This window comes from Oryza sativa, chromosome 6 (assembly GCF_034140825.1).
Source record: "Oryza sativa Japonica Group chromosome 6, ASM3414082v1".
Lineage (NCBI taxonomy): Eukaryota > Viridiplantae > Streptophyta > Magnoliopsida > Poales > Poaceae > Oryza > Oryza sativa.
In genome coordinates this window covers 22,731,471-22,874,053 of record NC_089040.1, presented here as the reverse complement: position 1 = coordinate 22,874,053, position 142,583 = coordinate 22,731,471, and the positions used below count along the sequence as shown (strand labels likewise).

Here is a 142,583-nt window from a genome sequence, read left to right as displayed (position 1 = left end):
CGCGTCCCTCTCGACGTCCTTCGTCGACGCCGTCACGCTCTTAGAGGTCAAGCTCGATGATGTCCCCGCCGGCGCCAACATCAGCGGCGTGGTGACGATACGATACATGTAATAGTACGTGTGTGATTAGCTGGGAAGGGGATGGTAGTGAAAAGAACAGAGGTGCAAGCGTGGAGAACACCTCGGTGGGTGGTTTCGTGTTAATTCAGAAGCCTCAAATCAGGCTGATCACAAGTACATGCATATATACAGCCGGCAGGGTTGTTGAGCTCATCTCCTAATACAGAGGGATAACAACAAACTTTATCTAGAGCTAACAACCCTATCCAAACCGTATGAAACAACATTTCACGTAAATCCTAACACTCCCCCTCAATCTCAACCTACCAGGTTCAGATTGTTTCTAAACATCTCCATCTGCCTTACTGTCAAGGTCTTGATAAAGCCATCTGCAACTTGATCTTTAGATGAGACATACTCTACCTCAAGTAACTTGCGAGCAACTCGTTCTCTAACAAAATGATAATCCACCTCTATATGCTTTGTTCTGGCATGAAAAACTGGATTTGCTGTTAAGTATTTAGCTCCAATATTATCACACCATACCTTAGCGGCTCTAGGCCCTTTTACACCAAGTTCCTGAAGTAATGTTTGTATCCACATAATTTCTGCTGTTGCATTTGCCAATGCCTTGTATTCAGCTTCAATACTTGATCTAGAGACTGTAGCTTGTTTTCGTGCACTCCAAGATACAAGGTTAGGTCCTACAAAAACAGCAAATCCTCCAGTGGATCTTCTGTCATCAAGACAGCCTGCCCAATCTGCATCAGTAAATGCACTAACAAGCAAAGAACTAGACTTGTTAATCTGTAGACCAAGTTTCACAGTATGTTTTATATACCTCAATATTCTTTTTACCGCTGCCCAATGATCTGTAGCTGGAGCATGTAAATACTGACATACCTTGTTTACTGAAAATGATATATCTGGTCTTGTTAATGTCAAATACTGCAGTGCTCCAACTATGCTGCGATACTGAGTGCTATCATTGGGACCAAGGGACGCTCCCCCTTGACTTGACAACTTTTCAGAGATGGACAGAGGTGTATTCACTGGTTTACAGTCACTCATACCTACCCTTCTCAGGACATCTGAGGCATACTTTTCCTATGTTAGCACTAGCCCATCATTTACCTTTTTAACCTCAATTCCTAGGAAGAAGTGAAGATCTTCCAAATCCTTCAGTGCAAACTCCTGATTCAAATCCTGCAGAAGAGCTGAGGTGGCATTTTCGGAAGAACTAGCCACAATGATGTCATCAACATATACAAGCATAAACATAGTAACTCCATTCTTATCATAGAAAAACAGAGATGTATATGATTTTGATGACACAAACCCCAACTCATTCAACTTTGTACTCAGCCTCGAATACCAGGCCCTAGGTGCCTGTTTCAATCCATACAATGCCTTATCTAATTTGCACACATAGTTAAGTGCCTCAGATTTTACATATCCTGGTGGTTGTCTCATATACACCTCTTCTTCTAGAACTCCATGCAAGAAGGCATTTTGAACATCTAACTGACGAAGACTCCAACCTTTAGAGACTGCTAAGGATAGAACAGTTCTTATGGTTGCAGCTTTAACAACTGGGCTAAAGGTATCTTCATAATCTATGCCATACCTCTGCTTGAAACCCTTTGCAACCAATCTAGCCTTGTATCTATCTAAACTCCCATCAGCCTTTCTTTTAATTTTATAGACCCACTTACAGTCTATAATATTAATTCCCTTTTTAGGAGGAACTAAATGCCATGTTTCATTTTTCATTAATGCATGATATTCTTTATCCATAGACTCTTTCCTGTTCCTATCTCCTAGAGCCTCAGCTAGATTCTGTGGTTCCCCAGAGGATGTAAAACAACCATATTTGACTGTACCATTAGTATAAATTTTCTCTTTTCTAATCCCACTTTGGAGTCTAGTTTTTGGTCTACCATTAATCTCACCTTGCTCTATTTCAGCAATAACCTCCGGAGCCGCAGACGATCCTGCCGCATCATGACGAGGCCCTGGCGACGTGTCACCTCCGGGCTGGTGGTGGCTTGCGATGGAGCGAGAACTCGCGCGGGAGCTCTGTACAGCCGACGACGTGGCGGCTGCTGGTTCGGTGGCGGTCGCAGGTTGCTCGGGGGCCTGCACGGCGCGCCACTGATCAGTACGAGACGACGATTCTTCCGCCACTTCTGTTTCTGCTGTGTGTACCCCGGTTGATGCACCAGGATGAGTTCCATCAGGTTGTTCTGCGTTAATCTCTGCATTGCTGTCGCTAGCATCTGCCTCAGTGTCATCTGCAGCATCATTCTCAAAAGAGGAATCAGCAACAACAGGTAAGATATTATGCATATGATCATTGCTATGTGCTACTCCCCCTTGATCAGATGCATGCGATGTAAGATCAGCAGGAAGAAGGGAAATTTCAGCACGTAGACGCGCTCCAGCATTTGGCTGAAGCTTGGAGAAAGGAAATTCCTGTTCATCAAAGGTGACATCACGGGAAATATAGACTTGACCGGTTGCCACTTCTAAGCACTTAAACCCCTTATGTAAATTGCTAAAACCAAGAAAGACACATTGTTTGGACCGGAATTGCAATTTGTGAATATTGTAGGGACGAAGATTAGGCCAACAAGCACAACCAAAAGTTCGAAGAGATTTATAATCAGGTTGTTGGTGAAAAAGGCGTGCAAGATGTGTGTCAAAGTCGATTACTTTGCTAGGCAAGCGATTAATGAGATAAGTGGCTGCAAGAAAAGCTTCGTCCCAAAATTTCAAAGGCATAGATGCATGAGCAAGGAGAGATAGCCCAATCTCAACAATATGACGGTGTTTCCGTTCAACGGCACCATTTTGTTGATGGGTATGAGGGCACGACACTTGATGTGCTATGCCAATTTTCTTAAAGAAGGAATTCAATTTTTGATACTCTCCTCCCCAATCTATTTGCATGCCTAGAATCTTACGATTAAATTGTCTCTCAACCATGCTTTGGAACTCTTTAAATTTCTCAAAAACTTCAGACTTAAATTTAAGAAAGTAGATACACACAAACTTACTATAATCATCAATAAAACTCACATAATAGCGCTTGGCTCCAACGGAGTCAGAGGCAGGACCCCATACATCTGAATGAATAAGTTCCAAAGGATTACTAGAGACACTAAAAGACTTAGGAAATGGCAACTGGTGAGACTTTCCCTGTTGACAAGCATCACAAACAGACTCACTAGGAGACTCATTGCTACAAGGCAATTTATTTTGATTAATAACCCTAAGAACAATGGGCTTTGAGGCATGCCCTAGACGACCATGCCATCGCTCGAACGATGGCATCACAGCAAAGACTTGTTTTATTGGATCTCCGGCAGGCAAGGGGTAGAGACCGCGCCGACATGGTCCTTCAAGAATTGTCCTCCTCGTGACCTTGTCCTTAATTAAAAAATACTTTTGATGAATCTCAAGGAATGCATAATTATCAGCAACAAGTCTATGAACTGAAACAAGATTTTTTGACGCCTTAGGAACATGCAAAATATTTTTAAGATGGAGGGGGCGGCTAGATGTAGGCACATAGGAATGACCAATATGCTGTATATCCATACCTTCACCACTAGCTGTGTGGATTTGGTCGGTGCCCTTGTACTTCTCCCGTGTGGTCAGCTTGTCCAGCTGCCCGGTGATGTGGTCGGTTGCCCCGGTGTCAACATACCAATTGGTGTCAACACCGTAAGCATGCGTCGCAGCGCCTCCTAGCTTCTCATCGGGGACGTAGTTCTCGTCGTAGCAGTGCCAGCAGTCCGCCGCCACATGCCCTTTCTTGTGACAGACTTGGCAGGTGGGTCTGTTGTCAGCGCCGCCGCGTCCATTGCCACGGCCGCGCCCGCCACCTCGGCCACTGCCGCCGCGTCCAGCGCCGCGGCCACGGGGGTTGCCGCCACCACGTCCCTGATTTCCACCGCCACGGTTTCCACTCATAGCAGCGCACGCCGTTCGGATCTTCACCCTGTTTTCAAAGCCAAGAAGCTGTGAGTAGACCTCTGCAACTGTGACAGATGCATTCTTGGCGACGAGGGCTTCCACCACTGGATCAAACTCTGAATCAAGACCATTAATAATGTAAGCAACAAGTTCTTCATCATCTATTGGCTTCCCTGTTGCAGCAATTTCGTCACCGAGAGCACGCATCTTGCTGACGTACTCAGTGACAGTCGATTGGCCCTTCTGAGTGGTGGTGAGAGCCAATCTGACGTTGATCGCGCCTGCGCGAGATCGTGTCGAGAACACGTTCTCGATCGTCTTCCATGCCGCGGCTGCCGTCGGTGCGTCTGCGACTTGCGACAGAATCTCCCTGGTCAGAGAGGTGAACAGAAAACCAATGACCTGTTGGTCAGTGGCAAACCATTCGCCATACGCCGGGTTTGGGACTCTGATGGTCTTCTCTCCTTTTTCTCCTTCCTTCTGCTCAAGCTCGGCTTCTGGCGGAACGGATGTTCCGAGGACATGGCCCTCCAGTCGCGCACCACTTAGGGCTGTGAGAACTTGCGCCGACCAGAGGGAGTGATTTTGCTTGGTGAGTTTCTCAGAAACTTGGACGCCGAACAAAGGGTTTGCAAAAGCGGTGGAGGAGGAGGAACTCGCCATGAGACTAATCTAGATGGAGTTTTGCTCTGATACCATGTAAAGAACAGAGGTGCAAGCGTGGAGAACACCTCGGTGGGTGGTTTCGTGTTAATTCAGAAGCCTCAAATCAGGCTGATCACAAGTTATACATGCATATATACAGCCGGCAGGGTTGTTGAGCTCATCTCCTAATACAGAGGGATAACAACAAACTTTATCTAGAGCTAACAACCCTATCCAAACCGTATGAAACAATATTTCACGTAAATCCTAACAGGTAGTAGGGTTGAACGGTGGGATGGCAGTCATGCACCAGCATGGCGCGGTGCCGGTTCCAGGCTTCCAGCTCCGGCCGCAATACTCCATCATGTCGCCGTACAGCTCGCCGTAGCAGTTGGTCACGGCCTCCAGCTGCGGCCGACGACATGAGGAGCACGTAGCTCGCCACCCGCTGCATCTCCCACCGGCCCCGGTTCTGCTCGTACGCCACCAGGTTAGCGGGTATGGCGCAGTTGGCGTAGTTCTCCACGGTGGGGATCTCCAGCACGCCGTCACGTACGCCGGCTGAACGTGACGTCGACAAGGCTGCACGGCGGCCTCTTGGCGCGGAACATCACCCCGGCGTCCTGCAGCTCCGTCGCCGGCGGCATCTGCCATGGCATCCGCTCGTGGATCGGCTTCGCCAGCCACTCGTCCCACGCCTCGTCCTCCTCCTCCTTGCTGCCCACGCCGCCGCCGCCGCTGTCGCTTGTCCTGTCCTTCGGTGGCAAGAACCAGGTAGTAGAGGTGGAGCAGGTGGAGGATCTCGCCATCGGGCGGCGTCCTGCGGGGTGTCCATGGTGAGGTACTTAGCGACGGCGGGCTGTACGGCGCCAGCCCACCGGTGGGGTTGTCGTCGAGCTTGACCTCCGGGAGCGCGACGGCGGCGACGGAGGACGCCGGGAGGGACGCGATCGCTGCGGCGGAGTGCACGTCTAGGGACACGGCGAGGCCGGAGAACTTGACGAGCGAGGCGACACAGCCGTGGTGCGCGACGAGGACGATGTGCGGCGACGAGGATGACATGAGGCGGCGGCGGGCAAGGTGACGACGGAGGCGGCCGAGAGATTTGGGGATTTTTGTGGTGCCCAGTGCTCTACTGTAGCGCGAAGGGGCTATTTGCAAATGAGCTGCCTACGTGGAATGCCACGTAGACGGTCAACTTCGGTCAAACAACGCCCGATTTAAACGATTGAAACATTTTCGATTTACTTAGTGAAACAATTCTGATATACTTAGTGGAACAGCGTGCAACATTTAAAAATAATTTAATAATAAGCTAAAACAATTTTCATCGAAATATATCCATGTGTTGTCTTGTTTTAAACATTTAATTGCAACGAATTTAATGGTACAATCGGATCATGATTTGAATAAATAATTTAACAGAAAAAATAGTTTAAAGTAGTTTTGCATGCACGTATACATGCTGACGTCAGCTGTCGTGGGTGGTCGATTTTCCCACCCCAGATCGGACGCCCGACGCGTAGCGCCCTCCCAATTTTTCTCATAAAAATTATCTTGTATATACCTGATAATAAGCTGAAGCGGGGACCTTTTAAATGGATCTAATTTAATGGTAAATAAATAACAAACTCACCAAGTAAAAATCGATGGTTAGTTTTAAAGTGCCACGTGGCGGTTTAGAAGTGTTTGAAGGAGCACCACATGGCAATTTAGGAATGTTCGTAGGAAGCGTTAGGTGGCAGTTTAGGATCGTTTGTAAGAAGTTTAATGAACTTTTATTATATAATATAATAGATAGATGTTAATCGTACACATGTAATTTCAACTATTACTTCCAACTGATTCAAGCTTTAGCAGGCACATGCTTCTGAACTTTGTCCAGAGCAATAACACATGGTTTGACCTTTGAATAATAACACACCAGCAGGACTGGTGGCTATGACCAATTAATAAATGAATATGTGATGCCGGCCATTTGGACTCCTCACCGTGCAGCAGTTATATAAAAGTTAGAGCAAGGTTAATAGTATAACCAACTACTAGCTCCAATTCATTTAGTCAAAGTTAAACTACTCTCAGTTTAACTTCAGTGACGTTTCGACTTTAGTCAAAGTTAAATTACTCTCAGTTTGACTAATTATATAGAAAAAATTACTAGTATTTATAACACCAGCATAGTTTCATTAAATCTATAATTGATTAAATTTTCATAATATATTTTTCTTAGGTTAAAAATACTTTTTCTATAAAATTAGTCAAACTTAGAGTAGTTTTACTTTAACCAAAGTCAAAACGTCTTATCACTTAAAACGGAGGGAGCAGCTACTGATGATAAGAAGTTTTAGTGTTCATTATTTCGGTTGGGTATCGACAGTACCAAAATTTCGAAAATTACGGCAATTTTGTTCTAAAGTAATTTATTTTTTAATTAAAATTAGGTCAAATTTGAATATTTCTTGCCAAATAAATCCAAACTTTCGGGTAAAACAGTTTTTTTATCAGGGATTTGATAGACCCGAAATTCCAACAATTTTTAGTCCGTAATTACGAACCATTGCTCATGATATTGGTAAAAAAGACAACTAAATAAAATAATCTTCTCGCCATGGACAGCGACCTACGCGCAGCATCTCCCCGCACGAAAACTGTGGTGGTTTATTAATGTATAATTAATTAAGTATTAGCTAAAAATAACATAAAAAATAGATTCATATGATATTTTTTAAAGCAACTTTTGTATATAATTTTTTTTTAAAAAAAATGCACTGTTCAGTACTTAAAAAGAGTGCACGTGGAAAATGGAGAGTGGTAAGTTGGAAAAATGAGCTAGTTCAGCTTAGCTGTTCCTCCTTTTTCGTTAGCACGTTTTTTAAACTACTAAACAGTATATTTCGCATAAAAATTTTCTATATAAAAGATGCTTTAAAAAACCAAATAAATTTATTTTTAAATTTTTAATAATTAATACTTGATTAATCATATGCTAATCCTGTTTCTCGTTTTACGTGCAGCTAAACATCCAAACCGGCTAGCTGAAAACAACGCGGCCAACCAGCTGCTTAATTCCATGTGAATATGCGGCTTTAATTTACGATGATCGGTGACCGATCGAATTAAGATAAATCAAGGACGATGACACAGGAGTATATACTCTCACGACCGGATATGGATATCTGCATAATTATGGCAGGGAGACACAAACAGCAATAATAAAACCGAGAGTACTCTACCATAGGGATTCATTCCCGTGAACATCATTGAGCTACGTAGCAGCAGTAACCCATTAATTTTGCTCCGTGTCCATCATAAATACTATATCGATTTATATAATTTTCGGAATCCCTAGTTGTAGATCCGAAAATTATATTACCTTCTTTTCTTTGTGATTTGTGAAAAAATAGATATAATTTTATCGATTCTCTCTTAAAAATGCATTATATGAAAATATATATGTCCAGATGTACGTATATACTAGTTATACGTTCCCTAAAGCTCATGTTATTAGTGATTTATTTTTTAGATGATGTGGCAAATTATAAAGGATTGCTTATATGGATTAATTAATATTGTATACTCCTTTCGTTTCATATTGTACTCCTCCATAAACAAAACACTTATCATTTTGAATAACTTTAAAGTTTAAAAAGTTTGACTATAAATAGTTTCTAATATACTCCAAATCAACCTGTTACGCTAGCCGAGAACTTGACCATCCCCATTAACACATCAGCTAGCCCGTCCGGATGCAGACGAGTGGTTGGGTCAAATGAGATCGACAATAGCCAACGTTGACACTGCATTCAAAGCGGTTGTGGCATAAGAGCAGGTATAATAGCAGGCTATAAGACAAAGGTATAAACATATTTTAAAAGATAAAGGAAGAGAGATATAAGTAGCGGGCTACAGATTTATAGCCAGCGGCAGCACGGACTCTAAGACGTACTGTGTGTATAATAGGTAGGACCAGATATTAATAGTACAGTAAACAACTATTATATGAATTAGCTATTACATTGGCTATAGATGGTCTGTAGCTAATAATTAGCTATACTATTAAGCGTGTCTCCTACCAGGGACCGCGAGGTAGAAGCTAAGCCGAAAATCGTCCCAATAAGAACAAATCTCCGCCTCGACAACAAATTAAGACACTCCCCAAACGATGCCGACGATCTCCGACAGCCCATCGATCGAGGGGTTGGAGGGATCATTGTCAAGACAATTGCGATAACTGCATGCCGGGCTCCAGACCAAGATGACAATCGTGGCCATTGCGAGGATCGAGAATGAAGAGACTCTCTCGGTCACCCCGGCGGCAAGATGACAATAATTGTTGTTCTCGGACCATTGCTCCTGATCACGGTGACCCTTCCTCTTTGTCCTTGTCCTCCTCAAACAAGTAGTACAAAACTTTCCCTTTCTTTGTTCAAACTTCAATGATTGACTGCAAAATTCTAATCATTATTAGAATTAATAGATGGGTCTTAGCCCATTCAAAAATTAATCTTTACAAAATCATAAAAGCCCACCTCATAAAATGACATGCATGGAGAATTCAGCACCATCTTATTTATTCTATGAGAGGGGGACCTCCTTATAAGGGAGGATGTAATCCTAGCCACTTAAGCATGTGAGGTGGAGAGAAGAAGGGGAACACACGCGCGTGCTTGCCTCGCCTTGTATGGCATGTCATGGCGGTGCGCGTGCACGATGGTACGTGTCGAATGTTCCGCTAAAATTGGCTCCTCACCCTTGCGCATATGCAAAAATTTAGAAACACTCCGCGTGGTACGTGTCGAATGGCAAAACCTCTAATGGGCGATCGATCGCCCTGGGGATGGGGTAGCGCCCCCGCCCCCCCTCCCTCCACCTGGTTTCCATTTTCGGCACCGCATTACTTTCCTATTTTGGTAAATTTATGCACCTAAAGTTTATACAACTCAAGTTTACACATCTAAAGTTTAGAGACCAAAAGTTTATAAGTCAAAAGTTTATATATCCGATTCAAATTTAAATTTGAATTCAAATATTTTTTATATATAGTATTTCTATACATCTAAAGTTTATACACCTAAAGTTTATAGACCCAAAGTTTATAAGTCAAAAGTTTATATACCCGTTTCAAATTTGAATTTTAATTATATCCGATTTGAATTTGAATTCATATATTTTCTATATATAGTATTTCTATACATCTAAAGTTTATACACCTAAAGTTTATAGATCCAAAGTTTATTAGTCAAAAGTTTACATAGCCAATTCAAATTTGTATTTGAATTCAAATTTTTTATATATAGTATTTCTATACATAAATTTTTCTAACTTTTTGTTTTTTTTAAAAAAAATTGTGGTGAACTGTAGTGGGAAGAGAAGAAGGGGAGGAGGAAGGGGGAGAAGAGGGAGGAGTGTATGTGATTATAAGGGAGGGGGCGGACGGGTGATCGCTAGGAGCGATTACCCGCCCATTAGGCGTGCCCATCGAATGGTCCGCTAAAATTGGCTCCTCACCCTTGCGCATATGCAGAAATTTGAAAACACTCCGCGTGGAGTCCGGATAAGTTTCGCGCGACTTATCCGGTTACGCGGAGCGGAGATCGTGCACACCCCCTGGCCTGGCATGGCGGCACACACGTGCACGACGTACGCGTCAAATGATCCGCCAAAAGTGGCTCCTCATCCTTGCGCAGATGCAGAAATTCGGATTTGTTTGTTTTGGAATCCGGTGCGTGAAACGGCGTGGAGTCCGGATAAGTTTCGCGTGACTTATCCAGTTTGGTTACGCGGAAAGGAGATCGTGTAGGCGTCCTGATATCTCTATATAAGCTGAGCCGCCGCCTCCACGCAAAAAAAAAAAGAAATCAATCTAGGGTCTGCCTCCTCTCTGTACTGCGTCGTCGCTTATAATCTACTCCATCCCACTCATCGGCGTGCACTGGCGATCAGGAGAGCAGGTCTCTGGAATCTCTGCCTTTGATGTCCTGTACCGGGAGAAGGCGGCAGTAAGTCTTAAGCTCCCCCAAACAGACCCATAGATTGATTTGGAAGCAAAGATCCAGCTGATGGAGCATTTAGGCCTATGACTGATGGGGCCATTGCATCCCCTGTAGGTAGCTTTGCTGCAGCATAAACGATTGGTTGGCCATTTTTTCTAACAGTTGGAGGAGGCTGGCTGATATCCTAAAAGGCAAAATGATTGTTGAATTTATCAGCACATAATAATTTAATTTATTCCATAAATAAATCATGATATTGCAGATGTAAACTAGCATGAACCATCATTAGATCTATATATGTAAACTAGATAGTAAAGCATGAATAGATCAAATATGTGTAACATGTTGAACACATACCGAGGGTACCAGAAGATTGGCTGCTCAGCAGGAATTACTGGCGGTTGCGGGCGTTGACGATGGCGCGCAGCACACAAGCGAACTAGAAGACGAGCCATTGTGGTCGAATAAGGAGCAGTCGCGTGAAGAGCTTCCCAAAAACCTTACTGAGAAGCAGCTAGTTGGTAGCCAGCTTCTGAGAATATGGAAAAGCTGTGTTTCCCAACTACTGGCTTCTAGTTCATTTTCTGGATTCTACAACTACAGCTTCTCGGAATCTAAACCAGAAGCTAGACTGTTTGAGGGAGCTTCTGATTCTGGGAGAAGCTACAGCAGCTAGCAGTTCTCCCCAAATAGGCCCTATGATAGAAATTGCACCATCTGCTCCCAAGCTTATTAAGCAACCCAAGAAGAAAGTGTCGACGAGTGGTACTCGTAGACCGGATGATTAGGGTATTGGGAAACGTTGGAACGAGGATCTACGTAATACGACATCAAGCAAATAAAAGACAAGGATTATACTAGTTCAGGCCCCTTATCAGGTAATATCCCTAGTCCAGTTTATATGAGATTGATGACGGAGAACCACAGATTACAATGGAAGTTAGCGAAAGTGCGAAACAGACGATACCGACAAGATCGTAATCGATGTATTCGACGAGATCTCCCAGTTAGTTAGCTCCGCATACTCCATCTTTGTAAACTATGGCGGGTGTGTTGAGATGAGATTCGATGCCTTGCACCCCTCCATGGGGGTCCCTTTTATACCGTGGATCATCTTGATTCTCAAGTAAGACTCAGAAACATTGGATCTTGTACGATATAACACAAACTCTATCCCTTCCGAGTATTACTTTGGAAATCACTTGTCTTGGGGAGATATTTTCCATAATTTATAACAGATTCCAACAGCGTATACGGGAACGATCCGTATACGTGAAGGTATACCTTATCTGTGTATTCCATAAGTCATAGGATAGAAGGTATGACTTATCCGTAACCCTGACAGTAGCCCCCAACATCAACTTAAATGAATTCACGTTGTCGCCCGCGACTTCTCCGGCCAGCGCCTTGTCGTACTTACTTTGTCGATCTCGGTGCAGAACCGTGGAGATGCGAAGTTATCGACAACGCTAGAGGGAGTCCAATGGTTCAAATATGAATTTAAATTGAAGTCTGAACAACCGCCCTTAACAAGCCTCAGGATTTTTCGGCGGCAATCTCTTTCCTTCCTTGGAATGCGAACCGTCAGGTAGTGCGCCTATTTAAAGGGGTTTTGGGATCCATTTCAAGTTCGTTTGCCAAAAATCCTCCAGCTTCATAGCAGCCTCGGACCCTTCGTCTCCCCAAAAGCCTTAGGTTTCTTCGTCTTCCTCCGGCGATCCCCTTGCAATGGCGGACCTCGGCAAATCTTCCTCCGATGCGGCCTCCTTGAAGAATCTCTACACAGACGGGGCCATCCCTCCCAAGCAAACCATGGCGAGGGAAAAAGGAGGTACTAATCCCTCTCCTGCTTTAGGCCGTATGGTAGTGGTAGAGGATTTCATCCGCTGTGGTTTTTTGACTCCCCCTTCGGAATTACTTTTGCTGACTCTCAACTTCTATGGCATTTCGCTTTTGCACCTTAACCCCAACTCCATCGCCTTCCTGAGCATCTTTGCTCACCTTTGTGAGGCCTACATTGGGGTAGTGCCCTTCCTGGATCTTTTCCTTTTTTTCTACAAACTCCATTGGATGGAAGCCAGCAGAGTCTCTGGGTGTTGCGGATTTCGTCTTCGTGACGATATGAAAGCGAAGTATATTCCCTTCCAGAGCCATTCATCTCGGCGCCAATGGCAGCCGACAAGGCGGCTGTTATCAACGTGAGCAAAATCGAACGCTTTTTTGCGTTACTGTCTTGTAGGGAGGCGAAGTGTCCTCAACTTCCGCAGGTCCTGCCTTTGACGGATGTTATCGTGCCCCTTGTCGATCACCAGACTTCCTCCTCCCTCAAGGAGAAGGTTGTGGAGGAAGTTGCTGCAGGGTCTGCTGCCGCTGGAGGCAGCGGGCTTAAGAGGAAAGGTTGGGCTCGTACGAGCGGCGCCCCCGGATCTCGTCAGAAGTCCAGCGGCTCCGAGGTAGGCCATTCTGTTCCTATCTTCGCTGCTTAGTTTATCCTTGCGGGGCAATGGGGCTAAGCTCTTAATTCTCTATCTTACTCAGGATGCGGGCAGACTCCCTTCTCCTTCAAAGAGGAGGATAATAAAGAGAGCCGTTGGCAAGTGAGTGGAATCCTAGATCTCTTTTTGTTGTTGTGTTGACAGGTCTTCTGAATGTCTTTCTGATGTCGGCAGGACGGCCTCGACGATATCTGCACAGAGCGGGGATGAGGTCGCGACCAGCGCGACTCCCGCCGCTGCTTCTCCTCGTGCGGGCACCACGCCCAGCGTCGCCGAATCCGCCCCATCCCCCGTCGTGCCCATGGCTGCCCTGCCACCTCCTACTCCAACGGGACCATCAACCTGGTCTCAAATGATGGCCGAGAGCCAGCGCCTTCTCGAGACGGCTTCTCGAGAGGTGGTCGCCGAGATGGGCCGTGTGGCCGCCCGTGCAACAGCGTCGGATGGGCGGGTGGCCCAGCTGATGTCGGAGCTCGATGTCGCCCGCGACGACCTTCAGAAGATAAGGGAGATCGTGGCCGGCAATGAGATGCAGCGCCAAGGGTTGGAGCTGCAGATGAACGATATCCAAGATCACATCATCTCCATCCGCGAGTCACTCCGGAAGAGCTTCACCAGTCTGCACTAGCTGGCCTTGGCGTGCGGCGTGAAGTCTACCATCCCGGAACACCCCGACGAGACCTCTGTGACATCGTCGCTGTCCGAGCTGGCAAAGACGATGGAAGTTATCCCCTCCAAGCACGCTGCCAAAGTCTCGGAGGAGATCTCTAACGGGATCCACACGGGGGCTTGTCACGTGCTCGCGTGTGTGAAGCTCGCTCTCCCTGATGCTGATCTAAAAGAGATCTTGTAAGGGGGCAGCTGATGCAACACGCGAGGACGTGATGTCAGACATGGCGGATCTCGGGGAAACTGTTCCCCTCTATTTGAGGAGTATTTTTTTTCTTGTACTTTGTGTCCATTGTATAAACACTTTGGGTTTGCTCTGTCCTTGGTAGAACAGTTGTCCCTTTTTATGCCATGGTAATTTAATTTGTAGCTTGTTTTTCCTTCATAGATATCTTGATACCGAGGACGTCCAGCAAGGCGGACGCCTTGATACCGCGATGATCGCTCCGGCTTTGCCAGCCACGGCACCCGCTTCCGACGTTGTCGGGGATATCATCGTGTTTGAGGGCACGAATGTGGTCCCTCGCCGTCGGGTTTAGGCGTGGTTTCGCTCCTCCAAGAGAACTCAGGTGGGATATCTTAGGACTTTCGCTCTCTACCTTTTTGTTCTCGCGAGGCGAATTTCCTTGAACCCTTGCCTTCCGCAGACCTCAAGAGCATGGTGGCTGAGCGAGATCATCGAATCCTTTACTGGAAGACGAAATTTGAGGGAGTGGAGCTTGAGCGGTCCGTTGTGGTTGTAAAGAAGGACCAGGCTATAGAGGCGCTCCGAGGTCGTGAAGTCTGGTTGAACTCGTACCTCAATAGCTGCTGCAGTGCTATGACTGAGGTTTGTCGCCAGCTAAAGATCGATCGTGCGGAGCCCGAGGAGACTATGTGGGCTATTTGTCTTGGATGAGGGGTGCGTGTGCTCAGCTGGAGGACGTCGGGCAGCAGATTGACAACTGCCTAAAAGAGGAGTGTCGTCGTGCTAGCCGATACGCTGGAGGTCACATTCTCGCCTGCATCGGAGATCACCGCTCACAGATGAATCTCGAGTTCCTACGCAAAGGGTTTCGCCATTCGTGGCTGTCAGCGAACGAGATTGACCAGCTGGCGTGTTCCTTTGCTCCTTTGGCTGAGAGGGTCTTCTCGTCCATGAACTAGCAATGGCCGTCGTGGTAGACTCCAGCCCCTGTAAAAGAAACGCCTAGAGAAGGATTTGTAACATATGGATATTTGTGTCAGAACTTTATAATTAGAATGGAAATCCATCTACTAAATGTTTGAACAAGTTGTGCTGTGTGCGAGTACTACTCTTTATACAGGCTGTTATTTGCCTGTTGTCGAGTTGGATACTCTCCCTAGCCCCCAGCCTTGTCCTTGGAGGAGCCCGTTCTTGGAGGAGAAGGCTCGACGACCCGAAACCTACCGAGCTGAAACTGCGATTTACCTAGCCCCCAGCCGTGAAGTTGGAAAAATCAATTTCCGATTACACGGCTTAATTAATTCGCCACCGTTGAGCACTCTTACATGACTAGGTTTTACATGGTCGTTTGGCTCTTAGAATCCGACAAAACCTTATCTGCTCTGGGCATCCCCAGCCGAAATTCCCGTGGGTTTCTTGGAGGCTTGTCGGAATGGCGTAAAGGGTCAATAGGTCCGATTGCAACATTTGGTGTTATCGTGGTAAGGGATCTCTGGGTGAAACACTGTTAGAGTTGTTTTGTTCATAAAGAACTCAAATACCTTTGGGTAGCTTTTATTGATCGGATATTTATGTAGTTGATCAATGTTTCAAGAGTTGGATAATTCACGGCCATCGCAATCTGCAATCTTGAATACACCTGGTCGTAAGACTGGCACCACAGTGTACGGTCCTTCCCACTTACGCGAGAGTTTGTTCCGCCATGCCTGGGTTTGAACTCGTCGGAGGACGTAATCGCCGATGGCAAGTGTACAAGCTCTGATGCGCTTCTCGTGATATCGGCGTAGGGCCTGCTGATATGCGGCTGCTCGAACGGCAACTCGTTCACGATGTTCCTCGAGTAGATTCAGATCGTCGCTTTGCCTTTCCTCTTGCTCCTCGTCATAATATTTCCGCACTCGTGTACTCTGATGCGGCTGCTCTGTGGGGAGCATGGCTTCTGTTAGTTTTAGAACCGGAAACATCTTTAGTTACCGATTGGTGTTACCAACTGGTAAAAAATGCATCTTTAGTACCGGTTTGTAACACCAACTGAGACTAAAGATATTTTTAGTACCGGTTGGTGCTACCAACCAATACTAAAGATGCCAGTTACCAACCGGGACTAAAGATATTTTTAGTACTGGTTGGTAACCGGTACTAAATATGCCTCTAGGAATAGTTCGAAAAGAAAGCATATCTATCCAAGTCAGATGTGTGTAGTAGGTGGAATGGTAACGCGCGTGAGGGCTGAGGTGAGAGATCTTGAGTTTGAATCCCACATCCCACATATTATTTTTTATTTAGTATACATATTTATTACCGGTTCCTTCAACCGGTAATAAAAATCGAGATCTTTAGTCTCAATAATTTAGCTCCGTTGCTATAATTGGTAATAAAGGGGGTTACAAACCGGACTGAAAATCGCTTCTCCAGTAGCGAAGGAAATGGGCTTGGGCATAGGCAACTTGATCTGGGCCAATACATGAGAGCCTTCCTTCATGATGAGACCTGGGAACTCCTATTAGATTGGTCTCATACATGTAATCCATGTAGAACTCAATTGCCTCCTCTGTCTTGTAACCTTCGATAATGCTTCCTTTAAGTTTGGCTATATTCCGAACATGCGACTTCGGAATTCCCATGTATCTTTCAATCAGGTGTATGTCACAACCAGAAAAATACCTTTTTCCAATCACTAGTGTATCCCAAGAAAAGTTGGGGCAAACCTAAACAAACTTGATACAAAACACATCTTTATTGTATCTATAAGATTTAAATTATCACAAAGGTACATCAAGCCTGGCATAAAAAAAATAGCGGTGGAAAAGCGGGCATGTGACTTCATATTCACAGGCACTCAACTAGGGTATAAGCCAAAACTACACCTAGTACTTTTACTCCAAAGCTTGACCTACTAAACAGGGAAAGATTGAGCAATAATAAGTATAGCCACTGTTGGTATTTCTTAACGATATTATTAGAAATATAAATTCCCAGCAATGGCGTAGAAATAGTCCTGATATATTTATGGTTTGCAAAAATAATCCGCAAGCGCATGGATATACCATTGTAGCATTTTACCCAGAAGTATTCCAAGGTATTATATTTATTTAATCCCAAGGGAAGATTTATAAGAGAGAATTATGGTAATAATTTATATACATTAAGTTATAAATTCAATTTTTGGCTTATATATACTCCCTCCCAGTGGCAGAGCTAGAAATTTCGTGAAGCCTAGGCAAGCTTAACTAAAACAGCGCAAAAAAGTGCATCTATAAGCTCATTTTGCTACTAGATTTGAAGACAAGACAATTTTGTTATAAAAATAAAGTTCAATACGTGAAAACAAAGATAATTTTGATGCAGAAGTAGATGATTTCTTCTATACATAGGCCTGCTAGCTGCCAGCACAATGTCCATTGCGATTCAAGAAAATTCCCTATGTAGCATAAAAAAAGTTGCTCTTCTCACTCTAGCACCCAAACTTCAAAAGTTCTCTATCTAGGAACTTCTAAAATTTCCCTTCCCTATATAGCACTTTCATTAGTTTTTACACTTGATGGTGTTAAGTAGCAGGAGAAAAGACGGTTTTGCCCTTCTTTAGTTTTCAGACTTGCCTGTACATGATCATTGGTATTTTAGGTGTACCTTTTTTCCCTTTCTCTGTTCACATAGTCTACATTTGCTGTTGGCTGCTTTTGCCGCTGTTTTTTTTATTCTTTATCTTTTCATTTAGTTTCCTTTTCTGCTGGCTGCTTTTGCCGCTGTTTTTTTTAGTTCTTTATTTTTTTTCATTTAGTTTCCAGCCGTGTTCAAGTCTGTGCATACTTTTGTTTTTGGCCAATATAATATAACAACATTAGATCAACAACTTAGGATTTAAATGCACCATGACAATACTAAGAGAAATTTGACATAACTAATTTGAGAGAACTTACATGCAACAACAGCATGTATGCAACACAATAATGAACCAAATAAATTTTAGAGAGCATCCAAATTCACATCCACAGATAACCATAACCATCCAGAACACATTACAGTTCTCTAAACCAAATTTGCATACAAATTCAGATGTAATAACAAAATACATATGACATTACATAGAGTTCATACAGTTCAGAATCGCAGGCTCAATCTTCATTTACTTCTTGTGCTCATTGCAGGACTAGATTGATTTACAGGGACACTATCCAAGTACATACTCTCCTCATCAACACCAACATGCTCATTCAATGGATTAGGATTACTAAGATAGTTATCACCATCGGGTTCTATGTTGTTGTCAGGTTGCTCTTCCTCTTCAAATTCCCACTCATTGATAGGCTTGAATGGCTCAGACGGATCAGAATAAACAATGAACATTTCTACAACCTTCTTCTTATTGTGCAGATCAAACATGACTAGCAACTCTTGGTCTGAGTTAACCTCTGGAAAAGTTTTGAGGACATCATAGTGCTGGACATGTGCAACCTCCAAGTACCCTGGGGGATACTTGTCAACAACTGATTGAACAAAATCCATGAAGCATGTCCTGTCTGAATCAACAATCATCTCAAAATTCCAACATTTAATATCCTTTCTCATCTTTCTGTGATTGCCAATCAGATTTATCTTTAGCAAAAAATTAGAGTCTGATAACCTGTAACATCAAGAGCGACATGCATAAGAGCTACATGTAATCCTACTGCCATTGAGTGCTACAAAATTTTCAAGAAACTCACTCAGTTATTGAGTTCGTCGCCATGCCGGGCTGTCTGGCCGCACCATCCTGGGGGTTGCTGCCCGTGCCTACCTGGGTACTGGCCATCAGCGTGGCCGTGGGCTGGCTGCCCATGCCGCCGGGGCTGGCTAACTGCGCCCGCCTAGGACTAGCCGGCCGAGCAAGCCTGGAGCTGGCCACTCGTGCTGGCAGGGTGCTGGCCTCCTGCGACGGCCTGGCCTCCCGTGCCGCCGGTCCATGTCCTCCTGCGGGCCTGAGGGCTGGCCATCTGGGGGCACCCGCCAGCGCCACTCCCTTCAGGGGCGCGCCTGGGGCAGCCGTGCCACCTGGAGGGATGGCATCCGTGCCGCCTGAGGATTCGTCGTCCTCGCCGCCCGGGGGTCACCATCCACGCTGCCGGCCATAGGGGCGGCGATCTAGGGTTTGCAGCGGCGTGGAGTCGAGGCACGGGTCAGGGATACGAAGCACGGGGAGAGGGTAGTTTTGTCTTCCTTCCGTGGGGCCATGTTTGTTTTTACAGTAGAGACTAATGGGAGTAACAAAAAATTTGAGGGTTGTATAGTTAGGGAACTTTTGAAGTTTGGGTGCTAGAGAGGGAAGAGTAATTTTTTTTTATGCTACATAGGGAATTTTCTCATTTCCGAAGGCCAAGCAAACAAGTCACCGACAAGGCTCCTAATAATTAATCCCACCTAGCTGCTAAGGGCATGTACAAAGGTAGATTCAGATATGAGCTCTATATTATCTAAAGACTAGCATCCTACAAACAATATGGTCTCTACTGGATTTTTCACATTTTGGTCCTTTTGAAAAACTTATTTCGCAAATAGACCCCTGAAAAAACTTATCCCAGAAATGGTCTTTTTTGGGGCGCCAGAGTGGCTGGCGCCGTCATCCAACGGGACGGCGCCAGCCTCTCTGGCGCCGTCCTCCTGCCACCGTGGCGCACGCGAACCGACGTGGCAGGAGGAGGGCGCCAGCATGGCTGGCGCCGCCGCCTCTATTCCTGTTTCTCTGTATGGAGTTGCAACGGTGTCATTTTTATTTTATTTTTTTGATGTTTTTTCGCACTCAGGATCACGATACAACCAACCACAAAAAAAATTTAAACTCGAACTACCACTTAGCTAAGTCTGAAAATATCTAGCATACCACTTAGTCTACTTTGCACCTTCACTAAAATTAGACTATAACTCTTTTAGTAAAACTCTTTGATCAGCATGTTAAACATAATGCACTCTACCACTATATGAAATTACTTAATCTAATTCAAAATATAACCACATGAAATGACATATATAAGTTAAACAGTATATAGAGATGTAATTTTTTTATTTTTATTTCATTTTTTTGATATTTTTTTTCACACTTAGAAGAACATAGGAACCAACCGTATAAAAAATAAACTCAAACGGACAAAATATGTGACATGTAGAATTTTCCAAAACTCTACCGAAACGGACAAAATATGTCATCTATTAAAATAGGCGTAACTTTCTCATACGGACTCGGAATCAGGCAAATAATATATGCACGGACATCTACAGAAAAAGTTACATCTGATTCTCCCAAATTCCGCTTGCAAGATTGTGTTTTCGAGGAGAGAAGTTTTTCGGTGGAGCTTTGGAAAATTCCACATGCCACATATTTCGTCCGTTTGAGTTTATTTTTTACATGGTTGGTTCCTGTGAGTTCCTAAGTGTGAAGAAAATATCAAAAAAATAAAATAAAAATAAAAAAGTTGCACATCTCTCTCCTCTGCACTAGTTCGGAGAGAGGAGAGGAGAGGAAAAATTCTACATGTCACATATTATGTCCATTTGAGTTCAATTTTTCTATGGTTGGTTCTTGTGTGTCCCTAAGCGTGAAAAAAAATATCAAACAAATAAAACAAAAATAAAAAATTTCGGGGGGGGGGGGGCGCCAGCCACTCTGGCGCACTCCCCCTAGCCACCTCAGCATCGCCCCGCCACGTCGGCAGGGGGACGGCGCCAAAGAGGCTGGCGCCGTCCTGTTGAACGACGGCGCCAGCCACTCTGGCGCCCCAAAAAGGACCATTTTTGGGATAAGTTTTTCTAGGGGTCTACTTGCGAAATAAGTTTTTCAAAAGGACTAAAATGTGAAAAATCCAGATGGTCTCTAATCATTAATGTATTCAAATACTTTTTCTTACTCTTCTTTCCTTCCTTTCACCACCATGCAACAAAATTTACTCTAATAAATGCTAAGAGTCAACTCTGAGCCGTTGTCATGCATAACAACCATACTTCTTTCTCTTTCTTCCATATCATCAAATTTACTTGTATGACAATAGAGAGAGACCACTAATAAATACCATTGTACATGCTCTAGTTGCCTGGGAAGACAGTTAATCGGTGGATTTTACCGCATACAAATCGCTGCGCCTTGATGGGTCGAGCGCTTGACACCCGGGCAGCCGCGTGCTGCCCCAGGAGGTAAATCCTCCACTGATCCCTGCTCGTATTATAAGATGTTTGATTTTTTTTTCCTAATCAAACTTTCTTAAGTTTCATCAAATTTATAAAAAAATTTAACAGCATACACTAGTGGAGAAATGCTTTGTAGTCCCGGTTGGTAACATCCTGTAGTCCCGGTTTTTTAACCGGGACTACGAATCTGGGACTAAAGATCGCTATCTTTAGTCCCGGTTCAAATACTCAGGACTAAAAATATGGTCCCAGTTGTTGTTACCGACCGGGACTTTTTTTCTTTTCTTTTCATCCGGTTGGTATTTTTCCTTTTTTTTTTCTTTCGCCCAAATCTTCGCGGATCGAACGAATAAAATCAACAAGAAAGCCTAAATCATAGATCGAATAAATAAAATCAACAACAAAGCATCCATATTCTTTTACACTTATTCACATCTACAACAAAGCATCCATGTTCTTTTACACTTATTCACAGTACAACATCTTCAGAACAACGAGCATTCATTACAGAGAATAGAGAAAGAAAAAAAAGTTCACATCTACAACAACATCTTCAGCATTCATCAGATAACACAGAGAAGAGAAGAAAAAAAAATGTTCGTCCGCCAGCCGCCGCCTCCTGACCGGCGCCGGCCTCCATCCCGCCGTCCCGCCGGAGGGGAAGGGAGGGGAGGTGGGGGAGGAGAGGGGAGGAGGAGATGGGGTGAGAGAAGAAGGAAGGGGAGGATGGGAGGAGAGGAGAGAAGAAGATAAGATGGGGGATGGCTGGATGGGAGAGGAGGAGATAAGGATGGGAGGATAGAGGCTTTTTTTTTTTACCCGTTGTTTAACAACCGGGACTAAAAATAGATCTTTGGTCCCGGTTGGTGTTACTAACTGGGACTAAAGATCACCGTGATCTTTGGTCCCGGTTGGTAATATCAACCGGGACAAAAGTTAGGTTACTAACCGAGACTAAAAACCCCAGGAGGGCCTGACAGCCCATGAAAACATGCAAACCAGGACTAAAAATCATCTTTAGTCTCGGTTGGTGTCACATAGTCCCTTTGGGCTTATAAACCGGAACTAAAAATTATTTTTAGTCCCGGTTTTTATTGGAACCGGGACTATTGTGGAATTTGGTCGACCGACCAAAGATGATTTCTCCGATAGTGATAGAAAATATAAATTGGTTTTAATAAATTGAACATTAAATATATTTTTATAATATGTTTCTTTTTAATATTACTATATTTTTTTATAAATTTAGTCAATTTAAATAAGTTTGACTAGTAAAATACTAGCTAGTCAAACAACTACATGCATCGTGCATGGATATTACTTCCCGACGACAACTATTGTAAAAGTCTGATCTTAAGTTCAAACCACGTGAGCTGACCGCATGATCAACGCATTATGCGGATACCTTAATTAAGTTCCCAAGTCAATCAAATTGAGGGTACAAGACGAAATTGATTCCCCCACACACTTGCTCCTTCTTCCACTTCCATCCTGCCCTATATAATATATATATATATATATATATATATATATATATATATATATATACTTAGTACTGTACGTACTAAACCGGGGATTGATCAGGAGAGTGCAGTGCAAACTCGCAGTGAACCTGTGTGATCGATCGGCCATGGAGTCGCTGCTCGCAGCCGGTGCGGGAGGGATCGGCGTGGCTGCGGCGGCCGCCGTCGTGGCGGCGACCCTCGCCGTGGTGCCGCCCAAGGACCGCGGCAACAACCCGCCTCCAGGTAACCGGCCCGTTTCGTCGATCGTTCGATCATTCAGATCAATTGCCGTGTTTTGCCATCCGCTTCCCTGTGGTTATCTACCTACTCCCTCCATTATAAAATATAGAGATTTTTAGAGTTTGATACAGATATTAAAAAAGTAAGTTGAATTAAATGGGAGAAGGTTGTGGTTGGTTGAGAAGTGGAAGTAGATGAGAAAATTAAATGGTGGAGAGATGTGATTGGTTGAAAAGAGAATGTTAGTGGAGAAATTGTTATATATTGGGACAAACTTTTAAGAGTTAAAAGTTATTATAGTTAAAAGTTATTATATTTTGGGACGGAGGGAGTATATATCTATCTTCATTGAATTGTTGGAGATGGCATGTAGCCGATGACCTTAGTTAGCCATGAAAAATATTAGCTAGCCATGAAAATGGAGGGATAGTTTCGGTTTGCTATAGAGAAAAACGAATACTGATATAGTTCAAAACGGATAATTATTGAATAGTTAGAAACATTTTTTTCCTCGGATGTGAATACGAATATTGTATAGAATTTTAGACGGATAAGATATTCAGTGAACAGTGATATTCGCATATTCGCTCAAGACATAAAACATACACCATTTCTCTCTAACTCACCTTCAATATACCTCTTTAGATTTTAATTGTAGCACATCTCATGACACAAGTCTACACAACTAATATTATTTAAATTTTAAAATATTTTTATAAAATATGCTATATTTTATATATTATAATATCAGTTATATATGTATTTTTACCAATGTTGTTATTCATGCATGTCGAACTTAATTAGCAATATTTAATCTATGATCAACCTTTTTATAAAAAATAACTAATTATGTGTGATGGTGTTTGTTTCTATTAAAAGTAGTTTAGGTGGTTTTTGTGTTTCCAGAAATATTTGTTTTGTATTCGTGTCTGTTTATATTTGATCCTTATTTGCATTAGAGATAATTTTGTTTTTCTTTCATATCCAACCTATTCGGTTTTGTATATGGTAAAAAAATAAAAAAATGGTATGAGCATTTTCCGTTCATATCCGCTCTATTTTCATCCCAAAATTTAGTTGTCAGTCGAAATATCTAGAGTTTTCTCTATTTTTTATAATAATATAATTGTTTCTAGCCTATGATTTAAAGAAGAAATAACCCAATTATTATAGAGGTCGTATTCTCTCTTTTTCATAATAATAAAATTATTTCTAGCATATGATTTAAAGAAGAAATTACCCAATTATTATGGAGGTCGTAGGACGAATGACTGTGTATTAACCACTAGAACAGCATTTGAACTTTAACAGCAATCACTAGTCACTACTCCCTCCGTCCGACTGACTAATCTTTTCTGTGACTTTAAATTTCTCAAATACTACGTTGTTTCAAGCAACAAAATCACAATTATAAGAAAATAAATTCAAATGCAAATTCAATGATATTTTTTTTCAAATAAGACTTAATTTATAATAAAATATTATTGGTCAAATATTTAGAGAGTTGAATCTAAACACAACACGAGATTAACTAAAATTGACAATAAATAAATAAAAGAGTTCAAATAGAAATATAATTTAGGAATAACTAAATCCTGGAGTTAAAAAATAAGAACTACAGTAAACCTGTAACACAATACGATATTAATTATATTCAAAACAAAAAATATAATAAATTAGATTGCAATACTAATTCCAAATAAAATTTAAAAAAATCATGAAAATTTGGAATAAAACATAATATAAATAAGACAACATACCAAGAGGAATCCATAGAGATTAATGATGATTCGAAATAGAAACTTTTTATCTATTATATACGATAATCTTGAAAGAAGATACCATGGTTGCTTTGGAGACCAGAGTTTACCACGTTTGACAAAATCTACACCGTTAGATCGTGGTGGACCCATATTATAATGTATTATAATGGTTGAGATATAGTTGAATCTATGAACAAATTTGACTAGTTATCTGCTTTCCAATTTGAATACAAGGCATAGTACTAAACTATCTATATATACCATCTAGTCTAGAATAGAAAATTCGTTTGCTATCCACGTAAGACAAAGACAAAAGTATATATGTCTGTGTTAATAAAGTTAGAGTAGAAATAAATTTTGAATAGAAGAAACGCTGGTTGCACAGGAAAGTGACCAGGTCTGCATCTTGCTCAATCTGGTATCAAATAAGGTGTTGTTTGAATCTCTTGAAGATGAAGATAAAAATTAAGTGTTTTACATAAAACGATGTGGTAATCATATGTGATTAATTAAGTTTTAATTATTACAAACTTGAAAATTGGATTAATCTGATATTTTAGAACAACTTTCATATATAAAGTTTTCACACAAAACATATAGTTTAGCAGTTTGAAAAGCGTGACACTTTAATCCAAAATTTTATCCACGATTTTTATTGGATTCGAACGGACCTAGTCTGCATCTTGCTCAATCATCCTTGAATGGAGACTAGATTGTAGGAAGTGAGAATCAAATAAGAGAAACTTCGGTAGTGTGTGATTGTGTAAATAGATAGAAATGCACATTATCAACTAGGAAATAGTTACAGAAATGTGCGGGGCTACCCTAACGAACTATAAATGGAGGTGTGGTTGGTGGTAGCTACTAGCTTGGACTTTTGTAGACTAGAATTCGGAACAGAGACAATTTTTTAGTATGCAGACTATTAACAAATTGTAGAAAACTTCTATCAATCCACAAACTTTGTCCAAATTCGCTCTTCAATTTGTTTTCTTCTGGTTAATTATGCATTGATTGCCATATATTAATTTTGATGTATATCCATTTCCTTTATTAAGAACAAAAAAAAATCGTAAGAACTTTCTTTCAGTTATGATTTCAGGTAACATTGTTTTAAAATTATTAACGTGCAAAATGAAAGTCAAACTTATGTCTATTTTGATAACCCGCCAGTACCTGTATGTTGATAGTGCGAATCACCAATAAATGTTAAATTACTTGCTTAAATATTTAGTGTTTTCATTTATGCAGAGATATTGTGAAGCAAACTCATTTCAAATTTCAGTCCACTACAAGGGCGTTAGTACTCATATGATTGTTTATTCTATTGCAGCTGTTCCTGGTTTACCCGTTATTGGAAATATGCATCAATTGAAAGAAAAGAAGCCTCATCATACCTTTACAAAATGGTCTAAAACTTATGGGCCAATCTACACTATAAAGACCGGAGCTTCTTCAGTAGTTGTGCTCAATTCAACGGAAGTAGCCAAGGAGGTAACTTGCAAGTTGTCCTTTTTCCAGCTTTTTTTTTAATTTCCTGCTAATGTGTGCACGTGACCGAAGAGGAAGACGAGCCGTTGTGGTCGAGGAGGGAGCAGTCGCACAAAGCGCTTCTCAAAAACCTTATTGCCGCCTTCTCCCGGTGTAGGACGTCGAAGGTGAAGGTTCTGAAGACCTGCTCTCCCCATCTCCAGTGCACGCCGACGAGCGGGATGGAGTAGACTACGAGAGACGGCGCAGTATAGAGGAAGAGGCAAACCCTAAATTGATTTCACGTATTATGCGTGGAGGCGGCGGCTCAACCAATATAGAGATATCAGGATGCCTGCACGATCTCCACTCCGCGTAACCGAAACTGGATAAGTCGCGCGTAACTTATCTGGACTCCACACAGTTTCACACATCGTATTATTCGGAGTGTTTTAAAAAACAAATCCAAATTTTCCGCAGCAAAACAAAACTGCAAAAGGAGACTGCATCTGCGCAAGGGTGAGGAACAATTTTGGCAGACCATTCGACGCGTACGTTGTGCACACGCACGCCGCTAGGCTAGGCCAGACGAGCAAGCGTGTGCATGTGTTCCCCTCTCTTTTCTCCACCTCACATGCCTCGAGTAGCTAGGAGAGCATTCTCCCTGTCTCCCTCTCCTAGAATAGGCAAGGTGGTACTAAACTCTCCATCCATGCCATTTCATGAGGTGGGCTTTTATGATTTTCTAAAGAATTAATCTTTGAATGGACTAAGGCTCATCTATTAATTCCAACAATCCCCCACCAAATACCAAAATCCCACTGAGATTTGTCTTTTTTCAATGTTTTGTTTATATACCATTAAGGTTGAACATCCACCTAGAACTCCAAGCTACACATACTCACAACTTGAACAATGGACTACGCCTTGGATTGCAAGTTTTGTGCAAGCAAGTTTCACTTAGAGTTTTATCTGGTACTAGACCGTCAGTATGCTACCCAATGGACTATGCCTTGCAACTTACGAGACTACATGCATTTTCACTTAGAGAGGGTTTAGATTGGTACTCTCCTCCAGTTAACTAATGGCTTGTTCTTCCCAGATCTAATTCACGGGATCTTCGATCACATAGACTGGGTTACTGCAATAGTATAACTCACATGGGTCTCAAACCCACCTCCTTCGATGCATTGTCTATCACATTTTGTGACAGTCCCTTCGTGAAGGGATCTGCCAAGTTTCTAGCTATTTGAATGTAATCCAATGTTATAATCCCGGAGTTTTTCAATTTCCTGACAGACTTCAATCGTCTTTTCACATGTCTAGACGATTTCATGTTATCCTTAGAACTGTTCACTTTGACAATCACCGTTTGATTGTCACAGTCCATAAGAATACCCAGCACCGGTTTTTCAACCACATGCAGATCCATCAAAAGATTACGCAGCCATTCTATCTCAACAGTAGCAGAATGGTTGTGTCAAAATGGTCTGTTTGCAAGCCATTCAGCTTTGCTTCCATAGTTGACCTCGTCAAAATGGTCTGTTTACAGGACCTCCATGAAATAGCACCATCATATAGTGTGAAAACATATCCACTAGTGGCTTTGATCTCATCCACATTAGAGATCCAATTAAAATCACTTTATCCCTCTAGTACCACAGGATACCTAGTATAGTGAAGCCCCAATTTCATAGTATCTTTTAGATAGCGCATCACTCGCTCAAGCGCACGCCAATGATCATCTCCCAGGTTAAAGGTAAACCGGCTCAACTTGCTCACATCAAAGGAGATGTCAGGCCTAGTTGCACTAGCTAGGTACATAAGTGTGCCAATGATTTGGGAGTATTCCAATTGATTCCTAGCAATTATCTTGTTCTTGTGAAACAACAAGCTAAAATCATAAGGTGTTGGAGAAGGCTTACTATCAATGTAGCCAAAGCGATTCAGGATCTTCTCTACATAATGGGACTGCAAGAATGTAATCCCATCCTCACCAATAATTATCTTAATGTTTAGAATAACATCAGCTACTCCCAAATCCTTCATATCGAACTTTGATACAATAATGATTTAACCTCATTTATCACCTCAAGGTTTGTCCCAAATAATAGTATGTCATCAACATACAAGCACAAAATAACTCCCTCACCCCCACCATAGCGATATTATACACATTTATCTGCCTTATTGACTGTGAAGCCTGCAGATGTTAATGTTCTATCAAATTTATCATGCAATTGCTTAGGAGCTTGTTTCAGTCCATACAAAAATTTCAATAATTTGCACATCTTGCGTTCTTGACCTTCAACTACAAACCCATCAGGTTGATCCATATAGAGCTCCTCATCCAGCTCTCCATTAAGAAAAGTTGTCTTAACATCCATTTGATGAACGAAAAGACCATGTGAGACTGCTAGGGAAAGTATCACATGAATTGTCATCAATCTAGCAACAGGTGAGTAAGTGTCACTACCACAGAAAACATTAATAGTGCCGGTTGGGAAACCCTATTAGGTGTCGGTTTTCCCAACCGGCACAATGGAAGCGGCACAGATGTCAGAGCCGGCACCAATCACTTTTTGAAAACCGGCACCTTTCATAGGTTTGTGAGCCAAAAAAAATTGGCTCGATGCACCGGCTTGAATCGAGCCGATGCATTGAGCCGAGCTCATCTACCACAGAAATCCCAAATCAATCCCAATCCCCAATCAAACAACATCACAGAAAAACAAACATGAAAAACATAACTAAAAATCTTTCACTAACATTGAATCTTTCACAAAAATCATTCCCAAACAACATACAAGATGGCTCAATGCGGCAGCTTCAATCTTTCACTAACAACAAAAATCAGAAAAAATCAAAGGAGGGCGCCACCACTGCTGGTCACCACTGCCGCCGCCGGGCCACCACCACCTCCTGCTGCCGGACCACCGCCGCATGCACCCCCTCCAGATTCGACGGAGGGAGGGCGCCACCACTGCCGGTCAACACCGCCGCCGTCGGGCCACCACCACCTCCTGCCGCCGGACCGCCGCCGCATGCCCCCCTCCAGATCCGACGGAGGGAGGGCGCCGCCGCCTCTCATCCCGCCGTCGGGCCGTGCCGCCTCCCCTCCGCCACCGGATCTAGCGAACGGGAGGGCGCCGCGCCCGGCCGGCCGCCCCTCCCGCCCCCGCCGGGCCACAGCCGCCTCCACGCCACCGGATCTGGCGGAGGCGAGGCCTAGCCCGCCGCCTCCACGCCGTCCACCGCCGCCACCGCCGCACCTCCTGTCCACGCCCCTCCCGCCGCCACACGGAGAGAGAGAGAGGAGAAGAAGGATGGAGAGAAGGGAAGTGGAAAGAGGGAGAGAAGAAGCTGAGAAGAACTGGACGGATGTAGCTCGAGGGCTCGACGTCTCGTCCTTATCTCCCGTGGGTGTGGGCCCCACCGTTGGAAGAATATCTACCCGCCTGGCTCGGCTCGATTCTGTGGGTGTCGGATTTTTTTTTAAAAAAGGCAACTATAATATATTATAGGTGTCGGTTTTTAATTAACCGGCACCTTTAATATACCTATAATATATTAAAGGTGCCGGTTTTTCTATAAAAACCGGCACCTATAGAATAGGTGTCGGTTCTTATTTAGAACAGGCACCTATAATTGCTTAAAGGTGTTGGTTTTTAGCGATTTCAAGCTGGGGGAAGTGGGAAAAGGCATATAGGTGCCGGTTTTAGTACTTCCGGCACCTATAGTGGCGACACCTATTTGATGTTTTGTAGTAGTGTGTCAAAGAAATATTTGTCTTCTTTCTGAGTATAGCCCTTAGCGACAAGCCTTGTACTTTTCAATAGTACTATCAAGCCTACATATATGCAGAACGGAGGTGCTTTTAGTTTGAGGGGTGTGTGTGTAGATTCCATGGTTTTTGACAATTTGAGGTGCGATCATATCCAGTTTCTTATAGTTCAGGGTTGATTTTTGGATTCTTGCAGAAGTTTAGGATTCTAAACTGGATTTTCTTTTTCTTAATAAAATGGCAATATAATATTTCCAATTTATCTTGATACAGAAAAAAGGAAAATCCTACTACAACATGAACTATAGAGCTGATATTATATTATTTCTCTGTCTCTTCTAACATGGGGGTAAAACTGTAAACGTTTTGGTCCATGCAATTGTGCTATGATGCTGGCTTCTAGTTCATGATGTGGGTGCTATGATGTTTGATGTTTCTCTTCCTTCTTGTTCTTGGCTTCAATACTTTGTTTGGAAAAATGAAGGCAACCTAAGGGATATCATCCCTCAGACTTTGAACTCTCTGCTTCCTCAATATATCTAAGTCTTCAAAAAAAAATGTTTTACTTCTTTTTCGTGTTCTGGAATAGTTACCTATAACTGATAATCTCATATTGAACTGTAAATAATAAAAACACATATATATATTCTGTACTACTTTTTGCAGGCGATGATTGAAAAATTCTCATCAATATCAACTAAAAAGCTACCAAAAGCATTGTCTGTGATAAGCCGTAAAAACATGGTTTCCATCAGCGACTATGGTGACTTCTATAAGATGGCGAAGCGTAATATTATGCTCGCAATTTTAGGTTTTAATGCGCAGGTACAAATCTCAACTGTTTTAAATTTGGTACTTGTGGTTTCTGGATACAAGTCACACTCAGTTAATTAAGCTCTCACAATGCAATGCTTGCGTAAATTTCAGAAACACTTCTGCGATACAAGAGAAAGGATGGTCAGTAACGTGTTAAGCAGTTTGCATAAATTGGTTGCTGTTGACCCACATTCCCCTCTGAACTTCAGAGAAGTTTACACTACTGAGCTATTCGGATTGTCCTTGATCCAGGTTTGTATAATTGTATTACCCCAATGGTCCGTTTGTTACTTCTAGTACTGGTCATGATTGCTGCGATTTCATAGTTAGTCGAACGTACTGGTCATGATTGTTATGAACTTCTCTTTTTTTTTTTTTGAACGAACATTGTTATGGACTTATAGAATTGTTGCGATTTCAGGTTACTTGTACTGATCATGATTGTTGCAATTTCAGAATTTAGGTGAGGATGTGTGTTCAGTTTATGTGGAAGAGTTTGGGAGGGAGATATCCAAGGAAGAGATCTTCCATGTCCTTGTGCATGAGATATTGTCGTGTGTCGTGGAGCCTGATTGGAGGGACTACTTCCCCTACCTCAGCTGGCTTCCAAACAAGAGCTTCGAAACAATAGTGTCTAGTACAGAATTTAGACGAGATGCTGTGATGAACGCGTTGATCAAGAGGCAGAAGGAAAGGATTGCGCGCGGAGAGGTGACGCGAAACGCACTATACACATGACAAAAATTTTATTCAATTCGTATCCAGAGAAAAAAAAAAGGGAAACTTTATTTCTGTCGCGAGATCATCTGAAGAAATGCAGTGTGTTGCATTTGCATGCAGGCAAGGATATCCTATATTGACTTCTTGCTGGAAGCTAAGAACAGTACACAGCTGACAGATCACCAACTGATGCTGCTGCTGGCGGAGTCCATCGCTGCTGCTGTGGATACTGTCCTGGTAACCACTGAATGGGCCATGTATGAGCTTGCCAAGAACCCTGACAAACAGGCAAGAAAAAAGAATGATCTTGTATATATATATTTATATTCTTAATGTCTGTCAGATGCATTAATTAATTAATTTGAGCATTATATTTTGCCAACCAATTAAAACTGGTAAAAATTTGTCCAGGAATGGCTTTACCGGGAGATTCGAGAGGTGTGCGGCGGCAAGGCGGTGACCGAGGAGGACCTACCAAGGCTGCCGTACCTCGACGCCGTGCTCCACGAGACGCTGCGGCTGCACTCCCCGGTGCCGGTGCTCCCCACGAGGTTCGTCCACGACGACACCACGCTCGCCGGCTACGACGTCCCCGCGGGCACCCAGGTGATGATCAACGTGTTCGGGTGCCACATGGACGAGGAGGCCTGGGAGTCGCCCGGAGAGTGGTCGCCGGAGAGATTCCTCGGCGAGGGGTTCAAGTTGGCCGACAGGTACAAGACGCTGGCGTTCGGCGCCGGGAGGAGGACCTGCGCGGGGAGCCAGCAGGCGGTGAGCATCGCGTGCGTCGCCATCGCGCGCTTCGTGCAGGAGCTCCAGTGGACGCTGAGGGAGGGCGACGGTGATAAGGAGGATACCATGCAGTACACTGCCTTGAAGCTTCACCCGCTGCACGTGCACCTCAAGCCCAGAGGAAGCTAGGATCGATCGATGTGAGCCAGAAGAAGCTAGCGGTTCCATGATGAAGGCTAAATAATGATCATACCATCTCTGTTTTCTTAATTAATATATTAGAAAAAATGTCCTTGCATTGTAACGGGTGCTATGGCAACTACTATTAGAAGATGTGCAATAAATTGAAACATTGAAACCGTTATACGTTATAATTGAAAAAGTTGATTAAAATCCTTCCTTGGTTTTGGGTGAAAACTCATTATTTCCTTCCTTTTTAGGCCCTAACCCAGTCTGCTGCCTCCTACCTCTCCGCTTGACCTGCCTCTCTTCGACTCAGCCCACAAGCGGAGCCACAGGCCTACCTAGCATAGCTGGATGCTTCCTCTTGCTGCTAGACCCACGCGCTTCGGTAGCGTCTTCAACCTCTAGAAGACAGTCCCGTGCCCGTACGATGCCGGAGCCGTTCTTCCTCATCAAACCCGACTAAATCTTTCTCGATCTACCAGAATTGATTGAGGCTTTTGATCCACTCGATCTCATCTTTTCATTTTCCTCAAAACTCAGGATAAAAACTGCCTGGGGAAACTCACCGATCGATCATCATTGGTGACCATTAAACAAATATTAAATCGAGTGAATTAAATCGGAATTGAAAGAGGAAATTATGAGAGAAATGATGAGGGAGGAGCGGGAAATTGATTTTTTCAATCAATTTAAGGAGAAAACGCACGGGGAGTCACATCGATGTGACGGCAGTGTTAGGGTTAGGCTTGGGCGACGGCTGAAGGTACACGCAGCGGATCGGACGACAATACGGAGCGGCTGGGCCTTCAGTGAAGCAGGCGGCGGCCCATTAGCAGCAGCAGCTGATCCCCGAGCAAAACCGTTGTGCTCTCACGGTCTCACCGTGCTCATCCACGGCGGCAGCCGCCAGCCAGATTGGTTTCCTCATCCATCATCCCAATTGCGCCACCGAGACCTTAAAATTACCTTGTTCACCATCACCGCTCTCGGGTAGTAGGCATCATCAGATGGCGCCAAATTCAAGGTGATAAGGCGCATGTGTCGTGCCATGGCCGCACCGCGCGCTGCCGTCAAGGTGACAGGCGTCGACCCCTCCCGCCTCCATGGCTGCCACTTCGCTTCCTCCTGCATCTTCCGACATTAATATAAAGATTACTCATACCGCGCCATGAATCTCTCCCACACCATAGCTGTTGCACGGCTCGTCCTTCTCATCATGGTGGTCGTTGTTGGCGGCTCTAGCGCATCTGGCAATGGTGGTGGCATCATCCGGTAGGTGATGGACGGGTAGCCGCCAAGGCTGCTCCCAGGGGCGCAGTTCACGGCGTTCGTGAGGCGGCACGGGCGGGAGTACTCGGGGCCGGAGGAGTACGTGCGGCGGCTGAGCATGTTCACCTCCAACCTTGCTGCACCATGGCGCACCAGGCGCACAACCCGGCCGTGCGCCATAGCGTCACCCCCTTCTCCAACCTCACCCGGGAGGAGTTCGAGGCACGCTTAATGGGCATCGCCGCCAAAGGCGATGACGTCTGAAGCCGTAGGCTGATGCCGTCTGCCTCCCGCCCATGGAGGAGGAGGTGGCCAGCCTCCTCACCAGCTTCAACTGGCTCGACTAGCATGACATGGGCACCGTCACCGACGTCAAGATGCAGTGCACATTCAGCTCCTGCTAGGATTTAAGCACCACCGGCAACCACCTCAACCTCAGCGAGCAGCAGCTCGTCGACTGCGACCACACGGTACACATCACACGCATACAACTCCTAATCTCATCTTTGAACTAATCGAGCTATGGCTTGTGGTCGTCGTGATCGTCGAAGTGCGACACGGTGGGGTTTCTTTTTTTTTCTTGCGCTACGATCAATCGGAGACAGGCGATTTTTTTTGACAAAATCGGAAAACTAAACGACGGACAAAAAAACCAGAAACCTTACTTATTTTTAATTAGGTATAGATGACATTGGATCGTGCAATTGAGGGATGGTATATGTACTATACGGCGATGAACAATGGCTTGATACATCTTTTACATAGTGGCTTATATTGACTTCTATCGCCAACAAACAATATGATGCAAACCGACGTATATAGGCCGTGTTATAGTAGATGAACTTATGCAGTTATATTATTTTGTAGTGGAAATAAATTTTGTTATTGTTTGTCCAAGGGATCAGAAGTGCATTTTTCATAGCTTAGTAATTTTGTTCATATGAATAATATATCCATAATCTTTTAAAAAGAAGCTCACTAACATACGTAGCAAGGGTATCGAGCATGCCTTCTCTCTATAACCTACCATGCAAAAAATCCAACAGAAGTTGGGCTTTGCTCTTTATTACTCATGCATGAGCCTCGGCACAGCCTAGTGAGACCTGCATCTACTCCACACTGGCACTGACCTCCTCTCTAGCCTATCTACCTCTACCAGGCCCCGCTTCCTCTCAAGCTCACCAGCATCCCAGCACCAATCCCTTCTCCACCTCACTGCAGCCTCCTGGCTCAACATCTTCTCAAGCTAAGCTTGCTAGCTAGCACCACTCCGTACTCCACCACACCATCGCCATTAGGCTTGGTTTCCTCACCACCTCTTGGCTCAACATCTTCTCGAACTCGTCGTGGCACCACCCTCCTGATCACCAGCCTATTGGTTGCTCCACTACTATCGGACTAAAACATCGAGTCAACCTCTCTATGGATGTCCTTATCCTCAATCTGCATTGCTAGCATATCTTACCTATCTTGATCCATACCACAGGCATAGTCTCAGGCTCTCAGCCTCGTTGTCACACTATGTGTCTATTAGACCACAACAACAATAAAACAATACATTTTGCCGACTGATATAAGCATATTTGAACTCTTATTCCAAGACTTACAACAAAAGGGCATACCATCATTATCCAATACTCTAACATACCGCTCTGTTCACAAATATAAGCATTCCAAGCGTTTAAAATTTGTCCATAAATATAAGAGTTTCATGATACTGTGTCCCATTAATTACTTTTTATTCAATTTCCTCTCATCTTACCCTCAACCATCCCATTTTAAATAAGGAGCACCAAATTTTTTTTATCCCTATCCTTAATCTATCCAAAACAACGGTGACACCTCGAACATAGTTAGCCAGAATACACCAATTGGTGCAAGTTGGGGTCAAATATATAGTACCAGTGGAATATGTAACAGTAACATGATACACAAGCTGGTACACTTTACAATGGATAATAGCAAACTAACTTTATTACATTGTGGGAATAGTCCTTACATATGTTGTCACAATGGACAAGCCCATAGATGGGCAACAACACAGCACATAAAAGGCAACAAGGACAATGATAGTTTCGGAACGGAAGCTAACTAATGAAGGCAAACTAAACAAAGCAACTAAGCACTAGGCATCTAACTTATTCCACAGGCACGACATTGTGCTAAGTTCGTATCCCTAAAAGTCTTCATAGTCGGCTTGCTTGGCTTAACAATGAGGGTATGGCCTTACTTGAGAAAAACAACATTTCACTTTAAAGAGGTTCTTTTGCAAAACAATACTGAGTCAGAATTAGTTGTTGGGAAAAGGCTCATATCTCAATCCATTCCACAACTTGCTTTGCAAAAACTCATTTTCTCTATTAGTTTCTTTTCACTTTACCAACAACTTAGCCATTATTCCATTATCACATCATCACTATTTCTCATAGATAATAAGCTATCTCAGCACAACCTAACACCTTCTCAGCCCTATCCACACCATGGTGCCGAAAGACACTGTCCCTACTGCCTTCACTCGTCAACACATTATCATGGGAGGCATAGAAGAGCCAATGTCATTTTCCTTTGCACGAATGGATCCTAGCATGAACACATCCGATCCAATGGCACTGGCCCAAATGCTATATGCACCGTTGTTTTAAGGAAAAGTTACATGTATACTTTATTTAGAAACACGGTATAAATGCATGCACTCACAAATGTGCACACTCACACCTATGAATACACAAACGCACACCCCTACCCCTATAAACACTTACAAAATATTAGGCCGACGTATCTTCAGGAGTGAAGTGCACGGGCGATTTCTGAACTTGTGAAAGTGTGCCATCTAGATCCCTCAACTCTCAATGCATTTTCAGATCCTCGAACTTTATGTTGTCATACAGGTCCAAATTGGCTCCAAGCTGCTCCATGCGCTGATATAGCATGCTGTGGTGTATCCCATGCAAAGATGGGGCCACATGTCAGCCTCTCCCTCACACCTTTCTCCCCCCCCCCCTCTCTCCCCATGTCTCTCTTACAACTTGCCGGTCGAAGGAGGACTCGGCAACTAAGTCCAAGGTGGCGCAGAGGAGGAGCAACAGAGGCATGCCGAAGTCCGCGCGCCGGGGCGGGGTCCATAGGTCGTCGTACATGCCTCGTCAGCGGCCTCGCCGCTGTAGCTTTCCGAATGCTCCCTCTAGGAGCTCGTCCTGAACTCTGTGTGTCCTCATCATTCGGTCGGTGCGCCGCAATAGGTCATGGCAGTGGAGCATGGCAGGAGCTGGGTTGGAGGAGAGCCTAGAGACGGTGGTGAGACATGGGTAGGGAGCAATGCCCGACTCCCGTGATGCCACTAACGAGGAACAGGCAAAGGGCGAGGCGAAGGCTAGAGAAGGAGATAGAGGTGGAGGAGGACGACACGCAGAGGGCCTGCAAGACTCTCTAGAAAGACCACGGGCGCCACCCTCTGCTTCAGCCATGCTTTATCCCGCCGTCAAACCATTGCCACCACTGTCGTTGGGATGCCCTATCCTAGCGCGCCTATCTGGCTACCTCGCCGCTGGCAGCGACCACGTCCTCGTCTAAGAGCTGACCTCGACGTCTTGCTCCACGATGTCGCTGTTAGACAACTCCCATAGCTACGTGCCTCCGGATCTAGAGGCCACATCGTTGGTCGTCCTCTCCACCCAACCCTATCTAATTTGCCGCAACTACATGAGTCACGATGGGCAGAGCCAGCGACTGTCCCTGCCCTAGAACCACATCCTCCTTCTTGGAGGAGCTCGAGGACGAGGTCAGCTATCGCCGCTAAAGAAGGAGATATGGACATATGAGCTCAATGACGAGGACAAATACAATGGTGAGAAGCACGACAGGCGTGCTTGTGTTCGACGCAGAGGTCGTCGTTGCTCTCTAGCGTAGAGGTCACCGAGCCCCATGAAGGCTGCGCCGTTGCTCCTCTCTGACACTGGAGATTTTAGGGAGGGAGAGATGAGAGAGTGGACAAAATATTTTTTTAAATATTTTGTTATTTCTATGTTATTGGCATATGGGTCCCACTAATACTCAGACACCACTATGATATTCCACGTATGCGCATGGAGTTGGTTGAAACCTGTTTGGATGTATATGACACCCATCATGTATTAGCTAGTTAAGAGACCAAGAAATACATTTTGGGAGTTGAGACTCCTAGATGACACACCACACAATTCACTCTATCATTGTTTGTACACTTCACTCTATCTTAAGATTGACAAGTTTACATGTAAACTTATTCCAATATAAATTGATGGTTATAGTTTTGAAAGTTGGACTAAATCTTATGCTGAACATATGACCTAGGGGAGTGCCAGGCGGGCCTTGTTTCAACTAAATTCTGATCCAAAACAGCCTAAAATGAGATTGCAAATTTTGTTATGGGTGCGTGCGTCCTTGGTTGATGCAAATGCTAGAAATTATACTTTCTTTGTAAAAAAAACTTTGTTAAAATGACAAAATTACTTTGACATGATGCCCAGAGTTTGACCAAGCGTTTATGCTAAGTTGGGCATATTCAGCACAAAATTGACAGCGGAGTCCGAAATTAGCGAACAAATTCGTTTTTTCCCCCAAAACCATTGACTGCAATTTGTAACGATCTGAAACTAAATTAGGCTGGGCGATCTCGCCGGAGTAAAATAGAATAGACAGCCAAACAGAATACAAAAGAATTCGGGAAAGCATCACCTGAATTCAAATACTTATATTCACGAATATTACATACATATGGTTGGACTTTCAACAGAATTTTAGTGAGACCACTCATATAACGCTCGTTTTCATAAGTATGTGTTAAAGTTAAATCTCGTGCACCATGGTTACTCTTCGGTTATGCTGTGAAGGCTCGGCTGCCAAGAGTAGGACGCCGAGCTCGCCGGCGACGCGAGGCGCCGCCGCCGCCGCGCTGGCGATCCACCGTTCCTCGGTGGCTTTCCGTTCTCTTTGGTCTCCCTCACGTAGCCGACCTCTCCGACGACGGCCGCCTCGTCTTTGCCGCCGTGGCTGACGCCCCCATCGCGGGGCATACTCGGCTGCGGCTTCCCGCCGCCGCCGACCAGTAACCTGAGCCAGCTCTTGCGGCGGCCGACGACCTTGTAACCCCTCTCGTGGCCGCCGGCGCCAGCGAGGTGCCTCTTCAGCGACACGCCGCCGCCGGCGTGCGGGGAGGAGGAGGACGACGCGTGCATGATCTGCAGCCGCCGCACGGTGCTCCTGGGCACGACGTAGTACTTGCGCCCGAGCGCCAGCACGGCGTCCGGCGCGGCGACGGCGCCGGCGGCGGCGGGGTCCCGGAACACGTCGGGTCGCGCCACGCAGAACCGCGGGTGCCGCGCCATCACCTCCGACGCCGGCACCGCCCGGTCGAGCAGCTCGACGTGGCCGCCGGGGAACACCAGCTTCACGAACTCGCCCCGCGCCGCCGCCTTCCCGGAGCAGAACAGCCAGCTCGCCATGGCCGGCCGCCGCGCGCGAGCGCCCGAGGCCGAGGAAGCCAACGCGCGGCTGCTTATAATAAACTCGGGGATTAGCTGAGGAAGATGGCGAGATTAGCAGCTTAATTAGCCGGCTAATCAGACTAGGAGTGCGTGTTGGTGATATCGTGGCTGCCATTTGTGCTTCTGCATGCGTCTTTGGACTCTTATCAAAGTCGTGTAGAGTTAGACGATGGTTACAAGGGAGGGTTTTGGGGTTATCAATGTCAGGATAATTTGGCAGGACACCTACTTGGATTGAAAATGAAATGGCTTTGGCTCTCTTTGGTGAGCATGCCCAGATAGCAAAAGTAATTTAGGTGTCAGATTGGTATACTGATCTACACATTAATCAAACGGGTTTACTTAAAAATATGACACCATATTTTTTTTCACTTAATTTCGTTCATTTTTTTCCTTATGTGATTTCTCTCTCTTTTATATGTAAGTTATATCTCTACTATCTCTTCTTCCAAATACATAATAAATTACTTTTACGGCCTGTTTAAATTGATGTCATTTCAAATCATATTATTTTTTGGTACATACCATTTTTTGGTAAAGTTGCCAAAGATATGCATACATTTAGTTTTTTGCCAAACATTGGTAAATGCATAAGAAATCATGTCAAAATTTTGTAATATTGCCAACTTACTAAAATTTTGCCATTGTCAAAATTTGATAAGGTTTATTTTGTCTACAATTTGAACAACCCCTTAATTCTAGTTCTTTATTACATTGTATAACAAAAAAAATTACAATATAAATATTCAAACATACAATGTATTTGCAGTGTAAGTTTTAAATTTACGGTGCAACTCAATATAAGTGTAAGTAATTTATAGAGTGAAACATTTTGATTTTTTAAAAATAATGTTTAGGGATTCTTAGTATCAGGATTTCTTTTGCACCAGTTTTTTAAGTTGAGGGGGTCAAGATTTTTGCTATTGCAGTTTAGGGATGAGATTTAAACACGATGGAAAGTTGAGGGAGTTAAAAGTGGTCTTATTTCAATGAATTTTGCCCAAGATATCGATTCAAGAGTTTGAGACCTGATAGCCATTGAATTCAGGCCCAGCCTATAGCAGAAAAAATGTCTGGGCCAGGGTCAAGCAGCCCAAAACTCAGTCCAAAACATGAACCCTCCCATATGTCCTCTCTTTGACCCAAAAATATTGACAATGGAATTTGGCAAATTTTTGTCACGCTCTAAAAACAAAAAATCTCTTTGTAAACCACCATGCATCCCTTTTGTTCCTCAATTGTGGAAAGAAAACTCAGGCAAATCTTTCGTTGCAAATGTTAACAAAAACATCGCATCTTTTCTCGAAAAGGAATTAGCAGATGCAGCGGCGGAGCCAGCGCCCGGCTAGCATGGGCAGCTGCCCGGGCTCCGCCGCATGAATCAACAGTGAGCAGGAGCACTTCTTGTTACCACCACTTCGCCTCATTCAGTGCACTATACTGCAGTGACTAGTACTTAGTTACATGGTTCAGGAGTATATGCAGTTGAGTAATAGTAGCTAATTACTTTCTTAATTATAATTTACTAGTTCATCATCTGTTTTTTCAATTTTAAGATAATACAGGACTATATAATATATATTAAATGGTCTACATACTTATATAGATTTAAGTACACCTTCTACCCATCGCTAGGCTTGCCCGGGCTTAGAAAAATTCGTAGATCCGCCACTAAGCAGATGCAATTTAGGCCCCGTTTAGTTTCCAAAATTTTTTTTCCCAAAAAATCACATCGAATCTTTGTACATATACATAGAGCATTAAATATAGATAAAATAAAAAACTAATTACACAGTTAGGGGGGAAATCGCGAGACTAATCTTTTGAGCCTAATTAGTCTATAATTAGCTATAAGTGCTACAGTAACCTACATGTGCTAATGACGGATTAATTAGGCTCAAAAGATTCGTCTCGCGGTTTCCAGGCGAGTTATGAAATTAGTTTTTCATTCGTGTCCGACCGAAAACCCCTTCCGATATCCGATCAAACGTCTGATGTGACACAAAAAAATTTTCATTTCGCGAACTAAACATGCCCTTAATTAGCAGCATGATGCTGTGTTTCTGTTTCAGTTTTTGTCAGCGTGTGCTTTTCTTTGTTGAGTTTTTTTTATTATTCTGCCAGATCCAATCACATTCATCATCAATCATACAAGCTGTCCACGTGGTCCAACCCAAGAACAATCTACTACCGAGGCTGAACCAGCAACGCCATGGGCGATCGAGGTAGACGCTTCCACCAATCACAACCCTCCACGTGGCACCAACCGGCTGGCAGACGTGGCAGCCACTCGTTCACAAATCTTGCGCGAGATGTGTATGGTGATTAAAATCGAAAACCATACTGTCAAGACGACTAACCACTTTGTAACGGAGGAATTTTAAAGGATAATTGTACATATTAAATTAACTAATGAAATTTTATGTAAAATAAAATTGCCGCGTTTTGAAGGAGGGAATTTAATTTATTTGTTACCCGCTTAATCTCAAAATAAACAATTAATTTTGCAGCAATAAATACATATTCATCTTATGTTATACTCCCTGTGGTTTTCAATGTACGAAGCCACTGATTTTTCGATATATTATTTATATTCGTCTTATTCAAACATTAGTTCATAAAAAATATAAGTGATAAGGATAGATACAAATCCAAAAAATTCTAATTACATATTTATTTGAATATATTTAATGGTCAAACGTGTATCAAAAGTTAATTAGTAGTGGACCAAACAACTATGCAAGCCATCTCCCAAGTACACTATCAAGCTTTTCAAAGATTCATGAGATGTTTAACTATTTACTACTCTTACATGTGGTATTTAACAATTTACCACCTGGATATACATGTTATAGATATGTAAGAATCTACATGTCATAAAAATATGAGAGGTAAATTGTTAAATGTTAAATCTAAAAGTGATAAAGATATGAGAGGTAAATTGTTAAATGTTAAATCTAAAAGTGATAAATAGTTCAATAACCCTTTATTTTAAGGTCAGTTTCAAAGCTAGAAGGGGGAAAACTTACCAATGCATTAGGAAATTGTCTATTGTCCATGCAACAAAATTAATATTTGATGATTGTCTTGAAAAAATAAACAGGTTTTTATTGACGAAAATGTGAACCCAAAAATCCATGGAGTTTCATGTTGACCATTGGAGATTACCACTTGGGGATGAATAACTTAGGCTTCCTTGAACATTTCCAGAGCATTTAATTTTCATGGCATTTTACGATATTGTTTTTTTTTACTCCAGCATGTGAAGGACAAGAATATTTGCTATTTCAAAATTATTATATCATTAAAAGCACAAATTTAAACAACCCCTTACATAATTTGACTTAGTTATGATCATATTTGACATGGCTCAGCTACTCTGTCATCCTATGTGCTGAAAGATTAAAAAAAAATCATCGATACAAGGTAGAGGGTTGGGTTGCATGCTTACATCACGGAACACAACTATGGCATTCTTCTATGTGCTGAGGAAACAAAAGAACACAGTTTGTGGTAGTAAAGCAGGCTTGCTCACACGCTATACCAGTGATATGCTGCTTGGATTAGGGAGTACAATTGCAAAAACATCCTGAAATAAAATAAATGCATCAAATTCACCCCTATGTCACTGCGAATTGATGAACTAAGGAAATGGGAAATGTGCGAGCACTGTTTCCACGATGTAGCCATACATCATTCGGCACACGACGTCCGCATGTCTCAATCAGCAATCGATTTGCCCTAACTAAAAATCTTTAGTTCTTGGATTGGAAATTTCTGTTGCGAAGTTAATTTTATTTTCAGTTTTTAAGACGTCAGTACTGGTTATGAATAAATAAAAGAAAAGGGACATCATCTGCCATCTCAGTATCATTCATGGGATCTTACTTTCACGTGTTAGTATCCAATCGAGCAGGTTATGAATTCGAACCACTGGTGGAGAAACCATCTTTGGTCGGTCGGCCAAAATACACAATAGTCCCGGTTGCAATAAAAACCGGGACTAAAGATATCTTTAGTCCCGGTTCAAAAGGATAGAGTTTTTTTTTATACCAACCGGGACTAAAGATAACACCAACCGGGACTAAAGATCTCTATTATCTTTAGTTACCAACCGGGACTAAAGATAGATCTTTAGTCCCGGTTGGTAACACCAACCGGAATAAAAGATCGGCATGCGCAACATGGGCGGCGAAGAGTACGAGACCAGATCGAGGAGGAGGAGGAGCAGTTAATATATTCTATCTCCTCCCTGGCCTTATCTCTTCCTCCTCCATATCTCTTCCTCTTCTTCCTCCTCTCCTTTTAACTTCTCTCCTCCTTTTCCTCTTTCTCCTCTACCAGCGCCGGCGGGCGGAGGGCCTGGCGGCCAGCGGGCGGAGGGCCTGGCGGCCGGCGGCGCGGAGGCCCGGGCGGCCTCGCGGGCGGGACGGGGGGGTGGCCCGGGCGGCCTCGCGGGCAGCGCGGTGGCGGGGCGGCGCGGCGGCCGAGGCGGCCTCGCGGGCAGCGCGGTGGCGGAGCGGTGCTGCGGCCCGGGTGGCGCGGTGGTTGGGGGCGGCGCGGCGTTGGGCGGTGCGGTGGCGGGCGGTGCGGCGAAGGGCCAGGCGGCCTCGCGGCGGGCGGCGCTCCGGCGGCCGGCGCGGCAGTGGCAACGGGCTTTTTTTTTCTTCTTCTTTTTAGAATTTGTGATTCGGATCTGTGTATTTGATTTGTGTGTGATGTGAATGTGATGTATCTATGATGAATTTTGTAAAATTTGTGATGTATCTGTGATGTATCGATTTGGGGAGTTGAGGATTTGGGGATAATTTATTTGGGATTTTGGGAAGGGGATGGGGTGAAATCAATATAATGAAGAAAAGAAAATAATAATGGAGCAACCGGATCTAGCTAGTCTAGCTCTATCTTTAGTCCCGGTTGGTGTTACCAACCGGGACTAAAAAGGCTCTATCTTTAGTCCCGGTTGGTAACACCAACCGGGACTAAAAATGGATTTTTACTCCCGGTTTTTTCACCCGGGACTAAAGATAGTGATCTTTAGTCCCGGATTGGTAGTCCCGGTTTGAAAACCGGGACTATAGGGGGGTTACGAACCGGGAGTAAAGCCCCTTTCTCCACCAGTGAACAGATGTAATTAAGTAGGGGCGGAGCCAGGATTTTATGTCGATGGTGTCACTAGCAACGATAACAACTTAAGTAAAATAAAATTTGTGCTAATCGATAAAGTAAAATTAAATTTTCCTTTCAAAAATAATTTGAGTTAGAGTAAAGTCCATCACCGGTCCCTAAACTTGTACCGCTGTGTCATCCCGGTCCCTAAACTCGCAAATTGACCGTTCAGGTCCTCAAACTTGTTTGACTGTATCATCCCGGTCCCTAAACATACAGATCACTCGTTTAGGTCCTCCAACTTGTTCAGTTGTGTCACCCCGGTCCCTAAACAGGACGGTCTAAAAACTTTATATCAAAAAATAATTCATAACTTTTTCATGTTAACTCTAATGAAGACAAACTTTATATAAAAATTGTAGCCCTCGACGCGACCTACAACTTTGTAGTTGAAAAGTTTTTGAATTAAAACTGTTTAGGGTCCCAAAATATTGTTGCATATTTATAGATTTTGTAATTTTAATTTTAAAATTACATTTTGGGACAAAAAATGACTTAAAATAAAAAAACATTCAACTACAAAGTTGTAGATCGCGTCGCGGGCTACAAGTTTGATATAAAGTTTATCTTCATTAGAGTTCACATGAAAAAGTTATGAATTATTTTTAAATATAAAGTATTTATACCGTTCTATTTGACCCAGATGATATTCAAATCCAAGTTTAGGGACCGGGGTGACACAGCTGAACAAGTTAGAGGACCTAAACGAGTGATCTGCAAGTTTAGGGACCGGGATGACACAGTCGAACAAGTTTGAGGACCTGAACGGTCGATTTGCGAGTTTAGGGACCGGGATGATACAACGATATAAGTTTAGGGACCGGTGATAGACTCTACTCTTTGAGTTATATTCATGCCAACTATCTAATTGGTGAAACTAAATAATAAAACACTAAATTAAAATTGTTAGATATACATGTGCAAGTGAATAATAATACTCCCTCTGAGTTGATAATACCTGTTGTTTTGGATAAATGCACGGTCTGGCTGTCCGTGCTCATAGAGGGTTAACTTATCTAACGAAAGCTAAAAACAATTCACAGGATGGTATCACAAAGCAAATTATTGTGGTGCCACTCATTGCAAAATAAAAGAAATACTGAAGGCAAGACACAAGTCATTGGTGTCCTGTGAGGCTGTGACACCAATGTTTGTACATTGGATCCGCTCCAAATTAAGGAATACTCCTTCCGGCTAAAAAATTTGATCCTAAAAACACAAGGCAAATTTAGAACTAGTAGTAAGAGAATAAAATAAAATGCCCTTTAGTTAAAGTGCACCTAATCATTATCACTTACCCAATTAGCCAATAAAGTAATACGTATAAGATTCTTATCGGTATTAATTGCACCATATACAAAATACATAGATATCCACCAAGGCGACAAATTATTTGAAACAAGCAGGAGATTGAACTGCTACTTAATTAGCGCCAAACAATACAAATCTCATCATACACCAGTACACCACGCCCTATAGAACTTTGAAATGAACCAGAACACAAATACACTTTCCACTTCATGAGTCTGCAACAAGCACATCCATTGATCAATTATGGCTTTAAATATAAATATACCACCAGATGGGGGAGTTGAAGAGGCTTTACCTGAGACCTCAACAAGTGGCTGAAGAAGAAAATGAAATACATGTTGGTTATGAGGATGATCAGTTTGGAGGTGATGTTTAGGAGGCGCCAACTATGACAAGCGAATGGTCTTTCATAGAACACATATGGCTCTGACATGGATTCATATCCATTGACCGTTGAGTAGGCAAATAACATATCATATAAAATGTATTTAGAGTTGTATGTTTCGTGCATAGCATAGGTTGGATGGCTAACGTAAACCCAAAATTATCCTCAGACACGAAATCACGATAGTAAATTCCTTTGAGGAAAAAAAGAGAGAAATTGCAACAGTATTATATATAAAATACCACTCAACATTGAAAATATCAGGTTGGGGCGCATGACTGTATCAATCAATGCCTACTAATATGATTCGTGTTATTGTCCGTGTTAGTGTTAGTGTTAGTGTTGGATCCCTTCACGAGGGGTGTATTTAGAAATCCGGTATTTGTTCAGGGCTAAACTCGCAAAACTACCCACCCCTCCCCCCCCTCTCAACGACACGACGACATCCGCTTGTATTTCTTTCGTTTAACTTCGTTCTCTCCTCTCCTCTTCCTCCCCCCACCCGCCTCGTCGCCGATCCGATCCGCCTCCGCCTCCGCCTCGCGGCCCGGCCTGCCTGCCTCGCCGCCGGTGGTCCCGATCCGAGGTAAAGCTTCGTCTCGTCTCCCTCTCTCGCGCTTCCGGTGCCCCGCCGCCGGCCAAAATCCCGCCGCGCCGCCGCCTCTCAGCCTGTTTCCCGGCGGATTAGGGCGAGTCCGATCCGTGTGCCTGCGTCCCTGCGTTGATCTCCGTCCTCGCGAGAGCAGCCTCGCCGGCGCCCTGCTGCTTCCCGCCGCATCCTCGCCGTTGGTGCCACCCGTGCTTTCCCCCATCCCTCGCGTCGCGCCTCTCTCTCTCTCTCTCTCTCTGTGCCTTATCGTGAGCTTCTCTTCTAGATCTGGGGGCTTCTCTCTTTGCCTTAACCGAATTGGTGAGGTCTGCCCCCTGATTCAGGGGGGCGCAGGGCGGAGAGATTGGCTGAGAGGCTTTTTCGTTGTTGTCGGTGGATTAGGATGATAGAGCGATCGATCTCGTTAGGCTAATAATTTGTTTGATCCGATCAGGTTGATTGATGGTGTTTTACCTGCGTGCAGGTTGCTCTTGCTGGGCATCAAACATGGGTCTGGTGAAGGATGGCGCCGCCGATTTGGAGGAGGGGACCCTGGAGATCGGCATGGGTGAGTAACGAGATCGGATCCATTGCGTTGTGCTTTTGCGTGATCAGTGGCCTGTGAGTTTTGTGTTTTGCTTCCGGGCTTCTGGCGGCGTACTGGTGCCATTGCAGCTGAACAGTGCCTGCATTGGCACTGGCATGCCAGATTTTTTGTTATGAAAAAAAGGAGCCTGGTTAAACTTTTCAGAAGTTCAGCAAATTGTTTGTGAGGGTCCAATCTTAATGTTTGATCATTGGATGCTGTGATAGCTTAGTTACCCGCTGAATGAAGGGTGGAAATATTGGTGTACAGATACTTAAAATTGCTGGTTATCCTATTTATAATGCTATGCTCACAGTCAGGTTTTGTTCAAGTACTTAACCTAATGTGCCAATCATGATCGGCCCTATTCATTGTCGGCGTTACATTGCAGTTTTAACCGTGCAACACTATGTCATGTCCTTATGTCTTAAGTTTACCATATTCTTTTGTTTGCTTACTATGTTGATTTGCTGTGATTTATAGCACATCTAAAAGTGCAAATTTCACAAAAGCACCATTCATTGTGGTATAGACACTGTTCCAGCTTTCCAGTCTTAGTCATAATGTTGTGATAACAGCAACCTTTGTCAAACGGCCTAATAAAGATGTTGCATACTTTCTTTTTTCAATTTGCAGAGTACAGGACTGTTTCTGGTGTGGCAGGACCTCTGGTTATCTTGGATAAAGTAAAGGTACGTGCTACTGTTCCTCTACAAATTTTCAACAGACTAATCTGGTAGCAAGTTATACTGAGCATTTCTTTCTTCATGTAACTTCTTCAGGGCCCAAAGTACCAGGAAATTGTAAACATCCGATTGGGAGATGGCACCACTCGCCGTGGCCAAGTTCTGGAAGTTGACGGTGAAAAGGCTGTTGTGCAGGTTATCATTTTTCTATTTTTATGAATATCTTTTTTGCTTGAGATTGTATTCAGATTTGCATTTACCCTATGATAGTTCCATTATCCAGAGCACTTACGTTTTATTACTGACTTACTTGATTTTCAGGTCTTTGAAGGCACTTCAGGAATAGACAACAAATATACCACTGTGCAGTTCACAGGAGAGGTAATTTCCTCTTATTCATCTCTTCCTCCTTTTATCTTCACTTCCTGGTATCCATAGTGATTTAAGTGTTCTAATAGGTTAATCACTTTGAGCTGAACAGTGTTAATTTGGAGAATGATTTCACTTTTGGTTGTAATTGATAAAACAAAGGAGTATCGACAAAGCACATGTCATTGTGATTGTCGAGTATTGCATGACTTGAATAATCTATAAGTTTTTGTAGTTTATATCTTTTCCTTGTTTGCATGTAGCACTGAAGTAGCGGCATTGCTTAATATGTGTGGTAATTCTTTCTATAGGTCCTGAAAACTCCTGTCTCACTTGATATGCTTGGGCGCATTTTTAATGGATCTGGAAAACCCATTGATAATGGCCCACCTATTTTGCCAGAGGCCTACTTGGATATCTCTGGTAAGTTTTTGCTCAATTCAGGTGCACTGCTATGGAAATTCATAGTTAAGTGCATGTTCTTTTATCAGTACGGATGGTGGCTAAACTTATATTTCTCTTCTGATAATATTAATAATGTCTTCCGATGTTTATTCCAGGAAGTTCAATTAATCCCAGTGAAAGAACCTATCCAGAAGAGATGATCCAAACAGGGATATCAACCATTGATGTCATGAACTCCATTGCTCGAGGCCAAAAGATTCCCCTCTTTTCTGCTGCTGGTCTTCCTCATAATGAAATTGCTGCCCAAATTTGTCGTCAGGCTGGCCTTGTGAAAAGCTTGGAGAAAGGCAAGCATGCAGAGGTAGCCAAGCATTTCTCTCACATAAAGATAATCTGACTATTTGATGACCCAGTGAGATTTGGGCTCACATATATAGCTTAATAACTTTAGTTGTACATGGAATCCTACATAAGTTCTTGATTTGAACATCCTGTTCTTTTGACAATGATTGGATGTTGGCATTATAGTTTTTGAATTTTTATGGAGAAAAATCCATATGGTATGCTGTAGAGCAATTTACCTGTTCATTTTTTTCCATGGAGACATTTTTGCATCGCTGAATCACTGCTTATTTGCTGATTACTTTTAATCTCCAGGGTGGTGAAGATGACAACTTTGCTATCGTGTTTGCTGCTATGGGAGTGAATATGGAAACAGCCCAATTCTTCAAACGTGATTTTGAAGAGAACGGGTCAATGGAGCGGGTCACCCTTTTTCTGAATCTGGTACATATAGCAGACTTTTGAAGTTCTGATTCATACCAATTTGTTATGCATGGAAACTAATTCTGCTAGTGTATATGTGCTTATTTTCTGTATGGTTATATATGCATCATTTTTAACAGAAGTTGACCTGATTGTTAAAGGTAGAACATATTTTCTAACACCAGGCTACTCTGTTTACAGGCAAATGATCCCACCATTGAACGTATCATCACCCCTCGAATTGCACTGACAACTGCAGAATATTTGGCATATGAATGTGGGAAGCACGTGCTTGTCATCTTGACAGATATGAGTTCATATGCAGATGCGCTCCGTGAGGTATTTTGCTTTTTATCTTTTATGATGTTGTATACTTTGTTTCTTTCTGTTTTATTACCTATTCTTAGACCTTAATTTTAAGGAATCATATACTAATTTGATGTCGTTACTTAACTAAAATGTCATCTGTCATCCGTTTGGTTGCAAATTTTCATGTTTGAATGAATTAAAATCATGAAAAGGCACATTTTCGATTACTTCGCAGCATGCATGGCACTTGTACAAACATATGTGGCATCTAGACTGATCACTTTATCAGAAATGACACTAGCTTGGTTATGACAGTGAAAAGTTCGTGCATTTTCATTTGATGATGTCACCGTTGACCAAAATGGCTAAATGTGGATGTTAAAGTATTCATGTTTCTATTTGCTTCTAACAGTGTGTTGTGGTTTTCTCTATCTAAAATGGTAGTATTGCATTTTCCATGTTATACATCTCCTTTTATGTTCGACTGCAATAAATGATAAATTGCTGAAATTTTATTTATTGTGATTGGCACTAATACAACACGGTAATTGTGCTTATATGTAGGTATCAGCAGCCCGAGAAGAAGTGCCAGGTAGGCGTGGGTATCCTGGATATATGTATACTGATCTGGCAACCATATATGAGCGAGCTGGGCGTATTGAAGGAAGATCAGGCTCCATTACCCAAATTCCCATTCTAACAATGCCTAATGATGGTAAGTGACTGTTTTTGTTGATTTATTTCAGTTTTATATCACCACCACAACTATCTTGAGTATTCTATAAACATGTTGCGTATAAGATTTTTCCTGAAGTATGTGAAGAGTATCATCATATCAGATGTATTATCTGCCGCAGCCTTCTACTTCCCATTTTGTGTATTAAGATTTTGTCTACCATAGAAAGTAATGTGCATGAATATATGCACTAGCCCAGCATGAACATCCATGAGTTGGATGCAAGTTACTTGCGTTGGATCTTTACCATTTATGTTATTACCTAATGTGTGCTTTGTTTAGTCTTAAACAATAAATATGTTTAACATTGTGCTGTTTCATCCTAAACAGATATTACACATCCAACTCCTGATCTTACGGGGTACATTACCGAAGGACAGATATACATTGACAGGCAGCTGCATAACAGACAGGTACTTTCTTTTCTGTTCTTTTATTGAGTAGCAAAGATTTTCTTGGTAAGAGTAACTGGCTGCTTCATACTCCACCTCAATATTATGACACATGAATGTAACTTAATAGATCTTCTATATTTTTTACTCTACCTCAATATTTTCTTGTTACTTTCAGATATACCCACCCATCAATGTCTTGCCATCTCTCTCTCGATTGATGAAGGTGAGATTACTCATCAATATAAATTTCACATAAACTGGTTTCATAACAGTTACATGCTACAATAATTTCCATTTGCGTTCTAAGAACTGTCTAATAATTCTTGCAGAGTGCTATTGGTGAGGGTATGACCCGTCGAGACCATTCAGATGTGTCTAACCAGGTAAACATTTGGACTCCATACATTTGATTTCATTTAAGCTATGGCAAATACTTACAGTGGAGCTCATTTATGCTGTTTCATGTTACAGCTTTATGCCAACTATGCAATTGGGAAGGATGTCCAGGCCATGAAAGCCGTTGTGGGAGAGGAGGCGCTCTCTTCTGAGGATCTGGTTTGTCACTAATAACTATTGAAATAATCCCATGCTGATGTCTCTTTTAGAAGTAAATTTAATATTCTATCTTTATCTGCAGCTTTATTTGGAATTCCTTGACAAATTTGAGAGGAAATTTGTTACACAAGGAGCATATGATACAAGAAACATCTTTCAGTCACTTGACCTAGCATGGACATTGCTTCGCATATTCCCTCGTGAGCTTCTCCATCGTATCCCTGCGAAGACATTGGATCAGTACTACAGCAGAGATGCTACCCACTGATCTATGTTCAGAAAAATCAAATGTTTTCTCTCAAGTGCAGCTTGAATAAATTGAAATGTTTGAACTTGTGGCCTTTTTGCTGTAGTTATATATAGTCCGGTCCTATTCTTTCTGTCGGGTGAGCATAATTCGTTCGTAGATCACTTTGTCACGGCAACTTCTGTAATATTGTGCCATGTATCTTTAAACTTTCACACTTGAGCTCTTTTTGGTTTTCATTCGCCAGAATTGTTAGCAAGAGCATTGTAGGCCAAGATGCTCGAACCTCCAACTCTCCAAGGCACTGGCTGTATCTACTTTTGTGAATGAATAAAGATGGAACAATAAACTGCGATGAAATATACATGTTGTACAATGCGGGTTCTGAAAAATAAATATATGCAAATTTGGTACGCTTCAATTAATCTTTATGGAAATGCTCTTGTGCTCTTTGGCTATTTGTGATGATGCTTCATGTGCAAAATGAACGGTTTGAACCCTGATTGATGTTTAATAATTCTGACCATCAACTTTATATTAAAATAGGTTTATAAAATCTTACAAGTTCATAATATTACAGTGATACCTTTTGAGGTACATCTGTGTATGTTGTTTCTTCTATTTTTAAACTAAGTATTATTAGGAGAAATTATTGATAGGCGTAATTAAAAACTTCTTAACGAGTTTTTGAGGCAAATCTACATGTGACTGGAAGGAGTACATGTTTTCAAGCTTCAAGTGCTCTTTTATATTTGTAGTGAATATATTATTGAAGCTTGAAATCATTAAAATAAAGAAACAGCAGCTTGAAACTAACGGTGAGTTTCCTTTGCTGTGCACACAAGATGACGAAATCTGCCGCTGCAAGTCAAGTTCACTTTGTGTTCGTCCTTTCCAGATTGTTTATGTCACTTGTAGCTTAATAATACGAGTACAAAATGAAATATAATATTTTTGTACGTACGAGAATATGAAGTACTTTAGTACTAGTATCCTACCAAGTCCTACCATATAAAATGCGCTATTTCATACCAATTTAGGTATGACTTGTGATCTTGCTCTGTCGGACTTGTTTTCCAGAATATTTGAGAAACCCAGATCATGAATCAAAATAAAAATCAATGTTATTTAAAATCATGTTTGTTACATTATGATGCTACTTTAAATCACATTAAATTCTAAACTTCAAAATTGATTGAGTACTTGTTCACTATTGTTTGAATTTTCTTTTAAACAAAACACACATATATCAAACATCAAAACATCAATAGTAGATGAAGACATAAGAGACTTGTCTGTTGGATTGTGGATGATCCAATCGTTGGCGTTGGCTTTAGGGTTTAAAGATTTGTCAAAGAACTAAAGATGGTGTCTAATACTACATGTTTCATGTAGGTTGATTGTTGAGCATGCTCTTTCCGTAGGGTTGGGAACTAAACCTTCCAACCCGCAAAACGGAGTGACTCATTAGCATATGGTTAATTAAGTATTAGTTTTTAAATAGATTAATATGATTTTTTAAGCAACTTTCCTATAATTTTTTTTTAAAAGAAACACACCGTTTAGCAGTTTGGAAAGCGTGTACACAGAAAATGATGGAGATGAGTTAGGAAAGGAGGGAAAGAACACAGCCATAAGGGCATGTACAATAGAGACCACTACTACTAGTGGTCTCAACTTGCCACATAGGATAAGACCACAGAAAAGCCACTTATGTCAACAATAGAGACCACTGTTGAGTATATTTTGTGTTACGGGCCCTACCTATTTATGTGTTAGCCCCCATGATATTTGTTCTTATAAAATCAACTATTTAGACCAGAAAAAAAAAACATAGATACCCCTAATCTATATATGACCCACTGTCAATCTCTCTTTTATTTTCTTTTCCTACCCCGCTTTAGCCGTCACATCCCCTTCTCTCGACGCCGCCGCTTCCTCTTCCCACCAACCACGCCGCTCCTCCTCTTCCGCCCCACCGCGCCACTCCTTTTCCGCCACCGCGCCGACGCTGCCTCCTCTTTTGCTGCAGCAGCGGCACTCCTCCTGCTCCGCAACTTCACTTCCACCTCTGGCTTGTCTCCCTCATCTTCTTTGCGAGCGGCAATGGTGGAAGGGCCCAGCATCACCGGTCTCCCCCTCATCTGCGAGCGGAGACGGCGAATCCCAATGATGGCGGTGGAGCGGTGGCAATGAATCCCCATGATGGCGTTGGATCTGGCCACCAGCCTCTCCCCTCCCACCCTCTTCTCGCAGTCGACGGCCGGCGAACTCGCCAGATCCGACGACCTCGGTGGGGGAGTGGCGATGCGAGCACGATGACGGCAGTGGATTTATCCACGAGTTTGCCGGATCTGGTGAGTGGCGACGCGACCACAACGGCGGTGGTGAGCGGCAACGACGACCACGGCAAGTCCTCTTTGACCTCTCCTTTTCCCCAAGCGCGTCACGAGGCTCTAGTTCTCCCCAATGCGTGACCACAAGCAGTGGTTTCACACCTCTTGAGCCGAAGGATGCCCAGGCAATTGTGACCTCTACAGGTACGACAAGGGTTCATGGAACTATGGTCCCCACTGCCACGGGTGCTCGGCTCTGATGTGGAGGCTTGAGAGCACATGACAGGGTGGAGCGTCGTACATGGCCTAAGAAAAGTTGGCAAATTTAACCATCTACCATAAGAAAACATAATCGTTCAATATAAAAGAACCTTGTTAAAAGAAGAATCCAAATGTTTTTCCTCAAAATGTAGTACTACTAAGGTGTGTTCGGGAAGGCTGGTTCTCAACTCCCTCCGCCTCGTTTTCTACGCGTACGCTTTCCAAACTGCTAAACGATACGTTTCTTTTTAAAAAGTTTTTATACAAAAGTTGCTTGAGAAAATCATATTGTTTCATTTTTGAAAAAAAATAGCTAATACTCCCTCCATTCAATAATATAAAGCACAACCACTTTTTTATATCTTTCATAATATAAGGCATGCATGCATGCCATTACCTATGATATATTCTCCATTCAATTACTACTTTTTAAATCCTTTACTTTCATATTCTCTAACTCTATTGGATACATGCATTGTATTTATTAGGATGATCCAAACTACAAGATGATAATAATTATTTCTTGTTTTTTGGTTAAGAGTGGTTGTGCCTTATACTCCTTCCATCCCAAAATAAATGCAGCCATGATTTTCCGCGCCCAACTTTAACCATTCGTCTTATTTGAAAATTTTTTGAAAAAAATAAAACGTAAGTCACGAATAAAGTATTATTCATGTTTTATCATCTCATAACAACAAAAATGTTAAATACTCCCTTCATCTATTTTTGATAGTCATATTTTATCTTGGCACACAGACCAAGGATAAGTAATTCTACTTATCATCCATTTAAATATGCTACTAGTCATTCCTCGTAAACAAGCGTTTTATTAATATTTACATTTCTCGATGCACATGTAGCCAATCTTGTGTGGATGAATGGAGAGTCACACATTAAATCCGAGAAAGTCATTAAGATGATAAGTTGTTGGATTGAAATATGCCTATCAAAAATAAATTTTTTAGATTTGGAAATATGACTATTAAAAGTAGATGGAGGGAGTACAAAAATTTTTTTAATAAGACGGACGATCAAAGTTGGACACGAAAACTCACAGCTGCGCTTATTTTAGGACGGAGATGGTATTTTAGAATAGAGAGAGTATTTAATTAATCATACGGTAACGAGTCGCTATATTTTTCGTGAGTGCGGTTGGTTGGCAACACTGGCTGCCGAACATGTTATCTTTACCCATTCCCTACGATTTATTACACACCCCCGCATGCTCCTCTCTCTCTCTCATAAACTCGCATCTCCCGAGTCCCCACCTCACCGACCTCCACCACACCTCGCCATCCTCCTCCCTTGTCGCGCACACTTCCCCACTCGCCTCCGCCTCGCCCCCCCATGGCGATCGCCGGCGGCACGGGCTGCCGCCGCGGCCTCCTCCTCCCGCCCCTCCTCTTCGCGGCGGCCCTCCTGCTCTCCGCCGCCTCCCCCGCCCGCGCCTTCTACCTCCCCGGCGTCGCCCCGCGCGACTTCCAGAAGGTGATCCGATTCCGAACCTACCCTCTCTCCTCTCTCCTCCCCCTCCTCCTCGGATCTAGCGTTAGGAGGCCCCTCCCGCCCGTCGGTGGCGGCGGATCTGGCCGTACGGGGAGGCGCTGGTCCCAGATCTGGGCTCGGCTCGATGCCTTCGTCCCCCCCTGCATTTCTGGAGGATTGTTCGCGCGTGGTTTAGGGTTTTATGGGAGTGGCGAGTGGAATGGTGAATATCCGGACGAATGGATGGGTTTAGGTTCGCGTGTTTTTTTATTTTTCTGGGCTACGATACGAGGGGTTAAGGGAGAGCATTTCGCGGGAGGCAATGCCTATCTCGCCTTCGATTGCCTGTGACTTATACTTTGGTGAGATAGCTTGTATTGGTGTTGGAATAATCTGTCGTACTGTATTTTTGCTTTTTGGTGGTAGGATCATCTGTGTTTAGTTTAGTGTAGACTGTAGAGCGCACAAAGAATCCAGAGGGAGCAATTTTCATGTAGGATGACCTAACGTAGAGTTTTCCATTTTGAATTCATGTAGAGGCACGGATACGTTATGGGCGTTGTTTGGTTGGTGCTTGATTTTTCCATTTTGTCGTGTTGGGATTTTGTATTTACTGGTCCTATAACTACGTTTGTGTTTAGGTTGCGGATACGACAAAATCACCAGTAATTGTTTATGTTGGCTGATTGGGTAATATAGTTATTACTGAGTGTAATATTAATAAAATGGAATAACAAAAACTGGAGAAACAGACCTGAGCTGAAGCATATTAAGGAGTTAACTTTTGGTAGTGTGATTGAAGTGCCCTTGATAATATCTCAAAACATGTATAATGTGAGAAAAGTGGGTGGTGATGGGTAGAGTTGGTAGGGTCAAAGGTGCCAACTATTAGTAAACGTGTACCTTATGAGGCATGAAAAAAATTCCATTTAAGTCGCACTAGAGTTGTCGCATAAGATGGCCATTTTAGAATGTCCAAGATTCTGTAAAACTGTCATGTTTATCCTACGATGTCTTTCGATCCTGCATAACTGGCATCTTTAAGCTCATATTTGGTCTTGTTGAATGTAGTTCAGATGAGTATAAACTGTGTATTCTATAATGATAATCCTTATGGGAAGCATGACACACGTTCTTGATTGAAGAAGTTTGACCTGTAGAACAGTTCATGATAGTAGTCCTAGGTTGGCACTTTCTAGTCCAAAATGTCCAGTTACGAAGGGAATCTGGAAGACATGCCTTATATTTTTTTATATATCTTACTAATGTTTGCATGAGATGTGATCAAATTGAGATGATTGTCCCATGCTTTATGTTTGTGCGATTCCCCTCATTATTCTGCACTGACAGCAGCTATTTTGTTGCTAATTTATTTTGAAAGGTCAGCTAACCATTCAATTTGCAGGATGATGAGCTTCAAGTTAAAGTCAACAAGCTTTCGTCTACGAAGACACAACTTCCATATGACTACTATTTTCTAGACTACTGCAAACCTGAGGCAATTAAGAATAGTGCTGAGAACTTAGGGGAAGTCCTTCGTGGGGATCGCATTGAAAACTCTGTCTATAATGTAAGGCTATTACTTTTCTAATTGCTCTAGTTTCAACACAAGATGATGCTGCTTGTAGGGCTAGGGAGCAGTGGAGCTTTGCCACTTACTATGCAAAACTGTTTGTTCATTAGCTATAGTTTAACTTTTTCAACTCTTGTAGTTCAAGATGAGGAGGGATGAGACCTGCAAGGTTGTTTGTCGATCAAAGCTTTCTCCAGAAGCTGCAAAGAATTTCAAAGAAAAGATTGACGATGAGTATCGAGTGAACATGTATGCTATAAATTTTCACCTTGTTATTTCTAATCAGCTATCTAGCCAGCTGATATATTGTACTATATGTTCAGCAGATACATTCAAAATACAGCAACTGAACTTTTTTCCCTCTTAATAACCTTTTTTTCTCAGGATTTTGGATAATCTCCCAGTTGTGGTGCCTAGACAAACAAGGGAAGGAAGCCAAACACCAAGCTTTGAGCATGGTTACCGAGTTGGTTATAAGGTGAGTATCTCGCTAAGTCAGTTGTTTAAACTTCAAATGCTGATCAATGGGCCTTCATCAGTTTGATGTTTGCATATAATATTGCCAGCTCAAGGATGACAAGTATTATATCAACAATCACTTAAGTTTTAAAGTCTTGTATCATGAAGACCCAAACTCTCCTGATGCTCGTATTGTTGGCTTCCATGTGATTCCTAGCAGGTATTGTATACAATACCATTTGATCTTATATTTATATTATCAGTTCCTACAGTTTGTCCTCTGCTGCTTACATGTTTTTCTTATTGTAGCAGTTCCTGCTATGGTGAAATTGTTAGGTTATTTCATTATGGTTTATTTTCATAGTTAATCAGCGTGAAACCATTGCAATATCATGTATGCTCATTGTTTTAATTGTTTTACTGATTTGCAAATGAGTCTGGGATGTAGATGCAGATATTAGGAAAAAAGTATTCCACTGTTCTATGCAATTCTGTTTGTACGAGGTATAATGTCCCTTTTGCTTGCCTTTTTGTTTACAGCATTAAGCATGAATACAGTGCTTGGGATGACAAGAACCCTACAGTGCAAACTTGCAATGCTAACAATAAGATAACTCCTGGTAGCCACACGCCTCAAGACGTGGTTCCTGAAGCATATGTTGTATTCTCTTATGATGTTACCTTTGAGGTAGAGCTTCCTTCTGAAGACTCTTTTGATGAACTACTTGTTCCCCTCGATTTGATTTATTTGAATTGAACTGTTGCAGGCTAGTGAGATCATATGGGCATCTCGTTGGGATGTCTATCTTCTTTCAAGTGATAGCCAGATCCATTGGTTCTCAATCATTAACTCACTGATGATTGTCCTTTTCCTTTCTGGCATGGTAGCCATGATCATGATGAGAACTCTTTACAAGGATATTGCAAACTATAATCAGCTTGACAACCAGGATGAGGCCCAGGAAGAAACTGGCTGGAAGTTAGTGCATGGTGATGTCTTCAGGCCACCTGTCCACTCAGGCCTCCTTTGTGTTTATGTTGGAACTGGTGTGCAGTTCTTTGGAATGACACTGGTAACCATGATGTTTGCGCTACTTGGATTCTTGTCCCCTGCAAACCGTGGTGGACTAATGACTGCTATGGTCCTTCTGTGGGTGTTCATGGGTGTATTGGCAGGATACACCTCATCTCGCCTATATAAGATGTTCAAAGGCACTGAATGGAAGAAAATCACCCTCAAGACTGCCTTTATGTTTCCTGGTATAATCTTTGCACTCTTTTTCTTCCTAAATGCCCTGATCTGGGGTGAGAAATCATCAGGTGCAGTTCCCTTTGGAACAATGTTTGCTCTGTTCCTCCTTTGGTTTGGCATCTCTGTGCCGCTAGTCTTTGTTGGAAGTTTCTTGGGCTTCAAGCAGCCAGCCATTGAGGACCCAGTGAAGACAAACAAGATTCCCAGGCAAATTCCTGAGCAGGCATGGTACCTGCAGCCAGCTTTCTCAATACTTGCTGGTGGCATATTGCCATTTGGCGCTGTCTTCATCGAGCTCTTCTTCATTCTGACATCAATCTGGCTGAACCAGTTCTACTACATCTTCGGCTTCCTCTTCATAGTCTTCATCATCCTCATCGTTACTTGTGCTGAGATCACAATTGTGCTCTGCTACTTCCAACTATGCAGCGAGGACTATCACTGGTGGTGGAGAGCATACCTGACTGCTGGCTCTTCAGCACTGTATCTTTTTGCTTATGCCATCTTCTACTTCTTCAACAAGCTGGAGATCACGAAGCTTGTTTCAGGCATTCTCTACTTTGGTTACATGCTGATCATCTCGTATGCTTTCTTCGTGCTGACTGGTACCATTGGCTTCTATGCTTGCTTCTGGTTCGTGAGGAAGATATATGCTTCTGTGAAGATCGACTGATGAGACAGCTCGAAACATCATCTGCTACAAATGTGATACAATGGTGTCTCCCAATTAACATATATAAATGGAAGTGGGATGTGCGACCGGATTGGATGGTTTTTGGTAGAACATGTAGTCTGGTAGGAGGTAAGAATTGCCTGATGTTCAAGAGAGTTCTTGATACTCCCTGTAGCGTGACATGAATTTTGTAACTCTGAAGATGTTTGAGTGCTTCTTGTAATATTCCATGTCTCTTTATCTTACGGCTTCACATATTTCTTTTTCTGGAGATTTGAGGCATATCACATTCGAACATACGTACTTTATCATGGTTTGCTATCCACTAGCTGGAGATTTGCTTGTGCTGGGTGTCCACTCTTTGCCAGCAACACCGTGCAATATTTTTGGTGTACATTGCAACAATATTACACAATCATCTTAATTAGCAAACATGGACATTATTTCTTAGTTACATGAGATTATTGAGCATGCATATGACCAAACAATCTAAACCACTCTTCATCAGTGAGTGATCTTATTTCGCAGTGGCCAATCACAATGTTACGGCAAAAATGGCATTTAACTGGAATGGGCATGCTGAGGAGGAGCTCATGGCGCCGGCGCCGGCGACGGAGGCAGCGGCGTTGCCGGGGTGAGCGGCGTGGCGGCCGTCCTGGCGACGAGGCCGCACGCCATGGCGTCCTTGGGCACGTCGAGCTCGTGCATCCTGTCCTCCCCCTCGACGAAGACGACGCCCATGCCCATGTGGAGGTGCGGCTCGATGTGGCAGTGGAACGCCCACGCGCCGGTGTTGTTGGCGACGAACCGAAGCGCCGTCCACCCGTGCGGGAAGACCACCGCCGTGTTCCGCAGCGGCGGGTCGGCGGCGTTGAGCCCCGCCGCGTGCGCCGCCGGGTCGTACCGGCCGTCGCCGTAGCCGAGCACCCAGAAGTCGTGGCCGTGGAGGTGCCACGGGTGCGTCTCGCTCACCTCCTCCCTCAGCATGTTGGCGTTCTGGAGCACCACGTCCACCACGCCGCCGTGTCGCAGCCGGAACACCCTGTCGCTCGCCGTCGTCGCGTTGTTCGCCGGCGGCCTCATCACGTCGTAGTCCTCCGGGAACGCCGCCGGCGGCTCGCCGGACGCGTCGAACGCGCTGTCCTGGAGGCCGTGGTGGAAGGCGCCCAGGTACGGCGTCGCCGGCAGCGTCAGGGACACGTTGTTGATGGACCACCTGTAGCGCCCGTCCATGAGGTTCTGCGTGTTGAGCAGGACGATCTGCCGGTCGGCGGCCGCCGGCGGCGGCCGGTTGGTGTCCTTGCGCGCCCTGATGCTGTAGGTGAAGGCCTTGCTGCGCTGTGTGTCGTTCCACGCCGGCGTCACGGGGGGCTCGCCGGCGGGCAGCTGGAGCGGCGGCGGCGCCGCGTTGCCGTTGCCGTAGCTGAGGATGGCGAGCGCCGGCACCGTCTTGGGGTGGCGCCCCCTGACGCCGACGGAGATCCAGTAGCTCGCCGGCTTCTGGTCGGCCTTGAGGAGGACGGAGTAGCTCTCGCCGGAGTAGATGTCGATGTCGTCGACCACGAACGGCTCCACGTGGTTCCCGTCGGCCTCCACCACCGTCATCTTGTGCTGCCAAAATTTTACCATTTGCAAAATTTCTTCAATTTCATTGAAATTGTTACAACAAGTCACATCAAGCTACTGTTGAAGATGATGACCGACACTCATTCATATATTTTCGAGCGTGATTAAATCAGTATACTTACATTTATGCTCCCTTATTATACATCATGATAGTATACGTGCGTCTTTCGTACAATCTAAAAAATACAATCCATAAAAAACATTGAATTATCTTACCCCTTGAATCTTGACGTTGAGGAGAGAAAGGGAGGTGGTGCTGGCGATCCTAAGGCGGTAAGTCTTCCCCTGCTCGACATTGAACACGACAGGGGCGCACTGGCTCCTGGGGCAGTACGGCCCGCACTCGCTCCTCCTCAGGCACTTCTCCTGGTCGCTGCACATCTTCTGGTCGTCGACGCAGGTCTCCACGTTCTCGTTGAGGAGCTTCTCAAAGCTCTTCCTCGCTGGCCCCAGCGTGCACTCGAACTGTCCTCTCCCATTGATCAAGATCGTCTACAATTTGCAAAAAACTAACTGTTAGCACTCACCGGTATAGATGGCCATAAGGGCCGCCCGACACGGGCTAGGCACGGCCCGAGGCGAGTCGAGCCGTGCCGTGCCGGCCTGAAGGCACGGGTGACCCATCGTGCCTTCTTTATCGACATGGTTCTCTATCACCGGAGATGGCGGCGACGATGACGACGGCGGCGATGTGTTTTTTTATTTACCTGGGGCTCGCCGATCCACTCGAAGTGCCTGTCCTTGCCGTCGAGTCCGGCGGCCTGGGCGTAGACGTTCTGGTGCCACCAGTCGCTGAGGAGCATCATGGGGAGCTCGCCGCCGTCGTCGTACTGGTGGCGGAACGGCTCGGGCTGCTCCGGCGAGTCGAGGACGATGAGGGAACCGTACAGGCCCGCGGCGCGCTGCATCCCGAAGTGGCCGTGGTAGAAGTAGGTGCCCGGCTTGTCGGCGACGAACTTGTAGACGAACGTCTCGCCCGGGTTCACTGCGCACTGGGATATCGATGCCGTCCCGTCCGCCCACGGCGTGCCAAACTGCATGCGTGGTAATTGATTTTACATCATTTTTCATTATATTCATTCTAGAATTATAAAACTCGTAGTTGTGTAGTAGTTTAGATTACTGTTATAGTAAGTAAAATGCATGACCTTTCTAGTTTCTACTCAGTTTATGTTGTTTTGAGTAAATTTATAGTTCTTTGAGAAGAAAATGAGAGGTACTATTTTTTACACAGTTAAGTACAAAATTTGCCACTTCTCAATACTACGAGAAGATAAAAAAAACTATACTTCAAAAGTTATTAATACCTCTCCATGCCTCTTAAGAATCATAATTTTTTTTCTTAAGTTTTAGGCTGTGCTCGAGCTGGTTAGTGCATAAAAGGAAAATATAAAAGCAGAGTAGGGCTTATACTCTGTTACAAAGTTAAGTTAAACTACGATTTTTTTTTCACAAACTGTATTTTTTTAAAAAGAGAACAAGTTATTCTAAAGCAAAGTTGTTTCTCGCAACTTCGGAAGCGACACTGACGGTGGTGCAGTGTGGGTGGTTCCAGAATCCAGATAGACCCGCTTTATTAGTTTGTGCCTTTTCTTTTCAAACACACGACAATTTACTTTGAGCTTTTCCTGTTCAAAAATAAAATCTTCTTCGTGTTTTCCTGTTTTAGGGGTTGCTAGAAAACCAGTGGCCAGTTCGAGGCGGTGACACTAGATTAATAAAGTAAATAAAATTATATGACTAATGATAATGATTAGTTGATATGTGAAAGTAGATAGAGAAAAAAAGAGAAATACTTATGATTCGCTGAGACTAAAGAGAATCCATGTACTCCATCCGTTTCACATGTAAGTCATTCTAACATTTCCCATATTCATATTGATATTAACGAATACATATATATTTATCTAGATTTATTAACATGAATATGAATGTGGGAAAAGTTAGAATGACTTACATTTTGAAACGGAGGAAGTATATACATTTGTCAAGTTATATCGATAAAGTTGTTATATTTTAAGATAAAATATTATATTTTAATAAAAAGTTAAACACAAGAAGTTATTATATTAAACATAAGAAGTTATTATATTCTAGTATGGACCGAATAACTATATACTCTCTCCGTCTTAATATATAAGGGATTTTGGGTGGATAGACGGTTCAGATTCGTTGCACTAGGATGTGTCCCATCCACCCAAAATCTCATATATTTTTTTTATATGGAGAAAGTATAACGTTGGTTTCGACTTGAAAAAAAAAAAAGAAGGAACTGTATGATTGTAAAACTTTGTCCGGTCACTATGCTACCAGTAGAGTGTACTAGTACCTGTCTGATGCCGTGCCAGTGGATGACGACGCCCTCGGTGTGCATCTTGTTGTTCATGGTGACGCTGATCACGTCGCCGGCGCGCGCGGTGATGTTGGGCCCCGGGAACCTGCCGTTTATCCCGATCATCACCCGCTGCTGGCAGTCCGGCGCCCACAGTACGTACTCCACGTCCCACGTCACCTCCACCGTCGCCGCCGCCGCCGCCATGCCGGCGCAGCACGCCGCCGCCATGGCGGCGGCGGCGGCGACGACGAGCAGCTGCACGGCGGCCGCCATGGCTGGCCGGCTCGATCTCCGAGGAGGAGGAGGGGCCAGTATAGTGAGTGGTGTGTGTCACGAGGCTCTTGGAAGTGAGCTATGCTACACTATGGGGAGGCCATGCTTTCTTTCTTTATATATAGGTGTGCCCAGATTAGCTGCATTGGTTATTCATGTTTTGTGAGGGGTAATAAAATTAAGTAGGGTGTAAATTAAATTTCTGTTATGTTTGGAAACATGCTGATATGGGAGATTCCTTGAGCACGAAATTTTCTGCTTGTTTGTAGTACTTGGTTGCTGTGTAATACTCCCTCCGTTTTAGGTTATAAGACATTTTAACTTTGGTCAAAGCCAAACTGTTTTAAGATGAATAATACCTTTTTTCTTCAAATGAAGGTTAATTGGGCTCAAGATTTCATGCCTATACGTATCTCTAGGAATTTTCTTTAGAAGATTGAGAACTTTAAATCTAATTTTGATGAGTTTTTATTTATTCGATGGTTTTCACTTGATATACCTCGTGTGTGGACATTACTGACCGATAACGTCTTAGTCTTGCTCGTTCGTCCATGGGGGCAGCATGCCCCTAATATAATTCCAAAGTTGTCAATTATGTGTCAGCAATCATTGATGAACAATCACTACCGGAGAAACCGTTTGTAATTCCGGTTGGGACCCCCTGTAGTCTCGGTTTTTTAACCGAGGCTATAAATCCGGGACTAAAGATACCCATCTTTAATCCCGGGTGAAATAACCAGGAGTAAAGTTGAATCTTTACACCAACCGGGACTAAAGAGAGAGTAGTGACAGTTCCGGTTGGTCCCCTTTTCTTTTTTTTTTTATTGTTTCTTTGCTACTTGCTAGAGTTAATCCTTATATTTTCTCCCAAATCGAGTGCCACGCATATCCTCAAATCAAAGTAACATCCCAAATTATTCACATCACAAATCCTAAGTTACTTATACACACAAATCAAATACATCACAAATCCTAAAAAAATACACACAAATCAAATACATCACAGATTATACATATCAGATCCATGTAATGAATCACAAATTCTAAAAAAAAAGAAATTATACATATCAATGAATCACAAATTATATAAAAAAAAGGGACACCGGTAGAGGAGAGGGCGCCCGGCCTATGCATGCGCGCCTCCCCTCCCGCCAGCTGCCGCCGCCTGCCACGGCCGCCGCCTGCCGCCACTCGCCACGGCTGCCGCCTGCCGCCTGCAGCCCCATGCGTGGCCCCGCCGGGCACCGCCGTGCGTGGCCCCACCGCCCGCTGGCCGCCAGCTTGTCGCCGTTGTCCGCCGGATGGGAGGGGAGGAGGGGGAGAAGAGGGGAGGGGAGGAGGAAGGGGAGGAAGAGAGGGGAGGGGAGGAGGAAGGGGATCTAAGGGGTAGGAGGAGAGGGTATGATCCGATCTTATTTAAATATCTCGGTGAGGAGGAAAGTCTCGTCTGGGACTTAATCGATCGGAGATGGGAGAGAAATATTTAAAGATGGATTTTTACTCCCGTTTGATAATACCAACCGGGATTAAAGATCTAAATAATCTTTACTCGGTTGGTAACACCAACCGGGACTAAAGATCAAAAAAATTTTAACCGGGACTTAAAAACAATTTTTAGTCTATCAGCCGACCTAGCAAAAATCACTTCTCCAGTAGTAAATCTGCATATATAGGCTCTGTTTAGTTCCCAGAACAAAAACACGCTGCCACATCGAATGTTTGTACACATGCATGGAGTATTAAATGTAAGAAAAAAAACCAATTACACAGATTGCGTGTAAATTGCGAGACGAATCTTTTAAGCCTAATTGTGCCATGATTTGACAATGTGGTGCTACATTAAACTTTTGCTAATAATGGATTATTTAGGCTTAATAAATTCGTCTCGCATTTTTCTGGCGGAATCTATAATTTGTTCTGTTATTAGACTACGTTTAATACTTTAAATGTGTGTCGGTATATCTGATGTGACAACCAAACCCAAAAATTTTCCCCAACTAAACGAGGCCATAGATAGTAGTACCATAATACCATACATTCGTTCTAAATATAAGAAGTTTTAGGATTAGACACGGATATTAAGAAATCAGTTGAAATTCAATCGGAGGAGGTTATGATTGATTGAGAAGAGAAATAATTGAATAATTTGAATGGTGAAAGGTTGTGATTGGTTGAGAAGAAAATATAGGTATATAAGTTGTTATATTTTAAGACAAATTTTGAATGCTAAAAATTATTTTATTTTGAAACAAAGGGAGTAGCAAATTGTTACAATTGTAGGAATATTATCTTACATATCCACCTAAAGATGTACCATATATGAGCTAACTAGCCATTTGTTACAACTTGCAAAGTTACAAGCACACACTGACGACACACATATATGGTAGCTATTGCTAAAGAAGCTTATAACCACGGTCCAGAAAAGGTACTCACTAACTAATGTGAATTTTGTTAGCTTTTAAGCTGGTCATTTCCCAGAGGAGTACGTGACTTATTATCCCATCTTTCAATATATCAAAGTGCTATACCCGATAACGGTATTTGTATAGTATAAGAAACATTGATGCCAGGGTATACGCGAGATTACAACAAAATAGACGGAAGATAAGGAATTTTATACTGGTTTGACATCTCAGATAGGTATAATAGGCTGTGTTCTTCTCCATGGGTTCCCAACCCACCTCCCTCGTTTTTCGCGTGCACGCTTTTTAAACCCGCTAAATGGTACACGTTTTATAAAAAGTTTATATAAGAAATTTGTTTTTAAAAGTCATATTAATCTATTTTTTAATTTTTTATAGCTAATACTTAATTAATCACATGTTAATCTATCACTCCGTTTTTCGTGCGGAGGGGAGGGGTTCCCAACCCCTTCAAAAGAACACAGCCTTAAGTTAAGCTAACTAATCTAATGACTTGGAGTTGGTGGCTAGCGATCGATTTCCTCGTGAGTGATTCTCAATGTGGCTCGTGGCTAACTTATGATCGACTTCCTCCTAAGGAGTTTTGTATTTATATGGATATATGCAACTTCTTGTCCAAGTAAAACTCGGGGAGCTTTTATAGAATACGGATATATATAAGACATTGCTTTCCTTGGTCGAAGTCCGATACCTTTTATTTCCGTGGAAAGAGTTTTCTTTCTTATCTATTATATTCTCTTATAAGCATACTTTATATTAGGTATGTGGTATGGCGGTTAGGAATTCAAGTATAGAAGATATACCTAATCCGTAATACTGACATGATATATTCTTAATCCTTTTCCAATGACATAATTTATTGCACTACAAAAATTATTTTGATGACATCCCTTTATTTATTTGAAGACACGTCTGTGAAAATACACCCGGGATTCTAGTCACGGGTTGCATGTAGCTAGACAACCCAGGCCTAAAGTCGATCATTACCAACCCAATAGACAACTTTTTCTAGTTTCCATCAATAACCTTGCAACCTTTCTAACGAAGTAGCCATTTAAGAAAGAGATAAAAAATATAAAAGACTAAATTAAATTAACAAGCCTAAAGGAAAGTAGCTATTTTAGTCTAATCCTGAAAGTAAAGCCTTGTTTGGACGTTTAGTTCGTTCAATATATATTCTCTTACAACAACAGGTTTACAAACACTCGAAAAATTAATGCACCAAAAGAATTATAAATTAGCTTTCTTTTACTTTACGCATTCTCATATTATAACAAATTTCCTTTTGTAAACACTTAAAAACCAATATTAAGCTTAATTAACATATAGACGTTTCTCTCTTCTTCATTCTATCTATTTCATATCCATAAACTCATCTTATCAACTGTGTTCGGTAGTAGGCGTCGGGAACATATAGGGCCCTACCGGCCGTACGCGTGGCACGTACTGTGTACGTAGCGTTTAGAGCAGGTACAATAAGCCAGCTGCAAATATATTTTAAGAAGATAAATAAGGAGAGAGAAGAGCAGCGGGCTACAAATTTATAGCCAGCTATAGCACGGACTTCAAGACGCAAGGTGTGTATGACATGTGGAACCAGGTATTAATAGTATAGTATGTACTATTATATAAATAAGCTATTAGATTGGTTATAGATGAATTAGAGCCAGTAGTTAGCTATACTTACATCGAGCGCTGCAGCCATTTCGCTGTAGCGAGACAGCGCGTGCCGGATCTTGCTGCGATCCGACGTTGTAAGGTAGCGCTAGCTGCTACTGTACCTGTGCAGCGCTAGACGATGTGGTACTGACGTGTCGATCCCCCCCTCGCACAAAAACCATATAAGCAGTTGTGGACAATCTTAGGAGGGAAAAAAGAAAGGTTCAGCACTGATTCAATGTACTTATATATCTATGTTATGTCATGCATCTCACTCAAACTAAGTCCAAATTTAACCAATCCATCAAACAAAAAGAAATTAAGATAAACTCAACACGGGTTTGCTATCTCGCGCGCGAGACTCATGTGGCGCACACTCGGAAACACATGCATGCACACCAGCTCACCCCTGCATATTCATGCATGCATGCACTGGTTCCTTTTCTTTTCTTTTCTTTTTTTTAGTTTTCATCTTGATTGTTTTGGGAATTGGGATATATTGGAAGCTATATATATATTTTTTATAAAGTGCACGGGCGGTCCTTAGACTCTTGTAGGGGTATGTCATCTAGGTCCCAAATCGCCACAACTCTTTTAGGATCCTATGTGGCGTTGACGTGGCATGCCACACGTATATGACGTGGCATTATTTTGACTGACAAATGGGACCCATTTAATTTTTTTTCCTTTTTCTTTTTTTCTTCTCTTTTTCCCCTTTCTTCTCCTTTCTCTGTGACCCGTGCATAAAAAGGGAAAAAAAGAAGAATGAGAAGAAAATGAAAAAGAAAAAGAAAAGAAGAAAAAAAAAGAGAAAATGACACGTCGCGTCCATGTGGCATTGCTACATCAGCGCCACGTAGGATCATAAAGAGGATGCGTCAATTTGGGATCTAGATGATACACTTTGACAAGGTCTGGGACCTGAATATGCATTTTAAGAGTTTAAGTACCTATATAACACAACCTTACAAGTTTAAGGACCACCAATACACTTTATTTTTTTGTTAAGAGTACATTTGGTGAAACACTAACTTCTAACTTTTAACTCCAGAAGTTGGGTTTGGAGTACAGTTGTGGAGCAGACTAAACTCAGCTTCGCATCCCTAGTTTATTTTGTGAGAATGCTTCACCCAGTTCCACTCCCATGTTAGGTGGTGATGAAACTGTTTGGCTGGACTCTAGCTCTAGTAGGGGTGGAGTTGGAGCTATAACCGTGCCAAACAGAGCCTAAAATTTGATTAATTTTTTCACATAGTTCAAATTTAAAATTTTTAACTTAATTTTTAATAACTTTCAAGTTAAATTTTGAAACTTTCAGTTCACATTTGAAAACTCTCAAGGTAAAATTCTGGAACCTTTCAACTTACAATTTCAAAAATTTCAACTATTTTTCCATAAAGTTTCAAGCTAAAATTTGAAACTTTCAACTCAAAATTTTAAAACTTTCAACTCAAAATTTAAAATTTTGAACTTAAAATTTAGAAAGTTTCAAATCAAAATTTGAAATTTATAACCTAAAATTTGAAAACTTTCAACTCAAATTTGAAACTTTCAATTCAAAATTAAAAAATTCCAACTCACATTTTAGAAAGTTACAACTCAAATTTTAAAAATCTTTTAACTTCAAATTTAAAACTTGTAACTACTATTTTCAAATCTCTCAACTAAATTATTTAAAAAATAATGGTAAGAACTATCATCAGTGTTAATAGCGCGTGTTTCACAAGCATGTGGAGGGGGCACAACCGCTGGCACACGTGTGGACTAGGAGCTCCCCATATTCAATTTTAATTTGTCAATCACAAATTTTCACTTGTTAAATGGTGTTATTAGATAGTCACCTGATCGTCTTGAATTTGCTACGGGTTAGATAACTGATATTTTGCAAATCTCAGTCATCTGCTTGTTCCGTACATTACAAATTTACAACCATTGTACATACGTGAATGTCACGCCCATACTATGTTTCAATAATCGTCAATCTGTGGACATCGGCTACGCTACACTAGAGTTAGATCTTGCACGTGCGTAATAAGCTGGTCAATGCCCGTGATCTATTATGATTGGTCACCACTCACCACAAAAGTTTCGATAGCCACTGCCATCTACAACTGTAAGCATTCAGTCCATATTAAACATCCTACTCATTAAATTTGAGCGACAATAACATCCACTGCTTCCAAATCCTAATACGTAAATATGTATACGGGTTAAAAATCCTACGTAAATACTATATTTCCCGATAGACACCCATCAGGTGGCAATGAGGAGACGTCACCGATGTGACATCTCCTCGTTGACGCCGGCTATAAGGTGCACCCCTTTTTATTTTTACGGGCGCCAAAAAACTAAAAAGTATTTAGTATTTTACTAGGTATTTATACATGGTCCAATAGCTCACAAGATTTCTACAATATCACTTCACCCAAAGTCTTCTTACCACCTCACCAAAAAACACTTGTTGTCTTGGAAGTAATATTGTTCTATTAAGACTACTCTCATTCGAAATGTATAATCCATATTTAACACTATAGATGAACTAAAATAAAAATTTTGCCAACTAGTATAAATTATATATCTCATCTAAATCTACAAATTTTATATAGATTTCATCTCCATCCGAGATCATTTAGAAATATCAAAAATTCACTCCTCCAAATAGATCCGATAACTTATAACACATATTCGAACATCCAAACAACCTCAAATCAAAACGTCATCAACTACAAACAAAGATGTAAATCACACCGAGAACTACAAATTTTATATAATGTTCGTTTTCATCCAATTTCATCTGAAAAATTTAGGTACAAAACACACATATATGAGTAGTGTTATTATAGGTGCCCTTGTTATTGCTAAAACCGACATCTGTGGACCCATAGGTGTCGATTTTTATCGAGAACCGACACATATGCGATGACCATATTGCTGGCCCACAATAAAAAATCAGCACATGTTACGTCGCACTCATAGATACTGGTTTATTATAAGAATCAATACATACATGGCATCCTTATGCTATTTTTCTAAAAAAACCGACAATTATGACTTAGGGGGCAGGGGACTATTTGTAACATTCTGAAAATGTGTCATTTTCTAATCTTGCATCATGCTGATTCTTATGTTCTTAATAACCTTCTAAACCTAGGAAAATATAATTAGAGGGACCTCCTAAAACTAACTCGCATAAAACCTCTCTGGTATTTAATCCCTTTTGTGTTTTTCATTTAAAAACATATTTGGTATTTCTTGTTGAAATTCTATTTTCAAATATTAAACCTTCTTTCGACTAAAACTCTTTTATTCAAATTTAGTTTAAAAACCATTTTTATTATTATGAATTATGGTCCAAGAAATCCTCCAATTTTTGTCCTTGAACCTAGACCAAAGTAATTCCAATCTCATTGGAATTAATTGTTAGCCCATCCTTTGATCTTAAACCCATCCTTTGATTCTCGATCCCAATATCCAAATTCCTCCTTTTGATCTAGCCACCAATTTAATTTCTGTGGCTTGATTTCCTCTTCGGCACAAGAATTGTATTATTGCAAATATTGTGAATAATTGCTCTTGTGCTAAGAAAATTCCAATTTATATTCTTCACTCAACTTCCCCTTTTAGCCACAAATATACATAACACCAATTTTAGAGTTCAAATCCTATTTATTGTCTTCAACTAATTCCCTTCTATATTCCCAAAAATATTTGAGGAATATTATTAATTTCCCTTCCTATTTGAGTGCTTCCAAATAAATTTCCTCAAACTCCATCTGTAAATATTGCACTCAAATAACTTAAGAAATCTCTTTTGTAAATTCTCTTCGAATTCAAATCCTTTGCAAAACCTAGTTATCCAAATCAAGTATTCAGATTAGACTTCTTTCTTTTTGTCATCGGGCCGAAACTCCATTCTTTCTTTCTTTTGGCCCAATCCCTTTTCTTTTATCTTCTATTTTCCTCCTCCTTCTTGGGCTGCAGGCCCAGCTAAGCCGAGCCGGCCCAAACCAGCCCACACCACCAGCCGAGCCGCCTCCTCCTCCTGGTGCGCGTGCCGTGCACGGCGCACGCCGCCGCCAACTCCTCTTCCGTCGCCGCTAAGCAAACGAAGCCGTCGCCGTGCCTTCCTCGTCTTCCTCCTCCGAACCGACCTTGCAAACCGACCATCGCCGCCTATAAATAGCCGGCAACCCCTCCCATTTTCTCCACACCAAGCCGAGCCCCGAGCTTCTCTCTTCTCTCTCTCTTCCAAATGCCGGCCATCGGCCGATCTCCCTCGTCGGAGCATTTCCGACCAAGCCCTCGCGCCACTACCTTCGCCTCGACGAGGCAAATCCATTCCCTAACCTTTCCCTTCCTCTTCCCCTCCGAATTAAGCCACCACCGCCGCCCCCTATACCGGCCGAAACCAAGCTCTTCTACTCGCCGTTCCGGCCAACTCCTCCCTCTCTCGGCCAGCCACCGACTTCCCCGGGTGCGCGTCGCTCGGGAACACGCTTGGCCACCGCCGTCGAAGCCGTTCCACCATCAGAGCACCGGCGCCCCACCTCCCTCCCTCTTCTCTGTTGCCGGCAAGAAAGAGAAGAAGAAAGGAACGGGAGGAAGAAGAAGGAGAAGAAAAAGAAAAAGAAAGACTGACAGGTGGGCCCCTGCACAGTGACTTTTCTCATTTTCTAGATTTAATACAAATCCTATTCTTTAGAAGCACATATCTCCTAAACCGTAGATCCGATTCCAGTGAAACTTGGACCTAAATTCATCTAAATTCAAACTCTTCATTTTGACATCAAATTTGCTATTTTAAGATTTTATTTGAATTTCCTTAATTTATTCAAATGCCATTTGAATAAATATTTGATTTAATCTTATAATTGAAATTACAATTTAAACTTATATGTGCTTTTCAAATATTTTCTTTTATTTCCAAAATGCCTGTTAGCCACTAAAAAGCCGCCGGTTGGAACTTTACGCCTTCCATGGGGACGTTTGCGCGGTCTACGGACCTCAACGTCGGACCGTTGGTTGTAGAGCCCGGCAAAAACCAAACCTAAGGTCGAAGTGCTGCTCCTGGCACCCCACGCCTTGATGCGTACAGCGGTCGGAGCTTCACTATCCCCTCGACCTCCATTGCACGCCGCACAGTTAGCTCTTGAGCTCTGTGTGATCCTAGCCGCTCTGCCGCCACTCACGGTTGTCGGAGTAACACTTCCGCCCCACTAAACCTGCACCCACCTCCTATTCTTCTAGCCGATATGTTGTCTATCGACACGGCTAGAAATGATACCAAACCTAGTCGTCATGCTGTCCAACTCTAGCGACGACTAGCAAACACCCAAAACCCTAGCCGATATTTATCCTACCTCGATATCGGCCTAAACAACTAAACCTTAGCCACTATTCTATCAAAGCCAACCTTAACCCATATTAGCCACATGCCTATTTAACCATATCAACTATCCAGTATATTTCCTATCGTCCAAACCACGAGAGCCTCCACATAAAATATAGAGCCTAGCCGAGATACTGTCCTACTCCACAGTCGACTCCCATATAACTAAACCCTAGCTATTATACTACCAAAACCTACCACTAGCAAATACTAACCCCATAATCCCTATACCCTATAAAAGAGATAGGTTATACCTTAAACCCTAGCCCTCTTAGTCGTTTATCGTTTTCTTATTATTTTATAGCTTTTATTGAATTTGGTTCTTCCTCTTTCTCAGTAAAGACTATTATCTTTTGGATGGCAACCTATGGTATTTCGAGAATCGTATAATCAGGTTGCCTATCTTGGATTCATTTGCGTTGGAGCAAGGCAAGTTATTATTCCTCCCCTTGAGCATAATTATCCTATATTCTATATCTCTATTCTATGCATTAGCCATTCATGATTTTGAATGCATAATCTGAACATATAGCAAACCAGTTATATGCTAGCTTTTGCTTAGCCCTGCCTAGTTAGATTGCATAAAACATAATGAACTTAGATTGGGACAGTACGCAAGATTTGGTTGATTTCCGGGTGGCTAGTACTGTCTCGGTCGATATAAGTTTACCAAGTACTTATGTCAAACGAACGAGTACGACCGCAGCTTCTAGAATGGGGACAGACCTAGATATTATGTTAATTAACAATGTGGTACCTCTGTACAGTGGTTCTTATGTAAGTCCTCGCGAAGGAGGCAAATATATGCCGCGAAGGGCAAATGTGATATTTACCGAGGCGCAGGTAAATATCTTGATTATCGCGCGATGTGTGTGTGAATTTATGAAAACCTGGTTGAGATGACATGGGGTCTCTCATCCAGTTCTCTCTAAAAACCCCGGGAACGCCAGAACTCCTCTCGCTGCTGATAACGTTACATTCAGAGCGCATGGGGATTAGAGTTCATGGAACAGGTGCCACAATTGTTAATAACCTAATACTGGGCCATGACTAAGCTAATGATTATTGGCAAGTCGTGGACTGCGGGTAAAGCGTACATCTACTGCAGTATGAATATCCTTGAATCTATTCGAATAGCCGTGCTCACGGATTGAGCATCGGGACTCATATGGTACTTTGGTTAGAAATATAATTCAAGATTTTCTTAAATACTGTTGCATATCAAGCATTTCAGGATTTCTACCTCTTTATTCTCAGCTTTCTGCAAGTAAACCTAGCTCTACACAGATATTACCATTTCATATATTCATTATTGGTTAATATAATAGCTTGCTGAGTACGTTGTACTCACCCTTGCTTCAACCCCTCTTTTTCAGAGTTTAATTGGAGTTTTTGCCGAAGCTGGGAGTTCAATCACATAAGTTAGTTCCCTTTAAACCTAATCTTCAAGTCTAGTGTAGTTAGATGGTTTAAGTCTATAGCAAAACATTAGGATTAAGTCATTCTATAGCTTCTGTTGTATTAGTTAGCCACAAACTTGTAAATGTCCTATTATTTTATAATATAAACCCCTTTGGAGCCTTATTCAAATGTATGCGATGAAGATCCAGATTGTTGAACCTGTATCAATCTACTGATCCAGGGCTTGATACAGTATAAACATGTCGGTTTCCGAATCATTAGTTTTGGGATCCGACACTATTGGTGCCGGCTTTTTATGAACTGGCATCAATGAGTGACTATTTGTGTCGGGTTTTATTTGTAGATCCATAGAAAGGTGAGGAAAACCTCATATGTGTCGGGGCTTTTATGTACCGACATCTATGATGACGTTTTCTATTAATTTTTTTTATTGTGATAATTGGTCCTGCCCTTTTTGTCCATGTTGCACATGCCCATATGATTCTAATTTGTCAGTGTGTACTACCAACCACATCACTTGCTATCAATCATCCTAGCCATTTAGCCAATTGTTACAACTTAGTTACTGTTGACACATGCTGTTGCTAAAGCTTACTAATTATACTCCTCTGCTCTGTGTTACACCTGCCCCTGCGTTTCTGAAATAAATATTATAGGATTTAAATTATATATACAATATAAATAAGCAATTTGAGGCACCATTTTTAATGCATAAAAATATAAGTATTTTCAGCCAATCATGTGCTTAAGATGAGAATCCAATTTTTTAAAAAATTTAACAAATGAGATGACTAAAAGAGATTATTTTTCCCTTAACTTTATTCTTACTTAAATATATTTAGAAACGAAGGGAGTACCTTAATTGGGACTAGATATGTTGAATCCCAAAAGTTGGCTAATTTTATGTTTAGTCAATTTTACTATATGAACTATTTATATATTTGTTTCCCCTGCCAAGACCATGACTTTTACACCCATGGACAAGAATAGTTGTAGCAATCATAAATGGGGCCAACTATTTTTTTTAATCAAACCTGATGATTGGATTGTCACGTGTGCAGTACGTAGGACCAAAACCACCCCATACTAGGATGGGTGTTGTATTTTGTCTAAATTAAATAGTTCAGTGGAGTAATTTGTCTGGTTTCATACTCGAGGGATAAATCGTATTTGCACGGTTAATCGGACTTAATCCATATAAATAAAAGAATTACACATTTACATGTGAGAAGATAAATAAATGCCTAGCCATTCTAATATGTGAGGGTGATATCTACCTTTTGCTCTATGAATAACCAAGGCAAATTATGCTAAAAACACATATACTACAACAAAATGGTCCCATTAAGACGTTTCTCTCTAGACGCTTTCAAACACGTCTCTGAATTTGGGATGAGGTAGCATATAAAGACGCTTCCTGAGAGCAAGTTCAATAGTATAGCCAACTACTAGCTCCAATTCATCTATAGCCAATCTAATAGCTCATTCATACAATAGTTACATACTACACTGTTAATACCTAGTCCCACCTGTCATAGACACACTGCGTCTTGGAGTCCATGCAACAGCTGGCAACAAATCTGTAGCCCGCTGCTCTTCTCTCTCCTGATTTATCTCCTTAAAATATGTTTGCAGCTGGCTTATAGCTTACTATTGTACCTGCTCTGAGACGGTTTACAAGTCGCCACAAAATTTCCAGGGTAAAGACACTTTATTGACGTCTTAGGCCCTGTTTCTTTCAGCTTGAGATTATTATAATCCAGACTATTGGGAGGAAGCTGAAAGAAACAGACAACTTATTGAAGTAGCTTATTATAATCTGAAGCTCAGCTTATTATAATCTGATAACCTCATTTAGGTGAGCTTTTTCCAGATTATTGGGTGAAAAATTACCCACCATGCCACCCACTCCCTCTTTAGACTTGCAAACCCAATAATTTAGGCTCTAATAATGTAGGAAAGAAACAATTAACCGCTTATTCTACTACAGATTATAACAATCTAGCTTATAGTAATCTGACTCAGTAATCTAAATTATAATAATCCCAAGCTGAAAGAAACAGGGCCTTAATCACCAAAGCAACGTTGTAGGTCCGAGAAGCCCAATTCCAACAATCCAAAGCCCACCTATTCGTTGTTGTTCGTTAATATTAATCCAAGCAGCCCAATACCGATCATTCTAATCAGTAGCCCTAGGTTAGAAGTCCTACCGTCTCCATCCCTGCGAGTCCCACTACGCCGCCGGCAGACGGTTAGGTGCGAGATGAAGCGATGGCGCACGGCCATGACCGTGATACGGTGGCTCCGATGTCAAGCATCCAAATCATTCGAAGATGCGGTAGTTGCGATACGGGCGGCGGCCGTGTGGCAACGCATCGATGGCAAACTGCCGTGATGCGGTGGCCGCGACGGCAAGTCGGCACTCATCCAGGTCACCGGGACGTGGGCAGGAGCTGCGTGTCCTTGAGCAGCGGCTGTGAAGTCGTGATGCACAACGATCTGTTGCTGCTCACTTAATTTGTCAGATGCGTAAAGGTATGGCTATCTTGAGTTCTTGACTGTACCAGTCCTGATACGTTGATGGACAAGTCATGTGTGAAACGATTATAGTCCTTATGATTCCGTCTGAATAACACAGGCAAATGAATTGGAATTCAGAATAAAAGGGTACATATTTCTATGAATATTTATTAGAATTTTTACGGCCTCTTTATCGCAGCTGTTTAAACTGTCTTTGATCGATTACAGAGCTCTTGTCAGGGCATTGCATTACTGAGATAAGCACTGCTAAACCTTAAGAAATTCATAATACGCTGAATCCATAATATCTTCTTAATTACAGGAGGAAAATTAGTTTATTGACGAAGGTTGAAGATATGTCTATCTTATGTTTAAACTTCCTCTGTTGGTTTCTGATGCATTAGATGGTACATCCAAGATAAAATGATGTAGATCTCTGTAGGAGAAAATATTGTAGTGTTATAGGGTGCTAGCACTCTAGGAATGCTGTACCCTCTTTGTTCAGAAAGATATTAATTGAAGTACTGTTAATCTTGCTCTGCAGAAATCTTAAATCTTATGAAGGGTTCGTTGCATAGAACCTTCGGTGAAGCCAGCGCCAATCCGAAATGCAGGTACATGACACTCATATCTTGGAAACTTTCTTTAATCTTTTCATACTTCTGCTAGTCACGCACTAGTGTATAACCTTGCTTATTTTGTCACATTTTTCAGAGATCATGTCGATTGAATTTGACTTGTTTTCCAAATAACTTATTTTGCAGCTGGAGATTATAAATGAAGATAATTGCAGTCAAGAAGAAAGGCGCAAAAGCAAGTATTAGTAGTGTACGGCTAGGAAATTTTTTGAAGTGTGTGCTTGATCGAATCACTAGAGAAAACTCAAGTATTAGCCAGATCAATTTTTTAGGAGATGATCTCCTTTTGTATACTGTAGCTGAGTTGTTAACGACAATTACTCTTAATATTTAATATAATTACTTTTCTTTAATTTGAGATGATACTGTTTGGTGGCATTTTTGGTATGTCTATGACAATGATGTGATGATCGATGTTGTTCAATGTGAACATTATCCAAATATAAGTGAAACCTATTAGGATATTAGTACAACTAATAAAATAAATAAATGTGTTTTGGTTTTTGTAAAGACACAAAAAGAGACGCATAAAGCGTTGTAAATACATGCTCAGGGCTTCTATGTAAAAACGTCTCTATGAGTGTTGAGACGATATATCAGCGTCTAATATTTTGTAGAGATGCTTTATTAAAGCATCTTAATAAATTTGAGACGGTGCCAAATAAGACGCCTATGCGACGCTTTGATAAAACGACTCTACATCCTATTAGAGACGGCCTAAGATGTCTCTAATAAGCAAATAAAGCGTCTCCGCAGGACTGTTTTGTTGTAGTATTTGCATAGTTAGAGAAATTATTGGTGACTCTTGTGGATGCCACACACCTTCGTGGAGATGATGTTGCGACGTTCCTTTCCTCATATGTGTCATAGGGCAAACACTCCGGATGAAAATCTGGTTTCGATTGTCACAGTGATGGTGACATTCAAGATATCGTAACCTTTTTCAAGGCATCGTGTTGGAGGTTCCCTTTTCGTGCAGTATCCTTATGGCGGTGTTCTCGTCGGATTAGGTTTGATTGGTGGTGGTAAGATCTAGACGAATGACTAATTTATAGCTCAATTAATCTTCAAAAATTTTCTTCTGCTTTGGTTCAATGCTAGTTCATCAGTGGTGATGGTAGAGAAATTCGATTGACAAAGGATTGACCGTTCGTTTCAGAGATTATACTTTTCTAGTTCGTGAAAGATGACTATATATAATTTATATAAGCCCTTGGTAGAAACAACTGGTAAGTATACTCTGGCCAAACATAGATGGAGATTTATGTCATTAGGATGGTACTTTTAAGAGTTTGTAATCAAGCTATAGTTTTGTAATATATCCACAGTTATCCATCCCGAACTCTATAATAATTGGTTGTAATTTCTTTGAAGTTAAGGCCAGAATGAAATTCATTATTAAAGAAAAAAAGTATGATCCAATGTTCCTGAAAATTTTGTTTCAGTTCCACATTTTCGTTATGACCGATTTATTTTCTAATTTTCAAATATATACTTTGTTCCTAGTTAACATTGTCATTTACTCATCTTAATTAGTCGTAGTACAGTCTCTCATCCTGGTACGAGCTCGTCCGGTCATTCGGCCAATTGTTCGATAGTCGATACTACCTCAGTTTGACTCTCAACGAAATGGACAATACTGTCAATATTCAGAGATGATAGTTCCTTTAATTAAGCGTCTGCGTCTTATCATCAACTGCTAACGACAGGTGCGTTGGAGGACCATATCCACCGTAATTCTACCCTCCCCATCCAATCCATCCATCCCTCTCCTACAGACTACAGTAGACAAGACGTCCACTGGCAGGTGACAAGGCATCCACATCAGGTGCCAGTGGATGACATGTGCACGTACGTATGCGGGCAACCCTTTTTACCGAGTTTATAGAAACAAATTAACTTATTTTGAGACAGACAGAGTACACCGCAGTGCTCCTGTGCTATCATTCATATTAATCTGCACGATCTGTCGCTGAAAACACCAACCGGCCGGCAAGGCAGAGCACCACGTAGACCATGTAGCCACAATGCCACCATGCGCTACAGCAGATTACACGATGTCGGTTCGATTCACTTCGGGGAACACATTTGCCCGCTCGGCTGCATCTACGTAATTACACCTCACGTAAAAACAAATAATTTTTAGCTATGTCTGAATACTTAGTCAGAAATTGTTTTCGGATCGGAGTAGAGCTTCTAGAAGCGCTTACATTACTCACGGTATGTGCTACGTGGCTGAAGCTTTCTAGCTGCAACATGTTGTATCTATATATAGGTGCTACACGATGCTCTGCTGGCTCGAAAACTGCTAGTAGATCTCATCTGTCCAAAAAAAAAAATGTTGACATTCGAAATTTTCAAAAATACAATAAGTAATTCATCCATTTTCCTACCCCAACTAATCACAAAATCTCTTGTTTTGTTTCAGATTGTCATAGTTTTTTTCAAGATGTTATAATCTACTACTTATAAATAATTGCTTTGGGACGTGTAGATAGTACTCCCTCCTTACAAAAATCTAAGATCTATTTCTTTTTCATCAAAACCAAGAAGCAATTAACTCACTCACCATGTGGCAAAACCAACGAACATGCAACCAATAAGTACTAGAATAGCTTTTTGGTTTTCGATCAACAATTTAATTTAGCACATGGTGACTGCAAATAGGACTCAGATTTTTACAGAAACCAACGAATGAAATAGTTCTCAGATTTTTTGAAGGAGGGAGTAACACACTGACGCCGCGCCAAATTAATTAACACGTGCCTTGGCGTTGGCGATGCCCGTACGTGTGGCAGAATGATGGATGCAGTTGGCGGTCAGTCTCATCGGGTGCCGGCGAATCTGTCGCCGTATGCATCTCTCTTTCTTTCAGCGTGCGTCGTTATACACGCTGACAAAGACGTTTCTGTCGTGCATGACTGGATGCGACTCGTATCATGATGTGCTGGGCCTTGGACATTATCGATCGATCGATTTGTTTGTGATCTGCTGGGATTGCTACATTTATATCCTGTAAACTCATGGAGTAGATTTGATTTGGTAATTTTGACAGTACGAATTACCCCTCGACCTATCCAGAACAGTTTGTCCTACGTGACGTACGCGTGGCAACAAATCAACATTTTCTTTTAAAAAGATAGTGGGACCCACCTATCATACTCTCTCACCTCCTCTTTATCCTCTTCCCCTCACTTTCTCAGGCGTCGACAGGCACAGGGTGGTCGAGCGGCGTGCGGTCGGCACGGGACGTGGAGACGGAACGTCAGTTGGCGGAGGTGGAGAAGGCTAGGAGGGAGTGGGTGGCGTGGAGGTGCTGGTGGTGCGGGTGAAGCCTCGCCGACGCCTCCGGCTGATGCGGTGTCAGGATCACGTGGCTGGAGTAGAGGAGCGGCAATGGCGGCGGTGAGGCTTGCCTCGCTAGTGTCCGCATCACCTCCAGGGGAAGAGAGGAAGAGGGGCGGCAACGGATGACGCCCGCCTCGTCGTATCCTGCACGGCAAGTACCTGCGCGACTGGTTACCCCTCCCAGCTGCGCCCGCCGTCGCTCACCATCAACCGGAGCTACCTAGCTGCGCCCGTCGCTCGCCACCAACCGGAGCCACCTAGCCACGCCCCCTCCACGGCGCTCCCACCGTTGTCTGGAGCCCAGCCATCGGTTCCCCCTCCTTGCCGCGCCCGCCGCTGCTCGCCATCGCCGGAGCCACCAAGCTCCGTCCTCCGCCTCCACGTCTCATGCTACTGCCCATCGCCCGGCCCTGCGCGCCTTGCACCCGAGAGATAGGAAGAGGGGAAGAGGAGGTATGACATATAGGTCCCATCATTATTTTAAAAGAAAATGCTGACTGGATTGTCATACGTATGTTACATAGGACAAAACCGCTCTAGATTGAGTCGATGTGGGTAATTCGTTCGGTTAAAAGTTTATGGTGAACAATATTTGGTTCTTAGGTTCATAGAGGTAATTCGGTTAACCACGATAGTCAGAGGGTAATTTGTAATTTTTTCATATATATATAATAGGGATATATTTGCAGAAACCGGACATGACATGTGATGCACTCGTAAGAACTTAGCATGCAAAATGGAAGTGAAAAAGTGTAGGTACTAGTGCTACGTATATGCATGCATCCTGTCGTGTGATGAAGCTGTCGAGGAACAGTGATCTAATTTGTCAGGCCGATTCACACGCTGCGTCGTCGTCCTCGTCGATCTGTTACGTACGTTTCAGTGACCGACTCGTCCTGCTCGCGTACGTGAAGCAGACCGCGCGCCGTCCTGTAAACCGGATCAAATTAAAGCCGCGATGCGGCCGGGCGGCGAATGGTTGGGTGACACATGAGCAGTTCGATCCGATCCATATGCATGGCTCGTTCTCATCGATCCCATGATGTAACAACGATATGAGCATGTGATCTATATACTATATATTTAGTTAGTGTAATCTCAGAAGCAGAGAAAACATGATTGTTATGGAGATTTTCAATCGACGATATGTCTTTGTGGTGGTGTTTGAATCTCCTAAAGATAAAGATAAGATAAATATTAAGTGTTTCGCGTAAAACGAGGTGGTAATAACGTGCGATTAATTAAATTTTAATTATTATAAACTTGAAAAATTGATTAATCTGATATTTTAGAACAACTTTCATATAGAAAGTTTTCGCACAAAACGCACCGTTTAGCAGTTTGAAAAGCGTGCCACAAGTATCAAAAGTTTATCCAACTTTTGTTGGAGAAAAGAACAGAGCCACGTAGTTGTCGAATGAGTCTTAACATTTCTTCTTGGAATAAGTTCATCTGAGGTCCCTTATCTTTACGTCGCATCCGATTTTCGTCCTTAAACCCAAAACCAGATACAACCGGTCCATGAACTGTCAAAACCGGTGCAAACGAAGTCCCTCGGCGGTTTTGGCTGACGTGGCGTCTACGTGGCTGGTTTGACTAGGTCTTTGTCCCATGTGGCATTCACGTGACGCTTACGTGACAATTCTATCCAAAAATAATAATGATAACCATGGGTCCACATGTCAGTTACACAAAAAAAAAATTTAAAAATGGTGGGACTCACGTGGGTCCTGCATGTCAGCCTCACTCCTCCCTTCTCTCTCTTCTTTCCCATCCTCACTCCTCTCTTCTTCCCTCTCCTCTCTCTCTCTTCTTCCCGAGGAGCGGACAGGCGAGTGGAGGGCGGAGCAGGCGAGTGAGGCGGGCTGTCTGAGCTCCAGATGCGGTGGCTCGGCATGCGCCGCAGCAGGGATCCTCAAGATGGTGGACAACGACGCAGGCGACGGGAGCCTCGACCGGGAGAGAGGAGGTGGCGGCGGGGTGGCCTTGGCCTTGGGCGCTAGGACGGGTGCCTTGGTGGACTTGGTGGATGGCGCGATGGCCGGAGGCAAGGTGGTGGGCGCCGTGGGAAGGGCCGGGGTGGCAGGGGTGATCGGCGCGGCAGTGGGTGCAGTGGTAGTAGGCACAGCGGCAGGCGCGGGCGTCTTCTTGGAGGAGACCGGCGGCGTGGTGGTCGGCGCCGCCGCGGGGTCGTACACCACCACCGCGGCCATCGAACTCCATCTCCTTCTCGAGCGTGGTGGCGATGGAGGGCCCACGAGGAAGAGCGGATCGGGGATGCAGATCCTGGCCGGCCATGCGAGGTGGATAGGCTAGGGGGCGAGCGTCAAGGAGAGGCAGGAAGCGGCGATACGAGGCACGGAGAAGGGACGACAAGCTCTAGGTCCCGGTGCGGAGCCCGCACTCGTGCTCCTCTTCAATGCCTTCGCCGTCAGCGTCCTCTCCGTCTAGGCGGCAGAACTCGGCGGCGACCTCCTCTTCTACCTCCTCCTCCTCCAGCCACCTCCGCCGCCGCCACTCCGCTCCCCTCCACTCCGCTCTGCCCCGCCACTCTGCCGGCATGCTTCGGCCACCATCATCGTTGGAGGCGTCAGGGACTGGGACGACAACAACAGCAACGGCAATGGCTATGAAGCGGCGCCGCGGCGCGATGAGGAAGAAGAGGGAGAGCCGAGTGGGGAGAGGGAATGACATGTGGAGCCTATGTGGGCCCCACCATATTTTTTTTTTGTGTGTGTGGCTGACATGTGGGCCCATGGTTTTTATTATTTTTCTAAGATATAATTACCACGTAAGCGTCACGTCAATATTACGTGGGACAGAGACCTAGTCAAACCAGCCACGTAGGCACCACGTCAGCCAAAATCGCCTTCCAAACCGCCGAGGGACCTCGTTTGTACCGGTTTTAATAGTTTAGGGACCGGTTGTATCTGATTTTGGGGTTCAAGGACGAAAATCAGATTCGGTATAAAATTAAGGGACCTCAGATGAACTTATTCCTTTCTTCTTTAATTATTAAGAAATGGAAAAAGTACACCGAAGGTCCCTCAACTTGTCATCGAGTTACAAAATCATCTCCCAACCACAAAACCAGATACCGGACATCTCTCAACTAACAAAACCGTTCGCTTTAGGCCCTTTGATGGTTTTGACCCCAGTTTCCGACGTGGCGGCTGAGTCAGCATGGGACTCACATATCAGTTTGGCCACGTCAGCCTTCTCTCTCTAACCTCTTCTCTGCTTCCTCATCTCTATCACTCTTCTTCTCCTCTCTGTGACTTGGGCAGGCCGGCCGACGGGTCACGCCACGCACGACGGCGACGCTGGCGGCGCGCGAGACGGGCGGGTGTGCTACGAGGAGGGAGGGGACGAGGCCCATGAGGCGCCGGCGGGGGAGGCGAAGCGTCGAGCCCGGGGGCAGACCATGGCGAGGCGACAAGCTCGACCTCGGCGACGGCCATGCGGTCGACAACGGCCAGGAAGGACCCCAGCACGGCATCACCAGCGCCGCGGCGTCGAGCTCCACTCTGCGCGCGACGACGCGGGAGTAGAGCCGGCCCAGCTCCACCCTCAGCTCCCGTGGTTCCGCCGCCAGCCACGGCCACAGCGCCACCTCCGCAAGCACCACCCGCGGCGGGGCTAGGGGCTCGTGCTCCTCTGGCTCTCTCTAGTGTCGAATTGACTCGAACCAGAGCGAGATCGAAGATGATGTGCTACCATTCCGCCGTGCCAGAGTTGTTCCACGACAAAAGCGACGTGTGTAGCGATGGCATCCCCGGCGCCAGCTGCAGCGTCTCCTGCCACTCCGGCCATCCTGCACATGCTTTGCTTGTGACGTACCAGGAATCACGACAAGTTGGCAATTTCAATTCACGTCTACATATATATCAGTCCTAATTGTTGATTGTTTCTCTGATTATCCATTGTCAGATTGAGCGGCGGTGGGCGAGCTCCTACTTGCCGAGGCAACGCTCGCCCTCATCCAGGTCCTCAGTGTGCGCCTCACTGGCCGGCCACCGTGCCCCACCACGATGCGCCGGTACAGGCTGCTCCACCACACGTGGCTCTCCGCTTGTAGTCCACCGTCGGTACAACAACGCGGACGACGCCATGTCGGGGTTCATCGACCCACGCTGCCGTCGCCGTGACTGCGGACGACGTCGCCCTCGGCACGCGTGGGCGGCGGTGCCGTCGCGGCCGTGGACGTCGGACGCCAGCCGGTGAGCTATCTGATGTAGTTCATTCCGCCGCCGAGGATGCCGAGGTCGACGTCGACGTCGTCCGCGGCCACGGCGGCGGCGACGCGGGTCGACGAACCCTGACTCGGTGTCGTCCGCCGCCGCCCGGCGCGCCGCTCCTCCGCCGTCGGCAGTCGCTCCTCCGCCGCCCGCGCGCTTCGCCTCCCCCGCCGCCGCAGCTCTTCACCCCGTCAGCACCTCGTGGGCCTCGTCCCCTCCCTCCTCGTAGCGCACCCGCCCGTCTCGCGCGACGCCAGCGTCGCCGTCGTGCATGGCGTGACCCGTCGGCCGGCCTGCCCAAGTCGCAAAGGAGAAGAAGAGTGATAGAGATGAGGAAGGGAGAGAGGGGAAGGGGAGAGAGAGAGAGGAGGCTGACGTGGCCACGCTGACATGTGGGGCCCACGTGGGTCCCACGCTGACTCAGCTGCCACGTCGGATAAAACCGGGATCAAAACTACCAAAGGATCTAAAGCGAACAATTTTGTTAGTTGAGGGACGTCCGGTATCTGGTTTTACGGTAGGGGGATGATTTTGTAACTCAATGACAAGTTGAGGGACCTTCGGTGTACTTTTTCCTTAAGAAATCGGCCGAGGCCCATACGTGTATCACGAGTCTTACTTGGGCTGCATCTATAGATGGGGAAGGAATAAGCCCACTTTAACTCCCTTAAATATAGTTCCAATCTAATTTTTATCCGTGAATCGTATACCGGATATATTGAAACCGGTATAATCTGGCTCCCTCAACGGTTTCGCCGGCAGTTGGCAAAACCGGTGCCTAACATCACCACCAAAGACCCTCATGTCAGCCATCTCAACAACCCTATTATAACCAATTGTGAACTATATCGGCTTCTTCCCACCCTTGAAAGCAAGTCATGTCTCGATCAACCACACGAAGGATTCCTCGCTCTCGTCGGTCATGAGGGGGCAAACCGAACACGATAAACCTGCCTATGATGGGCAAACTCTTCTGATCCCCTAAGAGGATATCCCCCTACATGGATCGTCGTTCGCTGCCCTTTGAGATTCGTGCGTATGATTCCACACCCAGTATGTATTCTACTGTATTTAGTTGTTATAATTTTTTCCCACCACATGTATACGTACTATTCCATCAACTCAACCGGGCCCACCTATGTACGTTCACAGATTATTCAATCAATTTTGATACTGTACTTCTTTTATTTACTCTCTCTCCCCATCTGGATACATGCCGAACTCTCTGGATTCTTGTCGCGACCGGGAAAATTTCCTTTTCCCGAACGCTAGTGTATTAATCCCCGTCCCAGGAAAAGCCGGGGTACACCACACAAACATGATATAAAAGACACATCTTTATTATATCGATAATATTTACATTATTACAAAGGCGCTTCAGGCCTGACAATCAAAAATAAACAGCAGCGGACTAGCGGGCCTACGGCTCCATCTTCACAGGCGCTCAACTGGGGTATAAGCCAAGACTCCACCTAAGACATCTTCTCCAAAGCTTCTCTTACTGAAGAGGGGAAAGATTGAGCAAGAATGAGTACAACCACAGTACTCAGCAAGCCACACCGGCGGATGCATAATTAATGCAAGGGGGGTACAAGGGAATAATAATAGGGATTAAGTTTTGCAGTAAACAGCATTTAAAAGTCGCTTGGTTGCCCAAAGCCATTTTGTAAAGACGATTCTAGAGCTACATAGTATTATTAATCAAGGCCGTGAACCTTCACGAACCTGCCTTAACCCAAGGCCTACGATGATTCGGACCGAACTGGCAACCCGACCTGGGTCCCAGCTCGTCCCAAGCCAACCCAGGCCAACCATTCCATATTTTAGTTGTTGAGCCAATTTTAAGAATTAGAACACTGACTTGGGTACATTGCTCGGCTTGCCCATATCCGAGGGCTCGGCTATTCGAATAGATTTACTCTGATCAGAGGTGTACATCTTTACCCACAAGACACATCTTCCTCACGTGTTACCACGTGCCACATACCACCACGGTATACGGACGGAAGACGTGACATAGTTCCCAACCCATCCTAACCATAAACAAGAGTACCGACCCAATCCCACCTGCGGCCGGGATACCCGGGACAGGCAGGCAGAACTGAGCCCCTAGCAGCAGGGCACCAACCCTCTGCCGTACGACATCTCGACTACCGGGCCGCAGCCCGTGTAGCCTTCATTTGCCCTGGAGAATGTCCATCGACGCCCGACTTCATCCATCTCCAATCCGTGTACTTTTGTTTATGACTAGACTGAGCCACAAACTAAGCCTTACCCATTAGACATGTGGAAGTACGGTAGTGCTTTGCAACAGAGGCCCGAGCTTAATCCTTATAGTGGCCGGGGTGCTACTTCCCACAACTGGCATGCACCCAAACCCCACCGAAAACAGGTTTTAGGGGTTTTGAAAGAGGAAGAGAGGTGTGTGTCCAATTCCACCATAAACCAACAATTCCATAGTGTCCAAATGATATGAGAATTCCCAAAGTCTAAAGTTATAAAACCACCTAATGTTACCTAATTAAATTGCGAAGCATCTACCTAAAATTGTACTAGTGGTACTATAAATAGAGTACCCACTAGTTGGGGTTTTATTTTCCTAGGGTGAACAAGGTAATAATATCAATAACAATAATATTAAGGTCATAACAAAGGTAAATAGGCATGGCTAAATAAAACAGTGATAACGCGGGAATTTAAACAAAGCGATAATGCAATAATTTAAATCAAAATAATTTTATAAACTGGGATTCAATATGCTCAAGGATGATGTGACTTGCCTTGCTCGCTTTCCCAAACGCCGGCTTCAACTTCCACGAAGAGCGGATCTTCCGAAGCTGCAGCGTCTACACGACCAACGGAAAAGAAAAGGGCTTTTACTCTAATAAACTCCATACAACAACCGAAACAAAGCACAAAAATGGATTCTTGACTTCTTAAGGAAAAATTAGAGACTTGAACGGTCCAATTCCGAGTTCAAATGGTCAAGATATGGCCATTTGAAGTTTATATGCTCTTTAAATGGATATTTGCGAATTTCTTCATTTAAATTTTAAATTAAAAATCGGATTATTGCGTCAGCCGAGGGGCGGGCGCGCGGACCGGGTCCACGGGAGGTGGGGCCCACGCGTCAGCCGCTCGGTCCACGGTGGACCGGGCGCACGCGGCTGGCGGCGGTCGGCGCCGTGGGTCCCGCGCGTCAGCCGCACCCGCGGGCGCGGGCGGCTGACGGCCGGGCCCACTTGGCAGCCGCGAGGGCGCGCCCGAGGGCGGCCTCGCCGGCGCGGCCGACGGGAGCGGCGCGCACCCGCGCCCCGATGGTCGCCGCCGGCGACCAACGGCGCGGCGGAGTGGCACCCGAGAGAGAGGAGGGAAGGGGGAAACGAAGGGGACGGTCCACGGCTCACCCCGAGACAGCGAAGGCGGCGGAAACGGCGGACGGAGCGGAGGAAGACGGCGGCGCGGCTCGGGATGACGATGACGGCGGCGCTCCGACGGTCGGCGAGCGAAACGGAGGCGCGGACGAGGTCGACGGCGATGCGGCGATGCCGAGGGAGGTGGCGCCGAGCCGGGAGGAAGACCGGAGCGACGGCGGCGGCGAACCGGAGCGGAGGAAGGCGACGGCGCGGTTCGGGTTGCCGAGGGCGACGGTGCTCCGGCAGTCGACGGACGAAGCGGAGCGGCGGACGGGGTCGGCGGCAACACGGCGAAGCGAATGGAGGTGTCGCCGAGTAAGGAGGAAGTCCGGAGCGGCGGCGGCGGCGGAACGGAGCTCGGCGGCGACGGCGAAGAGAGAGGTGCACGGCGCGAGCACGAACCCGACGGCGGGAGCAAGCGGCGAACGGCGGAAACGGAGGAGAGAGGCACGGGGGACGATTTTATAGCGCCGAGAGGGAGAGAGGGCGGCCGGGCGAAGGGGGAAACGGCCGCGAAAGATGCGGCCGCCATTGATGCCGGCGAGGTTTAGGGGAAAGATTCCGAGCGAATCCGAGGGAGAGAGAGCGGGAAAAGTGGGGGGAAATGGCGAGGGAATCACGGGGAGTAATTCCCCCCACTTCAATGCGCGCGGGGACGGCGGGATGCGGCGGATTCGGCGGCGGCGGCGGCGCTAGGGCACGGGCGGGCGGCGGCTGCGGCGCGAGGAGGGAGATGACAGGTGGGTCCCACCCGTCAGCGAGAGTGGCGGGCGGGCCCGCCTGTCAGCGGCGCGCGCGCGCGGGGAGCCGATGGGCCGCGGGAGAGGAGAGAGAGAGGGAGAGGGAAGTGGGCCGAGCCGGCCCAAGAGGGAAGGGGGGGGGGAAAAAGAACTTCTTTTAGGGTTTTTCTTTTTATAAAACCTTTTCACTTTGTTTATTTCTTTTCAATTATTATTTGTGCTCTGAAAATTCCACTAAAATTTGAGGGCTCCTTTTAGACCAAGGAGAATTTAACAAAAATTCTCCGGGCCACATTTGAATTTTTCTTGTACGTATTTTAGTGTTTGCCAATTTCTTTTCGAATTTTAATTAATTCTATTATTCCTTTTAGAAGATGATTTTTATTTCGGGATGAATTTATCAGGACGTGACAAATCCACCCCCCTTACAAGAATCTCGTCCCCGAGATTCGAGGAGGCTAGCAAGAAGATAGGTTGGGCGGTCTTCTCTTCTTGTCTGACTTCTTCCGTTGCGTCTTGACGAACTTCCAGCAAAACTTTACCACTCGGAACTGCTTGGCTTGACCTCCTGTTGCGGATGGAATCTTCTTTTCACCTGACTTGGACCAGGGTGCACCTTTTTGGCTGACTCAGACTAGGTTGCGGTAGTTCAGTGATGCTTCCGTTCCAGAACTTCTTATGATTCATATCTTCGGAGTCAGCCTCAGACAAGTTACCACTTCACGTCATGCGTCGAGATCAGCTCGTCATTACTAAGATACCATGCTTGTCATCATAAGGATATCAGGCTTGTCATTTACTTCTAACTTGCCACAAACTGCCTCATATTAGCTTTCCTGGTCTCCGGGTGCTAGCTACTTCTGCTATTCGATTCGAGGGTCGATAACTTTGCCTGCTGGACTTCTTATTGTCTGATCGTTATCCGGCCAAATTTGAAGCTTCGTTGTTAGATGTGATTTTACTCTGACCTCTGTAGACTATCTGCGAACATACCACTTGGTTCATAACTGGGAATAGCTCCCACGAACAAGCAACTCAGATTCACTTTCTTTATGTTCAGTTTACTTTCCGCTATTCTCTTCACGTTGTCATCATTTAGCATTCAACGTATTCCTGTGCACCTTCAGCCTTGATGTGTTCTTTCCCATTGGATCATCTCCCAAGACTTGGCATCACCTGGCAACCGGTGCTTGCACTTTTCACTCCGTGTAGCATCTGATACCGAGTTGAAGATTTCACTCCTTGCCTTCATAGAAACACTTTTACCTAGGTCATCTTGCTTACTTAATGACAAGGTGACTGTTGTGGGGGAGGCAATTACTATCAGGGGTCTTCCTTGAGCGATGCAGAGCATGTTTCTGTTTATCAATCACCTTTCGGCCTACTTCTTTCATGCTAGAGAACATCTTTGCCAATCTCTTTTATCAATCATCTTTCAGCTTATCTCTAACAGGTGGTATTCTTTGATGTGGACTGCGGACGCTTCTGGGGACGATGAGGTCCTTTGGCTTGCTGCCTTTCGGTGAAACCTTGATGTGGTTCGTCAAAAGCTGCACTGACTACCTTCAGGGAAATACATTGCTTGCTATCTGTATTTATGCCACTAGGGTTTAGTGCTTCCTCGAGATGGGGAGCATCCATATTGTTCTTCTGCCATATCACCTTTGACCCTTTTCTGATACCTGGTCGACTAATTACCAACCATCGACTATTATGTTCTCAAATATTGATGTCTCCTGGATCTTCTTAACTGTTTGCAGGTATATCCGAACTTATTAGTGTAGAGGCATGGCAGGTACCCTTATGGGTTTCATCCAACGATCCTTATCTTGACCTGTAAAAGGCGTATCCAAACTCCTACCCCCAACTACTGTCTCATTGGCTTTTTAACCCAACACAGTTTAATTGGTTTTCTTTTCCATCAACAGGTTGGTTATTAACTCGAGGTTGGAACATAATTCCTCTGAAATGAGACCCTAGGTCTCCTTTGTCAGTAAACAATTATACACATGATCACATATCCGCATCTTCCAAAAGAATCCTCTTAGAACTTGTTTTTATTACAAATTTCTCCCATATTACATGAATACAAGGCACTGCCTTAAACAAAAAGGGACGGTGCTTAACATCGGTACATTGTATCCTCAACATGAATCATCCATAAGCATAGCAAGCTCACTGTTTATAGACATGAATATATTTCTGTATTACATGATTGCTGCAAACTTTCGATTACACCATGATAAGTAGCGAACTGGAAACCACAAACATGGCTGCTCATTTTGATTCTGGAGAGATATAGCTGGCATTGTTCTAGTGACTGCATCCTTGATTGGTTCTGTGATGATGTGATAGGACTGCATAATGCTATCATTCACAGGAGAAGCTTCCTTCTGATTGCTGGTTGAAGCGGATGACGGTCTTCTGCTTGGTATCGCCCTCCGGAGGTTGATTGCCCTTGGCTCGGCCTGGAGTAGGTCGGGGAGAGACACAACTTCTTCCATCTACGACAATTCTTTGCTGAGGCTGTCGGTGCAGAGAATGGTTGCTATGATTTATTGCAGAGTCAGGTGCAGCAGGAGGAGCACTGGTGCATTGTTTCTGCTATGGGTTCTGATTAACACGAGGCCTCACGGGTACGGCGTTTGCTCCAGTGACCACAATACGATTGGAATGTCTGCTTCGTGTAAATTGGCGGTAATGTGGAGGTCGATTTTGCCTTGGTTGGGGACAGTTTTTGGAGTAATGCCCTTCTTCACTGCAGTTGTAACAAACAATAACTTTCTTACACTCGGGTTCTTCATCTTGTACTTGATCTCTCAGCTGCTGTATTGGGACTTCCAAAGGTACAACGCAGATACTGGCCTCTGTCTTGTCAGCTGGTGGCTGGGGCTGAAATTGAGCATTGACACCTTGTGGTAGTGCACTCATTGGAGTTGGAGCTGTTGCAACGCGGGCTATAGGACTGCTTCGGGATGCATGGATGACAATTCGCTGAGGAGCAAGCTTCTGATTGCAGGGAGTTGCGTGGACTGACGTGCTGGCAGCTGTGTTTCTTGGTTTTGGGCACTTGTCGGCGAAATGACCCATTCCTTGACAATTGAAGCAACAGATATCTTCCCGGACTCGGCATTTTCTTTTCTCATTTTGATTCCTCTGTCCTGGCACTGGAGTTAGGCTGAAACGGTGATCTTGGCGGGGATTTGTGTTGCCTTGATGCTTCTCTCCGTTGGAACTGGCGGGTTGGTTGGCCATCTTCTTCGTCAGCAGAAGACTGAATTGACAATCTTTTGGTACATGATCAGTTCCTTCACAAAAGAAACAAGTGATCCTGCTCGTTGGACACCTGTCGGGCGGATGGTCTTCCTCACAATGAACGCATATAGTGGCACACGAGCTGGCGACATGACCGATTTCTCCACAACGAGAGCATGCCTTACATTCCATTTCATCTTCATCATCTGAGGAGACTTGATCTGAATCTTCACTATCAGACACTCTACCTCCATTAGCTAAAAGATGCTCTGTCAACTGTGGTGCACCTCGGAAGGTATTTCTTCTCTGACGTCTGGTCATTCCTGGTGGAGGCCATTCTGTGCTAGTAATGATCATCTTACGGACTTCATCTTCAGTTCGCATTGGTGTTTTTCTTTTCTGCTGAGGACGCTCCCTTGCATAGTGCCCTTGCTCATCACACATAAAGCAAATGTTACTTGCTTCTTTTGGGTCAACATGTGGCACGTCACCATGGGTCCTTCGGGATGCTGGCGGCATGCTGACTTGTGGTGTGAGTGCTTGGACTGCCTCCAACTGCACTTGAGGTTGTATTTGACTCAGGTTCAGAATTGGCGTCTGATGCTGCTGTAGTATCTCTATAAGCAATCGGTTCTGGTTAATCAGGTGTTGGACCAGTGTCACACAACTGGTGTCTGGTGCTTCATTCACTCGGGAGCTTGAGGTACCAACGTCCTGACTTCTGACCTTATTGCCTTTCTCATTGTCAGCCATCTGTTGCAAAGATTTGGAGAGGGAGAGAGGGAAAACAAAGGGGAGAGACAGATTAGAAACTAAGGATAGGACCTTAACAGATCTAAGTCTTTTGCTGTTATGATGTATGTTAGGCTTATTCTGCAAGTTGATTAAGCAAACAACCTAGCATGGTTACATCACAACCCACTGATGCAAACCACGCGCTACACACACAAGCAAGGAAACACACGACAAACGAAACACTAGAGGGTGGCTTAGGTTCTGCGACGGGTTCTCCAAGATCTTCACTCCTGCTTCACAGCTGGCTTCACTGCTTCCTCCACTTCACTAGCAGATCCTGCAGTCTTCTGGAGCTTCGGCAAACAACTGACGATGTCTTCTTCTTCGCAAAGCTGACCCTCTAGTACTAGTTGAAATTTGAAGAAGGAAGAAAAGAGTAAACCTTTTGCAAATTGCATTAGGGGAAGGAGAAAAGAGGAACTTTCGCAAATAGTTTTATTTATAAAATATGTCCTTAGGTTTTATCCACTTGGCTTATCCTACAGTCGAGATGGCTCTGATACCAGCTTGTCGCGACCGGGAAAATTTCCTTTTCCCGAACGCTAGTGTATTAATCCCCGTCCCAGGAAAAGCCGGGGTACACCACACAAACATGATATAAAAGACACATCTTTATTATATCGATAATATTTACATTATTACAAAGGCGCTTCAGGCCTGACAATCAAAAATAAACAGCAGCGGACTAGCGGGCCTACGGCTCCATCTTCACAGGCGCTCAACTGGGGTATAAGCCAAGACTCCACCTAAGACATCTTCTCCAAAGCTTCTCTTACTGAAGAGGGGAAAGATTGAGCAAGAATGAGTACAACCACAGTACTCAGCAAGCCACACCGGCGGATGCATAATTAATGCAAGGGGGGTACAAGGGAATAATAATAGGGATTAAGTTTTGCAGTAAACAGCATTTAAAAGTCGCTTGGTTGCCCAAAGCCATTTTGTAAAGACGATTCTAGAGCTACACAGTATTATTAATCAAGGCCGTGAACCTTCACGAACCTGCCTTAACCCAAGGCCTACGATGATTCGGACCGAACTGGCAACCCGACCTGGGTCCCAGCTCGTCCCAAGCCAACCCAGGCCAACCATTCCATATTTTAGTTGTTGAGCCAATTTTAAGAATTAGAACACTGACTTGGGTACATTGCTCGGCTTGCCCATATCCGAGGGCTCGGCTATTCGAATAGATTTACTCTGATCAGAGGTGTACATCTTTACCCACAAGACACATCTTCCTCACGTGTTACCACGTGCCACATACCACCACGGTATACGGACGGAAGACGTGACATAGTTCCCAACCCATCCTAACCATAAACAAGAGTACCGACCCAATCCCACCTGCGGCCGGGATACCCGGGACAGGCAGGCAGAACTGAGCCCCTAGCAGCAGGGCACCAACCCTCTGCCGTACGACATCTCGACTACCGGGCCGCAGCCCGTGTAGCCTTCATTTGCCCTGGAGAATGTCCATCGACGCCCGACTTCATCCATCTCCAATCCGTGTACTTTTGTTTATGACTAGACTGAGCCACAAACTAAGCCTTACCCATTAGACATGTGGAAGTACGGTAGTGCTTTGCAACAGAGGCCCGAGCTTAATCCTTATAGTGGCCGGGGTGCTACTTCCCACAACTGGCATGCACCCAAACCCCACCGAAAACAGGTTTTAGGGGTTTTGAAAGAGGAAGAGAGGTGTGTGTCCAATTCCACCATAAACCAACAATTCCATAGTGTCCAAATGATATGAGAATTCCCAAAGTCTAAAGTTATAAAACCACCTAATGTTACCTAATTAAATTGCGAAGCATCTACCTAAAATTGTACTAGTGGTACTATAAATAGAGTACCCACTAGTTGGGGTTTTATTTTCCTAGGGTGAACAAGGTAATAATATCAATAACAATAATATTAAGGTCATAACAAAGGTAAATAGGCATGGCTAAATAAAACAGTGATAACGCGGGAATTTAAACAAAGCGATAATGCAATAATTTAAATCAAAATAATTTTATAAACTGGGATTCAATATGCTCAAGGATGATGTGACTTGCCTTGCTCGCTTTCCCAAACGCCGGCTTCAACTTCCACGAAGAGCGGATCTTCCGAAGCTGCAGCGTCTACACGACCAACGGAAAAGAAAAGGGCTTTTACTCTAATAAACTCCATACAACAACCGAAACAAAGCACAAAAATGGATTCTTGACTTCTTAAGGAAAAATTAGAGACTTGAACGGTCCAATTCCGAGTTCAAATGGTCAAGATATGGCCATTTGAAGTTTATATGCTCTTTAAATGGATATTTGCGAATTTCTTCATTTCAATTTTAAATTAAAAATCGGATTATTGCGTCAGCCGAGGGGCGGGCGCGCGGACCGGGTCCACGGGAGGTGGGGCCCACGCGTCAGCCGCTCGGTCCACGGTGGACCGGGCGCACGCGGCTGGCGGCGGTCGGCGCCGTGGGTCCCGCGCGTCAGCCGCACCCGCGGGCGCGGGCGGCTGACGGCCGGGCCCACTTGGCAGCCGCGAGGGCGCGCCCGAGGGCGGCCTCGCCGGCGCGGCCGACGGGAGCGGCGCGCACCCGCGCCCCGATGGTCGCCGCCGGCGACCAACGGCGCGGCGGAGTGGCACCCGAGAGAGAGGAGGGAAGGGGGAAACGAAGGGGACGGTCCACGGCTCACCCCGAGACAGCGAAGGCGGCGGAAACGGCGGACGGAGCGGAGGAAGACGGCGGCGCGGCTCGGGATGACGATGACGGCGGCGCTCCGACGGTCGGCGAGCGAAACGGAGGCGCGGACGAGGTCGACGGCGATGCGGCGATGCCGAGGGAGGTGGCGCCGAGCCGGGAGGAAGACCGGAGCGACGGCGGCGGCGAACCGGAGCGGAGGAAGGCGACGGCGCGGTTCGGGTTGCCGAGGGCGACGGTGCTCCGGCAGTCGACGGACGAAGCGGAGCGGCGGACGGGGTCGGCGGCAACACGGCGAAGCGAATGGAGGTGTCGCCGAGTAAGGAGGAAGTCCGGAGCGGCGGCGGCGGCGGAACGGAGCTCGGCGGCGACGGCGAAGAGAGAGGTGCACGGCGCGAGCACGAACCCGACGGCGGGAGCAAGCGGCGAACGGCGGAAACGGAGGAGAGAGGCACGGGGGACGATTTTATAGCGCCGAGAGGGAGAGAGGGCGGCCGGGCGAAGGGGGAAACGGCCGCGAAAGATGCGGCCGCCATTGATGCCGGCGAGGTTTAGGGGAAAGATTCCGAGCGAATCCGAGGGAGAGAGAGCGGGAAAAGTGGGGGGAAATGGCGAGGGAATCACGGGGAGTAATTCCCCCCACTTCAATGCGCGCGGGGACGGCGGGATGCGGCGGATTCGGCGGCGGCGGCGGCGCTAGGGCACGGGCGGGCGGCGGCTGCGGCGCGAGGAGGGAGATGACAGGTGGGTCCCACCCGTCAGCGAGAGTGGCGGGCGGGCCCGCCTGTCAGCGGCGCGCGCGCGCGCGGGGAGCCGATGGGCCGCGGGAGAGGAGAGAGAGAGGGAGAGGGAAGTGGGCCGAGCCGGCCCAAGAGGGAAGGGGGGGGAAAAAGAACTTCTTTTAGGGTTTTTCTTTTTATAAAACCTTTTCACTTTGTTTATTTCTTTTCAATTATTATTTGTGCTCTGAAAATTCCACTAAAATTTGAGGGCTCCTTTTAGACCAAGGAGAATTTAACAAAAATTCTCCGGGCCACATTTGAATTTTTCTTGTACGTATTTTAGTGTTTGCCAATTTCTTTTCGAATTTTAATTAATTCTATTATTCCTTTTAGAAGATGATTTTTATTTCGGGATGAATTTATCAGGACGTGACAATTCTCTCCATCCATCCCCAAAGTCAGGTCACTCTGCCTCAATCTCTCAAGATCCATGGCGAAACAAGCTGGATCTTCTTCCTCCGTCCACTCAAATACTCCACCCCGTTCACTCTCGCATTCGTCGGGCGGCCTTTGTCCACCACAGCTGAAGTGTTCTTGTGGTGAGCCCATTGCAACCTTCACCTCTGGAACACCACGAAACCCTGGGAGGCATCCACATTGGATTCCACATCCGCTGGATCTATCATTCTACAGAAGGGTGAATGCACAGATCAAATGTCGTCCCAAAAAAAAAGAGAAGGCGTTCGTCGGAGGAGGAAATCAGAAATTATAGATCTACAACCAAATCGAACAACCAAACGAAATGCAGAGAGAGGATGAAACACACCTTCCCAAGAAGTTAACATGGCCGTGGTCCATGCTGGCCATAAGTCGGAGGAATGACTGACCTGAATCCATTGGATCCATTGAAATCCACTACGGGGGTGAGGGAGGTACTGCTGAAAAATGGGGTTTTGAAGAGAAGAACGCAAGAGAGGAAAAATGGGGTTTTGAAGAGAAGAACGCAAGAGAGGAATAGTAAGGTCTTCTGCTTTTTTTCAAACAGTTGAGAGGTTGTGTATGAGGTAGAAGAAGAAGAGCTCATAAAGCGTGAGCAACAGAGAAGAAATGCATTTAGTAGTCTGACTAGTGCAGAACCCATCAACTTTTTTAAATATATCTGGTACAGTATACCTGTCGGTGATATGGGACCGGGAGTATCATGACCAGAGGCTTGAGGCAGACGCAATCGCCCACGTGGCCTGGCACCTTCGGGGACGTCGGGCCCGAGGGTGAGGTGTCCGCCCTCCTCCTGATTTCCCCCGAGGGGGGGTCGGGTTGCGCTTGCCCCGGCCCCGAGGGCCGAGGCACCCCGACCCCTTAAGGAAATCTGCGCCACATATATGGGATAAGTGAGCACAGCTGTGCTCACCTAACAGCATTTATTGCAGTCTGGTCAAGCGTGTCACGCTGCATGCAGCGCAGTACGGCGCGTTCCTTTATCCGGTCTGTGACCAGTCACAGACCGGTCAGATCGCGGGTTAGGTGGCGACTGGCGGTCTGGCGCACGCCTTGCCCCGTCCCGTCAAGACGAAAGCCTCTAGGCACTCGTCTCAAGCCGGAGCTAGCGTGTTATCTCTTAGAGATAACACGTTACCCCTAGTCAGATTTATACCAGGCTTCATCCTAACCATTACAGGCAAGGTGTTACACGAAGAAGGGTAAACATGCACGTTGTTAAACTGACGTGTGGTGGACAAGAATGACCGGTCTGACACTGGTCGCGTCAGCAACGGACAGCCACGATCCCACGTTGCGCCTGTCTCCGCCGGGAGTGGAGGTAGGTGTGGGCTGTCCCATCGGAGTGTCATTCGGACAGCAACCATACCAATCTCCGTCCATAAAGAGAAGAAAAGTCCAGTTTGGAAAGGGAAGGGTGCATGTGGGATCCCCTTGAAGTATAAAAGGAGGACCTTGCCCATAGAGAAAGGGTTGGTTGATTCTGGCCAGATTCAGAGCTTAGAACGGGAGAGAAGTCGGCTCACACTTTGTAGCTCATTCATACACAGATCCACCAAAACACAGGAGTAGGGTATTACGCTTCTCAGCGGCCCGAACCTGTATAGATCGCCGGTGTCTCGCGTTTCTTGCTAGCAGACGATCTTTCCACACACAGAGAGAGAGAGAGCTTGAGATCTCACCCTAAGCCCCCGGCCGAACCGGCAAAGGGGGGCCTGCGCGGTCTCCCGGTGAGGAGCCACGAGCTCCGTCATCTGGCGCGCCAGGTAGGGGGCTCAGCGTGTGTTTTCTGAGCTCTCAGACTCTGCCGTGCGCGTCAAGTTTTTCTTGTTCAGCCTAATGGCCGAGCAAGGAAAAGCGCACGACCTCTCTCCGAGTGTGAGCGGCGACGACGGGGAGCCGAATCCACGCCGTCGAGCTCGTACTCCCCCACCTCCTCCGCGCCAAAGCCCTAAGCAGGGGGAGGCGCTTGAGAGGGTCGACAAATCCGTGGCATCACCAGCCGCGGGTGATGCAGGAAAACGGCGAGATGGGGAGCGTCGCCTCCTCGTCTACGGCGACGGCAGCACGCCTCAGGGTGCGCTTCAGGCTGCTGGCGCGCTCCTACGACACCCGCCGGTCGTCCATGACCCGGAGTCTCCAGCCCAACGATGGCTGGAAGACGTGGCCAACTTGGTCATGACGGCACAGCAGCGCCTGGGTGCTGGTGGACGGTCCGCCACCACCAGGACCTCCGGCGCTGCTACCACCGGATCCGTGTCGTCAAGGCGGAGGGCGCGGCGAGCGGCGGCGGCTGCACGGCATTCGGCTGCCACTCCCTCGTCGACACCTTCGACTCGGGAGGATCAGCATGGGGAGCCGGATGCCCGCCTCAACATCGAGCGTCGGCGTAATAGCCGGCGTACTCCCCGTGCAACGGAGGGCGCCTCCTCGTCCAGAGTGTCACCTCGACATGGACGTGAGGATCAGCCCTCCGTGCCCCCGGCTGGTGGTGTCGGCTGTAGAGCCTTTGTGGCGAGTCTTCGGAATGTCCGTTGGCCCCCAAGGTTCCGGCCCACCATCACCGAGAAGTACGATGGGAGCGTCAACCCCACCGAGTTTCTTCAGGTCTATACGACCGGGATCGAGGCCGCTGGGGGTGACGACAGGGTCATGGCGAACTTCTTTCCCATGGCCCTAAAAGGACAGGCGCGGGGTTGGCTAATGAACTTGCCACCCGCGTCGGTCCACTCCTGGGAAGATTTGTGCCAACAGTTCACCATGAACTTCCAAGGCACATATCCGCGCCCAGGCGAAGAAGCGGACTTGCATGCAGTACAGCGAGGCGATGATGAGTCGCTTCGCTCGTACATTCAGCGGTTTTGCCAAGTCCGCAATACTATACCATGCATCCCTGCACACGCGGTGATCTACGCGTTCAGGGGGGGCGTGCGGCACAACCGCATGCTCGAAAAGATCGCTTCCAAGGAGCCCCAGACTACCGCGGAGCTTTTTCAGCTCGCGGACCGAGTGGCTCGTAAGGAGGAAGCGTGGACATGGAACTCCTCCGGTTCCGGAGTGGCAGCTCCGGCCGCCCCCGGATCCGCCGCTCAGACAGGGCGGCGTGACAGGAGGAGGAAGAAGAGGTCGGACCGTTCCGGCGACGAGGGTCATGTCCTCGCCGTCGAGGGCGCTTCGCGGGCCACTCGAAAGGGGAGGCCTGCGAGCGACAAAAAGAAAGAGGCTGGTACTCCCAGCAGGGAGCGCCCCGCCGGCAGGTGGTGCTCCGTCCACAACACCTCCCTCCACGATCTCGCGGACTGTCGTGCAGTCAAAAATCTGGCTGAGCGAACGAGGAAGTGGGAGGAGGACAGGAGGCAGGAACGCCGTGAGGGCAAGTCCCCGGCGGTTCCTTCCGGCAAATGGCGAAGTGAGGCCAAGCAGAAGGCCCCCGCTGTTGACATCGGTGATGGTGATGATGACCTAGGTTTCCAAGAACCTGGGGCCACCATTGCCACCGTCGATGGAGGAGCGTGTGCGCACGTCTCTCGCCGGAGCTTCAAGGCTATGAAGCGAGAGCTTCTGGCCATGGCCCCTACTCATGAGGCGATGCGTCGGGCGCGGTGGTCGGAGGTTGCTCTCACTTTCGACCAGACCGACCACCCACCGTGCATTGCCCGGGGAGGGCAGGTTGCGATGGTGGTTTCCCCCACCATCTGCAACGTGAAGTTGGGGCGTGTCCTCATAGATGGAGGAGCGGCTCTCAACATCCTTTCCCCCGCGGCCTTTGATGCTATCAAGGCCCCGGGGATGGTGCTCCAGCCGTCTCAACCAATCATCGGTGTGACGCCGGGGCACACGTGGCCATTAGGTCACATCGACCTACCGGTCACCTTCGGTGGACCCGCCAACTTCCGCACGGAGCGGGTGAGCTTCGATGTGGCGGACCTCAGTCTGCCCTACAACGCGGTCCTAGGGAGGCCCGCGTTGGTGAAGTTCATGGCGGCGGTCCACTACGCCTACCTCCAGATGAAGATGCCGGGCCCCGGTGGTCCCATCTCTGTCCATGGCGATCTTAAAGTCGCGCTCGCTTGCATGGAGCAGCGCGCCGACCGCCTCGCTGCTGCGTCCAAGCCCGAGGGTGGTGACGAGAGGCTTGGCCCCTCTGCCCCCACCGCCCCGAGGCAGCGGATGGCCACATGCGACGAGGTCCCGGTCAAGGAGATTGCCTTGGGCGACGGCCCATCCAAGACCACACGGATCGGTGGTCTTCTGGATGGCAAATAGGAAGACGCGCTCATCTACTTCCTGCGGGCAAACGCTGATGTCTTCGCATGGAGACCAGCGGATATGCCCGGGGTCCCCAGGGAGGTGATTGAGCACCGTCTCGCCGTGCGGCCGGGCGCAAGGCCGGTCCGGCAGAAAGTGCGGCGGCAGGCCCCGGAGCGTCAAGCCTTCATCCGCGAGGAGGTGGCTAGACTTTTGGAGGCCGGGTTCATCCGTGAGGTCATCCATCCGGAGTGGCTGGCGAACCCGGTGGTCGTTCCCAAGGCGAACGGCAAGCTTCGGATGTGCATCGACTACACCGACCTTAACAAGGCATGTCCTAAGGACCCTTACCCCCTGCCTCGCATAGATCAGATTGTCGACTCCACTGCGGGGTGCGACCTTTTGTGTTTTCTAGATGCATACTCTGGTTATCATCAGATTCGCATGGCTAGGGAGGATGAGGAAAAAACTGCGTTCATTACCCCCGTAGGAACCTATTGTTATACATCAATGCCCTTCGGGTTAAAGAATGCAGGTCCTACTTTTCAGCGTACTACTCGAATTTCTTTGGGTAGCCAAATAGGACGTAATGTTGAGGCGTATGTCGATGACTTGGTCGTAAAAACGCGCAACCAAGAGACCTTACTCTCAGATCTAGCGGAAACTTTTGAGAACCTCCGCTCCGCCCACATAAAGCTGAACCCCGATAAGTGTGTGTTTGGTGTACCTGCGGGCAAGCTTCTCGGGTTCTTGGTCTCTGCCCGAGGCATCGAGGCCAACCCCGAGAAGATTCGAGCTATTGAGCGGATGCGCCCCCCCAGCAAACTTAGGGATGTGCAATGCGTCGCCGGTTGCATGGCCGCCCTAAGTCGTTTCATATCAAGGCTGGGAGAGAAGGCGCTACCCTTGTTTAAGCTCCTCAAGCGCTCGGGGCCGTTTACTTGGACGGAGGAAGCTGAAAATGCCCTTGCCCAGTTGAAGGCGTATCTCAGCTCTCCTCCAGTTCTAGTCGCCCCGGAGCCAAATGAGTCCCTGCTACTTTACTTAGCGGCGACCCCCCAAGTAGTTAGTGCAGCGTTAGTTGTGGAGCGCGATGAGGATAATCCTCATTCTGCGCACCCCCACTCTGTGCCGACTTGGCCCGGGAGCAGGCAGGGAGGAGAGGCCCCCGAGTCGAACGGTGGCCTAAGGCCCCCAACGACCGGAGTCGGCCCTCTGCCCGCTTGTCAGACGGTGCCGGGTGCCCCCGACCCTCAGGAAGGCCCCGAGGCCACTGCGGGAAGGCCGCACTTATCGCCCTTTGGCCCCGAGGCTAACCCTGTGCTGACTCGACCCGGGAGAGAGCAGGGAGAAGAGGCCCCCGAGCCGAAAGGAGGCCTGAGGCCCCTGACGACCGGAGCTGGCCCTTTGCCCGCTTGTCCGATGACGCCAGGAGCCCCCGACCCCCAGGACGGCCCCGAGGCCACTGTGGGAAGGCCGCTCCTGTCGTCCTCCGACCCCGAGGTCATCGGCACAGAAGACGAGTGCGTCCTGAGGGGCCACTTGGACGAAGAACGCCCCGGGGGTACGGCCCCTAGCGAAGAGGATCGGCCCCGCCGAAAGGTGCAGCGGCCTGTCTACTTTGTTAGTGAGGCCCTCCGGGACGCCAAGACCCGATACCCACAGGCCCAGAAGATGCTTTACGCTATTCTGATGGCCTCGAGGAAACTGCGCCATTATTTCCAGGCGCATCGGGTCACTGTGGTTACGTCTTACCCCCTCGGTCAAATCTTGCATAATCGAGAGGGTACAGGACGAGTGGTAAAATGGGCAATCGAGCTTTCTGAGTTCGATCTGCACTTTGAACCACGCCACGCTATTAAGAGCCAGGCCCTCGCCGATTTTGTGGCAGAGTGGACCCCGGCTCCAGAGACCGTCTCAATGCCCGAGGCCAGCACGAACCCCTCACAGCTGCCTCAAACCGCCCACTGGGTGATGCAGTTCGACGGCTCTCTGTCTCTCCAGGGCGCCGGTGCAGGGGTCACGTTGACCTCTCCGAACGGAGACGTCCTCAGATACTTGGTCCGTCTCGACTTTCGAGCGACTAACAATATGGCAGAGTACGAGGGACTCCTTGCCGGACTCAGAGTGGCGGCCGGACTGGGGATCCGCCGCCTCCTGGTGTTAGGCGACTCTCAGCTGGTTGTTAACCAAGTCTGTAAGGAGTACCGGTGCTCTGACCCGCAGATGGACGCCTACGTGCGCCAAGTACGGCGTATGGAGCGCCATTTTGACGGGATAGAGCTTCGGCATGTGCCCAGACGGGATAACATGATAGCCGACGAACTCTCACGGCTCGCGTCCTCGCGAGCCCAGACCCCACCGGGCGCCTTTGAAGAAAGGCTTACCCAGCCGTCGGCGCGACCCGACCCCTTAGGGGAGACGGATGCGCCTGACCGGCCCCCGAGGCCCGTCGGAGTCCAGGCCTCGGGACCCGAAGGGAGCGCTCCAAGCTCCCTTAGATTGATTGCTTGGATCTCTGAGATCCAAACATACCTCACAGATAAGACTCTACCTGAGGACCGCGAAGGGAGTGAACGCGTACAACGCATTTCCAAACGCTATGTGCTGGTAGAAGGGACCCTCTATCGGCGCGCGGCTAACGGAATCCTCCTGAAGTGCATTCCTCAGGAACAAGGCGTTGAGCTTCTTGCTGACATCCATGAGGGCGAGTGCGGAGCCCATTCCGCCTCGCGCACCCTGGTTGGCAAGGCCTTTCGTCAAGGATTTTATTGGCCGACAGCTCTCAATGACGCAGTCGATCTGGTCCGGTGATGCAGAGCGTGTCAGTTCCACGCCAAGCAAATCCATCAGCCGGCCCAGGCCCTGCAGATCATACCACTGTCATGGCCATTTGCTGTCTGGGGGCTTGATATCCTGGGACCGTTCAAACGGGCCCCGGGCGGGTTTGAGTATCTGTATGTTGCGATCGACAAGTTCACTAAGTGGCCCGAGGCTTATCCGGTTGTCAAGATCGATAAGCACTCTGCTCTTAAATTCATTAAGGGCATCACGGCCCGTTTTGGAGTGCCTAACCGTATTATTACGGATAATGGCACCCAATTCACTAGTGAACTCTTCGGCGACTACTGCGAAGACATGGGCATCAAGCTCTGCTTCGCCTCACCTGCTCACCCCAGAAGCAATGGCCAAGTGGAGCGCGCCAATGCAGAAATCCTCAAAGGCCTTAAAACCAAGACCTTCAATATTCTCAAGAAGCACGGCGATTCATGGATCGAGGAGTTGCCAGCGGTGCTCTGGGCGAACCGAACCACACCAAGCCGAGCGACCGGGGAAACGCCTTTCTTCCTCATCTACGGCGCAGAAGCGGTTCTCCCATCTGAGCTCACCCTGAGGTCTCCTCGGGCCACCATGTACTGCGAGGCTGATCAAGATCAGCTTCGCAGAGATGACCTCGACTACTTAGAAGAGCGAAGGCGGCGCGCGGCCCTCCGAGCCGCGCGCTACCAGCAGAGCCTGCGGCGCTACCATCAGCGCCATGTCCGGGCCCGATCACTCTGCGTCGACGACCTCGTCCTACGCCGCGTTCAAACGCGTGCTGGATTGAGCAAGCTCTCACCAATGTGGGAGGGTCCGTATCGAGTGATCGGTGTCCCCCGGCCGGGCTCGGTACGGCTGGCCACGGGCGACGGCACGGAGCTGCCAAACCCGTGGAACATTGAACACCTTCGTCGCTTCTACCCCTGAAGGGGGGGGGTCGGGTGTTAGGTTTTGGCTCGGGCCAACCCCGCACCCCCCTCGGGTGTGCAGGATTGGCCGGGGGCTACCACACATGCACATACATATATTCCTTTTCCTCTTTTTTCAACATTTCAATAGAAGCCTTTTCAATTTCCTAAAGGTTGTGTCTGTGCTGTTCTTTCCTTTTGAAGAATCTTGACTTAAAATAAGGTCACTCGTACTCAACCTTGCCCTCGGGGGTTCGGTTCGGTCAGCTAAAATCGCCAAACGGGGCCCAGAACCGAGCCGTGCCCCGGGGCGTGGTGAACTCCGGGGGGGAATCGGCAAAAACCCACAATCGGGTCACCCATACCCCTCGGTCACCACGTTCCCGGCCTGGCCAGTCTCGACATGTGGATCTCCCCAGGCACTAGCCCCGACCCGAGCCATTCGAGGACTGGGACTTGGGCACGAGCCCTTATTTCAAGCTAAGGCGCAAAAGGACCATGGCACAGATCATCCTCATCTCGTATGTATAGCAAAATAAAACTAACACAAAAATTTTTCATCATTTCTGATTGCAGATTAAGTTAATTTGTACAAAAAAGAGGCATGAAGGCCTTAGAAGAAAGAAAAAGAAAAAAAAAAGATTGGCGGGGGCCTGGGGGCTCATTCTGACGCGCCCGGGTCGCCGGCCTCGTCGCCACCGTCGTCCTCACCGCTGGCATCGCCCTCCTCGTCGGAGCTGGGGGCGAACGCGAGCCGAGGGGCCGAGCCCTCGAAGCCGTTGACGATGTGGTCGGCGGCATCCCGGACGCGCGCGCGCGCGTCGTCCTCGGTCCCGGGAGGGAACTCCTCCAGCGCCATCCATGGAGAGAAGTTGGGGTCCCGGGCCTGGTAACTCGCCAGTACGAGTTCGACCGCCCCCCGGGCGAGGTCCCTCGAGGACGACTTGATGGTCTTCTCGAGCTCCTCGGGGAGTTGTTCGAGGACCCAGGCCATCCTGTTGAGGTGCGGAGCGAGGCCTTCCAGGTTGGCGGGGCGCATCCTCGTCTGGCCTTTCCAGAGGCCCGCTTGCCGACCGGCGCGATCCATGCGAGAGACCGAGTCCCAAAGCATGTCGGGCCCCATCTCGCCCGCCAAGCGGAGGGCCTCGGCCTCCCCGATGGAGGAATCTAGTGCGCGCTGCATGTCAGCGACGGTGTGTTCGGCAGCCGCGAGGCGAGCGGCTAAGTCGCTTTCGCCCGCAGCCGCCCCACCGACGCGCGCCCTTGCGTCCAGCTCTTTTGCCCGCGCCTCGAGGTCGGCAGCCCGCTGCTCCAGTGCGGCTCTCTCGGCGCGGACGCATTCAAGATTGCGGCGCGCCTGCTCCTCCTGCGCCGCCTCGCGAAGGGACAGGCTGTCCGCCAGCCGTTTGGTCGTGGCCTCAGCCTCCTCGAGAGCTCGCTCCCGCTCAGCGAGTGCGTCCTCGCGGAGGCGGAGCGCGCACTCCTCCTCGGCGCAGGCGGCCTCGTGCGCCGCCAGCGTCGCCTCCCGGAGAACAGCGGCGGCCTCGCGGTCCGTCAAGCCCCTCTCCACGGCGCCGGCGTGTTCTTCCAGCGCCATGGCACGGGCCTCAAGGGCCTCCTCGCGCCGCCGAGACGCCGCTTCAGTCTCCGTTACCCGCCGCTCTCGGGCAGCGGCGGAGTCAAGGACCCCTTGGGCGGCGTCGAGCTTTTTCTTCAGCTCCGCCTCCCAGCTTGCGTGCTGAAGGCGGAGGGCGTCTTGCGCCTCGATCATCGCGGTGGTGGCGATAAGGGCGGCCTCTCGCTCCTCCTCCACCTCTCGGGCGATCTCCGCCAGCGCCGCCTTGCGGGCTTCAAGCTCCGAGATGTGGCGGCGGTGAGCCTTACGGCCCACCTCCACCATGGCGTCCACCGAGCGCCGCCCCTCCTCAACGCGTGCCCATGCGGCCTCGAGCTCCGCTCGTTCCGCGCGCAGGGCCTCCACTTGGGCGCTAAACCCATCCAGCACCGCGGTGTTTGCAGCGGCCAAGGCCTGCAGAATGGGCTCGGCGCTCAGCGGGGCGACGGAAGATGAGGAGAAGAGCCGCCTTGGAGAGAAGGCGATGCGGCTCGGCCCCCCGGAGGACGTGCTGGGCTCGGGGATGTCCCCCGGACCCGTTTGATCCTGGGCGTCGCCCGGGGAGGTGGGCCCAGGCGATGTGCCCGCGGCCTCGTCGCGAGCCTCCCCGAAGGCTGTCGCCTGAGGGTTGCCCGAGGGAGTGGGCCCAGTTGACACGCCAGCAGCAGCTGTTGCCTCAGCCTGGCGAGCCCGGGCGGCCTCCTCCTTAGCGGCTTCCGCAGCCCGGGCGGCCTCCTCCCGAGCAGCTTCCTCCGCTTGGCGAATCCGGGCGGCCTCCCGGGCGGCCTCTTCAGCTTCCCGAAGGCGGTCTGCGGCTTCACGCCGGTCAGATTCTCGCCTCCGCTCCTCTGCGGCCGCTGGATCTTCGGCCTCGGACTGGCCGGACTTGGGGTGGCGGGAGGAATGCGACGGGACATCGCTGAAGCAGAAGAAAAAACCAGAAGACGAACAATATGAGTAGGAAAAAACTTCTTTTTGGGAGAAAGATGGTTGCAATGAGAGTGAGACGAACCTGCGAGGGGGTCGGTTAAATGACCACCTTGGAGGGGAAATCAGGTTTCCCCGGCATGGTTCCGTCTCCCCCGTCTTTCGGAGCCGCTTCTTCTTGCGCTCCCCCTCGGGCTGCAACGTCGGCGCGGCCCCCTCCGGGCGCCGACTGCTGGCGCGCGCCGCCCCGCCCCCTCGGGGAGGAGATGTGGGAGGTGTTCCTCCCAGCTTCCTCTTCCCCTGGGCGTCGGCAGGGCGGCTGCTCCCCGAGCCCCCGACGCGGGGCCCAGAAGCACGACCCCCTCCTGGGGCAGATTGTTCCCCCCGGCGGCGCTCGCCCGCGCCGTCGTGGCCCTTAGGGGCTCTCTCCTCTGAGGCCCCGACCCCCATCATAATGGTTAGAATGGAGGCGCGGTCGGGATCGCTGCAGAGGGGGAGGATCTCATGAGGAATGCGAGACGCCTCCACGGAGCTAAGATTCAGCACCCTTTGGACCACGATCTTGAAGTCCTCGGGAGCCCAATCCCATCTGGCTCCCTGGTGGGTCCGCATGTAGTCTTCAGACCCAGTGTACTCCCAGGCGCTCCGGGCGCGCCGTTGGAGCGGCGCAATCCGGCGACGGAGGTAATCGCCGTACACCATGGCCCCGGTGAGCCCCTGGGATCGCAGGCCCGCCAGGCGGTCGAGGACGGCGTCGTACTCCTCCCCCAGATCTACCGGCGCCCGCCAGCTGGAGACCTGCGCCGGGGGCTGGCTTGGAAGTCGGAGGCGCGCTTCGTTGGCGAGGGGGGTGTAGAACCAGTCGCTCTTCCAGTCGTCCCACTTCTTGCGGAGGACGCAGGGGATGTAGCGGTTCAACACCGGCCCCCGCGGCTGGAAGTAGCAGCCGCCAACCACCGACGGCGGTGACACCGACTGCACGGTGAAGAACCACCGGAACAGCTGAAGAGAGGGGCGCACCCCAATGAACATCTCGCACAGGTGTGCGAAGATGGCCAATGTCATCACCGCATTGGGGGTGAGGTGCGCCATCTGGAGATCGTAGAACTCCAGGACATCCATGAAGAAATGAGAAAATGGCGGGACCAGCCCAGCCATCGCGAAGGGGAGGAAGAAGATGGACCGCCCCGGGTAGTCTGGTGCCGGGCGCCCCTCGCCCAGCATCACTATCTCCCGACCGGTGGCGGACTCCGGCATGAAGCGGCGCGGCAGTCCGGCGTGCCTCTCGTTCACAATGCGGGAAGGCGGAAGTACACTGCCGTCGAGCAAAGCGGAGCCCCGTGCCATGGCGGTGGAGGAAGAGATGATTGAGAACGAGCGCGTGTGGCGAAAGTAGGGCGTAGCAGAGAAAGAGTTAGAGCTCAGGCGGCGAAGGCAAGAGGGACAATGGCGAAAGGAAGGGAGCAAATCCTTTTCTCGATGCTTTTATACCCTTGCCATCGCTGGGCCTGGCTCCTCGTTTCTCGCGCCCACTACCTCGCTCCCTCGTATCTCGCTATCTCGCTCCCTCGTTTCCCGTGCCCACGCTTCCACTAATCCCATTCGCCCGCTTACGGCGCATGAAGTGGATATGCGGTTGTGGCAATCGAAACGGATTGTATCGTGCGCGCATTAATTACGCTCGCCGACCGAAGCGGCGTTACCGTATCTCCGAGCGAGACAAATCTGCTCACCCAGATTCGCGCGCTGCTCAAGTGATGTGGCAGTCTTGAATAGACCGCCCATTATGGACAACCAAAGTTACCAATACCAATGTGCATGGATTGAGACCGTTGGGTATTTTGCCCAACTATGGAGACCGGTCCCACCTGTCACCAGGCTTTAGGGGTGGCGTCACGCCTGACCGCTTCCCTTGGGAAGGAAAATTGCTCTGGCATAACGCCGGGGGCTACTGTCGGTGATATGGGACCGGGAGTATCATGACCAGAGGCTTGAGGCAGACGCAATCGCCCACGTGGCCTGGCACCTTCGGGGACGTCGGGCCCGAGGGTGAGGTGTCCGCCCTCCTCCTGATTTCCCCCGAGGGGGGGTCGGGTTGCGCTTGCCCCGGCCCCGAGGGCCGAGGCACCCCGACCCCTTAAGGAAATCTGCGCCACATATATGGGATAAGTGAGCACAGCTGTGCTCACCTAACAGCATTTATTGCAGTCTGGTCAAGCGTGTCACGCTGCATGCAGCGCAGTACGGCGCGTTCCTTTATCCGGTCTGTGACCAGTCACAGACCGGTCAGATCGCGGGTTAGGTGGCGACTGGCGGTCTGGCGCACGCCTTGCCCCGTCCCGTCAAGACGAAAGCCTCTAGGCACTCGTCTCAAGCCGGAGCTAGCGTGTTATCTCTTAGAGATAACACGTTACCCCTAGTCAGATTTATACCAGGCTTCATCCTAACCATTACAGGCAAGGTGTTACACGAAGAAGGGTAAACATGCACGTTGTTAAACTGACGTGTGGTGGACAAGAATGACCGGTCTGACACTGGTCGCATCAGCAACGGACAGCCACGATCCCACGTTGCGCCTGTCTCCGCCGGGAGTGGAGGTAGGTGTGGGCTGTCCCATCGGAGTGTCATTCGGACAGCAACCATACCAATCTCCGTCCATAAAGAGAAGAAAAGTCCAGTTTGGAAAGGGAAGGGTGCATGTGGGATCCCCTTGAAGTATAAAAGGAGGACCTTGCCCATAGAGAAAGGGTTGGTTGATTCTGGCCAGATTCAGAGCTTAGAACGGGAGAGAAGTCGGCTCACACTTTGTAGCTCATTCATACACAGATCCACCAAAACACAGGAGTAGGGTATTACGCTTCTCAGCGGCCCGAACCTGTATAGATCGCCGGTGTCTCGCGTTTCTTGCTAGCAGACGATCTTTCCACACACAGAGAGAGAGAGAGCTTGAGATCTCACCCTAAGCCCCCGGCCGAACCGGCAAAGGGGGGCCTGCGCGGTCTCCCGGTGAGGAGCCACGAGCTCCGTCAATACCGATGGGACTGCAATACGTAGAGCTGTATTTAGCCTGCAATACAGCATACGAAAAGGATTGGTGCGGGGAAAAGTTGCACAGATCTCGAAAAGGATCGAACGGTAGGGGCTGTAGGGGGATATCCCCTTAGGGGATCAGAATCCCCTTCCCCTATGATGGTTCATTATTCCGGTGAACGCTGCGAACGGCACGGCACGACGGTTCCTCTTGCATGTCAGAGATCAAACACCACGCCGTCCCCAAAACCATCGATAGTTCGATACAAATTAAGACCTTGCCCGTGCATCTGGCAATGCAGTCGCTCCGGTCGAGCTGGACGGCGTAGCAGAAGGCCGGCCGAATTCTCTAGCCGCATCTTCCTAAAATGGTCGAGGAGGCCCTGCGCGGGGGACCCTGATGGCCGAACAGCGGTCAGTACGTTCCAACCCCTCTAGCCGACCTTCTCCTCTATACGAGTATATACGTATATATATGCAATATATACATATGTATATATAAAAATATTTTTTTATTTGTATATATTTTTTATGTATAAAAAATATACAAGTATATATACGGCGTATACAAAGTTTATATACACGTATACAAACTTAGTATATAACATATATAAATTTTATATACGTACGCAGTTGAAAATAAAAAAAATAGTAAATACATCACCTATACAAAGTATGTATAGACGTATAAAAAGTTTGTCTACGCGTGTATATGAACTTTGTATACACGTACAAAAGTTTGTGTATGAGCGTATACAAACTTTTTATACACGCATATAAACTTTGTATCTGTACGTATAAAAAACAAAAAAACCCAAAATAAGAAAAAAAAACCCAAAAAACCAAAGAAAACTGAATAAAAAAAGAAAAAAAAAGTGAAAAACATCCCACGCGCGGCACGGCCCTCCTCTCCGCGCGCCACCTGTCCATCCACGCGGAGGGAGGTGTGCGCGCCTAGTCGCGAATTAGCAATCTTGCCCTGCGCGACGTCGTGCGGTGCGCGACGTCGTGCGGTGCGCGACGCAGTGGAACAGCTCGACTTAGCCGTCTAGCTCGGCCACTTGCAGGCTACAACAACCGTCGACGAGGAGCCATTGAGCGAGCCCTTGTCGGTGGTGGCGGTGGATGTGGAGGCGAGATGCTGGGAGTGGAGGAGGACGCAGCGGGAGACGACCCAGCGGCGTAAGTTCAAGTGTCTTAATTTAGTTTTGGTGATTAATGATAAATCTAATTAATTGAGACTAACATTTTTATGAGTTTTTCTTTGACTAGTCTCATTTGGATATGAAAATAAAAATGATAAAAGGTATGTATTAAATTTCATATATTCTAATTTGGTCTCTCTTATGGATCCAAAATATAGCGTGAGCTCTCTCATTGATTTTGATTGATTATGTGCATATGTGTTCCTTCATATCCATTTGTATACACATCTTGAGGGGGAGCTTATTTTATATTTTGGTTTTTCATAATATCTCTACCTTGATTTGAAATCATCTTTCATCTCACATCTCTATATTGTTTATGTCAGGTTATTATCCATCACCAAAGAGAGAAAAGATTGAAAGATCTTGGATTAAACAATGTGTAATTGTTACTTTAGTGATAAATAATAAACTAATGTTTATGGGATTAACCTCTTTTTTACATAAGTTGTCTACTAGGTTATTTCTCGATAATGAGATGTGGAAGACATGCATTCTTTTGTGATGGACCTTAATCATGACAAGGATGAAATGCATGGAGATAAAACGATATGTACCACTTCTTATCTCCTACTTTTTAATAGGTTCATATATATGATTTCCATATTATTGTCATATAAGTGTGAGACTAATGTTTACTCGAGTCTTATCTTATTTAGTCTTATTTACATTGAGAACATGGAGATCACGAAGGTATGAGTTTTATGTTGGTCTACAACATTATTGTCGAAACATGAATTCGGCAATAATAAAAGGGGGTAGCGTACGAGACCTAAAAGTGGATGGATGCAGAGACAAGGATTTAGACAGATTCAGACCCTCTCAGTGAGAGGTAATACCCTACTCCTGTTTGGGGATTTGAATCCGCCGGGTGTAGTATAGATCTGACGATTATATGTGCTCATGCCTCCTAGAGGGCCTCCTGCCCACCTTATATAGGATGGGGGGCAGGATTACAAGATAGAAACCTTAACCAATACGGTATCGGTTTCCTAAATCTATTTTACAATATTATCAAATCAGAACTTTAGGCCGCTCCATAATATAAAAGAAAACGTAATACCCAAGTCATGATTTGTTACATATTCCATACATAGAAGCTATCCCCTATAATTAGTCAGATAACCATGCCGTGTGGGTATGGGGTACCCATAATCTCCACAATTACTACATACGCTTTTTTTTATGTGTATAGGATAAACCCCCATTGGTCATTCTCTAGTTATGCATACACTTGTCTCTCTTGTATATTCCTTTGTATGCATATATTTAGGGGGAACAAATCCTATACACTCTTGTTGTGCATGTTCTAGATCCATATTGTTCACCTATTATTTATATTGGATCTTTGCATTTGAGCTTGCATGCGAGTACACTTGTGGTGTTAATGAATACTTAACAAACATATACATATCTTTCATATGCAACCAGTTGGTCATCAAGTGGAGGATGACAACCGATTTGTTGGGACTAATGTTCTCCTATGAGCTGTGCAAAGGAATAGGTCCCACTGTGATGAGGATAATGGATGACACCATGGGTTGATGGTCACCAAGCCAAAAGCATTGCCATGTTGATAAGAATGAAATCAAGCTTATGATGAGAAGAAAGTCTTGACAAAGGATGGCCAAGACCTCGGCATAAACATGATTCAACCGAATGGTCACAAGTGTTGATCTTGGTTCAAGCATTGACCCCAAGTTGGATGGTGCAAGGCAAAGGTATAATCGAGCCAAGAATGTTTTCTTAGTCTTTTTTCCCGCTCTTGGTGTTTGGTGTAGACCGGATTTGTTAGATAGGCATCGTACTATCTGGAGGGGTCTATGAAGCGAACATGTGGATGATCTTGTGCCATATTAGTTCATATGCATGTAGGTGAATTCGGTGGGATTGTCTAGCCAAGTGTGAAGTGTGATGAGTTTTCTCAAGTCCCAAACAAAGAGAGAAGTGGGCATGTCTAATAGGAGTGAGTGGCATCTTGTGGGTATGTCCGGTGGATATCCTTTGGAGTGTGAGCCCTTTCTCCCTGAATTAAGTCATGTTTATTGAATGGATTTTTCATGGGTTGGATATCCCTTTGAATAATATTTCCATAGAGTCCAAGAACGTCAAACTCTGAGACACGAGTTAAGAGATATCGCCGTTTTACTGTCGGTGGGTTGTGCTGAAAATCGGCCAGCGGTCAGACCGATCTTTGATGGCCGGTCAGACCGCCTGAAGGACCCGAAAGCCCCCGTGGGCTAGTTTTTCGACTGTTGGACCGAGGGCTGGTCTGACCGGGTTTAGAAGGGCGGTCAGACCGGCAGGCACGTCCTAAAAGGTGTTTTAGCCTCCAACGGCTAGTTTTGGTGGTTAGGGGTATATATACCCACTTCCCAGCAGTAAGGGTAAGGTTTTGGCACTCCATTGCATTATCTTGAACCCTTGCAAGAGCTCTCACACCCTTGTGTACTTAGTTTATTTAGTGAGGTGTTGGAGAGTGAGTTAAGCCAATCCAAGTGCATTACTTCATTGTTAGAGCTAGTGTGGCACTTGATCATCCTTGGCAAGCATCATAGACTTGTTACTCTTGGAGGTTGCCACCTGCTATAGACGGTTTGGAGGAGTTGCCCGGTGACCTCTCCAAGAAGGTTGTGTAGGAGACCCGGTGTTGATTGTGAGTGGCTCGGTGTTCGCCATCTCCGGAGTGGAGGAAGAACAACCATAGTGATAGAGGCTTGGGAGACCACTTCGTGGGCCGGCTTCCACCTTGCCCACCCCTTGACGAAGAGGGCTTGCAGTGGCTTCATGGTTTGAGCGGTGAAGTTGGACTCGCCTCAACGGTGACGTAGGAAGTTGGCAAGCTTCCGAACATCGGGTGAAAAAAATCTTTTGTCACTTGTCTCCTTTATTTTGTGGAAATTTACTTTGCGAAAGTTTACATAGTAGAGTTTATTTGTGCTATTATCACCCTAGGCTTACAAATCTCAACATAGGCTAGATTCTTTGTGCACTTACTTGAGACTAGTTGATTTAGGTTTTGAATTGTGCAAAACCGTTTTGATTTACGCTTCTGCATACAAAACTCGGTTTTAGCCAAAAGTTTTAAAACCGCCTATTCACCCCTCTCTAGTCGGCCTCCTTGATCCTACAAGTGGGAAGAAGGGCGGCAATTGACTTGGAGCATGGTGGGGCAGCCGACGTGGATGGAGGCGCGGTTGCATTAGCACGGCGATTCGGACACCATCAGCTTGTGCTAGCTGCCGCCTGTAGCCAGCTTCGAGTGCTTCTTGTCCCACCTGTCCAATTTCTCTACCGCACGCACCTCTCTCTGGGCTGATCAACCTCTCGACACCACCGCCACCATGGTAGCAGAAAGGAGAGGGGAGAAATAGTGAGAGAAGAAAGGGGAAAGAAGAAGAAAATTGGGCACTGCTAGGTGGGTCCCACATGATGAGCTAGCTGATTGGACCGCGTCAAAACACTACGTCAGTGAAATCGCCCTCTAAAACCGTTAAGGGAGTCAAATTATGCGGTTTTAATAGTTGGGGGCCAACATATTCGGTATTACGATCCAGGGATATGAACTAGATTGGAACTAGTGGACTTATTCCAAAGGGGAATGCTTCCCCATGAACGCCTGACAAGTGACATGGAAGAAAAACTGAACACTTTCCACTAAGCAGTGGGTGATGACACGATAGTAGCAAGAGGTGCAGTCGTGCAGAGCTCGCTGCATAGTGGGAGCGACGCCTTCAACATCTGAGCATCTCCTGCCTTTTCTTGTCACCTCTGTCTTCCTCTAGCGTTTGCACTACCGTTTGAACCGGATCCCAGTGATGGGTCTATGCATAGACTGTGGGGTCAGCTAACCCCACAACTTTTTTAAGAACACCCCTATAAACCTTGATTTTCAAGTAAAAATCTAGAAAAATTAGAGAAATGGTCCCACTTAAATACAAACTAGTAGTAATTGACCCTATAGGGTTAAATTCCTGGCTCCGCCACTTCCGGATCCCCTCCCATTCTCGTCGTTGTAGAGTGAGTCTAGGGGCCTATTTGAGGAAGCTTTTAGCTGTTGTAACTTCTCTCAGAATTAGAAACTCCCCCAAATAGTTCATCTTTTGATACAGATTCTGAGAAGCTGTAGTTGTAAAATCCAAAATATGAACTAGAACCAGAAGCTGAGAATCTCGGTTTTTCCAGATTCTCAGCTGCTTCTTAGAATCTTAAGCTTCCCCAAACAGGCCTAGATGTGGCCATAGGAGAGGGGGAAGAAGTCCTATCTAGATTGGTACACTTGTTTTGTTGATATTGTAGTTGATTTAATTTCTTATGATGTTTCACATGATTTACGCTAGAAAAAGCTGCTTCTTAGAATCTTAAGCTTCCCCAAACAGGCCTAGATGTGGCCATAGGAGAGGGGGAAGAAGTCCTATCTAGATTGGTACACTTGTTTTGTTGATATTGTAGTTGATTTAATTTCTTATGATGTTTCACATGATTTACGCTAGAAAATATGGTGGTTCTGGTACCTAAGCCGTACGCGCAAATGGTTGTCATGATCGCATTTAGCTTGATTTTGGATGAACAGTGAGACTGATTACTATTAGCGACACTACACTCCATGCGATCTAGCTCTCTTCATCCTATAAGCTTAAGCAAAATCCAACCCAACATATCGCAAATCACGCTAATGGCTAAGATAAAACGAGCAAAAAGAACACCAAAGTTACAAAACTAGTACTAGAAGAAGAGCGCAACGTGCATGAGAATGCACGCACGATCGATCACACGTGGCCGCCGGCGCCGGCCATGAGCGCGGTGGCGGTGGCGCCGCAGGAGACGGCCGCCTTGGGGAGCTCGCTGACGCGGTCGACGGCCTCGGCGAAGATGACGCCCATGCCCATGTGGAGGTGCGGCTCGATGTGGCAGTGGAACGCCCACACCCCGGGGTTGTCCGCCACGAACCGGATCGCCGTCCACCCGTACGGGAAGATCACCGCCGTGTTCCGCAGCGGCGGGTTTCTCAGGTTCAGCGCCGCCGCGTCGCCGGCGTCGCCCCGGAACGCGCCGTCGCCGTAGCCCAGCACCCAGAAGTCGTGCCCGTGGAGGTGCCACGGGTGCACCTCGCTGACGTTCCGCGCCAGCGCGTTCGCGTTCTGGAGCACCACGTCCACCGTCGCGTTGTGCGCGAGCACGTACACGTTGTCGCCCACCGTGGTGTTCGGGTTCGCCGGCGGCCGCATCACGTCGTACCCGCGCCCGAACGTGTCGGACGGCCTCGCCGCCGACGGGAGCGCCGACCTCAGCCCCATCTTGAGGGACCCCAGGTACGGCGTCGCCGGGAGCACCATGGACACGTTGTTGATCGACCACTTCACGTGCCCGCCGCCCATCCGGTTCTGCGTGTTGAGCAGCTCGATGCGCCGGTCCGACGTCGCCGGCGGCGGCGGCGTGACGCCGGCGCGGCCGAGGATGCGGTACGTGAACGCCTTGCTGCGCGCGAAGTCGTCCCACGCCGGGGTGGCCGGCGGCGCCGCCGCCGGCAGCCTGGACGCGCGGTTGGGGCGGTAGTTGAGCACGGCCAGCGCTGGCGCCGTCCTGGGCTGCCGGCCGCGCACGCCGACGCTGACCCAGTAGTTCGCCGACGTGTCCTGGTCCGTCGTCAGCAGCACGGAGTAGCTGTCGCCGGAGTAGATGTCGATGTCGTCGACGGCGAACGGCTCCACGTAGTTCCCGTCGGCCTCCACCACCGTCAGCTTGTGATTCTGTCATCAAAATTATAATTCAAACACAAACTCGCCAAAATCCAACAAACTTGTAATATTTTTGGACGAAATATGTTTGGATTCTTGCTCACCCCGACGGCGAGGTTGAGGGAAGCGAGCGAGGTGGTGCTCGCGACCCTGAGCCTGTACGTTTTGTTGGGAAGGACGGGGAGGATCACCGGAGCGCAGTGCCGGTTGCCGGCGGCGGCGCACTGCTTGGCGCCCGGCGTGTGCGCCGCCGCCAGCGAGCAGTTGAACTGGCCCCTCCCATTGATCAGCAATGACTGCAGAGTTTTCAGCTCATATTTCATTAGAATATTCAGAGCGAAATTCAGGTAAAGATTTTATATTCTCATCACTCATCAGAGCAGAATGCAGTGTTGTGATGCCTGCCACATGAAAGATTTGCCCCCCAAATCAGCAGCAATCAACATTGCATTGTGATTCTGAATTCTCATCTCTTTTCTTGGTTCAGATTGCAGTTTCTCAAGAAGGGTCTAATACAGACAGATCACACTCAATTGACAGATAAAAATAATTGAATACTTCATCCATTTCATAATGTAAATCATTCCAACATTGCCCACATGTATATAGATGTTAATGAATCTAGACATAGTCATATGTTTAGATTTATTAACATCTATATGTTTAGATTCATTAACATCTATATGAATGTGGAAATGCTAGAATGACTTACATTATAAAACGGAGGGAGTACTTCTTTTTAGATAACTGAAATTGAACAATAGACATTGCTGGCACAGACCCTGTCAAACAATGTGCAATCAGTGCACGTCTGTCTGCCTGGGATTCCAAACTTCTTGTAATAGTATATGTCAGCAGTGAAATCAGCCAAATTTTCTCTAAACCCAAAAAAAAAACAGCCAATGTGCAGCACAGCCTTATCATGCTTGGATTGACCTTTTCCCTGCTTCCTGCCTGCCCAATGCTCCCCACACACAATAATAGTACTAGCTAGCTCCCTTCATCATCATGCATCTTGCAAGACAGTTTCCCAAGATTAGAGTGTGAAAAAGAAGGGCCCTAACTTGCATTGCATGGATGCTTTTCTCTTTGCAGCATGACAGGATGTGTCCCATTTACAAAATCATGTGGCCTGGTGACCAGCAATGTCCTTTTTGGACTTTGGTTTCCTAATCATTCATGACACCCCTCCAACATTTCTTCAGAAAATTTTGTTGTGACCTTGTGATTTGTGAGAGGAGAGAATCTAGTTTTCCCTTCATTCTTTTTTACTTGTCATTTAGGACAATTATGCGGGATAGTTAACTTTTTGCCACTTTATGAGACGGATTAAACGGATCTGCTAAGAGTGGCAGTCTCCAATAGATGTGTTTAATCACCAATTTTGCAATCATATATATACTTCAAAATTATTAGAAATATAACTAGATGAAAGTATCTTTCAATGATAAATATACCAAATGCGCATATTAAGTCAATATATTTTTTAGATATATAAGCGACCTTAGATTTCGATATTTGATTACACGTTTTCTAAAACGACATCTATTAGCGAATAGAGGGGGGGGGTACTAGCTATGTGATCTTTCCTACTGTGCAATGTTATATGATCAAATGTGATTTCTGACTTGGTTGTACAGATGCTGCTGGCATTGTGTCCAAAGTGTCATATACACTTGATGTGCTTTTTGAAGAGTGAGTGTTTCTTTCCAGGAACCCCAATGGGGCTGGGGCTGACAAATGTTTTTGTTCACCTTTCTGATCATTTCAGTGGACCTTGCACACATTTTTCAGCTTTTTGGTGTTGTTTGAGAAAAGGAAAGCTAGTTGTGTGCATTGTCAGTTCATCACTATCAACCGAGATCTTTGAGGCCATGTTTTTTATTAGCTTTTGTGGCTGGTCCAAGCCTGGCACTTGCCTTAATCTGCATTATTTATATAAGACTGAAAAGTTTCTTAAACTAAACTTAAGTATTTTCAGAGCAAGCACTGCCACTATTCTGTATATCTGTATGCCACTCTAATAATTGAATTCAGTGGTGTGCATTATTGGAAATCATGTCATTCAGCAGTGAACTGAACATGGTATTACAAAATGAGTACTCCTCTTTCTTAGTTATTCAAAGCTATGAAACAATTTGCTGCGCAAGTTTTAAAGAAATTGAGGAGCTGATTTGCCCCATTGGTAATGAGTTTTCTAGTGACAGAGTATTAATAAGTCTCCTTTCAAAGATAATCTGAAGTATTTTTTAGTGTCATAGCGCCATTTCTACTTAACCAACGTATAAATCTACTTGACGCACTACATCACCAAACGATCTAAAAATTATCACCTCAACCAATCACAAACAATCAAAGAACCTAACAAGAAACTGCATATACACATCTGATATCTCTCTGAAGAAATAATTGCAAGAACAGTAGTAGTGCAGAGTTCATCAGAGATGGTGATGAACTGATGATAATTGAACGGTTACATACCTGCGGCTCGCCGATCCATCGGAAGGGGTTGGAGGAGAGGCCGACCATCTGGGTGTAGATGCTCTCGTGGTACCAGTCGCTGAGCAGCAGGTTGATCTCGCCGTCGTACTTGAACGGCTCCTCGTCGCCGTCGGCGACGTCCACGATCAGCGACCCGTACAGCCCCGCCGCCCTCTGCATCCCGTAGTGGCCGTGGTAGAAGTACGTCCCCGGCTGCATCCATGAGAAACCACTCAATGAAACATTCAGGATTTAATTCAGACGTCACAACTGAATTCTTCAGCATTTTTCAGATACATGTTACTACAGTACTTGTGTGTTCTGAATTAATTTCAGTTTAAGTTTCTTGGGATGAACAATGATCATATCATTTAGTACTATAGTGCCCGTGGTAGAAGTACGTCCCCCGGCAGCAGCCATGGAAAACACTCAGCACTGATCATTCAGAACCAATTCAGATGTCACACACAGCTGAATTCTTCAGCTACATGTTACACTGTACAGTACTTATGTGTTCTGAATTTATTCAATTTAAATTTCTTGGCATGAACAATGATCATATCATTTAGTATAGTAGTACCTTGTCGACAACGAAGCGATAGGTGAAGGTTTCTTCAGGGTTGATGGCGCACTGGGAGATCGATGCCGTGCCATCCGCCCATGGTGTCCCGATCTGTCACAATCCAAGCCCATGCAAACGTTGAATTTTTTTTCTCTTTTTTGCATGATCACAAAACCAAGCAGCACTTACCAAAATTAACCCGTACAAAATTGACAGTTTAATAATCAGTACTATAGTTTGCTATTTCCAAAGAAAAAAAAAGAGTGTATTTGAATTCTGAACATGTAACCAAAAAAAAAAGGACATCAGTTGCAGTTGCAGAGTTTGTGTGAGTTCTTGGCTTAATTAAAATTCAGTTTAGTTGCTACTGACCTGTCTGATGCCGTGCCAGTGGATGACGACGCCCTCGGTGTGCAGGCCGTTCTTGAGGTGGACGACGATGGTGTCGCCGGCCTTGGCGCGGATGGTCGGCCCGGGGAACTGGCCATTGATGCCGATCACCACCTTCTCCTCGCAGTCCGGCGACCAGAACATGTTGCTCACCTCCCACCTGAAGTGCCTCGCCTTCGCCGCCGCCGCGCATTGCGACATGGCGACAGTGAAGAAGCACACCAAGAACAGCAGGGACGACAGCCTCATGGCTGAAAAGTGAAAAGGCTTCCGAGCTAATTAAGCTTCTTATCGAGGCAACAATGGCGAGAGGCTCACTCTCACAAAGAGTAGTAAGTGGAGGAAAGGTGAAGCACTCACACTTGAAATGGGGGAGAGAGAGGCTTGTCCAGGTTTTATAGTACTAGCCAAAATGCCTTTTCTTTTTCCTTTTCTTTTTCTTTTCATTTTGTTTTGGCTATTAAGTCACAGCTCACCTTGATCTGTTTGTATGTGCATTTTTCTTTAATTTTTTTGGGGGAAAAAGTTGATAATTTTGGCGTAGTGGAGTTAGGTTTGTTTTGGCACACCTGCGTAAATAGGTGTGGGTGTGTTTAGTTGCCTGCACGAGCTATGCGAAAACGAGTACCTCAGCTTTCCTGATTTTGTTGCGCATTTGTAGCCAAAGGAACAAAGAAGCTCATATCATGTAGCTCCTTGTAGTATGTTAGCCAGTTGCATGTGATGGTGTATGTGCTATTTCTATGTTTCTTACCAAATGGGTTTTTAGGCAAAGAGGATATACATGTATGAGTATGAACATGTTAGCTTTGTTCATGTTGAAAAATGGTTCACATGCTCATTCATAGATGTTTGGCGGTGCAACTTTGCATCTTGGAAAGGTTTGATGATCTCTCATCTTTTCTTTTTCTTAAACAAGTTAGATGCAAAGCTGTTTTTTTTTCCTTTTTGAAAAGAAGCATATTGCTGTCTTCAGGGTTGTGGACTTGTGGATTTGGTACATAGCCCTTTTACGGTTGTGCTACATATAACAAATTTAAAGACAGTGCAGAACATGCTGTATCATTTTCACTTGCAGAAAACTCCATGCGGTTTATCACTACAGCCATTATTAATCATGCCATCTACCAAATTCTAGTTGATGTCACGTTTGATATTTTTCAGTTAGAAGTAAAATATCATGGCGTGTTGTCACTTGTTTGTGCTGAGATGCAGACAGGGGAGTTCATGCTCATTTTAGGCTGAGCTGCAACAAAGAAAGCATTTATAGTTGCAATGTGACAAGCACATAAGTATTTTATAAATGATTGTGCATGTGCAAAAACTATTTTACCAAGAAAAAAAACTAATTTAGTGGACAATACAACTTGCACTACATAGTGCCATTATCATCTGTCATCTTAATTCACCATACTTTGTTTCTGCAGCTGAAATGATGGTTATCCATGTGTGAGGTGAAATTGTGGTCTTGCTCATAATTACTGCCTTAAGAGTCAGGATCAAAGTAGCAAATGAATACTAGCTAGCAGACAATGCATGCAGATACCGAGATACATATGACATGATTATGAATTATGATAGCACCGAACTGCGTTTTGTCTGTTTTTGACCGTATTTTCCCATGGAATTAAGTATCAGGCACGCAAGGTATTATCGATTTTCTTAGGCTATAACAAACTATTCTCTTCACACATCGATGATGATTACTCAATCCATTAACTAGATTAGATATAATCTTAAAGAGATTGTTTGGGTGATTATTGCATCCACTTGGAAGTGTTTATCCCCTCTTGCACATGCCTTGTTTGATCAGTACGTCCTCCATTTTATCTTCATGATAAATTCACATCCATACCCATTATCTTACATCTCTTACCTAGTGCTCAGGCACTACCTGTATCCCTTTGATTTACGGTCATAGTGGGATACATTTACCACTTCTGACAAAATATTTACAGTCATGGGATACATTTACTACTTTTGAGAAAATAATTATGGTCGCGGCATACGTTTACTGCATCACATGCGAATGTCTAATAGACGGGACGCTAGTTATAATTCATTGTATTATAATCAAATTACCACATCATGAATTTTCCAAAATAAAGTATCATAGTGGAAATTGTTGTGTTATGTACTTATCTTGGCATTCTGAGGTGCCAAGTGCCAAGTTAGTCCGGGTTTCTTGCATTGCACCACAAATGTCAAGTAGAGTTTCTTGAAACATTTGGCAATGCCAAATGGAGCACAATACCAAACAGAAATTAATGCATTGCTTTTTCCCCATGCCATTTGATGTCACTCCTCATTGACTCCCTCCCATGCACTCTCCTAGTAGTTTTTGTCTTGTTGAGCAACCATGCTGTCTTTTTTTCCCCAAGGATATAGTAGATCCATATCTTTGCTTGTCATTTCAATTATCACAGCACATATTCTCCACTCAAAGAATACTGCAACACCACAAGGGTTACAAAATAAGAATCTTGGTTTGAGCTTAGTAAATTTTATCTTCATAAGGAAATATAATTAATTATAGAATTGTGTATGGGCTAAAGTGCAAAGAGTAGCAAATGGAAGAAATGAACATGTCTGTCTCTGTTCTTCTCCTGCACAGACTTAGAAAATCAAAAAAGCACTCAAGAATTTGTCTTTGTTATAGATCAAAAGAAAAAAAGTATTGAGTGCCAAAAATGTCAAAGTGTACAAAACACCACAATGCAAAACAGAAGATAATCGACACAAGAAGTTAATGCAACACTTTATTCTTTTTCCATGTTGATGTCACTCCTCACTTACTCCTATGGCATTGACTCAAGGATACAACCATCATTTCTTTTCCTGCATTTTCTATGGCCACACACCAAGATAGTATAGTTTTTACTTCTGCCTTTTGTGAAGAATATGTTCATATGGAATTTTCTTTAATTTGGGTTATCTTTACAGTTAGCAAGCACACAACAAAGAACAAACGCAGCGTAGCCACAAGTGTGTTATTTATTAAAGTAACTGGGCAATGTCAACTGAAAGAAGGAAAGAAAATTCCGTGTCAAGTCATGGATCCACACAATTATATATGTAGTCTGCCTTTGGCAATTGTACCAAATTGCATTACAGTGTGCAACAATTATACCAGCAAAGGTGACTGCCACTTCAGCACTGTGGGTATGAACACTTCACTGTTCAAGAGCCACTTGTCTACAATAAGTTGGTAAAAATGCAACCAAGGGTTCATTGAATTGGTTTGTTCCATTTATCGGAATTAAACTCCTTCAGCGAAAAAAAAAGAAGCAAGATGACAGAATACAAGGTTTAAATTCTGGTGCCAGTGAATATTACACAAACAAATCATGGACAACGCCAGATACCAAATTCTCCGGTCAACGATCGAGCTGGAGATGGATAAACACGATGCCCTTTAGCTTGGGAAAAAAATATACAGTGGAAACTACCGTTGAATTGAAAAATAGATGTCTAGGATTCATGCACGTCATGACGAGTAAAAATTTTACTTGTAGATTTATTACTTACGAGTAAAAGTTTTACTCATGGTGACGTGCACTAATCTCAAACCTCCAAGTCTGATTCATGCACGTCATGACGAGTAAAAATTTTACTTGTAGATTTATTACTTACGAGTAAAAGTTTTACTCATGGTGTCGTGCACTAATCTCAAACCTCCAATTTTCGATCCACGATAGTCTTTAGGTTTTCACCCACATACGCTGTTATTTTCCCTCTCTCTTTACACCCACGCGATGGCAAATTGACACCCTCGACAGAGACAAACACACGGAGGCAGCTGGGCTAGCCACGGCAACATTCGCATCTACTCCCTCCTCTGTGCCAAAAAAAAAAATAAATCTAGAACTGGATATGACATATTCTACTACAATGAATACAACGAATCTGGATAGAGACGTTTCAAAAAAAATCTGGATAGAGATATGTCTAGATCTGTAGTATTAAAATATGTCATATCCAACGGAGTGAGTATTTAGGCAGCTTTTTCAGCGCCGCGCCAGATTTTTTTGTCAGCGCAGCCGGCAACAGGTGGTCCGCGCGCTCTATTTTTTTCTTCTCGTTTTCAGGGTGTGCGCACACACGCAAAGTCGTACTCTGATGCACCATCTGCTCAACGCTGGATCGACATGGACACATCGATCACACGCCATGTTGGGCAATATTCTCACATGGAGTAGAGTGAGTAGAGTGACTTGTCACTCATGCTTGACTCACAAAATAAAATTTTCATCCCCCAACGAATAGCCATATTGAGAATTTCAAGCACCGCATATTTGCAAGTGCTGGATTTTTCACAATTTGGTTCTTTTCAAAAACTTATTTCGCAAATAAACCTCTGGAAAAACTTATCCCAGAAATAGTGACCGGCGGTTTTGAGGTGGCAGGGGGAGCGCGCCAGAGTGGTTGCCCCCCCTCCCCCCTCCCACCCACCCGCAAATTTTTATTTTCTTTTATTTTTTTGATATTTTTTTCACGCTTAGGAACACACAAGAACCAACCATAGAAAAAATGTACTCAAATGGACGAAATATGTACCCTGTAGAATTTTTTCTCTCTCCTCTCTAGTGTAGAGGAGAGAGATGTGCAACTTTTTTATTTTTATTTTATTTTTTGATATTTTTTCACACTTAGGAACTCACAAGAACCAACGATAAAAAAAATAAACTCAAACGGAAGAAATATGTGACTTGTAGAATTTTCCAAAGCTCTACCGGAAAGCTTCTCGTCTCGAAAACACAATCTTGTAAGCGGAATTTGGAGGTTTTAATTTCACCGAAGCCGGGGAAAATCGGATGTAATTTTTTCTGTAGATGTCTGTGGATATATATTATTTGTCCGATTCCGAGTCCATATGAGAAAGTTACGCCTGTTTTAAGAAATGACACTGAATGTAACCAAAAAAAACTCAAACCCCAACTTTTTTTTGTAGGATGTAAAAGATGTAAAAATAAGCACAAGAATGTTCAAAATCTACAAGTTTAATTGTTAATTTTAACACATAATTTTGGTGTGAATCAACACAAAATTATTGTTGATTTTATAAACTTTTATAATATTAGCTCTAATTTTATCCAACAAAATTATGTGTTTTATTTTTTATAGAATTTTAGCTCTAAGGTGAGCTAACGTGTTCGCATAAAATACCCAAAAAATATCCTCCTACCACGTCGGTTCGCGTGTGCCACGGTGGCGGGGTGATGGCGCCAACCGTTGGACCACGGCGTCAGCCACTTTGGCGCCAAAAATGACCATTTCTGGAATAAGTTTTTACAGGGATATATTTGTGAAATAAGTTTTTAAAAAGACCAAATTATAAAAAAATTCAGTTTGCAAGTGACCACTACACGAAACAAGGCAGATGTTTGTTAGCTCGTACCACATGTTGACCTTTGCCTAATTGCCATAGATCATTGAAGTGATCAAGTTATAAGTCGGGACTCGGGTGTCGTTGTTTCATCGGTTAGAGAATTTTTTTCCATCATTTAGTTAAATGTTTAAACTCAATTGATTAAAATGCTTAAAGGAGATATAACATCTAAGAAATATTAGCTGAAACACCAACAGCCAATATATGAAGCATTAAATCATATTTGACTGAAACATTAAGAAAAGAAATATATAATCAAAACTTAAAATGTGCCACAAAGTTAATTATAGGACAGCTGGAATATTCATTTCTCACACATGAAACATCAAAGCTCAATGATTGAAATATTTTTTGGAGAAATTTAGGAGAAAAGTAAACTTTAACGGCATTGTTCTTTTAGTGGTAGTCGATGTACCCGTTGACAGCGAGGCGCCTATGGCGACTTCATCAATCTCAAGGATTTGCTGGCCCAGCCTTCGAAAATGCTCATAGGGGTAGGGTTTACGTATGTGCGTTCATAGAGATGAGCGTACGTGTGTTATGAATGTCTGCGTTGTACTGTGTAATTAAAAAAAAGTTTTGCTAATGGAGCACATGCATCTAGAGAGCCACCGTTGTTGCACATGAGATAGAGAACACTCGAGAGTCAGAGAGTGCTAGAGAATAGGCACATGTGGTTGCAAAGAGAGAAGGGAGGGAGAGGGCCGAGCGGCCGATTTGTTGGGTCGGGCTCGGGGAAGCATTTTCCAAAGTATTTTGTCTTAGAAACAGTATATATAGAACATACTACTCTAAGGGTGCTAGAGAGTCGACACATCTGGCTGTAGAAAGAGAAAGGAGAGAGGGCAAACAAAAGCTGGACGTCGTGCGACCGATTTGTTTAGCTGGGTGGTGGCGTCTGATAGGAAACATTTTCCTTGCAGTATTTTGTCTTAGAAACAGCATAGAACATACTTCTCCGGTTTTCAAAGTTTAAGGATCGACTTCTATACAGTTTTGAAGTTGAGCGACCAAATTATACTGATCAAAGAGGATATTGAAAAAAAAAAAAAAAAACCTTTCCTCCGTACTCATGAAATTGATGCCCCACGCAAATTTATTTGACTCTAGGTCTAATGAAAGGCAGGGTTCAGAATTTTGGTAATTTCTCCCCCCCCCCACCGGTAAGCTCACATCTCGCCCAAATTTTTGTGAATTTGATCAAATTTTATTAAATTCATTCAAAATTTCAAATAAATTCGGCCAAAAAATTTCCGAAATTTCGGTACCCCGGGCAAAAATACCAATTTCAAAATTGTAAACCCTGATGAAAGATGAATAAAAAAAATCATTTAATAGTTGTTATAACTGACACATAATTTTCTTTGAGCATCATAAGTCATGCAAAAAAAAAAAGTCCTGAAGTTCAAGATTGGATTACCACACAACTTTACATGAAACACATCGTCCTTCTAGCATTTTATGACAAGTGAAGTCTTCCATTGATTTTCATAAGCACTCAAGAAGAAAATGAACTTCTAGCATTTTATGACAAGTGAAGTCTTCCATTGATTTTCATAAGCACTCAAGGAGAAAATTAATGTACAGAACAGGGGAACGGAGAGATACTTGAGCTAGTGCATGAGTCTACATCTGATCGTCATGTTATGATACGCACCAATGGAAGAGGGGCACTAAGTTGGTTAACAGCTAGAAACCATTATCTGACTTCAAATATTTGGTTTGATATCTTGTCAGTAAACAGTTGTAATCAGCCCGTTACTAGTCTGGTTCATACTACCAGTATTTCTGCCACTGCTACGATTGCGAAAGACGTGCAACCTTTAAGTAACGGACTGATAATATAATGGCAAAATTTGTTACAGGACACCGAATCTTTGCTATGAGACACCCGAAGATCGTGAATCTTTTCGTGAACACTGTAAAAAAGTGGTAATTAGCTGCCAGACACTCCTCCAATTATTTTATTATTTCCAATCAAAATAGAGAGAGATAGTTGTGTAAGTACCAAAATACCCTGAACATTGTTCTTCTTCCTCCTTCCAGCCGAGTAACAGAGGAGAGGGAGAGAGTAGGGCGTTGGTGCTCCGGTGGCCGGGGATCGGCGACGTTGGTGGCAGATGATGTTCTTGGGCGACGCGCATCCGGGGAGGGTGGTGTCAAGCAAAGGGGAGAAGGAGATGGCCGGAACGGCAACACAAAGAGCTCAGCTCTGGCCAGCTATGGTGGTGGCCTGGCTTAGAGGTGGAGGGAGAGGGGAAAGGGGAAAACGGACTCTCCTCGATGAGGCAAAGCCTATGGTGAAAGGGAATAGGAAGGGGAGCAACGGAGGAGGAGATCGGCCGGCGGGAGGTGGCGGTCGGTCATGGCAGCGGCTGCGCGGTGGCGGGCGACCTGGGATGCGGCTTAGCCGCTGACTTCGACAACGCCGTCGCATCCCCGTCGGATCCACAACGGCGAGTTCATGCATTCAGCGAGAGTGGCCCGATCCGTGCGGAGGTCGCCAGATCCAGTCGGCCGTCCATCGCGGTCTGCCCGTCAGGCCTCGCCGCGGCTCATCGTCACCGTTCCATTCGCCACGGCTCGTCGTCATCGCTCTACCCGCTGCCGGCACGGCAATCCCATCGAACTCACGACCTAGTAGCAGCAGCAAGCCCTCCTCGTTGTTTGGTTTGTCCTCGAGCAGCAAGAAGCAAGCAGCCCATCGCTACCCACCGTGGCGCCTGGATTCAGCGGCTGTTTGCTCCACCTGACGCATGCATGTTGCTCGCCGCCAGGGCTAGGGAGCTGAGGGTCCGACGACACAGAGAAAGAGAGGAAGAAGAAGAATAGAGAAAGAGATATTGACAAGTGGGCCCATGGGCAAACTTGTCTTTAACTAAAGTTTACCTCTCCGTTTCCACCGAAAATAATAAAATAATGCGGTCGGTGTCCACTAGCTAATTACCATATTTTTTAGGTGTCCACGAGCAAATACACAATCTTCGGGTGTGTCACAGCAAAGACCGCAATCTTTCGGTGCACTGTAGCAAATTTTGCCTAATATAATGGCACAAAAATAAGTCTTAAACACCTCTCGTCAATTTTTATCTAAAGCATACCCATGTCGATAAGGCATATTACCTAAGAAGTAGGAACATGCACGTAATTTCAGGACCTTACATATCCTAGATGAACTTTCACTATGGAATAGATAACACAACAAAATGCTTTCTGCATGGCCCCAGGCGATCAGACATAAACACCACTTGCAAGAAGCACGAAAAGAGATCCAAACCCCTGCAATACAATGGAAGATCTTAGATATGCATTGATAACCATGTCAAATTGGGAAGAAAAAAAAACAATTCTTACAAGAACATACCAGAAAAACAGATGCGATGGTTGCTGTGGCAATCTCCTTTGCTAAGCTACGGTTACGCCTGGATGAAGTCGCTTCATAGCTGAAATAATACACACCAGTAGCAAAATATAAGTTGGTGTTCTGTTCCCTTGATTGAAGCTCTATAGCACTATATTGGTTAATAATCTATCTTGGATACTTCTCCAGTCAAAAAAATCTATCTTGGATACTTTACAAATACAATTTGGTTCATAATCAGTTCACGACATTTTACACTCATTTCTGTGGTTCTTCTGAAGAAAACAACTAACCATTTTTTAGAAGGCTGTTCCATACCCAAAAAAAATAAAGGATAGTGAATTACAGTGCTAAGAATTTATTCCTAGGCAAACCATATAGGTCAGGACTAAAGACTAAAAACTGATAATACTTGAGCAAGAGCATGAATCTACTGGCTATCATGTTTTCATAAAGGAATCTTAAAAGTACACATCGATACAATATAAAGGTCTACTAAATTAGAACACAGAATTTACATTTCCTAATTGGGATAGTAACAGGGCTTAGTTGGTTGAGTTTAGTCTTACTGCTTACAACCCATGAGGCCATAACCATAACTATGCCAGGTATTATCAGCTTAGCAGAGGCCACTAGCTGGATTAACATACCAAACACATCGGCAAGCTACAAAATTATATGGTTAATTGGTATTAGACAACAGTCCTTGACAAGGTACCCCTTGGTTCCCAAATCTAAGAACATGATTCTCTTGGTTTCAAAAGTTAAATACTTCCTCCGTTTCATATTATAAGACTTTCTAACGTTGCATATTTATATAGATATTAATGAATCTAGTCTAGACATATATGTGTATAGATTCATTAACATCTATATGAATGTGGGCAATGCTAGAAAGTCTTATAATATGAAACGGAGGGAGTACTTGATATCAAAATGTTAATCATAACATGAATTTTCAGAAAACAGTGCATTTGAGAAGGTTTTGCTAGTTTTTGGAAATGGTTTGGATGGGTTAATGTTCATGATTATAGATAGGCATCTTCGTTTACACAATATTAACATGCACAGGAATTTCAGTTCGCAAATGATGCTTACTACATATAATGTTCAAACTAATCTTAAAGTGAGGACCAGCCATTCATGGAAAAGTGTAAATTCACATATCTGGAAGGAAGATGCAGAAAGTCAAATTTCTCCATGAACATTAAAACCTAGCAAGACTCAAATCCATAAAAGTACGAATGCGCAGCGCCACTACCACAATAAAAACCACAATCATGAAATTTTATTGAACAAAGCTAAGCCCACTATCATCGACAACTGTAAGTCCTAAACCTCTAAAGCTGAAACATAATCTTGAGCATAGTTTGGTAAAGCAAAAGGTGCCAAGCAGCCTAGAACCTGAACCCCTCAAACCTCCTTGGCGAGCACAGAATGCTACAACCTACAGATGAACCGATGAAGCAAAAACTACACAACGATGAAGCACATCAGATCCCCAATCTCTGGCGCCTAGAAGAACCAATTTCACGAATCACCAAGCAGCTACACGCGTCGGATCAGATCACGGCCTTGCGCAAACCAGGCGGAGAGTGGGATGGGCAGGACGCGGAGATTGGGGGGGGAAGCGACTTACATGAAGAAAGAGGCGGTGAACATGAGGCCGACGGCGACCATGACGACGGCCAGCGTCGGGTACCAGTCCACCGGCACGGGGCTCGAGATCGCCTTCGCCGCCTGCACACACACCACACCACCACCCATCCCCACAACGGCGAGGTCAGCCAGCACATCACCGCAGCCTTGTCAAACCCTAGATCCCTAGGAGATATCGGTCGCGGGGCTTACCATCTCGCCGGATCTGAGAGCCTCTGCGCCGCCGCTCTTCGTCTCCGCCGCGGCGATCTGTGGTGATTCGCGAGCAGCGGTGGACGGGGGAGGAAGACTCCTCGGTCCTCTTTTGGGCAGGTGTTAGGATACCCGTGGGCCGTTGGATTTGGATCCACAGGCTCGGGACAGCAGTAGAGTAGGGGATTTAGTGGGCCCGGCCCAACAGGTGGGGTTACAATGCTTGTTGGGCCTTGTAACGGACGGGCCGGCCCGCCCTCGCGACATGTCCATGCGTCGCGCAGAGCAAGGGCACATGTGTGCGCGCTAAGCTAGCTAGCTTGGAGTACTAGCAGTACGAATAAGTTCACTTTAGGTCCCTCTATTTGTCGGTCAGTCCGATTTTCGTCCCTTGACCACAAAACCGGGTACGACCCGTCCCCCAACTTATGAAACCGGGCAAACGAGGTCCCTTGGCAGTATGGAGGGCGGTTTTGGCTGACGTGGCGTCTACGTGGCGCCTACGTGGCTCCTTTGACTAGGTCTTCGTTCCACGTGGCAATGACGTGGCGATTACGTGGCAATTTTATCCCGAAAAAATAATAAAAATAGTGGGACCCATATGTCAGCTACAAAAAAAGTAATTAAAAAAAGGTGGGGCCATGTGGTCCCACATGTCAGCCTCCTTCTCTCTATCCCCCTTTCTCTCCCCCCTACACTGCCAGGAGAGAAGGGCGAGCGGCGGTGCCAAGGGGGCGACGGGCGGAGCGGCGACGGAGCGAAGCGGCGCGGCGGCCGGCGGGAGGAAGCGGAGCGACGATGGGCGGCGCGGCGGCCAGCGGTGGACGGAGCGACGGCGGGCGGTGGGCGGCGGGAGGAAGCGGAGCGGCAGCGGGGCGAAATGGAGCGGCGGCGGGCGGTGGGCGAAGCGACGCCGACGACGCCGCCCCCCAAGTTGAGCTCGCCGGCTCCCCACCCCTCTCCTTCTCCACTCTTGGATCTTCCTCTTCTTCCTCTCGTCTCTCCCTCGTCCTTGCGGCGAAGCGTCGCGGCGGCCGGCGGGAGGAAGCGGAGCGACGATGGGCGGCGTGGCGACGGAGCGAAGCGGCGCCGCGGCCAGCGGTGGACGGAGCGACGGCGGGAGGAAGCGGAGCGGCAGCGGGGCGAAATGGAGCGGCGGCGGGCGGTGGGCGGAGCGACGCCAACGACGCCGCTCCCGCCGCCTCCCAAGCTGAGCTCGCCGGCTCCCCTCCCCTCTCCTTCTCTACTCTTGGCTCTTCCTCTTCTTCCTCTCGGCTCTCCCTCGTCCTTGCGGCGGCGGCAGGCCACGGGGCGGGCGGAGCGGCGACGACCTCGCCAAGGACGCCGGGCACACCTCCGACGCGAGAGGAGCGGTGGCGCGCGCCGGCCGGCGGGGGGAGGGAGAGGAACGGCGGTGTGCTTGGGTCGGCGGCCGGCGGTAGGGCGGGAGAGGAGTGACGGCTCGCGGAGACCGGCGAGGGGGAGCGGCGCGCGGCTGCCTGCGGGAAAGGGTCGGCGGCGCACACCAGTCGACGGGTGGGAAGGAGAGGAACGGCGGCTCGCCGATCGCGCTATTGGAGAGGGCGGCCGACGGGAGGGCGGAAGAGGAGCAGCGGCTCACTGGCCTCTCAACCCTTGTCGCTCCGCCCACCGCCCGCTGCCGCTCCATTTCACCCCGCCGCCGCTCGGCTCCGCTTCCTCCCGCCGCCCACCGCCTGCCGCCCACCATCGCTCCGTCCACCGCTGGCCACCGCGCCGCTTCGCTCCGTGGCCCCCTCGGCGCCGCCGGTCGCCATTCTCTCCTGGCAGTGTGAGAGAGGGGGATAGATAGGAGAGGAAGGCTGACATGTGGGACCACATGGGCCCTACCTTTTTTAATCATATTTTGTGTAGCTGACATATGGGTCCCACTATTTTTATTATTTTTTCAGGATAAAATTGTCACGTAGGCGCCACGTCAGCCAAAACCGCCCTCCATACTGCCAAGGGACCTCGTTTGCCCGGTTTCGTAAGTTGGGGGACGGGTCGTACCCGGTTTTGTGGTCAAGGGACGAAAATCGGAATGACCGACAAATAGAGGGACCTAAAGTGAACTTATTCCCTAGCAGTAAACACTGCTAGATCGATGTAGCTGGGCCGACGTGGAGTACATGCATGAATGCATATGGGGAATGGATTGTGCACGCCTGCATTTGGTGCGGTACATGTGTGTCTCAGCTGTTGCTGCTGCTTCGAATTCCATGTCTAATTTTTGTTGGAATAAGTCTGTTATCGCATCCATTAATCATAAAACCGGGTATAACGTGTCCCCCATATCGCATCCCTTAATCGGATCCCTAAATTTTTGTTGGAATAAGTCTTTTAAAATTTCTTAAAATGCTCTCAAGCTGCCACATGGTGCTCTAATAAATTAGAGCAAATATTAGAAATTCTAAAAAAAATAAAATTATCTACTACTTGATTTTCACTTAAATCGGTACGTCCAATATTATAAATTATTAGATTAAATTGATCTTAGAACAAACTATGTTATGAGGTCCTACCTCTCCTCCTGCGGCATAGGTGCGCACCTACGTACGTGGGTATGTACGCTTCCCCTCCTTTTTTTTCATTTTTCCATTTCTTTTTTTTTTCCATGCATACGCTTCCCTCCCTTTCTTACGCCTTCATGAAAGGATTTAATCAAAATATCTTGCTCTCGCATTGTTCATTTATGGCCATACTACACGATATATATATATATATATATATATATATATATATATATATATATATATATATATATATATATATATATATATATATATATATATATATATATATATATATATATATATATATATATATATATATATATATATATATATATATATATATATATATATATATATATATGTGTGTGTGTGTGTGTGTGTGTATATATAGATGGATTTATGATAATTAACTAGCAATAATTTCTTATTTACTCGGAGAAAAAAACATGATTCAAAAGTCGTAATTACTTCATCTATCTCCTACTCAAAATTTTGTGAATGGTTTTTTAAGATATCTTAAGAAAAATAGAACCCTTAAATTATTATGAAAATAATATTATCTGAATTTTAGTTTGCCCTTAATCTATGAGACAAATTTTTTAACAAACAATAATCTTAACTTTCTTCAATAATATAAGTGCACGCGCATGCGCATGGACCACCTTCCTAGTTTTACTAAAAATTCTAGACCAATATCAGGCCTATTTATACGTCAGTTAATTTTTTTACTCCTCACTTGTGAGGGGCACGATAATACTCGTTAAGGTCAGTAATATTTTCGCTCCCGCATAGTTTATACATCACTTTCGTAATTCTTTTGGTTAGTAATATATTTACTCAATCTATGGAAAAAAGGTGAGTAAAAATTTTGCAAACACTAAAATTATCCACGGTAGTAATTTGTTTACTACCATGTTTATCATGTTAACACATCTATTTCAATGCACTAAGTAAAAAAAATGGAAGTAGAAAATTATCAACCATCACAATACGTTTATTTGCCATGCATATTATTACATTATATAATAAAAAATCTCACCGGATCATTTGACTTTGTGAGTCTGAAAACTACAAGGAGCCTTTACAGTGGATCATATGATCCACCAGTAAAATGTTACACAGTTAATCTAGAAGTAAAAAAATTACTCAGAAGAAAAACAATTGATTCTGGCGATAGAACAATGTCGACATTCAAAAGGAAGACTGTTGATGATGTTCTCAGGTGGTTCCCACGAACGTGCACCAGGTGGAAGGCACCTGCCTCCGCCGACCTGACCGTCAGGCGATATGCAGAGCTTGAATCACCAAAGAGGCCAGCAATAAAACCTTCCGGACTCGGGTCAGCGACATGGCCTCCAGACGACATGCTCGGCGCGGTAGCCCTTAGTGCAATGCTGCCCATCGCGTCAAGCCTGTCGCCTCCTTGAATTTCACCTGAGCCGCTTCTATCACAAACTTCTAGGTAAGCAAATCTGACTAAAGTAAATATGATTCATGCATCTATCACATACGGAGTAGATAACTACAGAAATTTACTAATGAAAATGAGGAAAGCAACACAATGTACTATTAAGTGTCGTGCAAAAAAGCATGCTTACCGTGATATTACCACCAATGTCACTCTTCACAAGTGCCATAGCAGCTCTAAATTTATCTGGAATACATAGTCAGAGAGCAAAGGAGACTAAGGAATACCTTGATGTTTAAGCAACAACAATAGGTTCAGCGCAAAGGAACATCTAGCCACAATTGTTAGAGAATATGCCCTGACTTCGATTTAATTAAAGTACTAACAGAACCACACAAATGAGATGAAAAAACAGCTCTACAGATTCAATGAAGGATATGGCTAAATGATTCAGTGAAGGATCAAAGAAAATTCATTTGTGCTGCTCTACAAGAACTAGGGAATTTCAGAAAAATACTAACCGATCAACAATGCTCTATTGAACTAGACAATTTCAGTGCTCATGTGGCAGTACTAAAAAAACAGAAGTTCAGCATTTCAGGCATCATTCGACCTCCTTTGTTGAAGCAGAAAAATTCAGAAAACTACTAGCCTAACAACAATTTTTTTCTTAAAATCTACAGAGAAAATCATTGAGGACACATGTATAAGAGGATTCCATTTAAACATATTTGTTCATTGAGAACACAAAAGGCCCAGAAATGCAACAAATGCATCAGATGTGAACAGCTAGTCCATCAAATAAGTTCTGATATAACTAGCACTATCAATGAATCAGAGCCCGAAAATTCATCATGGACATATCTGCGTTTACTGCCGCAGAAGTATGTACTGCTCATGCATCTGTACTGCTCAGAAAACAAAATGTATTTTAGATAGGCTGGCAACAAAATCACGAGAACAATTCCACTTAAATTGCTCTGTTTATCCCAAAGTTTTAGAACAAAAGCTAAATCTCAAGTAGAAAAAGCTCCTGGGAGAACTCAATGATGAAAAAAATACAAATGCAAAAGCAAAATTACTGTACTTCTCGAGAAAAAAATCATGCATCTCAAAACTAAGGAACTCCAGTCCTCACCTGCATCTCTAGATATGCACCCCTCAAGAACACGTTATTATGAATAAAATATCCCATTGGTTTCCAGATATCCCAATGAGGAAGGTGAAAAATGTGTTTAAATTTCAGGTACAAGAAGCTAATGAGATGTAGCAGCAGCAGCAGCAGCAGCTGATGGGAGCAATGACAAATTGACAATATTTACCACAAGAATTTGACTGAGTGGTATCTTAAAATATGAAACCAGCTGTCAAACCTGCAAATTGAAGTTCAGGATGTTCAGTAAAGACCGAATGAATAGCAAGTACAGTGATATAAAACTGATTAGAGCTTTTGACTCGCCGCTTGCATAGTTGTATTCATTAAAGTTTTTGTGTCTTGGCAAGCATTACTGGTACATCAGCAATAATACATGTTTATAAGATAAGAAAGGCAGTGCGTTTTCAGAAACTATAAAATCCACGTCTCTATTAAGGTCTGGCGTTCATGAAAATTTTAATTGATAGATGGGGATGAGCTGCAGATCCTTGGAGGATGAAATTGAAAATCAAAACAAAAACTGAGCTCCTCCACTTCGGCATCGACACTGTAAAATGAGATTGGGATGAACTAGGGTTCCTGTGCACAAATCAAAAAGGGAAAAGAAATGAATAGGGAGGAGGAAGAAAGGATAATCAGATTGGGGAATACCTAGTCCTCGAGGTCCATCTGGGTGGGCTTGCCCCCGGCGGCCGAGTCAGAGTCGACGTCCATCGGCGGCGGTGTGGGCAGAGGGCGGCGGCCTCACGGCGAGCTGGTGAAGGACAACCACGATGACGGCAGTGGGCAGAAAGAAGTGAGCGGCTACGCCGCCCGCCGCCGCCGGACTCCACGCGGTGCACGACCGTTGTCCGCCAGCCATCGCCGAGTCTACCCCTGGGCTCTCCTCCCGCAACCGCTAGTGGATCTGTGCGGGGCCGGGCGAGGGACGGCCGCCGCCGCCGGATCCAGGCAATGGATGGCCCCGTCGAGCCCGTCGCACGCCGCTGAAACAGGGCGTCATTGTCGCCCGCCGTCGGAGGAAGCTGGAGGGACCCCGCCGCCTGCCGCCCGACGCGCCGAGGAAGCCCAAGCCGGCGGCCGCGCGCCGCCGACCTGCAATCGCCGCTCGACCGCCCGTCGCTGACCTGCGATCCGGAAAAAAGGGGTATAACTGTGAGAAAAAAAAATTGTGCACAAAGAAACAAAAATTTAAATTTAAGGCATGTGAAGCTAAAAAATAACTCAATAATATGGAGAGGGAGAGTAAAGAGTGGGTGGACGGTTTTACGATAGGAATCCGTAATATATATATCAGATAGAGTCGGGAGAACCTACGGCTCGGGCGCCCGATTGGTTGGGAGCAAAATCGGGCACTGACGTCAGCGCCCGATTTACGTGCAAAACTGCTTTAAACTGATTTTTCTCCTAAATTACTTATCCAAATCATGATCCGATTGCACCATTAAATTCGTTGCAATTAAATCTTCAAAACAAGACCACAATGGATATATTTCGACGAAAAAATTTAGCTTATTATTGAATTTTTTTAAAATGTTGCATGATGTTCCACCAGGTATATCGGAATTGTTTCACTAAGTAGATCGAAAATGTTTCACTCGTTTAAATCGGGTGTTGTTTCACCTTACATAAAACACAATGTTTCAGCAAATAGCGAAAGAATGTTTCAGTTCACAGCAACATTAGATCTGTACACAGGGAAACATTGTTAGTACACTAGGTGAAATATTTTTTGGTGGAACAAAAAATAAACCGAATTCCCTTAATAGGGGGTTTCCAAAATATGTGGGTTTTTTGTTGCAATGGAATGTTCCGTTCACTGCAACATTAGATCTATACATAGTAAAACATTGTGAGTACACTATGTGAAACATTTTTTGTGGAACAAAAAATAAAACAAATTCTCTTAATAGAGAGTTTCCAAAATATGTGGGTTTTTTGTTGCAAAAAAGTATTTTAATTCACTGCAACATTAGATCTATAAATAATGAAACATTGTAATTACACTAGGTGAAACATCTTTTGTGGGAAAAGAGGGAAGAGAAGTGAGTGGGCCCCATAGGTTTGCACGTGGGGGGAGGGGCGCGCGGCGGGAGCGCCCGATCCGGCTCCCCCCGCGCCGGACGCCCGGCTCTAATGTTTCTCTGATAAAGTCAGTATGTCGAGTTAAAAAAAAGAGAAAATTATTTATTTGTCATTAAAAGTTCACAAGTTTCCTTATATGCCATCGAAAGTTGCTATTCATTCATATGCCAATACTTGAACTTTTTCTTTCCCTATATGCCATCCATGTCATCATCTTGTGTAATAGGGATGCAAAGGTATAATATTACCCTTTTACCTTTTAATCCTCGAGGGGATGTTCACTCGTTTCTTTGCATGTCATCCAAATAATTATAAAAAGTATTTTTTAATAACATAGAATAATATGTGATATATCACTACACAAATATGAAAGTTTAAATTTCACTTTTACAGTCTTTTTTTAAAAAAAACAAATTTAGTTATAGCACACGTATACTGGATTCAATTAAATTTGTTATTTTCATTACAACTTGTGAGGATCAAATTTGAATTTGAATTTTTTTGACTGATATATAAAATATTAATATATCTTATCATTTAATTTTTTTAAATATTTATAACAATTTTAATGACTGTAATAACGACATCCTTGGATGGACTAGCAAAATTTGACAGATCAACTGTAAGGTGAAACCGTTACGCTCAAGTGTGTGTGTTGATAATGAGTGAATAAAAGCAGTCAGAAGAACACACGAGGGTAGTTTTGTCATTTGGTAAAATACTGACAAGGTCAAAGCAGTTTGACCTCGATAGTGGCATATAAATTTTTGTTGGATGGCATATAAGGAAATAGTAACTTTCCAATAGCATATAAGGAAATTCGTAAACTTTGAGTGGCATATAAAGAATTTTCTCTTAAAAAAACTCAATGTGCAAACACCGTTGGATCACAAGACACACATTGGCTATCTCGCTAATAGTTAAAAAATAACTGGCTTCATATTTAACAATTCATTGTATGGTTGAGTTAAAAAAATAACTTAATGTGCAAACACCAGCGAATCAGAAGGCACACAAATGGATAACATCAAGTAAAAAATTTACTTGGATTATGGGAGTGGGGGTAGGGGGCACAAGGGTGGGATCGAGATTGGTCGTTGGTGAGTTAAATTTTAACTGCACACTATATACTTGGTGGGGAGCAGGGTGGAAGCATGGGTGGGTGGGCTGGAGGCTGTATCAGGTGCTGTTTAATTCGTAGCACCTTAGGGTGTTGTATAGTAGTATATACATATATATATATATATATGACGGAGCTCGTGGCTCCTCACCGGGAGACCGCGCAGGCCCCCCTTTGCCGGTTCGGCCGGGGGCTTAGGGTGCAATCTCAAGCTCCCTCTCTCTCTCTGTATGTGGAAAGATCGTCCGCCAGTTAGCAAGAGAACGCGAGACGCGGCGATGTATACAGGTTCGGGCCGCTGAGAAGCGTAATACCCTACTCCTGTGTTTTGGTGGATCTGTGAATGAATGAGCTACAAAGTGTGAGCTGATTTCTCCCCCGTTCTAAGCTCTCAATCTGGAAAAGAATCAACCATCCCCCTTCTCTATGGGCAAGGTCCTCCTTTTATACTTCAAGGGGATACCACATACACCCTTCCCTTTCCAAACTGGACTTTTCTTCTCTTTATGGACGGAGATCGGTATGGTTGCCGTCCAAATGACACTTCGATGGGACAGCCCACACCTACCTCCACTCCCGGCGGAGACGGGCGCAACGTGAGATCGTGGCTGCCCGTTGCTGATGCGACCAGTGTCAGACCGGTCATTCTTGTCCACCACGCGTCGGTTTACAACGTGCATGTTTGCCCTTCTTCGTGTAACACCTTGCCTGTAATGGTTAGGATGAAGCCTGGCATAAATCTGACCAGGGCTAACGTGCCATCTCTAAGAAATAATACGCTAGCTCCGGCTTGAGACGAGTGCCTAGAGGCTTTCGTCTTGACGGGATGGGGCAAGGCGTGCGTCAGACCGCCAGTCGCCACCTAACCCTTGATCTGACCGGTCTGTGACTGGTCACAGACCGGATAAAAGAGCGTGCTGTACTGCGTTGCATGCAGCGTGACACGCTTGACCAGACTGCAATAAATGCTGTTAGGTGAGCACAGCTGTGCTCACTTATCCCATATATGTGGCGCAGACTTCTTTAAGGGGTCGGGGTGCCTCGGCCCTCGGGGCCGGGGCAAACGCAACCCGACCCCCCCTCGGGGGAAATCAGGAGGAGGGCGGACACCTCGCCCTCGGGCCCGACGTCCCCGAAGGTGCCAGGCCACGTGGGCGATTGCGTCTGCCTCAAGCCTCTGGTCATGATACTCCCGGTCCCATATCACCGACAGTAGCCCCCGGCGTTATGCCAGAGCAATTTCCCTTCCCAAGGGAAGCGGTCAGGTGTAACGCCACCCCTAAAGCCTGGTGACAGGTGGGGCCGGTCTCCGTAGTTGGGCAAAATACCCAACGGTCTCAATCCATGCACATTGGTATTGATAACTTCGGTTGTCCATAATGGGCGGTCTATTCAAGACTGCCACACCACTCGAGCAGCGCGCGAATCTGGGTGAGCAAATTTGTCTCGCTCGGAGATACGGTAACGCCGCTTCGGTCGGCGAGCGTAATTAACGCGCGCACGATACAATCCGTTTCGATTGCCACAACCGCATATCCACTTCATGCGCCGTAAGCGGGCGAATGGGATTAGTGGGAGCGTGGGCACGGGAAACTAGGGAGCGAGATAGCGAGATACGAGGGAGCGAAGTAGTGGGCGCGAGAAACGAGGAGCCAGGCCCAGCGATGGCAAGGGTATAAAAGCATCGAGAAAAGGATTTGCTCCCTTCCTTTCGCCATTGTTCCTCTTGCCTTCGCCGCCTGAGCTCTAACTCTTTCTCTGCTACGCCCTACTTTCGCCACACACGCTCGTTCCCAATCATCTCTTCCTCCACCGCCATGGCACGGGGCTCTGCTCTGCTCGACGGCAGTGTACTGCCGCCTTCCCGCATCGTGAACGAGAGGCACGCCGGACTGCCGCGCCGCTTCATGCCGGAGTCCGCCACCGGTCGGGAGATAGTGATGCTGGGCGAGGGGCGCCCGGCACCAGACTACCCGGGGCGGTCCATCTTCTTCCTCCCCTTCGCAATGGCTGGGCTGGTCCCGCCATTTT

General features: G+C 45.7%; 7 protein-coding genes, 4 long non-coding RNA genes, 1 other non-coding gene and 1 pseudogene across 12 annotated transcripts; 5 read left to right on the top strand and 8 right to left on the bottom strand.

Annotated features, from left to right (window-relative positions):
* Window positions 1-4,070: 4,070 nt before the first annotated feature.
* LOC112939497 (small nucleolar RNA Z247) lies at window positions 4,071-4,209 on the bottom strand. Its single transcript, XR_003243210.1, has one exon. It is a non-coding gene; the product is annotated as a small nucleolar RNA Z247 (small nucleolar RNA).
* An 18,521-nt stretch (window positions 4,210-22,730) lies between these two features.
* LOC4341340 (ent-kaurene oxidase-like 5) lies at window positions 22,731-32,610 on the top strand. The gene is made up of 7 exons (NM_001421627.1): window positions 22,731-22,933; window positions 26,027-26,187; window positions 30,614-30,772; window positions 30,875-31,015; window positions 31,220-31,474; window positions 31,604-31,771; window positions 31,895-32,610. Exons 1-7 carry the CDS (start codon window positions 22,816-22,818, stop codon window positions 32,402-32,404), a joined length of 1,512 nt encoding a protein of 503 aa, NP_001408556.1. The 5' UTR covers window positions 22,731-22,815; the 3' UTR covers window positions 32,405-32,610.
* Window positions 32,611-46,490: 13,880 nt separating this feature from the next.
* LOC4341339 (V-type proton ATPase subunit B 1) lies at window positions 46,491-52,059 on the top strand. The gene is made up of 15 exons (XM_015788268.3): window positions 46,491-46,643; window positions 47,131-47,214; window positions 47,869-47,924; window positions 48,015-48,113; window positions 48,240-48,299; window positions 48,599-48,710; window positions 48,848-49,053; window positions 49,350-49,478; window positions 49,659-49,796; window positions 50,331-50,481; window positions 50,833-50,915; window positions 51,073-51,120; window positions 51,227-51,280; window positions 51,369-51,452; window positions 51,535-52,059. The coding sequence occupies exons 2-15, from the start codon at window positions 47,154-47,156 to the stop codon at window positions 51,718-51,720; spliced, it is 1,467 nt and encodes a 488-aa protein (XP_015643754.1). The 5' UTR covers window positions 46,491-46,643; window positions 47,131-47,153; the 3' UTR covers window positions 51,721-52,059.
* Window positions 52,060-55,567: 3,508 nt separating this feature from the next.
* LOC4341338 (transmembrane 9 superfamily member 7) lies at window positions 55,568-60,063 on the top strand. Its single transcript, XM_015787753.2, has 7 exons — window positions 55,568-55,784; window positions 57,187-57,351; window positions 57,494-57,603; window positions 57,739-57,832; window positions 57,921-58,033; window positions 58,354-58,501; window positions 58,581-60,063. The coding sequence occupies exons 1-7, from the start codon at window positions 55,644-55,646 to the stop codon at window positions 59,736-59,738; spliced, it is 1,929 nt and encodes a 642-aa protein (XP_015643239.1). The 5' UTR covers window positions 55,568-55,643; the 3' UTR covers window positions 59,739-60,063.
* A 67-nt stretch (window positions 60,064-60,130) lies between these two features.
* LOC4341337 (L-ascorbate oxidase) lies at window positions 60,131-64,081 on the bottom strand. The gene is made up of 4 exons (XM_015787755.3): window positions 63,694-64,081; window positions 62,072-62,398; window positions 61,581-61,856; window positions 60,131-61,349 (listed from the first exon to the last, which is right to left on the bottom strand). Exons 1-4 carry the CDS (start codon window positions 63,970-63,972, stop codon window positions 60,330-60,332), a joined length of 1,902 nt encoding a protein of 633 aa, XP_015643241.1. The 5' UTR covers window positions 63,973-64,081; the 3' UTR covers window positions 60,131-60,329.
* An 8,183-nt stretch (window positions 64,082-72,264) lies between these two features.
* On the top strand, window positions 72,265-75,329 carry LOC136357112 (uncharacterized). The gene is made up of 3 exons (XR_010742192.1): window positions 72,265-72,698; window positions 73,784-73,875; window positions 74,823-75,329. It is a non-coding gene; the product is annotated as an uncharacterized lncRNA (long non-coding RNA).
* A 1,715-nt stretch (window positions 75,330-77,044) lies between these two features.
* On the top strand, window positions 77,045-78,384 carry LOC107281173 (uncharacterized). The gene is made up of 3 exons (XR_003243080.2): window positions 77,045-77,403; window positions 77,933-78,002; window positions 78,153-78,384. It is a non-coding gene; the product is annotated as an uncharacterized lncRNA (long non-coding RNA).
* Window positions 78,385-81,291: 2,907 nt separating this feature from the next.
* Window positions 81,292-83,587, bottom strand: LOC107281293 (lysine-rich arabinogalactan protein 19). Its single transcript, XM_066311751.1, has 2 exons — window positions 83,098-83,587; window positions 81,292-81,518 (listed from the first exon to the last, which is right to left on the bottom strand). The coding sequence occupies exons 1-2, from the start codon at window positions 83,585-83,587 to the stop codon at window positions 81,292-81,294; spliced, it is 717 nt and encodes a 238-aa protein (XP_066167848.1).
* A 14,033-nt stretch (window positions 83,588-97,620) lies between these two features.
* On the bottom strand, window positions 97,621-98,279 carry LOC136356788 (uncharacterized). The gene is made up of 2 exons (XR_010741780.1): window positions 98,053-98,279; window positions 97,621-97,913 (listed from the first exon to the last, which is right to left on the bottom strand). It is a non-coding gene; the product is annotated as an uncharacterized lncRNA (long non-coding RNA).
* Window positions 98,280-116,999: 18,720 nt separating this feature from the next.
* Window positions 117,000-122,024, bottom strand: LOC4341335 (L-ascorbate oxidase). Its single transcript, XM_015785739.3, has 5 exons — window positions 121,631-122,024; window positions 121,277-121,369; window positions 120,697-120,909; window positions 118,320-118,511; window positions 117,000-118,227 (listed from the first exon to the last, which is right to left on the bottom strand). The coding sequence occupies exons 1-5, from the start codon at window positions 121,895-121,897 to the stop codon at window positions 117,247-117,249; spliced, it is 1,746 nt and encodes a 581-aa protein (XP_015641225.1). The 5' UTR covers window positions 121,898-122,024; the 3' UTR covers window positions 117,000-117,246.
* Window positions 122,025-128,560: 6,536 nt separating this feature from the next.
* Window positions 128,561-129,467, bottom strand: LOC136356948 (uncharacterized). The gene is made up of 2 exons (XR_010742035.1): window positions 129,046-129,467; window positions 128,561-128,956 (listed from the first exon to the last, which is right to left on the bottom strand). It is a non-coding gene; the product is annotated as an uncharacterized lncRNA (long non-coding RNA).
* Window positions 129,468-129,973: 506 nt separating this feature from the next.
* On the bottom strand, window positions 129,974-132,334 carry LOC4341334 (uncharacterized). The gene is made up of 4 exons (XM_015785664.3): window positions 132,250-132,334; window positions 132,038-132,138; window positions 130,402-130,480; window positions 129,974-130,316 (listed from the first exon to the last, which is right to left on the bottom strand). The coding sequence occupies exons 1-4, from the start codon at window positions 132,250-132,252 to the stop codon at window positions 130,269-130,271; spliced, it is 231 nt and encodes a 76-aa protein (XP_015641150.1). The 5' UTR covers window positions 132,253-132,334; the 3' UTR covers window positions 129,974-130,268.
* A 4,705-nt stretch (window positions 132,335-137,039) lies between these two features.
* Window positions 137,040-138,504, bottom strand: LOC9269455 (uncharacterized; annotated as a pseudogene).
* Between the last annotated feature and the right edge of the window lie 4,079 nt (window positions 138,505-142,583).

Bases quoted from the DNA above. Each gene is read 5' to 3' on its own strand.
- LOC4341340 (NM_001421627.1), top strand. From the start codon at position 22,816: ATGGAGTCGCTGCTCGCAGCCGGTGCGGGAGGGATCGGCGTGGCTGCG. The intron at 26,188-30,613 runs GTAACTTGCAAG...TACTTTTTGCAG, and splicing joins CAACGGAAGTAGCCAAGGAG to GCGATGATTGAAAAATTCTC. The intron at 31,016-31,219 runs GTTTGTATAATT...TTGCAATTTCAG, and splicing joins TCGGATTGTCCTTGATCCAG to AATTTAGGTGAGGATGTGTG.
- LOC4341339 (XM_015788268.3), top strand. From the start codon at position 47,154: ATGGGTCTGGTGAAGGATGGCGCCGCCGATTTGGAGGAGGGGACCCTG. The intron at 47,925-48,014 runs GTACGTGCTACT...TAACTTCTTCAG, and splicing joins TTATCTTGGATAAAGTAAAG to GGCCCAAAGTACCAGGAAAT. The intron at 51,453-51,534 runs GTTTGTCACTAA...CTTTATCTGCAG, and splicing joins CGCTCTCTTCTGAGGATCTG to CTTTATTTGGAATTCCTTGA.
- LOC4341338 (XM_015787753.2), top strand. From the start codon at position 55,644: ATGGCGATCGCCGGCGGCACGGGCTGCCGCCGCGGCCTCCTCCTCCCG. The intron at 57,352-57,493 runs GTAAGGCTATTA...CAACTCTTGTAG, and splicing joins TTGAAAACTCTGTCTATAAT to TTCAAGATGAGGAGGGATGA. The intron at 57,604-57,738 runs GTATGCTATAAA...TTTTTTTCTCAG, and splicing joins GATGAGTATCGAGTGAACAT to GATTTTGGATAATCTCCCAG.
- LOC4341337 (XM_015787755.3), bottom strand. From the start codon at position 63,972: ATGGCGGCCGCCGTGCAGCTGCTCGTCGTCGCCGCCGCCGCCGCCATG. The intron at 62,399-63,693 runs GTACTAGTACAC...CCACGCATGCAG, and splicing joins ACTGGCACGGCATCAGACAG to TTTGGCACGCCGTGGGCGGA. The intron at 61,857-62,071 runs GTAAATAAAAAA...TGCAAATTGTAG, and splicing joins AGTGGATCGGCGAGCCCCAG to ACGATCTTGATCAATGGGAG.
- LOC107281293 (XM_066311751.1), bottom strand. From the start codon at position 83,587: ATGGCCGCGGTGGTGGTGTACGACCCCGCGGCGGCGCCGACCACCACG. The intron at 81,519-83,097 runs GTGAGTCCCACC...CTTGCCGTGCAG, and splicing joins GGCTGACATGCAGGACCCAC to GATACGACGAGGCGGGCGTC.
- LOC4341335 (XM_015785739.3), bottom strand. From the start codon at position 121,897: ATGAGGCTGTCGTCCCTGCTGTTCTTGGTGTGCTTCTTCACTGTCGCC. The intron at 120,910-121,276 runs GTACTACTATAC...TCATGGATGCAG, and splicing joins ATCGCTTCGTTGTCGACAAG to CCGGGGACGTACTTCTACCA. The intron at 118,512-120,696 runs GTATGTAACCGT...AAAACTCTGCAG, and splicing joins GATGGATCGGCGAGCCGCAG to TCATTGCTGATCAATGGGAG.
- LOC4341334 (XM_015785664.3), bottom strand. The intron at 130,481-132,037 runs GTAAGTCGCTTC...GTATTATTTCAG, and splicing joins TTCACCGCCTCTTTCTTCAT to CTATGAAGCGACTTCATCCA. The intron at 130,317-130,401 runs GTATGTTCTTGT...ATTGTATTGCAG, and splicing joins CCATCGCATCTGTTTTTCTG to GGGTTTGGATCTCTTTTCGT.